This window comes from Rhopilema esculentum, chromosome 7 (assembly GCF_057945365.1).
Source record: "Rhopilema esculentum isolate cy_ngs chromosome 7, ASM5794536v1, whole genome shotgun sequence".
Lineage (NCBI taxonomy): Eukaryota > Metazoa > Cnidaria > Scyphozoa > Rhizostomeae > Rhizostomatidae > Rhopilema > Rhopilema esculentum.
In genome coordinates, this window is record NC_142821.1 from 3,913,841 (window position 1) to 4,019,742 (window position 105,902).

Sequence of the window (105,902 nt, forward strand, 5' to 3'; positions counted from 1 at the left end):
CCTTTCTTTTTTATAAAATAAAAGCTTTTTATTTTTTGCTCATTTTTTGAAGGTTATAGCCTTACTTTTTTATGAAATAAAAGCTTTTCATTTTCTGCTCATTTTTTGAAGGTTATAGCCTTACTTTTTTATGAAATAAAAGCTTTTTATTTTCTGCTAATTTTTTGAAGGTTATAGCCTTACTTTTTTATGAAATAAAAGCTTTTTATTTTCTGCTCATTTTTTGAAGGTTATAGCCTTACTGTTTTATGAAATAAAAGCTTTTTATTTTCTGCTCATTTTTTTAAGGTTATAGCCATACTTTTTTATGAAATAAAAGCTTTTCATTTTCTGCTCATTTTTTGAAGGTTATAGCCTTACTTTTTTATAAAATAAAAGCTTTTTATTTTTTGCTCATTTTTTGAAGGTTATAGCCATACTTTTTTATGAAATAAAAGCTTTTTAATTTCTGCTCATTTTTTGAAGGTTATAGCCTTTCTTTTTTATAAAATAAAAGCTTTTTAATTTTTGCTCATTTTTTGAAGGTTATAGCCATACTTTTTTATGAAATAAAAGCTTTTTATTTTTTGCTCATTTTTTGAAGGTTATAGCCTTTCTTTTTTATAAAATAAAAGCTTTTAATTTTTTGCTCATTTTTTGAAGGTTATAGCCATACTTTTTTATGAAATAAAAGCTTTTTAATTTCTGCTCATTTTTTGAAGGTTATAGCCTTTCTTTTTTATAAAATAAAAGCTTTTTATTTTTTGCTCATTTTTTGAAGGTTATAGCCATACTTTTTTATGAAATAAAAGCTTTTTAATTTCTGCTCATTTTTTGAAGGTTATAGCCTTTCTTTTTTATAAAAAAAAGCTTTTTATTTTTTGTTCATTTTTTGAAGGTTATAGCCTTTCTTTTTTATAAAAAAAAAGCTTTTTATTTTCTGCTAATTTTTTGAAGGTTATAGCCATACTTTTTTATGAAATGAAAGCTTTTAATTTTTTGCTCATTTTTTGAAGGTTATAGCCTTTCTTTTTTATAAAAAAAAAGCTTTTAATTTTTTGCTCATTTTTTGAAGGTTATAGCCTTTCTTTTTTATAAAATAAAAGCTTTTTATTTTTTGCTCATTTTTTGAAGGTTATAGCCTTACTTTTTTATGAAATAAAAGCTTTTCATTTTCTGCTCATTTTTTGAAGGTTATAGCCTTACTTTTTTATGAAATAAAAGCTTTTTATTTTCTGCTAATTTTTTGAAGGTTATAGCCTTACTTTTTTATGAAATAAAAGCTTTTTATTTTCTGCTCATTTTTTGAAGGTTATAGCCTTACTGTTTTATGAAATAAAAGCTTTTTATTTTCTGCTCATTTTTTTTAAGGTTATAGCCATACTTTTTTATGAAATAAAAGCTTTTCATTTTCTGCTCATTTTTTGAAGGTTATAGCCTTTCTTTTTTATAAAATAAAAGCTTTTTATTTTTTGCTCATTTTTTGAAGGTTATAGCCTTTCTTTTTTATAAAAAAAAAGCTTTTTATTTTCTGCTAATTTTTTGAAGGTTATAGCCTTACTTTTTTATGAAATGAAAGCTTTTAATTTTTTGCTCATTTTTTGAAGGTTATAGCCTTTCTTTTTTATAAAATAAAAGCTTTTTATTTTTTGCTCATTTTTTGAAGGTTATAGCCTTACTTTTTTATGAAATAAAAGCTTTTCATTTTCTGCTCATTTTTTGAAGGTTATAGCCTTACTTTTTTATGAAATAAAAGCTTTTTTTTTCTGCTAATTTTTTGAAGGTTATAGCCTTACTTTTTGATGAAAAAAAGCGTTTAATTTTCTGCTAATTTTTTGAAGGTTATAGCCTTACTTTTTTATGAAAAAAAGCTTTTCATTTTCTGCTCATTTTTTGAAGGTTATAGCCTTACTTTTTTATGAAATAAAAGCTTTTTATTTTCTGCTAATTTTTTGAAGGTTATAGCCTTACTTTTTTATGAAATAAAAGCTTTTTATTTTCTGCTCATTTTTTGAAGGTTATAGCCTTACTGTTTTATGAAATAAAAGCTTTTTATTTTCTGCTCATTTCTTGAAGGTTATGGCCTTACTTTTTTATCAAATAAAAGCTCTTTATTTTCTGCTCATTTTTTGAAGGTTATGGCCTTACTTTTTTATCAAATAAAAGCTCTTTATTTTCTGCTCATTTTTTGAAGGTTATGGCCTTACTTTTTTATCAAATAAAAGCTCTTTTTTTTCCGCCTATTTTTTGAAGGTTATAGCCTGATTTTTTTACCATATTAAAACTTTTATTTTCTGCTCATTTTTTAAGGCTATAGGCTTACTTTTTTATCAAATTGAAGCTTTGTTTTTTCTATTCATTATTTCTGTTCATTGTTTCAAGGTCATATCCTTACTTTTCTTTTAATTTTTTTTGTATCGTCTTGCAATGTTGTAGCCTTACTTCTCAACTAAATTAAAATTCCTTTTTTCCGCAAGACTTTGCATTATTTATTCCTATTTTTCATTGAGCTAAAAATTTTTTTTTTGCTCTTTTTCCAAGGTTATAGTCTTACTTTTTCACAAAATGAACCTCAGTATTTTCTACAACCCTTTGCATTGTTACAGCTTTATGTTTTAACCGAATTAGAACATCGCATCTTCTGCAACTTTTTGCAAGGTTGTAGATCTATTTTTCAACCAAACTAAAACTTCGGATTTTCTTCAATTTTGTCAATGTTGCTGCCTTTCCTTTTCATTTTTTTACCGCAGGTAAATTCTCCCAAACTTGTCCATGGTCATAGCCTTACAGTTTGATGATTTTTAAAAAATAAGTTACCAAGTTAAAGCTAAGTAATTTTAACCATTTTTCCAAGCTTATATTTTTGTTTATTCACCACTTTTTGCAGTATTATAGGGTTTATTTTTAACAAAATCAGCCCAGCGCGATTTCTTCTGCTCTTTTCAAAGCTCTCGTATTAGTTTTCAGAAAACGAATCCTTGATATTTTCTACAGTATTTAACAAGAAATACCTTTTTTGTGATTTGGCCTAACCAATACTTGGTAATTTTAATTACTTTTTGCAATATCATGACCTTACTTTCTGGTGGAATCATTCCTGGTAATTCTTACCATTATTTGTCAGGTAAAAGCTTTTCTTTTTGACAATAAAACGTAGGTATTTTCAATGGTGGCTTGCAAGGTTTTTTCCTGACTTTCTGAACAAACTAAGCTTTGGCAATATCAAGCTACGCTAATATGGAAATCTACATCAACATGGCTGTCGACTTTTACCAAAGTAAAGGTTTCAGAACAGGAAAGGATCTGATAAAATAGCTGAAATTTCACTGGAAAACATATTTCTCATCAACCCAAAAAATAAATATATCTATAATTTAATACTACGCTCGACGAAATTTACTGAAATGAAAAGTTTAAGTGTACCTCCTAGGATTTCTGCGAGATGCCATTACCAATAAAAGCAAAAAAATAAAACTTTCATCCACTTTTAATTACTAAAGCAGCACGGGAAGAGACTGATAAGAAATTATGAGTAGAAAACACAAAGGCTTGTTTAAGCAGGAGTTATGAAAATGATGCTCAGCACACAAAAAAAGAATTTAAGATATAGAGGTGATTGTGTCTTGTTTAGCTCTCTCTAAAAATGCAGTTATAAAAAATAAGGTGACGGTCTTTAAGATTTGGTGAGCAAAAATAGGACTGAGATATTCACTAAAATACTACGGGTCACTGAAAAACAGAATAAGATTAAAATTTAAATAAAAAAAAAAGATCGATAGGGGATTGCAAACAGCTAGACAGAGAAGTGATCTTTTAAGTACAGGCCTATTTTAAAATGTTTTTATGCATAAACATTTTAAAAGTTGCCAAAACTAGAGAATTTACTTTATCAAAAATAGCTTTATCATCTTACAAAAACATAAAAAGGAATACAGGTAAATGTGACAAATAAGAGCGTTGAGACAAACTTTAGAAAAAATTATACTGAATTTTAATTCATTCATCCCCTAAGAAAGCAGTACCATGGCAAATATCAGATCCTTTATAACTTCTTTTGAACATTATAAAAACCGTTCGCAAAGCTGCCCATATACCCAGCCCATCCTTGTTGTTTCATAGGTAGCATTTTGGCACATTTCTGACCAGCTCGCAGGTTTTTACAAACACATTTTATATTGAATCGATATACAGTAAGTGTTCCGAATAGGAGTCGACGTGCATCGTAAGTCGTTTGGCTTTGGTAAAATCGATCTTTACCAACAGCTCTGTCTTTCAAACAAAAGTTGACTGCTTCATCGCCAGCATCATAAAATCCATCGTGCAAAGTGTTATGATCGCTGGAACCTGCGACAGAAAATGAAGAACGAAATGTGATCAAACAGCAAAAGTGGAATAGCCATGTAACTGTGGAATAACGCACAGGTGCATTATTTAAAGCCATGTACTCTATTGCGTACTAGGTTCGAAAAGTACTTGACAGAACACGAAATATTTCTATTGCTTGTTCAGCAAAGTGGATTGTGCTTGAAAGCAGTGCTGGAGTAATGCATTGCTAAATCTGCTTTTGGCATTCACATTTGATAACTGAACAGATTGTGAAGTGAAGAGAACAGAACAAGACCAAACCAGACAAGTGAAATGCTTGTGTTGGTGAACCTTCGCAACAATACCGAGAAGCACGGGCGATTTAGTCAAAATGTTTAAATCGTCATAAACTCTGAGAAAAAATAAAATAAAAAGAGCAGTTGAAAATAATTTTTTAGGAAATTGGAAAGCAAAAATTGAATTTTGAATAAATGCAGAGATTTGTAATCAAACTGTCATTTTTCGTCAACCGATGCTGTCGAAAAAGATCCTTTAGAACTTCAACTAGGCCTAATGAAGCAGCCTTTTTGGATTTCTTACCTTTGCTCCCAGGGTGATTCTTTCTGTATTCGCTGATACATTTCTCATCTTTCGGAGTTAATATTCTTGTTTTTGCAGGGTATATCCAATAAACTGGAAACACAACATCAATGGAGTCTGTGCGTGCAAATCGGTCTAGCTTTGAGCGAAGGGCATCTGTGAGCCCCGGCGTTGAGATCAGTCGCTGAATACCCCCGTGATCAGGAACCCCGATATGGCGCGAGGATCGATGACGAACAACCTCAGCGTTCGATTTCTCAATGAATTGTGACATTTCTAAGTCATGATACTTCGCTGCAAAAGAGATAAGCAATGTTTAAGATTACGGCCAGAAGCGGTTACAGGGGGTCAAGGGGGGCACAGTCCCAGGACCCACAATTTTGGTAGCCAGAAGGCGCCTCGCATCTAGGAAAAAGATAAAAGTGTATAGAATAAGGGCCCCGCTGATGTTTTCGGCCTCGGGCCCTACATTCCAGAAAAACACCACTGATTACAGCCAATTTTAAAGAAAATACTTCTGGTACGCTGCAAGCATCATTCTTAAATTTCGAATGTTTGATCAGAGAACTATGGCTGGATAAAATAAAGTTTCTCGAGCTTACCTTGAAATAAAACATATACAATACAATACATACTTGAATCGTAGATTGTTGTTCCAGGAAACTGTGTTTTCTTGTTCATCACGTGCAGTCGACTAAAACCCTTCTTATTGTAGCGAAGCATGCATGTATCTGCTCGACTTTGCTCATGTACATTTGTTCCCTTCACAAAATCAAACTCGCCACCTTCTCCTTCGTGGCCCATACAGTCAACAGACCAGTAAAGAAACAAATCGTTGCCAATGCCTTCCATGCTTATCGTTAGTGGTGAGGAATTTGCAGCTGCCGAAGTCTTGTAAGGCTTTTTGAGTTTAGGTTTACCCGACTTTCCGTCTAATACCATCAACTGAAAGAAAAACATTTCTTAGACTCACCTTACCTTAAGCAGAGCTTTGATACATAGAGGCATCAGTTTACTTGGTGACGTAACATAAAATAGTCCGAATTCACAAGGTTTTGAAAGGCTCTTAAAATTTACCAGTGAAATCAATTATTTTCGACGCTAAAGGTAATTGCTCTACAACAAAGAGCCCTTCTCTTAAAAAGAAATAGGTATTTCGATGCAAAATTCGATTTAAAAATGTGTTGAGGTGGTTTAAAAAAGCTGCTTTCTTAATAACTTCGTCACCATCAGAGTATAGATACATTCTCAAGACCTGAAATATCTGCCTATGTGTTCGCAATAAGAGGGATTGCTCAACCGATGGGAAATTAGATCAAGGCCAATACAGGAAAAAGTTAAACTCACGAGTGAATGGTAATAAACTGGGAATCCTTTTCCAACGTTGAATCTCGCCAAGAAATCGATGGTATCGTCTTCATTGAAAAACCCAGCAGCTGGAATCCTGAATAAAAGATTGATTCAGATAACCATTATGCATTAAATAGCATGAAATTTTTCATGAATACCATTTATACTGCTTTGGAGCGATGGTATTACCATGAACATCAAAATGCTTTACAGGCTATTACCATTAACTTGCTGCTTGCTGCTAATCTGCCGTACAACATAGTTGTTTATGGATGATTCACTCGAACGTAAAACGTTCCTGTCACAACGAAACTTTATTTTGAATCAGCAATTTCGCAAAGCTGTGAACTAGACGTAAAATAAATTCAGAAGAATGGTTAGCTATGCTGGTACTCACGAATACGATTCAGAATTTTCCACGCTGTAAGACCAGATTGATTTAAACGTTTCACCATCGAAAGCAGCAACTGTTGAGTTGAAAAATGCTGACACGATGTCAACAGTACCGTCTTTTGTCAGATCGATCAACATAGGCGGATTCATAACACCTTCAAAAAATGCAGAGCATAACTAGGCAACTGATTCGAATAGTTGATCATATCAAAAGATCTGCCTGATAGAATCAAGAAGATTGACAAAAATAGGTTTTAATCTATTTCCTGGAGTAAATAAACAAAATCAAAACTGATCTGTTGCTCGAAAACTTGCTGCTTCTTCAGCATTTAGAATACCTAAGTTGTATGGGTTGCTGCATGTTTAAAAAGGTTTGGAACAATATAGATGATAATTCTAATTATGACGATAATGTAGTTCGCAAAAAAATTGAGTACAAGAATGAAAATATAATAGTTTGATTGTTAAAAAATATAAATTTTCAACAATCAAACTATTATACTTTCACTCTGGTACTCAATTTATTTGCTAACTGTATTATCGTTATTTTTGGATGAAGTACCACACGCAACGTACATATTAGATTGGATAATTCTAGATATCTGTGTATGTGTTTAGCCTTCGATGGGAATTCGATATCATTTCTATTTTCTTTACCAAGCCACATCAGAAGATACATTCCTTGAGATAATATCGGGTTCCTTCTTGATGAGGCTAGTTTATATCAAATATTGGTATGTAGTCATACATATACAAAATGAATTCATTTCTAAACGTCATCAAAATGAAATATTGCAAACAGCAGGCAACTAACCTAATGAATTACCTGAAAGCATAGTCTATTCGAGAAAGGCTATGGCTGTTGGATGACGACATAGCTATAAAAATCTGGAACCAACCTTTTTGCTTGTCAGTGTAAATTGCCAAGGCGTTGTGTATTTTCCCATAATACAAATCAGTCAATTTTATAACATACAGACTTCCACCATGAGTCTCGCCACCGGTTCCGAAAATTACAATGTCTGTTCCATTTTTTAGAGTATAAATCAGAGGCGAAAAGTAGCTCTCCTTTTTATCTGGTGTTTCAACCCATCTTAGGATTCTTCCTGATCGCCCCGAAAATATCAAGATACGACCAATAAGCCTCGTTTCGCTGTACGCATCCCTGCAAAGGTAAACATACGGTAAGAACAGATCTTTTAAAAAGACTTGCAATGCAGTAAGACATGGCTGATGTGGCCTAAACAGACATTAAACGTACTTGTGTCAGACAAGCAACACACTTATCGATTCGATTTGAGAAATTCGCCTACCTTTTACAGGCAAGTGTGTCCTATTATAACTAACTGCTGGAAAAATATTATTCTAAATCCTTAAATCACACATGTGTCTGAAGAGGACTAAAATCTTTAAATTGACAGAATTTTCTACAGAAAGATTTAAAAAGATAAGAGATAGCCATAATGGTTTGACAAATGAATACACATGCGCAATTAAAGGATCACATTAGAAAGGAGGCATCTAAAATTCGTTTCCTAGCAATTTCTGTATGTTTAAACAGTATACATACGCCAGGGGGTCACCACCGTGAATTTGAAGCACATCAGCCACACCGTCATTATTGAGATCTTTAATGAACTGTGCCGTATATAGGTTCATGACGTCACTTCGTACATGCTGGTCCCAAAACGCCCAAAGCAACTTGCCATCTTTGCCACTAACAGCATCAAACATCCCACCCCTGCCACCAATAAGGCAATCGGGAACTCCATCCTCATTTATATCCCCATTGCAATTAACAGCGTATAACTCATGACCAGAGTAGTGCCTCCATAACTCATGACCAGTGACTCCGTCAAGCGCTAAAGCACCTCCAAAGCATGGATAGGTTCTATTGAAATAAAGGTCGCACACTTCACGTTTTACATGGTACCCATCCACACCAGTACCAAACGCAATAATTGGATCATTGATCCCATCCGAATTCACGTCGATGAATCTGACCGCTGTTTCAGTTTGAAGCTTTTCAAATGTTTTATGCCAAACTTTAGTGATTTCAAAATCATCGCAAGGGGCAACAGTCTCTTTTAGAGTCGTGTTTTCGAATTCATTGTATTTAATATAGCGATGATGGTGTTCACCTTTTTCTTTTCCTGTGTAGATAGCTTGAAGAACGAAGATAGTCAATCCTAGTACACCACAGACAAACAAAACAATCCATACAGTTAGGAGAACGCATGAGCGAGTTGAACAGCACTTCCGGGGTTTTATTTGCTTCACATGAGTCTCTTCAGCGTCTAAGTCATCTTCAACATGTGGCAACTTTCTGTAGCCTTGAATACCGTTTTTGGGTTTCATATTAATGCTATTATCCCCTTGGTCAAATGTGTTTGTATTATTACAGGAACTATACTTAAACACTGGCGCTTGGTAAAAGCGTCTCAACGAGGCATCAAGCTGATCTTGCATATTTCATAAACCAGGTCATTTGAAAGCATTTTTCTGTTCACGTTTTTATCTAGCGTAATGAAGAAAAATTGCATTAGTTGTGAATAGTTTATACACAATATGGGGTCCTAATTACAGGTGACGTGGCAGTAACAAGAGAAGAAGTTAGGGAAACCGAAAGAAACGATCTGGAGGCTAAAGGGGAGAAGGACAAAGATAACTGGTACAACTTAAGGAGAAAAAATAAAGGGACATATTTGGTTGGCCAAAAGTACGAAAAAGTACCCAAATAGAAAAACTTTCAAAAAAAAAAATTAAAAAGATACTAAAAAGTAGGAAATTTTGAAAACAATAATGAGAAAAAAATATGCAGCTTGTGACACAAAGAGCACATTATATTTATAGCTTCATATCATTTCAGACTTAGTATATTATTTTCATTTATCTTTTTCAAACAATAAAATCCATCCCTGGGTTTGAAAATAAATTAGAACATTTGAACCTGACATACTTTAAGCATGGTAAAATAAAGAACTAAAATAGCATAACTAAAACCCTTCGATTTTCCAATATTTTCAAGTGATTTTCAACACAAAAGTTGGCAAAGGAAAAGTGGCAGGAAACGGTACTAAAACATGATAGAAATGTAAGAGCAACAGCTCATTTGCCTCAGCAAGGCTTGCTCTTGCCAAAGGTGGACTTGTTTTGGACAACAGAGCTCATTCCACTGAAAATTGGGATGCAAAAAGGGAGGAAATCAAGGGATTTTAGTTAGACTATCTTAGTTCTTTATTTTATCTTGCTTCAAGTGAATTCTTCTTTTAAAGACTGAACAAAGTATTTCATTCTGGGAACATGTTTGTAGGAAAGGATGAGCATAGTAAACATTTTTGTGACATTTGCAAAATAGTGAAAATGTTATAAGTAACTGTGGAGCAAACACATGCACAGAAAACATGAATGTTCCAATTTTAACTTGAAAATTCCTAAAAAACCCAACAAAAGGCTAGTACTAAAAATCATTGTCCCCCCCCCCCCATCCCCATCAGGGACAGACACTTGGTCAAAGACTGGGGGCAAGCTAATTGTCTTAATAAGATGACATCACATTCCCCATTGTTTTAGAACAAAAGACATTTGTCCTCCAAAGTATTTGGGGGTGACCACCTCCTTGTCCCCAGGTTTCCACCACTGCCCCCCATTTTTAAAGAATATTATGAAATGTATTTCCAATATTTTGCGACAATTTGTCAAAAATCAGTCCTTATTGCAAAATAATTGGGATGATTAATAGTTTTATCAAGGTTAACAAGTTTTTAAAATGTTAAAAATATGTCCTGTTTATAACAAGCAGGATTTATTTTAATTTAAAACACCTTTAGTTAATTTAATGTAACAATTAATGTAACAATGGTAGCATAGATTAGCACAGTTTGTTCAATCCAAAACAAAACCATCAAATTATCAAAAGGTAAGGAATCAAGCTCAGAAACATGATATGTAGCATAATTCAACATTAATATCTGTCTCTATGGTGTTTTCATAAATGTAAAATTACAGGTTTAGCAGAATTAGCATAAACAGTAAAATTTGAAGCCCTATTTCCAGTACTGAAAAACAATCCAACTAAACCCTGGTTGCATTTACACTTCACAAGCCATAGGAACAGTTGTTGGAATATAGTTTGGTATAAATGTGCAATCATTAATTTAAAAAAAGGAATAATTCAGAATTTCCATGCATGTTCTACAAAAACTAACCTCTAACCGATTATTCTTTGCATAGCTTTTCATTTGGAAAAATTTTCCTGGGATTGTCTATCTGGTATTATTTATCTAAAGGTGTGTACATTGAGTACAAACATTTTTGGGGTTACAAACTTGCATAAAGTGACAACTAAATCTGCAAAAGTGGGGCTATGGGTCAGTGTTAGCATTCATCTTGTGAACTAGGCTAAAGCCGGCAGCCAAATCAAAATTGTCATTAAAATTTTTGAGGAAACTAAAGCATATGATGGTGACATGGAAGTCTGTGATACGGGTGACTTTGATATGCTAATAGATAGAATTGCTGCCTTTGAAAAGGGGTGCAAATTTCAGAAGAAAACATTTTAATGTCATTGAAAGGGTAACTACCACTGGTCCCAAAAATAGTAGCTGTAACAGGGGCTGGGTTTTCATGTCTGGAGGGACATCCTTTACCTCTGAGTTTTTACTTATCTTGAAGACAACCCCTCTATGGGGACTTTCAGAAATATTTTGATCAGTAAAATATAAAAAGTTTGTATGAAGTCCACTGCAAGAACAAAATAAGTTTAAAATATAGTCCATGAAAAATCTCAGACCTTGAAAGGGTCTTAGGAGATAGAATGGCTCAACAATGACCAGCTAAGTTGACTAAGGTAGACAAAAAGGGTTTAAAACTAGGGTTCGATGACAAATATTAACATTAGGTCTATATGAATAACTATCTGATGGGATAATTGGATAGATAAGATGATATGAACAGCAAAATTATAAAAAGTCTAGGAAAAACCTTCACGTAATGCAGAAATGATGTCCAAAATACCATGAAAAGATATCAAAGATAGCAAGCAAATTGTTTTTGGCTTCTTGCTTATAAGGGAAAATAAACACCATAACAACTTCATATGGGCTTTATATGGTTAGAAATTGTTTAGTTTGTAATAACTGTCATGAAAAATTACAGGTATGCAGTATTATTATTACCTTCTATTTGACATGAAAAAATATGTACCAGTTAATTCAATGTACCTGTAAGTAACTTCAAGATTTCATGTAGAAAAAAGATTATTCTTTAACGCGGCCAGCTAAAGTTGCGGCGTGTTTTCATTGTAGTTGCGCTTTGGAATGCCTATTGACTGTGCTCTCAATCCACAAGGACAAAGTAATGCCTAGGCCAACTGAATCGACTGACGTTTGACTTACAGTTGAGCGAGTCAGACTGTAAGTGAGCAATTTTAAATGAAGAAAGTCGGAACGGGGTACGACTTTTAACGAAAAAGGTCGTTTACTTACCACAAATAATTCATTTCTACCTTTACAAGGAAGTGCCTACTAAAGGAATCGTTGCAACCCTTTTGTTGTTGTCACTTGTAGCATAGAATTTGTGACGTCAAAGAGTCAGAAACAACAGAGTGAATTAATTTGGCAGTCCTTCTGCCTGAATTGCCTTTACCTATTGAAAACGTTCTATTTATTTGCCTTTTGAACTGCCGGCATTGGGCTTTAGTTGGAAATGTGGTATTAACTTCTTATCACCACTGTAAAACAATTTCAGTATTTGGAAAACTACCCGCTTTACACAAGGGGCGAAGTTGAGAATCGAATTCGATACCCTGATTGCAGACTGAGAATATTGCTTAGCGGGTGGAGATTTACTTGTGATGCCAAGGTGGTGAAAAAACTGAAAAGATTTTAAAGTTTGATATAATTCCGGAAATTTATAACTAAAAATGACTGAAGAAACAACAAACTCAATGAAGATTCAACTGCAATATTTCAATTTAAACAACTACCTAAAACGATCACATATGGCTAGAAGATATTTTATCTTTCTGTTATCTGATAACAGAAAGATAACATATCATCGTAATACTTTCTTTATTTCATCATACCACAAATTTTAACATATCGTTAAAATCATACTAACAAATAACAAGATGCATAGAAAAGATCGGCCGAACCTGGCTGCATTTTGTAAACGAATTCCAGGTCCTTTAACTCACGGATTTCCACATTCAAATCTGACTCAGTGTAATTCTGTGCGTTTATTAAAAAATCTATAACCCAGGGTATTTAACCAGCCTACATCTGAACAAGCATTGGAAAATGGATTCGAATGTTTTTCGTTGCACTTGATTAAACAAACGGAGGTGTACGGTGGGTGACACGTGAGATTTAAAGGAAAACAATGCATGAACAGAACGGCGAAATTTTTTTAAAAAATGATAGTTATTTCTTATCCCTATCGACTTTCGTAACTAGAGTCTAGTAACCCAGCTAGCTTACGATCCCGGGCAAGCGGTGGTGAGATTTTATGCCCCCTACCCGGCTCAATGTTGATATCTCTGCTACTATAATACATATACTTTTGATGAGGGGAGGGGAGGGGGAGTTTAGTGGTTTAGAGGTTGAGCTTTACATGCTACCGGATACTTGTTAAGAGTTTGTCTCAACAGTTCTTTCCAAGATTGTAGGTTTATATGTTCGATAAAACAATGTTACTTCCTGAAATTTCGCTAAATTTGAGAATCAATCTGAATACCATGTCATATTGTTCTTTATTGATAGTTATATTGTAAAATCTCATTTTAAACTACAATAAAGGAAAGAAATAGGTTTTCAATACCGGTGCTACAAAAATCAGTAAAGAAATATGCTGAGATAAAAGGGGACGCATTCTTCTTATAACAGCGGCAGGAAGAAAAATAACTAAGGCACGTTGCAATCATAGATTCAATATAACTTCAATTTCAGGGATCTCTTATCATGATCAACCCTAAATACAATAATTCTAAAAATGATACCAATGGACCTAAGTGCTTCTAATAAGCTATCAAGTCAGGTCACCGTGTGTCGCCAAAATACTCTTATATTTTGTCAAAATGTCTCTAAAATCATTTTTTAAAAACTCAAGTTCCATTTCTCTTTCATTTGAAAGCGAAAATTCGTCAGGTCCCATTCCACATCCACCAGAATCTGAAACACTAGAAAAGCCAGGATGCACCATAAACTCGATTGTTAGCAGCTCTTTTCTTTGATCATTAGGCAGAGAACGGTCTATTATGCAATCGAATGCTCTGTAAATATTCGATTTTGTCATGTTCCTCCCCATTGTGCTTAAGCCAATGAAAAAGTCGGAATAGCTTTGAAACAAGTAGGAGTATAAGCAATATCATTCCGATGAAAACAGTAAAAAGTCAATTATTCATGAAAGAAATAATCCCTAAAAATACATTCTAAATTAGCAAAAATTCTTTTATACCACAATTTATTATAGAGAAACAGTAGAAAAAGTATTCAGAAGAAGCTCAAATTGAATATATTCTAGTATCTGATCAGAACAGGAGATCGTATAGACTCTAACGTAGCGGAGGGCTTCGAATCTCGATGATCAAATAACGGGGTCTGAGAAATGCGCAAATCTGCAGTCAGTTTTTGCAAAACCTCTGACATGGCTAATTTCAAGCTGGTTTTCAAAAGGGGAAGTTTTGCAGCATCCCACAAGGGCGTTCCTAGGAAAAGCTCCGAAACATCGTTCAGCTATTGCCCCCCCCCCCCCAATCTTGTCACTCTGGGTAGACTACGCCACCGTCAATAAACAAACTTTCAATTGAAACTGAAAAGATAAAACAATCCAACATTTTTGCAAAAAGCATCAAAAAGTAGATAATTTGGATGGTATATGCAGTCGTACCTGATTCCTCTTGCTTTGAATATTTTTGCAGCAGAAACTGAATTTTTACAAACTTCCTCATAAAAATTCTTTTGAGGATGAGCAATCCAGTTACAATGATGTATGAATAGTTCATTCGGAATTCTTGTCTCAACTATATCATACGACGTCAGGACTTCTGCAAAGATTTCAGACACTGTTGGAAGGATGTGAACATGCTGATGCCCATCTACATAGGACGGTAATCTTCCAGTTAAGTTTTTAAATCTATCAACTTGTGCCCGCATTTCCACTTCAATCTAAGGTAGAAAATTTCTCTGTATAAGTGATTGAAATTACGTATGGTTGTCTAAGGAGGCAATATTTAGGAGGTTTAAAAAAAATCAGATAGGAAGTCTTGTGAAGTTGAAAAGGAAGAAAATTTAACCTGTTGTTACTGGAGCCAAAGAAAATTATTCGTTGAATAACAATTCCATTCACAGTATTATTTTCATGTTGATTTTCAAGGCACTCCTGCTATAATAAAAAGTCTGTTCTATGCAGCAATTGTGTTAAAATTTTTTAAAACTGGAGCCTTCATTAAAAAATACTCAACCCAAGGAACACTGATTTTCTGAGAACAAAATGTAATTAAATGTGCAAACAACGTGCATGAATTTCATAAGCTGATCATGGGAGTGACAGATGCAGCATGTTTGAGGCAGCTTAGTATGGATGTTGCCCATATTGCAAAAGAACAGCCCCAATGGAGCCTGAAATTGGATAAATGTTGCCTGATAAGGAGGCTGCAGCCCTCCCAGCCCCTATGACTCCCATGCCTATGAAGCTGATGACCAAAGTTCTTAGTTATTACTGCAAGTTAAAAATTGCAAAATATTGTGATTTTCTTTTGTAACGAGGAAGAAAAACAAAAATATCCCAAAAGCAAGAAACAGCTTTTGTATACCTGTCTTGTAGAATTGGCAAACAGGTGAATGTATTGAAGGGCAGGGTGGGGGAAAACACGGAATAGTTTGAGGGCCATGGATTGCTAGCAGGAGAAGAGTGACCTTTTCTAGTTTTATCAGCAAAATCATGTGTTCCTTGCTATTTCCTCTCTCATTCAATCGCTTTATCGGATTTTTCAAAGAAACTGTGAAAGAAGCATTAGTTTTAATTTGAATTTGCTTGGTCATTGAAGTATTTTCTTAAATATTCTGAGTATGGCATTTTGCAAATTCTTGAAAAGTTAGCAGAAAATCACTCATAATCCCCCTTGCTTTTGGTTTTTGATTTTACATAGTTGCTAGTAGTTGCTAGTTACATATTTGCTAGAGCCCTTCAATCATTTAATTTGGTTTTAAGCTTATTCTAGTAATTCATTGAAATTTTGTACTGCAGGAAACCAATTTCAAATTATTTTTGTGGTCTATTTCCAGAGCTGGTTTCAGGTTCACAACCAATTATGTTGTGGTCTGGGGGCTATAGGGACCAGGATATCAATTGGTAGTACTAATACTAATAATGGCATGGAAAATAGGCCACTGGCCTGTGCGAAGGTCTCTTGATTAGGTTCAGGCTCTTGTTTGCTTATCTCAAAGACAGTTTTGAATAAAGTAGGAAGACATGTAAGAAGTAAAGACAATTAAAGTTTGCTTCCTCTCATCATAATTTCCCCAGGGCTGATTTTTCTTAAAAAACAAATCAGTTAGAATTTTGAAAATGGAGAACTGAGATAAACCTGAACACCAGGGTGGAATCCATGTAAAGCTTGCGCCAGACATACGCCAATAAACAATAGAAAGACATGGGAAATCGTTAGTCTATGCTGGATATCTCTGGCATAAGCTACATGGATTCCACACTGGCCTGAACATAGTCTACATATCAAATTCAAATTGAGAATACAACTTCAGGGAGCTTCCACAAGTGTCACAGGCATGTGAACTTGCCCGCGCAAAAAAAAATAGTTTCAGTCTTGGTCACAGGTTGATGGTTTCAAAGGACTAACTGGGAAAAGATAAGATAAGATACTGTTATGCCAAAGTATCTAATCCCACTACAGCAAAAAATACATTTTCAATAGCTCAAAAGAGAGATAACAATGTGATTAAGTAAGATTTTAATCAAATAAAAGTATTTACGGCAGTGGCGTACCCAGGGCTGTAGAAGTGGGGGGGGTCTGGGGCATAGCCCCTAGAATTCTTTTGGACCACGCCCTTCAAACACTCGCAAATACGGGGAAACGCCCTTTTTGCAAAATTTCCCCCCATTATTTGATTCATGTTAGCTATGGCAAATAGCAAAGCCTTTTACAATTGCTATTGACACAAGCACACAGTATACTACCCCCCCCCCCCCAATGAGTTTTACATCGTTTTTGGACAAATCTCGAGGACCATATTTTAGAAAAGTGGAGGGGTCCGGACCCCCCAATTCCCCCCCTTGGGTACGCCACTGATTTACCGGACCAAGCATTCATTAGAGATATTGAAAGTATTGACCAATTTTACATAAAAATCTTAAGCATACATGCCTCCGATTTCTTTATAGATCCGTCCTTCAATTTGTCTGCAATTTCATGCTTTGTTTGGAAAAAGCCTTGTTTGTTGAGCAGAGAAGGCACAACTGCTTCATCTGAGATGGGTTTCCCTTCAGTGAGATTTAAGTGAAGACCAATGACTGGCATCGATTTGCAACAGCTACGGTCGAGACCCACATCTCTCTGCTTATCGAGCAATGATTTCAAACCGTCCACTGCATCGTGCACGTCGACAGCATTCACGAGAAGAGATAATTTGTCAACTAGTCCTTCACTGCACAACTCCAAAATCCCAGCATTTCTTCTTTTACAATATCCAAAGTCGTCTGCAGTAATTTTCACCTGCAACATTTCAAAAATTCAAACAATAACCAGTAGGAAAAATTCAAGAAACACATTCTACCACACTTATGGTGTGGTGTAAATAAAAAGTAACATTATTTACACATTTTCCCGGTGTCCATTTTGAATTTTGTTAACAAAACGAGATAGAGACTGTTGGTCATCGACAAAACGAGGCTATTACAATTTATTTTCGGGAAAAAGTTACAGTTGGCCAAACCAGTGGCGGGAATTGCAGGGGTGTGGGAAGGTTTTGCTTATTTGTCGGCAAAATTATGTCATTTGTCGGCAAATTTGCTTGCTTTATTAGGCATTACCCCCCCCCCCCCCCACTTGAAAAATGAACTTCCGCCACTGGGCCAAACAATCAAACGTCCATAAAACATTACCCAAAAACTGTTTTAGTATAATCAATTATTGACGATGTCTTATTGACCTAGCAAAACAAAACAAGAAAATGTCAAAACATCTGACGTGGTCAAGCGCTGCCGCACAGTTTCCTACAGTTACTGCGATCTATTCAGCGTATATGCACTTGCTTAATGGGGAAGTTAAAGGAACTCAGCACTTCTTATCAAACATAAAAGCAAAAATATGTTTTTGGAAATGTTTTATGGGAATCAAATTTCCTTGGACATCGTCAAACATCGTAAGATATGGTTGCTGAACGAATAAAACGTGTTTTATTCAACATTCTTGGATTATTCTTTATGTCGCTATTTGATTCGTAGCCAGTGCTTAAAACATGTAAAATTGAGGCTTGTGTTGTGTCCGCGAAAAAAGAGTGGTTAATCATCTACATTTCGTTACCAGTAGCATATTTCGTTAGAGGGCAAATATGACTTTTCAGTTAAGATCACACGTGATTCTTTCCCGAACGAGGATCAGCATAGGCACAGTTTTTCTTAGGCATACCCTGCCCAACTCTGCGTACCAGAGCCCCCAATTTAAAAAAAAATGAAAATTATGTCCCTTCCCTCTTTTTGTGGTCTCTCTCTCTTGTATATTGCACTAGGTTCTTGTCAGAGGGTAATTGGCAATAGGTTTTAAACAAGCAAAAATTGGTAACCGTCAGGAACGTAAATTCCGGGGAGGGGGGTGTGGGGGTGTCACTTTGAATAAGTCTGAATTTTAGAGTTATTGGATAATTGAAGTCATAAATCCAATGCTGTCAATTCAGAAAGAAACGACCAAGCCATGAAATGTTAAGGTTTTTTAATCAAATGTTTATCAAATTTTTAGTTCAAAATTAATATTGATTTATTGGAAGTCGGAAATTTTATACCCTTCACACCCACAAATATATCCTTCAATTTGCATCCTTGGCAACCAAGCCATTGTCATGTCAATCCGATTTTGAAGAGCATTGTTTGCTACAAAGCTACAACTACCATTCTATTTGTCTAGTCTTCATTCTGTTATTTTGTTGTACAAATATGGATAGTTCACCAGCTTATATGGTTAAAAAAACAAATATTGATACATTGTTGAGTTTATGCATAAAACTGATCCGAAATTAATGTTGTTTTTGGCTTCTGTAGATATTTGGACCGACCTTTTTTCTCGCTAAATGAAACTTTTGATGGCTCATTATCAGATGCGGTTTAAAGGGGGTCCAGGGGGGCCATAGCCTCAGTCCCCGCGCTTATGATAGCCAAAAGGGGCCCCACAACAAAGAAAAAAGATAGAAATTGTAAAGAACAAGGGCCCCGCAGATGTTTTTAGCCGGGGGCCCTGCAGTCCCTAAAACTGCTGCTGCTCATTCTTTACAGGACCTGCCTTGTGGTGAAATTACCAAAAGAGCAATGCATTAGTCATAGTCAGAGAAAGCATTTATCAATGCGAAGTTTCTAAAAATAGCTTATGACTCATAATTTGCAAGTATTCCTTATTTTGTATAGTCTCTAAAATGTCGTTCGTATAAAGTTTGGGACACTTATAAGGTAGACAATAAATACTATTTTTTTATGAGAGTTGTTTTCTTCTAAGAGCTTTAAAAGCTTCTCGTTACCAAAAGAGAATTACTTTGATGGGCTTCTATTTTGGTGTTTCTTATTCCACTATTTCTCATTACCCAAAGCCTTGTTATAACACAAACCAACGAATTTTACAAAACCAATTAACTAATATGCAATTCTCGTACGTTTTTGCACTCATATAAAAGTATTTTTAATTGAAGAACAACGATAAAAAGATTCTGCTTTTCCAATTTCATAACGAATTGCTCGATGCAGGTATAGAAATAGTGAATGTAGCAGGTGGTGTACTTTTAAAGCCCTCACAGTCTAATGCAGTGGCTAGACGTAACCACACTAGCTACCATCAATCATATTAAAATTATGTATAATTAATAACTGCAATAATCGTGCATCTGTTGATTCCACAACTGTACAGCATTTTTGCCAAGCTTTGCCTGCTGAACTAGCTGAATGCTTCACAGCAGAAGAAGAGAGTTGTTAGATGTATCACACAACATATAGTTCCACTGCTTTTATCCAAGAATTTTGTTGTGTAAATTGAGATGTCTTGATCACAACACAAGCGGACCTTGGTCTAGAGTTAGTTTAAGTAAGTACAAATAAGGCTATCAATATAGATTATCAATATAAAAGAAGAAAAAGAGTCAACAGTCAATATATTATACTCAAGGACAGGTTTAATCTTGCGTCTAGTTTTCAAGGACAGCCACTCAGGTATAATCCAATAGCTACATACATCTAGAAGATTGGAGCCAAAAATCTATGATTATCTTTAATATAATGTGTCCTTTCGTTGTCAATTTGGTATACGAATTTTGAAACGTTTATCATTGGCTTCTTGCTAAAGAGCACACGTTACAAGGACGTTATGAGTGACAATCTACATGTTTATTTATCATGTCAAATCAATTCTAGTTCAGGTGAACGTAATCTACTTCTAAAGACAACCTAAAATATCTTTTAGAAGGAAGTCGGGTTTGAGACATCAGTAGTCAATGAAAAAAAAGTTTTAAACATGTAACACTAGAAATTTTCAAACGAGTAAGCTCAAAGTTAATGGAGCTTACTTAGCTTTTCACTGAGAAGACCATAACAGTTCTCTTGGAGATATCATCATTTTGGGAAATAAATTCTGAAGGACATTGTTTGTTCGGCAATTATTAAAGGTGACTAATGAGCCCTTGATTGTATTCTAATGAATTTTAAGGGAAAGCAAAAGAGAAGAATCGTGAAATTGCTCGACAAGATGGCTGAAGGTGTTGAAAAGAGCTTAATGAAGTTTTACAAATCGCAAAGCAGTGACTATTCTCAGTTGAGAAACGAAACAGAAGAAGGAAATGAATCAGAGGATGAGGAAATTTTTAGCATGTACGTCACAAATGAGGGAAGAGGAGAGACCAATGCAAACTATATGAAGCTGGAAAGGAAAGAAGACTGGGGTAGGACAAAGAATAGGCAAGGCAGCTGCAGAGTCAAAACAAAGAAATCTGGTAGCTGCTGCTCCTTTTCATCTCTGTGTATTTTGATACTTTGCACCATCTTTATCATAGTCACGATAAGCACATTATCTGGTATTCTTGTTAAAAAGGACGTCAAAAGAAATTTTTCAATTCAGAAGAAAATTCTTCCTCCAAAGCAATTCATCACGCAAGGAATATGGAGTTCTAATTACAAGAATTTCGTGACTGAAGCGCCGATTCGTTTTGTTGATGTAAATGAAGATGGCATTGACGATATCATCACTGGATTTGGAACCATTTTGGACGGACGCGGGGGTAACAAATCAATCTTACCGGATGGAACTCGTCCTTTTTTTGGTGGGGCATTTGCTCTTGATGGAAAGACTGGATCAGAGCTTTGGATGCATTATACAGATCACGAAGTGTTTGCAATCAATTGCAATGGAGATTTGACACAAGATGGAATTGCAGATTGCTTACTTGGAGGACGCGGTGGAGTTTTCCTCGCAATTAATGGCAAAAATGGATCGTTGATATGGACATTTTCAAACAAAGAACTCCACAATAAGGGTATGAATTTTTATACTGCCCAGTTTATTCGTGATTTGGATGGAGATGGGATAATGGACGTGCTGCAGATCCATGGTGGCGATATTAATGCGTATGTATCTTCATATACGCGAAAATGCGATCGGATAAAATCTGTTTTTAACATTTTTTACTTTGAAATGACTTGATATATATTTGCACTTGTTTACATTTATATACCTGATGTCTATAGAAAAGAAAAAAGTATCATTTATCACAATATCTTGCATTCCTATTCTAAATTGGGATACTTTCAATTTTTGTAACACTCACATCACTGGATATCACTAAATATTGATGTTGATGACAATGCAAATTATGCTTTCTCTCGATTCCATTCCTTGCCTAGGTAGAGTATATTTCTGGCAAAATAAAGCCGAACTATGGAGATTATTAACTAGAAATAAAAATAATGATGACATGAGGTGTAAAATAATGCGATGAAAGGATATAGTGTGTGGTTTAAATAAAACATTGTACAGAAACAAGTTTAGGAAGGAAGTCCCCCCTCTCGTATAAGCCCCCTCGAATAGGCCCACATCCAAGAATATCGAAAATAGATAAGCCCCCAGGGGGCTAATTCGAGGATTTACGGTATTCACTTTAAAATGTGTGAGAAGGAAGAACCGCAGGATAGGCTGTCCGCCGGATTCAGTGAATCTTGCAATGAGTATTATATAAATACGAGGATAAAATTCAGAAACAAAGCAAAACAGCGACGAGAATCCAATGTTGTGATGTGAGATGAATTTTCCAAAATAAAAAACGAATACTAATATTTCGCCCCGGCATACAGGGCTTCATCATTCACTTTAAATCCTTGATTCGCTCAGCGTTATTGGGTACACAGTCTTATCACATCATTATTCAACGATTTCAATTTCTCAGTGAGCCGTATAGCAAATCAAGATTATCTGGGAAAATTATGATTGTGAGCGGAAAAAACGGCAACGTGCTGACATGGTCGGAGACTCCTGACAAGAAAGAGAGCTACTTTTCTCCATTGGTGTATACAGTGAGAAATGGCACAGAAATGGTCATATTTGGTACTGGTGGGGAAACGCATGGCGGATCCTTATATGTCATACCACTGAAAGATCTGTATAAAGGGCGAATTGAAAAAGCTGTTTCTATATACAAGGACGCTGATAAAGGTACTCGGATGTATTTATTTATATAATCATTAGACATTTTCTTTCATTTTGAATATATGAATTGCAATTCATAGATAAAGGTAATCTTTTAAAATTCTGAACATGAGTTTCGTATTGGACGTTGCAAAGTTTATCCAAATTAGCAAATAAAAGATAGTGAGTAAATGCTTTGCCTTCAGACCAAAATTTCATTTTGCTGGCTGCAAGACTTGATTAGTACTTAATACAATTCAATTTAACCCTGTTTTTATATTCTCTCGGATGAGGACCTCTATAGATTTTGCATTTTGGCTTTGTACTCTTATTGTACGAAATTGAGCGATGGAACTGTATGAAAAAACACTTGCCAAGATGCACGGCAAAATGAAAGGTAGAAGGACAGATTTGATGCTAGTTCTGTACAATTGTACGTGTTTATAGTTACCTAGTTTTTTTTTGTTTAACAGGCATTATGAATCCCCCAGTACTGGTTGACTTGACTGGGGATGGCACCAGTGACATTCTGATTGCTTTCTTCAACTCGACATATGCTGCAATAAATGGGGAAAGTTTCATTATCATTTGGACGTATCATATACCAAACTCAGAAACATATTCGTGAGTGTTTTTTCTTTACAAGTCAATTAAATTGATCTAAAATTGATAAAAACAAATTTAAGGGTGTTCAACTCCTATGCGAGCTTAAGATTCTTGAGAAAGGGCTGTTATACCATTGTTCGGATCCAAAGTCTCTTCAATATATATATTGTCTATCAATTTCCAGTGCGTTCTACGGATTTAGGGTACCAGTGGGGGCTTATTCGAGGGGGGGGGGGCAATTTCCAGTGCGTTTAACTAGGATTGTTATTACCCCATTTTTTTCTCAGCGTTTCAGGCAAATATGAACACAAACTGTAGCTAAAGAAAAAATTACAACACAGTTTTTGAAGTAAAATTGTGGCTAAAAACTAAGAAAAACTCTTCCGTCTTCTCCACGAAAGCATACTTCTTGTACAAAATGTAAAATTAAATGAAATAAGCTAAAGTGACAATTATCTTTTCAGGGTTCCAACTCCTGGTTATTATAACAATGACAGCGTGGTAGATGTAATGATCAGAGGCAACGTTGGGAAAGGATTTCCAGTTTACTACCATTCTCTGGTGAGTAAATAAGCCAGCCTAGTCCAAGGATGCAGGGCAGTTCAAGCGAATAATAAAATTTGCATGTGGTGGAAACATTGCATCTGCCTTGACTTTTATGGTCTCATTATAACCCTTCAAGTTCGTTGTCTGCATTAGAGGTGTGAATTTTTTGTAGAGGGGAGGGGTGAGGAATTAGAGGGAAACATTATTACACCTGCTTTGCGAGAATGTGACTTTGCCTCACCTATCTACCCATAAGTTGCCCATCCAGTTTAAATCAGTGGTGGGTCAGAAATCATCCTGTTAAATATAACGTAGATCAATATCGAAGTTAACAAGGACAGAGCAAGGCGTACAAATCCTGTTCTTGTACTCTTCTGTAGAACACGATCATAGTGCAAAACCAATGCGAGTTGTCTCTGTTTGCTTGGCAAGGAAGGAGCAAGAAATGGGCTGGACATTTATGAACAAAGCGAAATGATAATTGATATGTTTCAGCTTTTGAAATTAAGGTTTGCTGGGCTACAGAGAAGGTTCCAGATGATAGGAAGACGCTTGTAGATGCTTTGATTGCGCAACTTCATTTGGCTCGACACAACATATGTAATGTTTTGAGCAACATTCCCATAAAATAGGTTGCACAAGCATGGACAAGAACCTACTTTAGGATTCAATTTTTTATTTCAAATGTAAAGATTCGTCTCAATTTTGCATTGCTTGAGCATTCAAATGTTTTTTGCTAGGTTACAATTCTGGATGGTCAGAAAGGGGTCCCGATTACAAAGCCGTTTAAAACGTCAGTTGGGATGCATTCGTCACCACTGTCAATAGGTTTCCAAGGATACGGTAATGACGCGTTCCTGTATTGGACAGTAGACTGCAAAGGGCACGAAGGAGAAGGCGGGGAATATGGCATGCTCGTGTCTAATGGCATCCGAACGGATACTTGCTCGTTGAGATATAAGACGAAAGAAATAGATAAACTACACATTGCTACAAATTTAGTGGGCTTTCCTGGAATTGACCTGCCTGATTTGAGTAAGTATTTATAATTTTGTTGAGATATTAAAATAGAGAAGAAACCTTTAAAAAATGTTAAATGACATTCGCGAAAAAAGATACAGCCTTGTTAATTTTTTCGACGACCCCGTTATCATTTTTATGTACGAAGATTATACAAGTATATGTACGAGCAAATTAACGGGATGGGGGTGTAGTAGGATAGTATATCACGTGACATTATGCTAACCTCACTTTCACTGATATACAACCTTTAGTCAATAAAGAATGATTAGTCAGTTTATATTCTCGCTACGAGTCGCACTATATTTCTGTCTTGAAGACTACTCAAAGTAATATGTACAACTAGACCTATTATAGGGAAATGGGGTAGGGGGGGGGGAGATGTGGGGGATTGCAACAAGGCTTTTTACTTGCTACTTTGTTTGCTTGGATTATGATGAATCAATGATAAGCTTTTCGTATCTTCAAGAACATGCTTGTATTATATAGGCCCTTAAATGCATTCTTGTACTGAAAATATCTCTTCACTATCTATTACTATTTTTCATCCGTGTTTTTCATCCGTGTTTACATTGAGCCCCGCTTAACAAGAGTTCATAGCATTCCAAACCAATCATTACTGTGTATTACTGTACTTTTAAATTTATTTTTCGATGCTTCATCCAACAGAGATTGTGGCTGAACAAACTTTTCGACATAAATGTACAGGAAAATGTCCACGTCACATGAACAATGCTTACTCTTCCAAACGGGGACAAAAGATATCGTATTTACAGAGAGTTATAGGAACTGGTGGGCTGACCAGTCCAATGGAGAATTCAGTAGACGGAAATGGTAATATGGAATCGATTGATGCTGTATTCGCAACGTTTTCGCTGGAATCATCGATAGATGCAGGCATTACCGAGGAAGAACTCCACTGCATACGTGAGTAGAATTCATTGACGGTAAAAGTGAAGCAAGCTTTGTAACCTGAAACATTTTTTCAGTTTTAGGTGGAAAACCTAGGAAGGATGCAGTTTTAAAGATTTTTCGATTCTCTTCATTGATGTGCTTGAAGGCGCGTTTAATATCAAGCTCTTGTACAGGTTTACTTCAAAGACAGTCGACAGAAACTATAGTGGCTTAAATCACATGTCAATCAAAAATTAGCCAATCATTAAGCGCAATATCGCTCACACCATTAATGATTGGCCAACAGTACTTGGCAGTGGCGGAAATAGCTGAACTCTTCATTCCCCATAATTTCCGCCACTGAGTGTTTGCTCGAGGTTTGATTAACAAAATTCTTAGTGGCAGCAAGTTTACACTCACTTGTTACTCAATTCTTAACACGCCAGAGGACCGCTAATTTGAACAGTTTACCGACAGTACCTAGGTATTGTAGAAGTCTAAGAAGTAGAGAAATTGTTTCTTTCACAAAGCCATGTTTCTTTGACCAAAAATCTTGATATCTTTCAGGTCGACAATATGAAATCAGGAAAAAGCAACTGCCAAAGCACCAAGTATTTCAACGGAATGAAAAAGCCGTAAGGAAATGTTTACAAAAGAAAGAACAGATACCGGAAGATTCTGAAAAAAATCAACATTCTGAAATGACGATCTACCGTGTTAAAATCAAACCGATTTGCCAAGTGCGATCACAGAATCAGACGTGTGCGAAGATATTGCCGATGGTCAGTCAAGAATGGGGTGGATACATGGGGAGCTTAACGAATGGATACTTCTCCGGAAAGAGGCAAGCGAAAAGGAGGCCCTAGCTGGTTTGGGGATGTAGAGCACCAAAAAGTAAATGGTTTGGGGATGTAGAGCACAAGGCACCAAATAGTAAATTGTGATTGGCCACTACGGATACCTTAGCATCGCGGAGGAAAGCATACTGACAGTGTAAAAGACAGAAAATCAAGCAGAGACCTGGGCTATTTGTTCATTAAAAGACAGCTTAAGATTGAAATGTCAATAATATATTTCTAGAAAGCATAAATTTGAGCATATGACCCAAAATTTAAGTTTGGAGATAAAGGACTGTGTCAATTCAAGATATTTGAAGACAATGATAAACAAACTTGGCTAGCAGTTTCTGTTCACCTAATATTTCTAACGTGAATCTTTGAGATCAACTTAAATTGGGATTCTAAATCTCAAGGCTTTGAGCTAAATGGAATAATCTCCAAACCGATGAGTATTTTTATGTTACGACCTTGACCTTGACAAAGAAAAGTTAAAAGAATATTAAGAATGATTACACCCCTAGAACGACAATTACATCCCTAGAAAGTATTTCCAACTTTTACTACAGTCGATTTGATCTATTTTAGCATAGAATAAAGGAATGAATGATTATTTGTTTGTGGGAAGCTTGATCGCATGGTTTTTTATCACAAGGCTATTTCGCTATTTCAAAGCAGTTGACCAGCTCGTGAAAGGCATAATTCAATAAGATAACACATTTTAACAGACAAAATATCAGGTGCACTAGACAAAGCTATTACCCTGATTTAAAAATTCCGCGTAATGTCAAAACATATGATAATGAAAAATCAAATGTGTTTTCTAAGGCATAACAGGACTTTGCAATGTTATCAATAAATTTAGCAGAACAACGCAAAGAGGATAAAATAAAATGGACTATGAACGGTGAAAGGGCTAAGTTACATTTGTAATACCCCATGAATAGATATTTAATGTGCAAGAAAGGTAAAATAGCATTGAAAACAAATGTTATTAAAGTTGAAAATCTTTTTCAAAACGGCCTACGTCGCCGGTATTTGCGATCAAATAGTTGTGTGCTTCATGTTCACAAACGCCTCCAGATTCTGTCGAATTGAGAGTTTTAAAACAAGAAAACTTTTTTCTTCATTACTCTCTCTTTGCTTTACCTGGTGGAGAAAATATAAAAATTTGATCACATTTGATGCAAAAAAAGACGAAGGTTGGATTTTATTTGAATATTACATATTACAAACACGCATTCACAGGCAGCCACTACTACGAGCCTGTGGTATTGTTGTTTAAATTAGTTCCTCACGCCACTGTGGGTAGACATGTATTTGCTCTTTGCTCGTAGGCTTGGAGCCTCGAGAGTTTTCAAGGAACAGAAGGAATAACTAAGGAGCAAGGCTAGAAGCCAAGAAGGCCTAGGTATCTTTGAAAAAATTTAACATGATCGTTAGGCCACAACATTTAATGTGATTGTATAGAGCGCCCAGTTAGGAAGCTCCAGGGCGTGATATGTCTTCACAAGCAAACGAAAATATTTTAGGCTTTTTGCTTGCATTGGACTAATTACTTAATGTCTCTGCGGTGTATGACAGCAGAGAAGTATTTGGTGGCAAGTCAGGGGAACACTTAAATGTCAAAATGCTCAAAAATGATGTAACATTGTTAGGTAATTCAGTGGTAATCAATATTTTGTGGGGAATAGACCGGAATTTAAAGCACGTCATTCAGAGCACCAAGGGATCGATATGAGGAACCTAACAAATTATTAGACGTGAAACCATTTCATTGTTACCAGCATTCGGAGCTAAATCCTACGGAACCCTTCTTTAATAGTTTCAATCAATGTTTGGAATATAAAATTCAACATCTGGAACCTTTGATGTTGCAAGTGACAAACAATGGTTGAACCTTTTCTCTGAAACGTACCTGATGATTTGAGCAGGCTCCGTGAAACAGTCTTCAATATCTCATCCAAAAAGATAACAGGGAATGAAAATTTCAACACTGCCATCCATTGAGTCCAGTTGAGCGGGGTTACGCGGAAAATTGGCTGTAAAAAGTTCAAATAATTTTTTAACAGCAAAATTAAAAATTGAAGCAGTTGTCAATCAAACTTCGGTCGACTCAAGTTAAAGCAAAAAGGGATTGTCTCGGTTAGTTTTTTTTCGAAATAAAGCATAAGCGTGATGCAGAAACTGGTTAGTTTTTTATTTTACAATTGAGGTTGCATTTATACTGAGTTTCTATAAATTCTCATTGATGTAAATCTACGATAGAACTAATAAAATAAACGACTGGAAATCTAAGCTTCTTCATCTTCACGTGTTGTCTTAACTAAAATCGCTTCGAATAGGAACCCACTAGCAAAGCATAGAGAACAAGTCAACCTAGCATAACCTCATCCTAAGCATACTCACGCACCTTCATGAATGGAACATAAAGAATAACAAAATGCATCATCATTGAGCCTGTTATTGCTGTGATCAATGACCAGTTTCTCCATGGTGGCATTACGAGCAAGCTCTGGTTTTCACTGATGCTGCAAAATACCAATACATAGATCCGGATTGATTACTTTTGTCAACAATACATTTTCAACAAGCAAAGAAACAATAATAATAGGATTGCCATTAGGTAATTTTACATTATACAACATTTCTTCCATCAAGCTGTAGTTAAACCTCCCTTTTTCAAAAAAAGCGTATATTAAAAAAATCCATATGAGATTCATAGATTGTAAACACAAAAGCTATCAAATAATTTCAGCCTTATTTCATGACACAGAATTTAAAAATATCAGTAGAAGACAGAGCACCTGATCTAATCTGACAAAAATTATATTTACAATGCTTAGTTAACTACATGAAAACACATAAATTACGGCTACACTGCTTCCAAGGCTTGACGTGTTACAAATTGGGCGCCATATAGGTAATATGGACACCGATATGCACGGTTGAACTTGACAATTTTCGCACAACAGTGTGTTTGATATAACCCAGTATGAAAGTATAAAATGAAATATGTCGACAAAACGTACGGGCGAACAAGGATGACACATGCATCTTTACATAACTGAGCTAGCATGAACACTTTATAAGGGACTAAAATGAAATATTGTATTTTTTTACTGAACTAAAATGAAATATTGTATCAGAGTTTCGAACTTTCCAACTGTTCACACTGAGATAAGATTGGGGTTAGATAGCGCTCATGATATGAAGTATCTTGGTGCCAGAATCGATGAAAAACTTACTTGGGATTCGCTAGGACTAACCCCACCTTTTTTACATATATTTTATAATCATTATTTTAGCCAATTTGTGAACCAATTCGAATCGAAATGAATGCAACTGACGACAGACTCTGGACAAAGAGGCCTAACCATCACCTGTTAAGAGCGTTGAGCATTTCTATGGTAACCAAAACAGACAGAGCCATGGTCATTGGTTCTAAGCTTTTGAAGATATTGCAGCTGACGCCAGCAAATGCAGCAGGGTCCAAGGTGCACTGGTGGTGATGTGAGAGTTGGTAGAAGCTCAACTGGGGGCCAGCCTCGTAGTACATAAACCACCAAGCAGACGAGCCCACTGTAGCCACCCCAACGTAAACTGCAATGCAAAGTGTAGTCATGAAGTATATAGTCATGGTTAACATGTATGAGGAACATGGTATAGACAAATTCTAATTAAACATGACTTTATCTGGTTATCTTTTGATGTTGAATACGAGACTGGCTTTGACTCCATAAAAACAAAACCTTGACCACATGACTGCTATCCTATGAGTAAACTGAGAAAGTCAGAAACTGGAAAAGCCTAGATTCCTCAAAAAGAGCATAAAAAAAGAGAAGATATAGTTGGAAAGATCAATTTCATTCCGAAGGCCGTTAAAAGAGTCGGTATTGCTGAAAGTGGAGTCTTTCCTCCTTCTGAAGGACTACCCACTATATGCGAAAATATTTGTTACAGTTCTGGTAATACCAGATAAAACGAACCAGTTTGAAAAAATTGCTGTAAAGATCAAGAGATAATGCAAGCGATCAGAGATAATGGCTCTAGAAATCAGAAAATGCAAGCACTGTTCTTAATTAGTTACCTCCAATTGCCATATATCTGAAGAAGAGCCATCCACTGATAAGCGCTTCCTTTGGGTCGCGAGGAGGCATTTTCATGATGTCAACTTCCGGGGGGTTGAAGCTAAGAGCAGTAGCAGGTGGACCGTCTGTCATGAGGTTAACCCAAAGAAGCTGGACAGGGATGAGAGCTTCTGGCATTCCAAGTGCCGCAGTGAGGAAGATGCTGAAGAAAAAAGACACGACTTTAGTGATTATAATGATACCTCATAGTACTTAAAGGATAATGAAAATGAACGCTCTGAGAATAGAATTTCTTTGTCTGATATACACCACCGTGTTAAGACTGAAGCAAACAAAGTTCCTACAAACGATTTTGCATTTTGTCCTAAAAAGGTATCAGGAGCCTAAAGCCACTACTGAAAAACAACTCTTCCTCTACCAAAAGATCTTCGCATAAAGATTGCATAAATTTCCAAATGTATTTTTGCAATAGCAGCTGCGAATCTTTGGTGGTTACTTCATTACAACTGTCTATGCTATATACATTAAGGATATTTCATATTTGCTTTTAAAAAATGCAAAAGGTAATTGGAGATTAGAGCCATTCATGGTCTGCAAAATTGCAAGGTTCATGTTTTGTTTGTTAGTTAAGCATTCCCACAAAAACGAATGTATGAAATTGTAAAAACACTGACAACATCTTACGTATTTACATTAAAATTTAATCAATCATCTCAAGGACACACACATTTTACACATCATTTTAAAATGATTTGTTGTTTGGTCAAAGTCTAGATTGTGAACCTGTTCAAGACATTCTCACCACAATACTAGTTAAAGAAATTGCTACTTTACCTTACAACCTCTCCTATATTTGATGATATAAGATAGCGAATGAACTGTTTTGTGTTGTTGTATATGGCTCTCCCTTCTTCGACGGCAGCCACGATGGTAGAAAAGTTGTCATCAGCAAGCACCATTTCTGAAAAACAATCAAACTTTGTTAACTAAATACCCCCAAAATGAGCTGTCAAAGCTAAGAACCCACGAGAATGTTTGAAAGATCCCCGTTGTTCTTGAAAGAAATAATTTCAACAAAATTGAAGTATAACAAGTTCAAGGTCATGAAAATCATATTATTTGTCATGAAAATCATAAGTTTGTGCACCAGAATTGAGTTTTAAGTATTACAAGGACAGATTATTCAAAAGCACCTAACCAAAATAACCATCTGCAATACCAGCATTTGAACGCCTTGTTCCCTAAGACTGTTGTTTTGAAAAAAATAGCAGTTTCGAAAAAATCCTACAGCGCATTCCAATATCTCCCAAAAATGTTGGTTGTAGAGCTAAATATCATAACCATCTTTCCGGAAGCAGCTGGAAACTCTAAATGTTGCATTAAAAAAATTGTTCGGAGAGGAAGAAGGAAATGCAGAAAAAAATATTGAAAAAATTTCTGCAATGTACCAAGACTTTGCCAGGGGTTGTAGAAACCTTTTATCAAGCTTCTGCATCACTCACATTTTCTGTCAGCACTTTTTATGCTTATACAATTGTGAAATGGGGCTACGAGCCGAAGAAATAACGGAAATTGAGTTTTACCTGAAGCTGATTTGGCGACGGCGGTTCCTGAGCCCATTGCAACTCCAATTTCGGCTTTCTTCAAAGCTGGAGCATCGTTGACTCCATCCCCAGTCATGGCTGTGATTTCTCCAACTCCTTGTAGATACTCAACAATTTTGCTTTTATGGTTAGGTTCTACCCTTGAAAACAGCCTGCAAGGACAATGATTAAGATGTATCAAACTGCGCCTAGGACAGGTTCTAGCTTTAAGATACGGTTTTGATAGAACAGAAGCTTAAACTTTAGCGATGCATGTTGCAGAAATGAGTGGTCTGTAATCTGTAACAGATTTCTATGAGCTCGATAACCATTGAAACCTCTATGAACAACTCTATAAAGCCTTTTTTGCAAAAAAATTTAAGTAGTTGTGAATGAAAAAACTTACACAGAATCTTACAACGTTTTATTCATTCATTCATAATTAAACCAAATTCAAAGCCACGTATATATAGAGGAATAAACAATATTAGAACAATAGTATTAGGACACGATACCTAGCTTTACAGCAAGCCTCTTTCTGCTGAGCGTGAGACAGGTCATCAAATTCCCGACCAGAGTAGGACAAACCTGGAAAAAGAAAATCATTATTAGGAATATATAAAGATGGATATAATCTGAACAATCAATCCTAAAAAAATACAAAAAATCTTTGCTTTACAAACACGGTTATATAGCAAGATGGCAATTAAGGATATGCAATAAAATAAAATATATATGGAAACACATTGGCAAGATGCCTGATTGGCGTAAGCTACCTTTCGTGCTTTCGTTTTCGTCAAATATGCCAATTCGCCTGCAGATTGCTTCAGCTGTGCCCTGGGAACGATTTGCAAAAAACGTCAACATGTGAATAGGAAACAGCTAGGTGAAGTGAGCGAGCAACAAGAGAAGGGCATTATCCTTTACTTGCTTTAATAAAATAAATGAGCTGGCAAATATTGGCAATAAAGAGGTCGGATGGAACACGATGGAACAGCTTCACAATGGAAGTAGCAAAGACGATAGTTCAACTAAGGATTAAAGAGAGTATAGTTCAGAAGAAACTAAGTCTTTCGATTATAAACACGGGAGGTATTGCACATCTACCTTGTTGTCTCCTGTAATAACAATGACGCGGATGCCAGCTTCTTCACATTCACGAACAGAATCCTTGACTTCACTTCGTGGGGGATCGAGCATTCCTAGGGCACCGACGAACGTCATTCCACTCTAAAGTAAACAGAGAAAGTTAGAGTATTCTACCTCAAACAAATTCACTTCTTTTTTCAACGAGTCCTTCCGCATTAGATCATAATTCATATGGCTTTCCAACTGATGTTGTAAGACATCATATATCATTGCACACTGTAGTGAAATTGAGTTTACAAGCTAAATACTAACCTCGTATCGAGCGAATTGTGTGCAGTCGGCCAGATCCATTGCTTTAACATTCGGAGGAATGTCTACAGTGGCGAGGGCAAGACATCGCAAAGTATCTTTGCCTATAGAGAAGAAAAGGCAGCACAGCAAGCGTCAATGTGAGTTGCCAACACAAAGTTTTGCATTTGCAGTGATCACCAGTTTTTAGAGCAACCGAGTTATGGTCTACTTTGCTTATGTATTCAACAAAATTACTTCAAAAGGTGTGATTGTCAGCGAATTGTTATTTCAACGAATCTTTGATTGATATTGAGTGTTTGAGTTGAAAATCACGTGACGATAACAGGCCTTAAGTGTGAATTTAAACGTGAAGGGGGTATAACTGGAGTCGACTGCGATTGTATTAAAGCTACGACAATCTTGAGCAGAATCAAAACCTATCAAACAAAGAATAGATAATTGAAATGAGGAAATAATATGTCTTTCTTATGATACACCCCTAACAGAACGGCATTAATACACTGACTAAATTTGCAGATAACTAAAGATTCTGGACGCATACCTGTGCCGTATAAGCCAATTTGTTCGATTATTTTGGATCTCAACTCATCAGTCATTTCTTTGCGGTCCTTTCCTATTCTGACATACGAACAACGATCCAAAATGCCTTCAGGAGCGCCCTGCAAATTATTTAGAAAATCTCAAACATCCAGCAATACGTTGTGAGATCACTATGTCAAAATATTTAAATGTAATGACAGGTTGAAACAAGCCACTTGTAAGAGTGCATTACCTTTACGAACATTTTTGGTCCATCTTTCTGATGTGATCTGGTAGCAGGTCCATTGCTTTTTGGTGAGCAGTAAACACTCATCGATTTCCGGTCACGTGAAAATTCTAAGGTGAATTCCTAGAAAAAAGAACAACTCTTAATAGGTGGCGCTAGAAACCTGAAAGCGATTCTAACGAAATAGAAGTAATTTACATCCCGGTTACGCAGAAAAGTCAATAGAGCTTGAAAGAAGAGGCGAACAAATTGTCTGTTGAAATGGTCTCACAATTGTCTGTTACATATCTTTTCAAAATGTTCTGAGCCAAACATGTAATGAAGACAGCAGGAAGGCCTTCAGGAATAGCAGATATTTCCACATGGTTGAATGACAAGAAAAGCACCTATTTCCTGATAAAGGTAAGGGTTTTTTCTAGATACACGCTGAGCCTTGAGATCACGACAGTTGAAAGTAACAAGTATTCAGGCTATCATGGAAGCAAAACTAGAGGTTTAAGCTGCCAACCTTGTTGTACAATGAACGCAAAGCGTCGTTACAAGCGTGGGCTTTTTCGGCCTTTGTTTTCTTCGAAAGATCCACGCCAGTGATGTTTATCTTTTCCACAAATACAATCAACGCTGTTTCTGTAGCTTCACCAACTTTCTCGTAGCATTTCTTTGACTGTGGAGACAACATATGAAGATAATAGGGCACGCTTGCGTGGTAGATGTAATGTAATTTACTATACTTTTCAACTGTAACCTATACAACCCAAGTTTACTGTACAAAAACAGCAGTTAGTAATCTAAAATTACATTCTTGCTTACTTTTACTGCCAAAGTTGAATAAAAAAGTTCGAGAAATCAAGCGGCAAAAAGATACACAGAAACTAGAAACAGATCTGCACATTTCATCTTTCACCTTTCACATGTCAGACATTATCCTCGTCCTTAACACTGATAATACTGATTAAGAAAACTTTCACAAATATAACAAGAGTGTCTCATCAAAAAAATTTCATTTATTGTTAAAAGAAACAAAGTTTTTATCTCTCTTTTTCTTCTACCACTACGATGTAGACTGGATTGTATCTGTGCTAAAGGTTGGAACAAAACAACATACCTCATTGTAATCCACCCCAGAATCATTGCATAAAGAGCAGATGGTGGCCAACTCTTCTAACGCCGGATACTGTTGTATTCCAACTGGTGCGTCGTTGATTGTGCTAAAAAGAGAAAGAGCGCCATTAACAATAAGTAACCACTGCTGAACTCCAACGTGAAAGATGTGTTACAAAAACCTTCAAGGACTAATCAAAAATTTTTAATTCAATACTCTCGATGTAAACATGCTTGACTGCCATAAACATAAAAAAGAAAAATTATTGTGTAACAGATTTTGGAAAGTTCAAGAAATAATAGCTGGTAATTTCACCCTATTATAAAAAACCATAATTCGTTAACTCATTAGGGAAGCTAGACCTTCAACAAGATCAAAAATCTTAATTGATTAAAGATCAAACTCAACTCACACAGATCCTATCGGCTCATAAGTTGTTCCACTAACATCAAAATTAGCAAATTTGGCAGCACCATTTTCTAGGTCATCAACAACAAACAACTGCAAGAAAAATTCAAATCATCATTGGGAAATTTGACGAAAACCTTTTAAAACGTTTGAGACAACCTCAATGAATCAACTCCTTCATTAATTTTACTATCACCCTATAATCTTATCACCAGTGTCAGCGCTGGGGGACGCTTTCCTTTGCTTAAACCTGCTAGAAATCACTGCTGGGCACATCCACAGGAGATGATAAACAATCAATTATTTCGAGCTAAAGGTATGTATCTTGAGTTATAGTGTCTTGCAACTGTCAAATGATTGGTAAAACTGGTCTGTATCCAACACTGTAATGTTTCTGTTAGTTGAGAGAGCTTTGCTCAAAGTAAATAGTAAAAACAAATTATGTTTTAAAAATACTTCTACTTCATAGTCTTTTACTCTAGATTCTGATACATTAACATGACTCTGCAATAAACATTCCTGCCGATAAAGTTTACAAAATATCAAAAGTTATATTGAGCACAAAGATAGTTGAATTACCTTGCTGATAGACATCTGGTTAGTTGTAAGGGTCCCTGTTTTGTCAGAACAGATGACAGAAGTACAGCCAAGGGTTTCAACTGATGGTAATGATCTTACAATTGCATTTTTTTTCGCCATTCGTCTTGTTCCTATAAAAAACAGACGGAAAGTTAAACCTCATCCTCATACTGTGCAAAAAATGTCAGAGTTCTTCTATAGAAAAAAAGTTCAAGAGAACCAACCATCCTGGATGCAAATCGATGTATTTAAGAGCCATCAAAGATGACAGCTATGAATTTCTAAGATCAATCTTGCAATCATGGACCGTATGATACTTATTTTCGTATTCGCTAGGGACAATTTTAACCGAAAGCATTAGGCAATATTGTGCCTAATTTATGGTTTACAAAATTAAAAGAGATGGTTTATAAAAGGGTCTTGCCATATTTCATTCAATGGCTTTATGATCTTAGTTGATCAGATATTGAGAGGAAAGGTTTAGAAAGAAGCAAGCATTTACATGGAACAGTATCTCTGAATCAAGGGAAAATTCTCACTGTATTGCTGTTTTATATAAAAAAGGTCGAGGTGTAGGCTTAAAGATAAATATTGCTCTGCGCTCCACATAGTGGTGACTTGGGTTTTTGGAGACTAAATCCAGACAAAATTTGACGAAAAGTAAGAAACAGAGAGATAATGAAACTAGGTACAAATTCACTTAATGCCCAATGAAGCAATAACAAAATGAAGCTTACCAAGAGCTAAACATGTAGTGATGACAGCAGGAAGGCCTTCTGGAATAGCAGCTACAGCCAAGGCAACAGCTATCTTGAAGTAGTACACAGCACCCTGAAATTACATCAAAACATTGTAAACCGAAGTTAATTACAATCCACAAAATTATGCAGTCTACTTCAAGGATTCATACGATATCATCACTGAAGCCAAAATCTCTCGAATTTATCTTGATCAAAGAACATAACAAGGCAGGGTTTCATGCTGTATTTGAATTTTGACTTCCAAAAATTTTCTTCGAACATTACTGTCTACACCCCTAACCTCTCTTCAAACACAAGACCCCCTAACCTCTCTTCAAACACAGCGCTGTTTATCACCCCCGAGCATATGACATCAATGAATCGATTAATGATATAAGTTTTCTCTATCTAACGTTAAGCTCATACCTTGATCCACGAGCCACCATGAACTGGGTCACTGAAATGTCCAATATTAATGGCCCATACAGCAATGCATATCAATGTGATGACCTTAAAGCGAATAGAGCAGTGACGTAATAAGACCACAGAAAAATTATTCATGATATATGAAAAGAATACAATCTAGCGACAAGAATAACTAAGACGATTTAAATGCGAGCATCCGAGGAAGGCAAACAATAGATGGGTGTTACCTTTGATAACTGTTCTCCGAATTCATCAAGCTTCATTTGCAAGGGCGTTTTCTCATTTTCAGTTTCAACTATTTTGTTTCTAATTTTTCCTGAAATGTAACACGAACTGAGGCATCAAGATAATGGCAGGTTAGGATAAAGCAATAAATGAAGAGTATATTACAATTTTACAAGAACTTCCTAAAGAAAAGATATAAAATTTCAAGGTGTCTAGAGGTGTGGTGTGGAGAGGTGTGATGTGGAGAGTTGTAGTGTCGAGAGGTGTGGTGTCGAGAGGTGTGGTGTCGAGAGGTGTGGTGTCGAGAGGTGTGGGGCGAGAGGTGTAGTGTCGAGAGGTAGTATTGACTGCACTGGTAACTGCTAATTGTTAGTGCCAATGTGCTCTATAACAAAAACTATTATATGAATATAGTTAACGTACCTATCTCTGTATTAAGTCCAGTACCAATGACAACCCCGATACACTTTCCCACTGAAACATTGGTGCCCTAGGACAAACAAAGAGCATAAGAGTCTGAAACAACAAACTGCTTAAAATGCAATTGGATTGCAGTGACGTTTTGCGGGCACCGGGAGCGTTGAACTCAAAACAACAAATTTTCGACCACAGGCAAATTTTTAACATGGTTAAAGTTAAACGGCACATCACCAACAAAATATGCTATAAAAGGAAACTCCTTAGCCTTGACAACATTTTCTTTAAATCTACTGTAATTCACAGAATGTGAACACGATTATTCTTACAGTATAGAACTTTCGAAAAAAAGCAAACTATACTCAAATAACAATGAGTTGAATTTTAAAAACATTTTAGACTGATTTAATCAAACTGGGAAATTTGCTACGCACAGCAAACAACTTCTTGAGGCAAAACCTTATTCCAAGGCGCAGTGGTTGAAAACCTCTGATTTGTAACATAAAAACCACAGATTATCCACGGACACAAAGTGAGCAATGACAAGCAGTGCACCACTTACCGAGAAAAGCATGTTCCTCTTGTCTTGGTTAACTGCTCTTTCATCGTGAATTGGATCACAATGCTTAATTACACTGACACTTTCACCTAGCAATAAATAAACAAAGTTAGAACTTGGTAAATAATGAAAACATGGAAATTATTGCTACTTTAGCAAACAGATGAAGTAAACCCTACGAGAATCCTAAAGCACTAACACGAATAGTCTTTGCACTAACACGCTTCTGTAATCTTTTTGACACTAGCGCAATTCAGATACTTCAAGTATACAATGTTCTACAATCTACAATGTTTGTCTCTAAAAAGGCTTAGCCAATGACGAAGTCAAAAAGGCAAGTCCACCAATCTATTATCTAAATTCTTCTGAGGGGCAATCAGTTCCGTTATTTTGGGTTGACTACCAAGTCAAGAAATTGATAAAAATCGTCATAGAACTACAGCTTATTCTACAGCGTGAAAAGCGGCGCATCGCTGATTTAAAACATAATACATGAAAAAATACTACAATGCCGTATAAGCAGACCTTTTCAAGCCCGATGCGATTGCCTGATAATCGCATTAAGAGTGAAACATGAAGTGGAAACTTAGAGCCATCCTGTTCTATACACTTAAGCGTAAAACTGAATATAACCACTTTTACTTCCAACTCAACTCCACCTCAATTTCAGTCAAATGACTTACATATATTTCTACTACCTTTTGTAAAGTATTATTCTCATCCGAGATAGCACGTGACTAACGTTTCTGCTTTATTCTTTCCTACAGAGGTTCATTTCCAGTTCAACTTTAAAGGGTTGGGTTTTCTTTATTCCTTTAATTTTAAATGCCAGGCACAGTAAAACTGTAATCAAATCTTTGGCATGCTTTTGATAGCCCGTAAGGTGAATGAAAAATGAAAAATCTAATAATAAGGTTCAAAAGGAAGGAGACCTCATCAATTAAAAATATTTCAATGAAGGATTGCTACCATATGAATAACGTAAAATTTTGAAAATTTAAAACAAGATTTTCTACTAAACAATCATCATTACATAGAAAAGAACCTTGAGGTGGATGAACGTGCGATAATTCTAATTTTATTAATCGTTTGTACACTTTATAAATCAAGTTTAACGAAATAAAAAACAAAACCTTGGTAATCGACAAATATTACAAAAAGTGCAATTAAAAGCGACCTCACTTAAGTGCCGACAGCAATCAAAACGAGAAAAACATCATTAATTCTCTATCAAAGGCATAATCTACTTTTTATCCAACGTAAGAACCACAGTTTGATGACTTCTCAACTAAGATTTTCTAAAAATTCCTCAAATATTATTTGCAGAAAGGGCCGAGCTGTTTGCAACAAGGGCTAACAGCATTCCCGCTCTTCTTATGGCCAACAGGCGACGTAAATGGTTCTATCAAAGCCCCCACATGGCGGTCCGGTTTTCTATGCGATTATGATTCTGTTGACACACTGGACAGCGCTTTAACGAGGACACCTATCAATGCGAATATGGTTTTCAATATGAATAGGCAGATTTGAAGAACTACATCTTCGCGTCTTCTTTGGAACAGCCAAAGCACAGACTTCTGTAAACGCCTACGTCATAGTAAGATTGGGCAATCCGTGCAGAGTCAATTAAATCGAAGCTAATTGGCAGCAATATTGGCCTTTGGAACATGCACCATATGTCGCCCTTCACAACTATTAGGCAGAAATAAAAATACTGCGCTGGAATCAAAGTTAGGATCAAGATCAACCTTGTGCGACAAATTATTTTGGTATTAGACAGAATCTTCTCAAAAGGCCAAAAAAACTTTGCATGACTTAAAAAAATTGCTAAGATCGGAAGCTAGAAAGCCATTTAACACAAAAAATCGTGAATTTCGTGATATTTACATACCTGTGAGAATTGACTGATCCACCCTCAGAGTTGTTGAAGTTATGTCTATTATCCGAGTATCAGCGGGAATTTTGTCACCAACTTGGAAAAAATACCATATTTAAATTACCATATTTAAATTACAAAATCTTTAAAAAAAATACAAAAAAACATCTTGAGACCCATTTAAGCGTTCTTAACCTTTTTACTCGACCAGGCTCGAGTTTTTTATTCACAGTATCAAAAGGTGCTGGTACGAAGCAGAATGTTCTCAAGAAAAATGCTCTAAGAAATCGAGCTACTCATCTCTCATTATCTTCTTTTTGACTTTCCATATATATTTTGCAAAAAGAAGTTCAGTAAATTAGTAGTAAAATCCCAATTTTTCCTTGCTTTGTTTGCGCAAAAAGGGGGTGTATTTGAAGACTCACAAAAAACGCAAGGGTGCCTTCTATATTTTTCATACACTGTAATTAAACAATCAGAGCAAATCTGGATATTGCTTGCTATCTAGCACAACAAAGCCGAGCGATGTCGGATCATGAATCTAAGAAAGTTGAAATCCGATAAAACCACACTCGCAATATGCTGCTGCTTGCAATATCAATAGACATCACTCAGGAGTCAGGGTGTCGCACAGGTCGCACAGAAGACCGTCAGATTTTCAGAATTTAGTTTTAGTCTTCGGTCGTTGAAATAAGGCAATCATGTTTACCACAATCTTTTATTTTTCTCCCTACAGATAATACATTTACCTCTCTTTACACAATAAACACAGGACCGAACTTGGTCGATCTCACACACAATGCTACGATTTAATTCAATATAGAAAAAATTCCAAGACCGTAAACAGTATGATTTTCAAGCATGTCGCCCGTGCCGCATAAATATGCAGGGCTCTTTGTTATGCAAATATTTTACCAAATCTCACCAATCAAGATTAAAGTTTTCACATATTTGTGCGGCACGAAAAGTCTGTAAACACTATGTTAGATTACTGTGCCGCACAACTGCTGGCAAGGGAAGAAAGTGGATGCGGTTGTAAGTTTTGAAAGGGAAGAGTCTCGATTTTCTTTATCTATACGGAAGAGGTGCACAGGAAGTGTTCACTTTTGAATCTCAAGATATTTTTTCAACTGCGTGTTGGATTTGCTGGAAAATTTGGAAAACCTTTTAAACGGAAAAATGTTTGACTGAACAATTTGAACGTTTCAGGGCCCCAGTCCTAATTGCTCTGTAGGGGCTGGGCCCCCATCATGGCTCCGCCCTTGACCATGAGAGAGGTCCCCTAGACCACCTGCTGGGCAGTGTTAATGTGCGACCGCCAACTTTTATTCTGTATCCGCCCTTGACGGCAATCGAAAGATGCTCAAGTAGTTAAAGCCATCTGTCAATCAATATTAGCCAATCAATAAGCAGGTGAATGGTATCATGCTCACTGATTGGCCAATTGTTGATTGACAGATGTCTGAAGCCTCTTTGGTATCTTTCAATTGCCTTTAACTAAGCGTTCTAGCGCTCTCACCTTGACATCACAGTCCAGCGTTTGAGCTGGCCTTGATTTCATGACCAAGTTGATAATAAACAATTTTGACTTATTAACATCAATAATTTATATAATCATCACCAATGAATTGACTCAAGTGATTTAAAATGAAGCACCAAATTATTGCTGCGTCACGCAAAACGAAACTTTATTAAAAATCATGCTATAAACATGAAATAACATGGTTTTGAAGGCAGAAAAGCAATCACAAGTGCCAATCTCTCTTTCTTCTAAAAATAAACCTGCTTAAAATTGATTCTCAAATGAATGCGGCAATCTGAGAAATATTTGTTCATAATTAGTGTTGTTGTGTTCAATAATTCAACTGGGAAAGAAAATGGGATGTTTATGAAACACCAATATGTATAATGATTTCTTAAGAGAATTATCACTCACCTGAAACCTCTACTATGTCCCCGGGTACTAGATATTTAGCCTTAATTTTTTGAACAGAAGCTTTCCCCACTCTAAGAACCTTTGCTATTTCTGGTTCATATTCTTTTAGAGCCTCAATAGCACTTTCAGCATTACGCTCCTGAAAATAGGGTGACAAAGTTAAAAGACAAATTTATTTAAAGTATAGGTTGATAAAGTTATTTAAAGTCTAGTAGAATGCAGCCAATGTTTGTAATATTTTATATGGATATATAAAAAAACAAAGTTGAAAACTGCAAGTTGCAAGCAAAATGGTAAATTGATAAAACTACTAAAGTTTTAGGTTTACTGAAATGAATACCAAAATAGATGTGGTTATCATTTTCAGGGATATTTGCTGCAGTAAAATGATTGCATTGTTTCAACTTCCCTATTCCTGATTTTTCTCTAAACATTGTTGATATGGTATTTTGATGATGGATAAAACATATATAAAGTAAGTAGCAATTTACATTCAAGGATATTAAAAAAAGAATACTCTTATGATTAAAAAAATAACCTAAAATCCAAACAGACATGTTAAACTCTTGCATCCCCACCCCCTGTTCAAACAATGCTGATACCACTGTCAGCAAACCATATATACACCAACTTTGAATTGGGAAGGGGGGGGGGGATGCAGGGTTGTAGATGGAAGATTTAGACCATAAGGCATGCTACCAGTATGTGTATAGCTGATAACAACAAGATCCATGGCAAAATTTGTAGATCTTCCAATATTTTGCTGTTTCTATAGATACTAAAAATATAACTTTCAAAAAACATATTGAGCAAAAATGAATTTGAGAGCAGTTCAGAATAGTTACCTGCCAAACCCCTATGACAGCGTTGAGAAACAGAATTAACAGAATGACAAATGGTTCTACAAATGCTGTTGTTCGGTCCTCTGCATCTTCGAAAAATGCAAGAACCTGTAAAATTGAAAATAACATCAATTAGGCTGAAATCAAACTTTGCAAAAGGTAAACTGAACAGACAAGAAAGCTTCTCCTTGTTAAGGTCACGATGACAAAAAGACAATGTTTATTAAATTTGACATCGTTAAAAATTCAAGGTTTATAAATTCGGGCGAATAGCTTTACAGAGGATAGACAAAGTTTCATTTTTTTAATTATGCCAAGATCAATGCTTGCATATAAAATTGTAAATTTAGCTCAATTTCAATTATCATTGAGATGTTCTTAGGTAAGCTTGTTGCGTGTATTTTGGCTATGATGAAACTTAAAATTTTTAAGAAAATTAATTGTACTGAATACAGAACCAACTTTTACAGGCTTGGCCATTTGAGGAGAGCCATAGCTATTGCTCCCCTCTAGGCTCTCCTCAAATGCTTGAGGGGAACTACAGAATGCTCTTCTTGAAATAAATTTTCTTCTGTTTCTATTCTTATTTATCTAGAAATAGCTCACCTAGAGATTACTAGGAGACCAGCTTACTGCCCCTTGCTAAAAGTCTTATGGCCAGGCCTGCTTTTAGGACATTATACCTACTGTATATTGACAAAATTGACATTAACATTGCAGGCCATTGTTTCACTGCTTTAAAGCATGGTTGAACCAAAGGTAATTAATTTTATCTATATTTTATAAGTAATCTAGCCATGCAAAGATTCATGAGATGATCTCTCGCTAGGGATTCTTTGTACTGAGCAACTGTTTTAGTAATATCATGCTGATAAATCATGTAAAAAATGTATTGATTCATTGGAAAGACTTACAAATGAAATAACAGCTGCTACAAGTAAAATTTTAACGAGTAAGTCATCAAATTGTTCTAAAACCAATTTCCACAGTGGTTTGCCTACAATGAAAAAATTGATTATTACCATCACAAAGAGCTTCACTTCTGAATACATTAACAGTTCAAAGCACATCTACTTAATCATCTATTATTAGTTTATTTAATCTTTTGTTTGAAAATTCTCGAACTCATAAGCACTCAAAAGTTTGAGCCTGTAAAGCAGAACTTCAAAAATGGTAAGAAAATTCGAGCAACCAATCAAAATCCATCTTTTGACTCATCTTGTAAGTAATTATTTGATTTGGGGAGCAGATGCATTTTAAAGAGGAATCCCTGGCAAATATCTATATATTTAAATAATATTTGCTGAGATTAATTTAAGAGTTGGAGATAAACATTAAAAAAGCTTACCTTCCTCTGGTGGCAGTTCTAGAAAAAAAGAACAAAAACAATGTGATTTCTCATTGACAAGTTATTGAAGAGAAAACAGACTGGCGGATATTTTAAAAAACAAACATAACATTTAGATAGAGCAACTTAAAAAGCATAATCAGTAAACTGCAATATCAATGTGTGAAAACCTTTCTTTAAAAATAACTAGTAAAAAAATATTCGAAACTAGTATCAATTATGCATAATGGCTCTTTGCAGATAAGAGCTTTATCAAGGATGAATCTTGCAGCAACATCATCAATAATACATATGATGCTACAAAAAACTGGAAAACTGAGAAAAAATTATGATAAAAAACCTGCAAATCTGAGCATCAATGAGCTAGATGTTTATGGCAAAATAGAAAAAACTGCCATCACTATATAATATTATTTCAATATCTTATTCTATAATATTCCAAACACTTTTCAAAATCATTGTAACACTGGTTTGAAGCGCTTCTTTACTATGAACTGGACACTACGCAAACATCTCACCACAATTTACAAATGAAGACTATTACAATGCACTTATAAAAAAGAAAAACATGATACTTTCATTACCACACTGAAGCTGTACGGACAAACTAAGTGCTTATTATTTAAATAAACACTGGTGTTTACAAATAATATTTTTGTAACATTGCATTAATACTAATGCCTCAAAACAATCTATCTGAAAAACTTTACATCTTACAATTACAACACTGCTGGTGTTTTATAGGGAAAAAGGAATTCTTGTAAACTGAGGCAGGACTTCATGTTTGCAGCTACTTTTAATTCAGATTGCTGAAGGAGTCCAAAATTATAAGCAATTATTAGAAGGAAAACAAAATTACAGCTTCTCATTTGACATGAATATGTTCAATCGATCTAATCATTGATCAGTGGCATCTTCTAGCACGTTTTATCCATTAAACTTTTATTTCATTATTTCTTGCACTCTGAGCATTATACTGATACTCGGTCCTGCTCAGTATCGATGTAGATGTATAAAATATTCATCTTCACTAGATGACCCTTGATAAGGTGACAAAATAATAATAATTAACCTTTGAACAAACACCATTGGTGTGGGCAATATCTTCTGAGCACAAACATTTTATGTCTAAGCACATTTATTGTTACACAATCAGATCAGAAAATGAAACTGATTCAAAACAAAGTAATCTTCTATTTGATTTTCTAGAGTGAATTTATCAACAATCAAAACCAGTGTTACAATCAAAACCAGTGTTACAATGAATTCTCTAGTTGTCTTTTACTTAGATTGTAATGATGATTTTAGTAGAAAAATATTATAAATCTTAGAGCTTAAGTAAACTTCTAAAAGATATTTTTACATTAAAGATAAATTAGATGATCACAAAATGAACCTTATACAAATTGTTATTTATAAATGTATATGTATGTCACGTTAAAGAAACAAAAAAGAGAATTTTGAGCCTATTAGCACTACTGAAACTGCAGGACTACAGGAGGTAAAAAGGAGAACAGTGTTATTTGATCCAAGCATACATTTTAAATCAAACACACACAGAGAGTAAGCAATTGCAGGCTTTGAGAAAATAAAACACAATAATCACTTTAAGACAAGTTACAACATGCAGGAATTTGCTGGAACCCTTTGCTATCCAAGCAGCTTGGCTTTACCTTGCTTACCACAAGTTGTTTGGCCAAATGTTTTGGTTAAGTATGTGCAATTGTAGTGGGCAGTGGATCAAAATTCATAAAAATCATTGTGTGAGGACAGAATGCTCAAGAATGAATTAAAAAAATGAATTAAAAAAACTAAATCAGAAAATTTGCATTATATACATTATACAAAATATTTATCGTCGTTCACATGGAGGACCCAAAGTACTCAACTGACGATGAGTTCATAAATTATGCTCTTGTTTGGTTTAACAGTTTCTAGCTGGCTTACACAGCTTGAAAGCATTAACACTGCACTTTAAAATTTATTTTCAAATATAAAATATCATGATTAGCTTGACTAAAGTAAAGGGGTGAGCTACTAAAAATCGAAACGTATGGCATTGAATTTTTTTCAACAATGCGAGAATATTTTAAAAAACCAACCGGATTTCGTATCTTTTCAAGACTCAATCAAGGGTAATCCAGAACAGACTTTTAATTTCATGATAATAAACGCTTATTCGCATAAAACCTCTCGCATTAACTGTAACAAGGTTTGAAACTTCCATTGATATCCTATTTAATTTGTCGACTTTGCGAAGAAAGCACTTAACAGTGGCAATACATAGTTCAAAAGCTAACCTGTGAATAAAAAACTTCGTGAATTATTTCGATACTTGATAAATTACACTGAAAACGAATACATTACTTGAATCTCAGCTTTTACTAAACACGTTAGTTAAACAATCTTGGCAGCCGTGTACGTGACAAAGCTTTGTCTTACCGTTGAGACCGTATTTTTCCCTGAGTCTCTCTACTTGTTCAGAATTTAGTCCATCTTTAACCGACACATTCAGACGTTGAAGGATTTCTTCACAAGTGAAAGTATGTGCCGAATCCATTTTAATCTCAGAACTTAAGTACTTAGCCGTCTGACTTTTGCTATAGATCCATTTGCTCTGTTCGTTTTACGGTAGGCCTGTTGTAGAGATGCAGCAGTTTTCCACTCTTCAGTAAGTCGCCGTATACAACGCATGCGTAGAAACATAATTCAGTTCAACTGGTTCAAGTAAAATAATTTTTAACCCATGTGGGTGTCGCGGAAATTTCTGATTCGCCGTAATCCCAATTTCGTCAGACCACGGCAAAATAATCCAATAGTCCAATGGCATTGGAATCTTATCATGCATTCTTGTTAAACTTGCCCGCAGCTCTTTCATACAGGTTTTCTCGATACCCAAAGCCAAAGCTACCAGGCAACTACCTAGCGCGTATAATTGACATATAAATGTGATTACATCCACGATGACTGATGGAAAAACACTAAAACTGTCTTAATTAATAATCTATCACACAGAAGACTTTGTTTGTTTTGTGGCTGGTCTTCAAAACAGTTCTACGCCCTTGTTTGTTTAACTTCTGGGCAAGTCTTACCTTTAAATCACGCATGCACAGTACAGAAAGAAAGAAATACTAGCCCATCTTTAAAGAATTCTTCCGCAAATTTACTTCAAAATAGATAAAAAATATCTCAAGCTGCTACTAATTGAAACCGTTTTGTATACGAGAAATGAAAAAATCGGAAAGAATTAGAAATTCGAATTTGAAATTATGAATGTTATCGTAAGATATCTTTCATCCATGCAAACCAGAGGGAAAATGCAGAAATCTACACGAAATATAGTGAGGTCCTCGTGAAACTTTCAAATATGCAATTTGCCTGGCTAACATGTTATTTATATTTATTAGAATAGATTTATAAAATACTGGTCTAATGGAACAAATTCCAAAATTTGCAATTTTAATGAATTCTAGTTCTAGACCTAAAATTCGCTTGAAACTAAAAATCAAAGCGTGATATCGTATTGCTAGTAGCAAAATATCCAGTTAAGAAGGGGGTTCTTAGTATAAACTTAATTTTTGAAGCCAGCATTTGATTCCCAATAATTATTCATTGGTGTAAAGCACCAGGGAATATTCTTAAAAATTGATGAATTTAATGGCTAACCTGCCATAAGGCCCGATTTAGTATAATATTTACTGTGTCTGCAATCGAGATATTCAAATACAAAGCAAACAGTTAGAAGCTGTTTCAATATGCGCAATTCAAAATAAAAATTATTTGCCAAGTCACAATAAGTCATTTAAAATAGATATACACATGATGTAACGATCGAGAGCACCACTCGACGAATCAAGGACTTGATATGGGAAACCAGTTCCAGTTGTCTAGAAGGAGGGGGGAGGGTATAAAATGATAAACTCAAAATTATATGTTGTATATATACTTCTTATAATCCCCAGATTATAGTCTCTGCGGTATTTTGGGCATACAGTAGTCAAGAAAACCCAATCATTTAAGCAGAAAGAATATAAAGTAGCTTTAGTATATAGGGCGCAAACACGGAACTCACTATCCAAAACCATTTTTCAAAAAGTGAAACAGGGAAGACAGTTTTCCCGTTTCGATTCTGATACTTCAGTTTCAAAAACTTGAAATAATAGCATATGAATGTCGATGACTGACAAAATTCCTTCCGTGAACAATTTTATTTACAGGACAATGAAACTTTGTTATTTATGTTTGGTAATGTCTATTTATATAACCAAATTGTTAAGGCACACTCAACCTGACCTTACCCTGGGTTTCAGGATGATCCATAGGGGGTGCGGAGGAGGAGCGTGAAGAGATGCGGGGGAGAAGAAAAACGATTGAAAGATGGTAAAACAAACAATGGTTATATTTTCATTTTATTGCTGCTGTCAACTCGGACCCGAAAGCAAATTGCGGATCGGGGGAGGGCGGCTACAACTATTGCAAATGTTTAGTGGACAGAGGAGTAAAAATAACTCATTTGGAGATTATTCCTATTCTGTGAATATAGTGATCATTGTGGTATTATTGATGAACTGTCTGACCGCACGAACAGCTACCCCACTCCTCCGCAACTTACACCGTCCCACCCTGTCCTCCTTTAACTGGAGTGCTGGTACTGTTTCTACATCAGCAACTGAAGCCCCAAATATCTCTTATAAAACCACTGTCAGAAAATCTATCCGTATTAGATAAAAAAGCTAAAGTAGCTCAATAGAACAAATTCAGTTACCCCGTAATGAAAAATTTTGTAGCAAATTATCCTAGTCAAGCATTTGGTAGCTAACCCACCCCTTTCCTCTAATTCAAAGCTAGATTGTTATTGAACACTTAGAGCTGAAGTTTCTTTAGCAATAAACACGCTGTTCTCTGCATCATCAAGTCGTGATCTGCAATTTCCAAGGCCTTTAAAAAGGCTAGTAAGGCATTTGTTTCGTTCCCAAGGTGCTCTTGTCGTTTTGCCTCTTTCACGTGATTCGTGTATTCAACACGTTCTTGTGAACTGAGAACACAGAAACATCGTCGAATTTTCACGTCACTTGGCACATGTCTGCGACAGGGGCAAGGTTCAGTTGATTCTGAAAGACAAACAATTATGGTAATGCCACGTTGGGAAAAATTAAAGTGTTTGAACATTGTTCAAGAGCCATTTACAAACACTCTCAGTGAATGGCGTTTCGAAAGGCCATTTTAAAACAAACAGCGAAAAGCAATCTATTCTAAAAAGCTGATCCTGTTGCTGGCTATGCCTTCTGTTATATCCAGGTACAGAAAAAACCAAACCTTAATGATCGAAGTGTTGTTTATAATCTGATAAAACGTTGCATCGGTGATGCCTGCTGCTAGATGCCTTTTAAAGCCTTTAAACTTAATGCGCTCTACATTCATAAAATTCTCTTTGTGAAATTCAAAATAATCATTTTATGCATAATCCCCTTAGATGATAAAAAAGATCCTTGAAGGGTAACTAAAACATCTATGTGAGGGTTCAAGCTTGTCGATTCACCGTATGTTCTTTCGATCACGAGTAAGTCAGTAGAAGGAATACAGAGACAGTAATATTCTGTTAACTTAAAAAACTCCAGAAAACTGAAAAATCACATTTATTGATATGAAAAAGGTGATAAAATACCTGTTATGCTCAAGCAAAACGATCTCTTGAAATACTATTAATTTTTAGCGTTAATTCTCCAAAGATAGACACACTTCATACCTTGAGCGCTGACTTCGTCTGTTATGGACTGCCGCGAGACTTCCAGCACACTTCCAGCCGACTGAGAACCTTCATCTAAGAGGCAATTCTTTGATGTATTACCAGGACATCTCCGGTAGAATGGTTTGTCCCAGACGTACAATGGAGGGGTGGCCGCGTCCTGATTGCAAGGCTGGGTTGCTACCTCTTGCTCAGATAGGTAGCTGCCTTGACTTTGGTCCGCCCGAACGGGTTCTTCGTTGATGCTCGCCCTTTCCTCTGACTGTGAGTCAATTGATCCATCTGAGTGGTGCAATATTGGGCTTTCTTTCACTGCCATTGGAGAATTGTCGCTAGCAATCAGTGACGTACCTTTGCCTAAAATGCTCTTTCTCAGACTGCGTCTTGAGTGCAACAAAACCTCGTCGTCAGAATCACTAGAATCGCTTTCTGAATCAAAATCATCTGGATATTCATGGTCGCTGATTGCTTGTTCGCGATTGATTGATCGATTGCCTGATAAAAGGCTAATCATCTGCAACTCATTTGAAGAAACTGAGTCATCATCATTACAATCATCATAATCACCAGTCTCCTCATTGCTGGACAAATCATCACCGTTCGTTTGATTTGCAAGACTTGTCGAGGTCTCACCCTTAACCGTGAATTCACAACTTTCATTACTTTCATCAATGTGTCGATATGAGCCATTCAAAGACTTGGCATCTTTACCACTGTGCGAGCTACCGTTTGGGAAATTACCAGGTCCAATGGTGTTCCTGTCACTTGTATATTCTCCCATACTTAAATCCAGCATACTATTATCATTGTCTCTTGGGGTGATCAATATCGTTTCAGCTTCTTGAATGTCGTCATCATCTAGATTTTCTGGCAAGTTTGCCATTTCACCCTGCATTGATTTTGATCTGCGCTGAGAATTCTGCGCAGATTTGTCTTTTGATCCATCAGCGGTCAGTTCTGAAAACAGTGATTGTGACGTAGCATATTGAGATGAAGTGCACATCCCAGTTGCCGAATTCCCCAAATCAGTCGATGCCGGTTGGGATTGGTTCCCTAGCTTGTTAGCAGAATTCGAAAACAGTGACTCGGACCCTGCATCGTTTGAGAAGCCATCTGACTCTAATGACTTCTCTGTGATCTGCAAGTTGGCCATTGCACTCCAGTTAAAGGTCCGTCGCCTATCCACGTTTACATCTATCGGAGGTACAGGCTTTTCCTGGTGCGGTGTCGAACACTGCTGGGCGTTGATATCATAATGCCTGACTACTTCGTGGAGACCAAAGCTCACTCTCTGGTCATTCCCATAGGCAGATGAATTTGCAGATAATGTTTGCAGGTTCACACTTGAACCATTAGCCGGCTCCTTGAGAAAATTATTTTCATTTTCCTCGACACGCAATGGACTACAAGCCATGTCTACAACTTCTACAGAGACCTCAGTTGGAGAATTCGCAGTGTTGTCGTAGGTTTTGGTGAGACCGTAAATAAGTGCTGCAGCCGACCGTCGAAGATCTTTACGCGGAGAATCCTTAACGGCAGAAAGGGAGTCTCTTGCTATGGCCGATTTTGGGGTAGAGGCCACAGTACTTGAGGCTGCGACTGCATTAGTGATTGGCATTACAGAATCCGGAGTGAAAACCGACTTATCAACAGCAGCGTTCAACGATGTGCTGATTGGTTCTTGATGTAAAGAAATATTGCTGATTGGACTACACATGTCATCAACCATATCAACATAAGATGCGCTGCTGGCGTCAACGTTTACGGAATTCTTGGAACAGAGACTTTCCTTTTCGTCGTGCGATAGAGAATCTTCTCCTGTGCTAGCTTGCAAGTCCCCATTAGGCAAATATTCGTTGGTAGAAATTGACCTCATTTGACTCACTGCAGGGCATGTTTTGTCATCAAACGAATCTTGCACAAAATTCGCAGATAAACAGCAATTCGAGTCGGTACCGCGTTCTGGAGAATGCTGTTTGGAGACAAGAACATTTGCAGGCCTTTCTTCATCAGAATCTTCAATGAAAATTTCTTTTTTAACTGGTGATATCCCAATATAGTCATGGCTACTGCCATTCAAAGGCAACAATCCTACAGGGCTAATGACACCAGTCTTCTCGTCTTCGCCAGACCCTTCTGATGTTCCAGTTGGAGAATCTTCGACCAGATGGTCGCTACTGTTATTGTCGGATTTTTGAGGGCTTTCCGATCCTTCTGTGAAGGAATCTTTAATTTCGATAACATTTCCAACATGATTTCTTGGCTGTTCTCCATCGGGTGAACCAAAGTTGTGTGATGCAGTTGGTGAATCGGGTACTACCACGCTAAAATGGAAAACCAGGAAGGCCTGTTGAAACCGGTTGATGAGACATATAGGTTCACGTGCAAAGCTTTCTTGATAGGAGAAAGAACTTCTTACTGAAGTGACATAAGACTATTGGTGCCAGGTAATTAATAACAAGTACATAAATATTGGTAATAGCATTGAAACTTTTCGCTTCCCTTTCAATTTTACTTTGCATTCACATAAATAAATATTTCCAAATGTAAATATGTCTAACATGGAACATGCCTAATATGGAACATGCTTGATATGAAATATGTATGCCTTATATGGAATATGCCTTATATGGAATATGCCTTATATGGAATATGCCTTATATGGAAAAAGACTAATGATAATGAAACTGAATAGAGAAAATATCAACGAAAAATACCTCACTACTTCTGTTCCGGAGCTTCGCTTTTTTTGCTTCTTCTTTTCATCCTAAATTGAAAGTCAAGACCAATGATTGGCTGGATAGTGTTTATAACGTATCTTATTGAGAATACTCTATATAGCAGCTAAAGGAGGCAAATTTGAAAATAACTTCAAATGGGCATTACATGGACATAAATAGGATATGAATAACAGCAATTCGACAACTGAAGTCCAATCTGAAGCGAGTGTGAGAAAATGATTGACTATATTTAGTGGTCTTGGACTTGAAAATAAAAGGGTTGTTATTTTTAAAAACTGAAAAATCACAAGATAAGTAAAAATCGCACGTGGCAAATAAATATTGATTATCCGTAAATATAGTACACGAGGAATGTTGCATCGGGTTGAAGGAGGTTCTTCTAGATGAAGAAGATGAATTTTACTTGACAAGGAAGGTAAGGAAGCCGCTCTGTTTTTAGACCTAACGGCAAGCTTTTAAAAAGCAAGAAAGCCATTATCAATCGTAGACATGAAGCTATACAGCAGCTTTGAATTATATCATATATTATGTCTAGGGTAGCTTTAAAAAGTTAAAAGTAATACTGGTATTATGCCTCAAATACAAAAAAAAACAACATACTTTTGATAAAGTTGGCAGGTATCTTCTAATATCAGTTGGCTTGAATGATTCGTTGATTGAAAGATGAGATATTCTATCGCATAGATTCACTTCAGACATGACTAGGTCTTGGGCTCTTTTTGCCTGTTGTATCAGTAACAGAATAATATAAAGTGTTAACTGATAGGGCAAATAGGACTGCATTGATAATTTGAAAAACACTTGTGGGGAATTCGTTTGAGTGAGAAACATTCAGGTAAATGTTAAGCATATAGCATAAAAAGTGAAACTGAGAACATTAAATGCAAAGTTTCAAGTTCATTGTCTGCTCGCAACAGTCAGTGCAAGATCTAAAATATAGCATCTAAGGTCAGATGCATAGATGTAAAAACTATTATTTGGCCATCTTTGAAAAAATAATATATTTTTATAAGATTTTCATTTATAAACAAACTTGCTCATAAGAATAAATTGAATTGGAAGGGGGACGCTACTGTCAGAAGACTGTTAGCAGGGCTTATACGTAAAAGGTTCAAACTTCAAGATCGATGAAAAAACATCATACAAAATTAACAAACATACCCTTTCTACCACCTGCATATCGAATTCCACCCCCCTTACATTTACTTCTTCCTCGACATTCCTTTCCTCCTTTGCGTAAACCGAACTGTGGTTGCTCACCCCAAAGATATCTTCAAGGAACAGAAAATATATTCCAATGTATATTTGATCAATGCAGGAACGACTAATATTTTCAGTTAATCGATAAACACTTACTCAATGGGCAATGGCCAAACACCAAAAAACCTAGAGATATTATACTAGAGCTTACAAAGTTCAGATCAATACATCTGCAAGCTTATAACTATGAAAATAACAATTTATACCCTGAGGTATTTTACACTGATTGATTGCTCTACCATGATAAATATTAAATACTAGAACATATAATAAAAACGAAATATTAGCATCTAACACCAATTTGATCGATTAAATAAGCATCAAATAAATTCATTCCACATGTTTTCAGAAATTCGTTATTTTGGTGCTTGAACAAGCACCATCAAACTGCGTTACTACTCCAAAAGCTTGCCCAATCGAGTTGAGATATAACTCTTTATTGCTTTCTAGGGTGTTATGCCGTGGCTTGATTCTCGAAAGATTCGTAAACATAAGTGTCATTTGCTGGATGAAAAAATGCGAAACGAAACTTGACAAATCCTTCTAAGGAAACACTGTACTTAGGGAAAATTTTCTTTGCCTCTGCTGGTTTCTGCTGAGAATCTCCAAATTCCAAAGTCATATTCTCAGCACCAATATTTTCAACTAACGTGTTTACAGCACGCATGTTTAAAAACGCATATTTTAAACACTTTCAGAAAATGTGGAAACATTCCTCATCGCATTCCTTAGTCTATAAAACATCAGATAAATGCCAAACGATTAAAAGATAAGTTATACCCATGTACAAATTTTGACTTAACTTTCTAAGCTTTAAATATAATCCCCTGCAGACTCATCAAAAGTTAAACGTTCCTTTTTAAATAAACTAACTTCTTCAGTTCAGGATAAAGCATACACCCTATCAGCACAAAAATTAATATTCGCAAAAACTATTCTGCATTTCTTACTTAGTGATTTCAAAAAGCCCAAATGACTTTCCACCGATGGATCCCATTTCATTTCACCACTCAGTTCTCTCAAAATACCGTGCGTCTCAGAAAAAGTCGTATCCCCTAGAATAAATAGCTCACGAAGTTGGTGTCTTGCGAAGTACCTGCAAAAAGCAATGCATATACACACCTAAATTGAAAAAATGACTTTATGTAAAGGCATTAACGAAATTTTTAACTATAATCATTAGGGTAAAAATGAACAATAATGAAATTTTCAAACAGTTATTGAAAACCAAGAATCATATAACAACGTAATATTTTCTTAAGGCTAATAGATCTTTGATGGAGGATGGAGAGGTTGGCTAGTATGAAGACGCGGAATGCTTCTCCCTCAAGCATAAGTTTTTTGGTATCCGATGCATGCTTAAAATCAAGGAGCCGCAGAATTGGACAAACGTCGGCTGGAGTCGCAAATCATTTTGAAAACAAAAACTGTTTGCTAATAACTATATAACTGTGAGTATTGAGACAAACTATCAATTCAATACGCTCATTAATGTGATTGGTATATCCATTAATTCAATGATAGAAAGCATGGATAAACCAATCGTGATTATTGGTCAGGTAGCATGTAACTGGATAAGCCAATCACGTTAAAGCGGATAGAAATGTGATAAAAAAATTATCACGAATAGGAAAATGGTTTATGTTGGACAGGTAACATGTAGCTGGATTATCCAGAGCAGGTAGAAATGTGGTAGGAAGGCTTCTTTGAAAAAGCCCATCGTGTTTATTGGACAGGTAGCATATAGCTAAATCAGCCAATGACACTGGAGCAGGTAGAAATATGATAGCGAAGTAGGATTTAGTTTTATCCTATAAACACAAGTCAATCATGCCATCTTTGCCCACTACATTTTGGTTTACCCATAATATCTGCGAAAAAATATCAAGTACCTAGTATTTAGCTAATAAACAACCGAAATTTCAAATATTCACGACAGTTATATCTCTTTCCGTGTTTTGACACACACCAAAGTTGAGAATCTCTTTTGACACTGCTGATCCTTATGTCAGCGGTCAATTACTGAATATATGCACTGCGAGTGGGTCAAGATTCCGGGATTCGGAAAATGTATGCTTTGCTCCTTCGTCGCTTTGCAATAAAAAGCTACACGTAAAAAGACCGACGCAAAACTCGCTCTCTCAAAACGATTTTGGTTGTATAGATAATTACCGGGTATGGTAGATTCCAAAGGCACTGAAAAGGGTACATAAAAACACTGTTTTGCGAAAGAGAGGAAAATTTAGCTGGTATGACTACCATAGTCCGAAGAAGAAGAAAGACAAAATGTTCTCATTAAGAAAATGGCCTGTGATGCAAGCTAAGGGGGACGCTTTTGCAAATCTCTAGTTTAGTGCAACAAAATATTAGGCAGGTAACAAATTTTTCACCAGAGCCTTGGAAACATGGCGGTCAAGCGGTCAATGACTGTGAAGAGGGCCGATGACGATGAAAACAAAAGATATGACACTGCCACGCCCAAACCCTGCCTTGTTTTCCTTGCCTTAAAAAGCGGCGTTTTAGAGCCTTTGCATTTTCTGACTTATAAGCTTTGCCACCTAGGCCATGTTCAAATTACCTCAGTGGGTTCTTGCATGTTCCTGTCGTCTGCTTTGACAAGGCATCCTTGAAGATCTGTTTTCTATAAATTTTCTCCTCAATCGTCCCGCACGTTATTAACCGGTAAATGATCACATCTTTGTTCTGTCCAATTCGATAAGCTCTATAACAAAGAACTTCTGTAAGAAATTCATTGGAAACTCAAAAAAGGTAGACCCTTTTTTGTAAAGATAGATATGTCTTGAAAACACCTCTGGGCAATAAAAAACGCTTATTCTGACCAAATCAAGAATCCTAAGAGTGAGATGATTTAGAAATTCTCTCTTCTTTTCGCTTTTCTGGCCGCTACTTTAAAGGGCTTATAGACTGATGGTACACATGTAGATTTTCAGCTTTAATGACCTTAGGGAATTGACTGTATCAGATTGAAATAAATATGATTATCACAGAATCCAAAGGAGAGTTTCTATACGAGCTGTACATTATCGATGGTCAATGCTAAACTACTGTAATAATTCTATTAACCTGCCTTTCTATTAACTTGCTTTTCTATTCAGAATCGAGTTTTGGAAAAGCCTTTGACCCAATTAGATTTTGAAAAATCAGCCAATCAATTATAACTAGAGTTATACTCACTTTTCATTGACTTTTGCAATAGAGAACCTTTAAATCTTTCGGGCACAAAACTTGTTCTTTTTTAATTATACTGCGTGTCACCCACAATCTTTTGCATCGATTGGGTTTTCAGAGGGGCTTATACGTATTATTGCTATACTTGGTTGCTTTTTGACAAAAACATTTAAGTGTAATAAGAACATCAAAAAAAATTTAGTAGGATAACGAAAAGCATTGAAGTCTCTAGCACTCGGTGAAACGCTTATGGTGAAACGATTTTCATCGTTGTCATTCATTGCTGAGTCATTCATATCTGAACTGCGGAGGAGACGATAGAAGGCGAGGGAAGATATCCCCTCGCAGTAGTACGAATGCCTTCATAATAATGCTAAAACTGCTAAAGTACCTACCTTTCTATTCTCTGTTGATATTCTGTTCACATAGGATTTTTTCTTCAAGGATACAAAGCAATAACTATGAATGTACACAACAACCAATGCAAATTACCTGTCAACTGCCTGGGCATCATTCCCTGGGTTCCAACTTGGATCAACTAAAAAAGGAATTAAAAAGTTGTTTGAAACTTAGTCCCCTATTTATGTTTGATTTTTATAGTTTGTTTTAAATAAAAAATTATTAAATAACCAATATAGTATTGGCTTTCACTAGAGTTATAAAGTAATTGTGCTAAAACTACCTGAACGCCAAAACAAAGTTTCATTTAGCCATACTGTTACTCTGAAATTAAATCGCCTACCGTATAAAACAATACGTTAAATTTCGGTTTTTTTCAAATTTTCATGATATGGGTATATTGTTTTATGTTGTGGCGCTCTTTTACAAAGCATAAAGAATAAAGGCATGTATAGAATTATCAACAACATGCTGACGTGTTCAGGCAACAGCTTTAGAGAAAAATGACCATTACAACATTAAGCTTTGAGCAAAAAAGGAAGCCATCAGAAACTAGCTGACTGAAAAATATTCTATAAAAAGATTTTCGTTGCCAGATCTGCTAAGAAATTAATGATATAATAAACTCACAGATTATCACTCTGTCCGCCGCTGTAAGGTTCAGCCCTACTGCACCAACCTAAATTTAACAAAGTCGAGTGAAATGGTTAATAATGATTGTAATTGATGATGGTAGTTGATAATGATTGGTGATTGATAATGATTGATTATGATTTGTAATTATTATTGATGGTATTTATGGTGATTAAGGATTGGTGGTTGATAATAATTGATTATGATTGACGGATGATTAAATTTGATTATAGTTTTTGATGATGGTGGCTTATGATGCTTGATGGCTATGATGAAAGTAATTAAAAATGATGATCATTGATTATGATAGTGATTATAGTGATGATAATGATAGTTTTGTAAGCCTGGTTATTATGATGATGTTGCATAACCGAAATCAGATATCAAATTATAGCAATATATTAGAAACTCCAAATGCATTTTCTAAGCAATAGTAAGGGTGCCTAATCGAATACCTGAGTCGTGAGCAGGAAGCAAGTGTAGCTGGTATCGTTTTGGTACTTTTCAATCAATGATTGCCGTTCAGCTGGGTCCAGTATCCTACCGTCGAATCTGAGCAACTTGACACCCTTTGAAGGTAACAGCACTTCAAATCAAAACACTGTACAGATCTTGAAATCACGAGACATAACTATATAACCATCCAAAGATTGTTTTCTTAGACACAGCAGTACTTACTACTGATGAATTACAATGAAATTCTTTGTTTACATATTTTAATGAAATGTTAGTCTAAAAATGTCAATCTTGAAGTTAACAAAAAGAATTGTTTGGACCGTTCAATACCATTTTCGGACCGTTACCGTTTTTGAGACCCTTTTTCAAGATCATTTTTCGGAACAGTTTTTGGAAATCGTTTTTGAGACTGTTTATCGATCATTACTCGAGACCAAAAGTCACATTGAAGATAACCCGTCTCTTGCAGAATACTTAAGGAAGTTAACAAGCTATATATGTAACAATGATCTGATGATGCTGTCAAGCACCACAGCAAAGCCAGTCGAAAACTCTCCAGAATTAAAGAAAACAAAAAAATTCAAAAACAACACGAAAGGTAGACAAATGAAGATAAGAGACCCACCTGTTTCGAGAGAACCTTGTCCACAATATCCAACATCTTACGAGATTGACTGAATATCAGAGCACGATGACCTTCTTTGACAAAGCTGTTCACAAGCTCTAACACGAACTGAAGTTTTGAAGATTCTTCGACAAGAATGTCTTCACACTCACCTCTGTTTGGTTAGAATATAGTAATTAATCATAGGAGGACTTCATACATAAAATAAGTATCTAGCAAAATAGGGTACTTTATCTTATCCATACAGAGGTTTTCTTAAAGCGTTGGACAGGTGTCATGCAGGGACAGGAAACACAAAATTAGTATCTACCAACATAAGGTATTTTAATCCATACAGAGCTCTTCTAAGTGAAAGTTTTTAACAGAGGTACCGTGCAAGGAGAACTTGGGGGAACTCACAGGAAAGCTTCTAAGATTTTTACATTAAAATCATAGCAAACACAATAGATCTAAGGGAGGGGGCGTTGACTTGGGAATATAAGATCTTGATAATTTCTAAAAGGGAGATACGATTAATAGCGCCTGTGTGATAACCTAATGCCTTATTCAATGCTCAATCTCTCAGAACAATAATATCGTTTGACACAAGCCACTGATATTTCGTTCTTAAAAATTTTAATATCCACTCAGCGAAATTCGTACAACAAACAAACTGTTGGATAACTTACAATACATTATAGTTGCATATCCGTAAATATGCATGTCGTTTTTTCTACCTTCGATAATTCACTAGCAGAGGAACTGCAAAATTTTTATAAAGAATTTGTTCGGTAAATGAATGATAAAAAGCTTTTTAATAAGAGAGGCAGCTCCCCTCATGGAGTCAAAGAGCAGATCAAGTTCTATGCGCACATTTTCTGTCTTAAAAACGGGGAGCTGCCTCACTCATTAAAAACACTCGCTTTTGTTCGTCTCCCAAACAGAAAAGGCATTTGTATCCAAGAGCTTACGTGTCTTCACTGAAACCAAGAGCCTCGCAAACAGCATTTGAGAGCAATCTTGGGTGGTCAGATATCTTCTTTAACATCGTTAGCTGTGCCAGTGGAGATCTCGTGCTGTGCATCGCCTAGAAGAAAATCATAAAAATATTTTTATAGTAATTGTTATTAGTAATAAAACAATACTGAGTTTACCGCTGGTTTTTACAGAGAGCCAAGATACAGTATATTCAGTTCGACTAAGATCATGGTGAAATAACTATAAAGCCAGAAATCGCACATTTATCTATTCCATGATTATAGAGACAATTTTAGAAACAATTTCCCAATCATTGCCAGTTAGTAGTTAAATGCCATTCTTTATTTGTGGAATAAGAGGGGAAATCTTACTGAAGGGAGGCTAAACCCAATCAAAGCACAAAGAGAATAATAATCAAAACACTTTGGTAATCTAAAAATTGTATGACGTAACGATACCTCGACAATATAGTCCAGCTGCAGGAACTGCTTGTAAATTTTCAACTGAATATCAGAGAGGTATAACCATACAATTAAGTCGTTTTTCTTCGAAAGCTTGACATCCATTTTGCTAACTGACCTGCAATTGAATTTGATTCAAGACAAAAACGACTTTTTGGATCTCCTAAGACAATTGTATTTAGCATAGACGTAAAAAACAGAATCGAATTCAGCATTGAAGCAAAAGGAAGGGGACAGGTTTAAAAATCCAACGCTATAAATATCACCAACTAAAAATGGCTCTTAGTATTGCGAATAGGATCCGTATGGTAATTAAGCCACAAATTATCTTTAGAGTATTAAAAATAATATTTGAAATCATTATAAATGATTCTAAACACTTCAGCAACAGGAACGGAAACAAAAAATTCTTTGTTATCCGTAGTAGAGTGGCCAATACCTGCCAGTGAGTGATGTCCCTTCAAAACATGATTATATCTTTAAAAGATTAAATCACAATATTAAGAGAGAGATAACATGGTAACATACTCCTTGGATGAATCATTCGAGGTGGAATCTTCAACCCCATCGACCTCAGTACTTTCATCCTGAGCTTTGAATACATCAGCTTTTCGTCTTCTCAATATATGCTTTGCAATCATTTGTCGCAACGTTTCTGAGATTTCGTCGCCAACTCGCTTTTCGTAAGTAGATGCATCACGCTCCCTAGCCTTAGAAAAAGCGTCCAATTACTCCTCAACCAAGAGTTTGAAATTATAAATAAATAAAATCATTTCTGAGAAAAATGCTTCTACATCAAGTATTTTCTATCAATTGATCATTTCTTTCCTGCAGTTATATTTAACACCTTGCAATAGACTAAACGTTCCAAACACCGGATAAAAACGGCATAACTATTCGTCAACAAGCATTGATGCTCCCTCATACAGAACATTATCTATGCTTCCACACAATAGAAATTACCGTCTACTGATTTGCCTTACGTTGAACGATGTCATATAAACAGAGCTGTACACGCTTTGATGTAAAGAACAGGAACGTTCTACGTGAAACCTCAGAGTTTCATGAACATCAAAAGGCAGCTGTGCAACAAAAAGCTTCCACATAAATGATACGACTGGTTCAAAGACACGAAAAGCTTAAGAGTTACCCTGACAATGGGATTTTCAAATTCTGTCTTGAATGTCTTGAGTGTCCCAAGCAACCTTCCATCTGTTACAAAGTCCATTAGCGACCAGAGTTCCTGTAAAAAAGGGAGTCTTCAATTAATATGATATTGCAAAATTAGTATTCTTAACTTGCCTTATCGTATAGTTTATGTCAAAATACCAGAATTCGTTATTGAAAATCTCTAAAATTCGATCCTAGTAGCTAATTCAAACTTTGTATGTAATTTTTGTTTTATTTGTAATGGTTTCTACCACACATGTATTTGTTTCTTCCCTTTTAGGCCAATAAGAAGTTAAGCTTATCGAGCAGTGTCCTAGTCCTTCTTCTCGATGTGACCACACCTAGCAATTCCTACGCCTGGAATTGCAGAGAGCTGTCGACTCCCTCACTTTGGCTAAATGTTTGGTCACGTCAGTGACTGGAACCCCAAACCCTTGGACCTGTGGCCCGCGAACCTAGACACTGAGCCATCCTTGCACCAAAGCAAATATTGGGTGTTTGTTAAAATAATGGAAGCAAATAAGGCAAAGAGCTAGCTGGATCAAGAAAATATTACGAAAGAAATAAAGTTACCGATAAATTATTCTGAATTGGTGTTCCTGTCAAAATAATACGATTCTTTACTGGAATAGAACGAACACATTTTGATGTCTTGTTGGGGTTCTTGATTTTGTGGCCTTCGTCAAGAATTATATAATCCTAAAAGAAATACGGTTCAATTAGGATGGGGTAATAGATGTGAAAAGTCTTGCAAAATTTACTAAATTAAAACGAAAAACTTGGGATTGCATCGGATATCATTTCACATATATGTTGTGTTTTTAATTATCACATATCTTGTTAGTACTATTAAGGTTAATTAACTATTTTAGATTGATATAAAATATGACATATTTAAAAAGGCTTCTGTACAATTTCTCTTATAATTTCATAAAAAATATTTCATTGTTCTATCAATTAGAAAATTCTTTTTAGTAAATAATGAAAAATTATTTTCAATTTATATGATTTGCAAATGAGTAATGAAAGTTTGTTACTTAATGAACTTATCTGCTTCTGGGTTAATTGTATATGACTGAAAGAGCTCTTGAAAGCTGCCAAAAAATTTTGGCATTGGACTTGGATATAAAATTAGTTCATTTGATCCAAGATATTTGCTGGTGAAACATTGCATAGTTCTCCCTGTTCACTATAATAAGAAAACAATTTTTTGGTGGTACAGACTATGTTCTGACGTTTTATGAACTAAAGAGTTAGTATGTATCAAAATGCTAGCTTTTTTCAAAGCCATTTTATCTTTAATTTAAGTCTCACCCAAATAAACCTTTGGTTATGGAACTCTGCAAGCTGCTCATGACTTGTGCTCAGGGTCCCTTGAAATAAAATCGAAGATAATTATTTTCATGGAGAATAATCTTTGTTGAACTCACAGCTGACATCCCAGCACTTCCTAGTTTGAAACCTTGAGCTGTTCACCACTTATTTAGAGTGGCATATATATATATGTGTTGGAGTTTTCTACTGTAAGCTAAATGGCAAAACTTGCTTTGATAGCAAGTGAACTGCAAGATGTAAATTAGTGTTTTCCAAATAATTTAGTCTCAAACAAGGACCCATTAACATTTTGATAAAAAAATTTCGGATAGGTTTTGCAGAAAAATGCAAAGGGATAAGTTTTGTTTTCAGATATCACTTCAAAGGTTACATAGACAATGTAACCAAACTTATATATATAAACTTGCCAGAGACAGCTGTACATTATTTCTGAAAGTGAAGGCCCTGCTAGACACCTCAAAGGCCAGGCTTACATTATCAAATTTCTTTATCTTTGAAAACTTCAATCCTTTAATATTTCTTTTTCATTTCACCAAAAATATCTATTAAGCAATTCATATGGAAAATAAAACAGTATATGTTTGATTAAATCTATGCTTCTTATCATTTAATAAGTTAAATTTCAGTACAGAATTAAACAAATCAATACCATATGTAGTCAAAATGACACCACTTTTCCTTTGTATTTTGTCTAGTTCTTTTTCACGCTTTGCCTTTGTTCCATGAAATTCTGCTAGCCGAATACCTGGTGACCTGAAATAAGGGACAAGATTTAAATCAGTCCAGGTTAAATTCCACATTTAATCTTTCTTTAAGTTGAAATATGAACACAAACTTATCATTTAAAATGTCAGCCATGCACTAGGTTATATCAAGAAGTCAAATAAAAAATTTTCAAGCATTATACACACCATTTTCCAAACTCATTGATCCAATTTGTCAGCAGAGACTTTGGGACAACTATCAATGCATACTTAACAAGACCTTGATCAAACATACCACTCATAAATGCAATCACTTGGATTGTTTTACCAAGCCTAAAACAAGATAAACCCAAACATATACCTATTATAGAATTACTACATTCTATAAAGATATGTCGAATAGGCAAATAGGGAAGCTATAAGCTATTCCAAATAACTGATATTATTCATAAAGAGAATTTTTAGTAAGTGCTGGAAAGTTGGGCAAATTTTACAAAGAAAAAAGCTTACATCTTCCATTTTCCAATAACCATAATTTAGATATATTGGAAAAATGTGAAATGTTTGAGCCAAAAGGTGGATGTGCAAAACCTTGTATAGTTTCAAATATGCATCACGATGCCTTACGCAAGGCCTTTTTTGAAAGAAAACAGATTTCTGCAGGGTTATTAATTCATTGAACTTTGTTTGCAAAACAATTCTCACCACAGACATAGGAGGCATTTAAAAATTGTGGACACATGTAGAGAAAAAGAGGTGCTGTACCCTCAGTTCTTATGTCTATGAGTTTCAACATATATTTGTTGTTTATGGATAACATTTCTATCATCAGTGTCATCAAGTGGAAAAACTTCGCTACAGCAACCCCTGTCTGGGCAAATCTTGCTAGAGTTACAGTGAAAGATTATAAGCTGGCTTGGAAGCAACCTGATAAATGTTTCTTTCGTGCAAGTGCTAAAAGACTTTTATAAACAATAACCAATTTATAAACAAAATGAAAACACAAACCCCATATCATCTCCTAAAATTCCTCCTTTCTTTTCAGTATAGAGGTTCCAAAACCATCTGACTCCATCTTTCTGATAAGGATAAAGCTTATCCCAGCATTCCTTATATATCTTGAAGCCATCTACATTTTCATAGTGATTGCCAACATCTTCAGAGTCACTGTCATCAAGTTCCAATTCCTCTAAAAATTTCTGTAATTTAATAAAAATTCCCTTTTAGAACTAACAAGATTCAAACAAATTTGGCTAGAGAAAAGTTTATTATTTGTACAATTAAAAACTTGGATGACTTGTATATTGTTTTAAATAAAAAATCATCTTCTTACAACTCAAATGAATATACATTTGCAACTTCAAAATTAAAACATTTGCATGGGCCTATGTTGCATCTGCAGATGGACCTGCCTCATTTCTAATGACTCCTTTGAATTGGATTATATTTTTGGCAGATTTTAATTTCTCTAGCAAAAAGTCTTTCACAAATGAATTATATATATCTGCAATCACCCTAATTTACAGATTTTTAAAGTTTATGATTGTTTATATGCCTAATCTTTTTCCAATAAACTAGAATAATTAAGCAATATATAAAGAACCACCACCAAAATCACCACTTACAGTTAGTTTTGTGATTTTTTGCTGTAATTTTTCAGAAGAATGAATAGATTCTGCTTTTTTATAAGAGGCAAGTGCTTCATTGTAGAGACCTTCTTTTATTTTCAGCTTTGCATCTTGAATGTGCTCATAAAATTTCTCTAACAAAGAAATAAAAGGACAAATTAAAGGCAATCTGTCCCCTCAATGACTGGCTAAATATGAACAATAAGTCTTCCTGTCTTAACGGATAAGGGATTACGAGCTTGCTTTTGCTAGCCTAGCTGCAGTAGTGGACAACATTTGAAACTGTGAGCAAAAAGCTTTTGGGAATTGCAAGAAGATTTAATTATTGGGATATGATAATGGAAGCATTTCCTTTTGCTGTTGACATATCTGTTGCAGAAACAGCACAGCTTCACTACAATGCGAACACAGCCATTTTAAAACAAACTTGCCTTTGATTGGTTTAATTCGTTTAATTATCGATCAAGCTCAATGGTGCACGAATTTCACTCCCATGAAAATAAAGTTGAGCACAATAGGGGACAGACTGCCTTTAACAACATAAGATTTGGTAAAGAAGCCATAGATCATTATGAACACTAAAAAATGACAATACTTTTAAAAATATTCAGTAAAATGAATGACAGGAAAATAAAGTTTGCAATAAACAAAATGTATTAATACTGCCCAGCAATACTTTAAATCGTGAATTGGCAGTATTTTCCATATAACCGTTCAAATGTATCGATATAATTAAATTTTATAGCCTAGCTGATCCTAATCGCCCAGTCAAAACATTGAATAAAAAAGGTAGCATTAGTGTTAACATAAATCTCTTTCTCATAAACAGCATATGGACAAGGCTTAGATTCAAAGGAGAAACAATTTCCTGTATGCGGCCTAGGTAAGCATGGAAAAGCAGGAAACCATCTAACTTTAACGATAACAATAGATCAGCTCCTTGAGATCAAAAAATATAAAAACTGAAATATTACTGTTTACCTAAAAAAGCAATCAACCTTAATAAAAAATAAAAAACATGCATTACTTTTTTTCGCTTCGAGGTCGTCTGAACTCTCCTCCATCTTTTTTCCCGCCAATGCCGAAGATTTGTGTCTATTAAGGTGGCTCGTCGATCGTCTATCCGAAGACATGCCTTGCGAGCAGTAGAAAATTTCGAATAAAATTATTAAAATAAAACAAAAGTCTAACAGACGCTGCCTTTTGCAAGCACAATTAAGAGACCAGTCATTATTAATGGTGGGGGTTGGGCGGAAGAATTTGAGGGTTCCATCAAGAATTTTTCTACCTTCAAGGGGGGGGGGACTAGGTGAAATAATGATACGCAAGAGGGGGCCATAAATAATGTCCGTCAAAATTGAAAACTGTTATTTCATTAAGAATTATAAAAACTGTAAAAATAGTTATAATGAACGTTCATCATTAAAAATCAAAACGAATCAAAACAAACGTTTAACGTTCCGAAATGACTGCATCAAATCGTTTTGAAATGTTTCTTAAGCAAATCTAAAAAACATGTTTCCTAATTTTTTTGCTCGCTTCGTTCGCAGGTTGTCCGCGTTTCCCCTTTTGCCCCAGGGGCCTTTATAACCTCTCTGTGCCCTTCAAAATACCTGATACAATATTAGCCAATACTAAATGATCAAACAAACTACATATGTCAAAAATCAAAACTGCTTGCGAATTGTATATCTAATTACAATTACAAGGCTCCATGATCCAAGATGTTATCTTGTCGAAAAATCGTAGGCCTGAAGCCCCCCAAAATGAAAGGCTGAATTTCCGCCACTGAAACAAATAGTTTGATATTTTAATTTGTGTCTCAAGTTAATTTCTGTAAACTTTATATCATTTAGACAGTAAATGTGCTGTCTTTCCATGTTGGCTTTGAAAAAATTATTTTTGGATTTTAGGGGGGGGGGGGGAGAACAACATTGTGGCTGAATGAATTTGAGAGGCCAAGAAAATAACTTAACCCTTCCAAAAATATCTTCCGCTTCACCCCACCCATTAACAATGACTGGTCTCTTGATTCTCTTTCCAGTAAGAATTTTTGCAAATTTGTTTGTGCCTCGTTGAAAGAAAGTAACAGTCCATGTCAAAAGTTGTTGGAGCACCATACACTTCACATTTAAAAGTTGAACACCACTTGATTTAACTACCTATCTATCAGGGCTGTCATCCTAAAGAGGTGAGGGCTACGCTGAAGGCAACTTCTAGCTTCTAGAAGCTACACTCATTGCCATACCTGATATACTTGTGTTAAAGAGTCCTTGTCGTATATTAAAATCAACCAAAAAGACTGATTGGACCTTGCTGATTCAGAGACAAACTATAATATGTATAATAGAAGGGGTTAACAAACCCGAATTTTTGAATGAGAAAGGAGAGAACTATAAAGACAATTTATTTTGCTGAAGTGAATATACTCTCTATGAACATCTGAAATTCAAATGATAATGAAAAAATATACTTGGAAAAATGATACAAGTTACAAAATTTCGCCCATCATCCATTGAATTATGTTAAAATCCATACTCTTGCCTAAATATTTTTTAGGCTTTTCAGCAAACTGAAGTTAAATATCCAATCTAAGGAATTGCAATCACAAATCTAACATAAACTACTAGCGACATTTAGCAGATGAACGCTTTGAGGCGAATGGAGCCGCAAAAGCAAGGCAAGACAATAATGACAACACAACATGATTTATCTTTTCTCAAACATTCACTCTACTAAATTTATAAGTCATTAAAAGCTTTAAATAAACCAACCAGCAACTGTGTTCGCACTTACACAATTCTGTGGCACTAACAAGACTATTTAATGTAGTGTATCTCTGTTAATATTATTGATTATAAGAGCATAGACGTGTTTCCGGTTTCTAAGTCTATGAACGAGAAACTAAGAGCTTTACTAATATAATATTGAGGAAGACAATGTTAATGGAATAGGGTCAGCAAAACATTCAGGACTGTGCCTTCTGATCATTGAAAGAAAGCGGAACTTCGAGACAAGGGTTTAGATGTTCCTAGCCAATGGAGAAAAGTGACCTGTTCTTGCTATTCTAATTCAAATTCTTGCTATTTTATCGATAGCACTACCCCCTTGCATTAAGGGCCTAGCAATCGCCTTATAAAGCTTGTTACGATGCTTGAGCTAGTTGGGGGAGGGGGAGGTCAAATCTTTTATGTTGCAAAAAGGGGACAGTATTCTATTGAGATACCAGAACAATGTCACCCAGAATGGAAGGACAATTTTACCCCCCCCCCCCACCACCCCCAGTGAGTACACAAAAAGGTACTGAGGTACTGTAGGAGAGAGATGTACTTGCAACTGATTGAATGGAACCTTGCCAATATATATTTTTCAAATATAATGTTACACACAAGATCTATAAACTTTGTTTCTAGAAATAAATAGAGTTGGATAAATAACAAGCTGATTCCATCAATTTGAGTATAATACAAGACAGTTAAGATTCTTGGGAGTTGAAAACTATACAGTTCCCTTCAATATATGGACAGCAAAAGGGTTTGATCGTAAGAGTCTTGATTCTTAATTTAAATGCTACAAAGAAAAAATGCTACTTAGGTACTATCCCTAGCAGAGTTATTTTCGCAAAATACAATATTTATAAAATATGGCATTTAAACAAATACAATCGCAAAACCACATCGAAAGGTAATTATCGATATCAAATCAATACCAACTTTTACAAATTGTAAAATTTCGTAATTTTAAGCCCTGGCTTTGCCGCTGATTTCGCCGCATAAAAAATAGCTCTGATTTTTTCAATAGAACTTTAAAACTATTTACCAGTCATGCCCGTAGCCAGAGAAGAAGCAAAGGGTGTGCAAGATAACCCCCCCCCCCCCACCCCCCATTATCATTTAGACTCTAAGACCAAGTATTTAAGGGCTCTAAGGTTTCTAAGACCCTCAGTCAGTGTTAACAGGCATTGACACTCTCCACGAAAGTAAGAGGACCACTTCTCCCTAAAAACCCCAGCTACGGGCCTGATTCTATTTACTTCGCTTCATTTTCAGCTAAAGACTGTACTAACTCACAGTAAACAGCACGCTCTTTTTCAAAAGAGTGCTGATCACAAATGTATTTCTTAGCATTGTCAATCAGCTCGCTTCTGAGGCTTTCATCAGATAACGCTTCTTCAGCGAGACTCCTAAACTCCTGTTGGAAAGCAAAATATCGTGTTAAAAGCGTCCAAAGCTGAAAATTTATCAAAATAAGAAGGATGTCACGAGTTAATTACAAAGCAAACAGTTTTTTTATTTTAGTTTCTATAGATATAAATTAAATGCACTAGGTTTTTGGCGATGCTTGGAGATAAATCGAATGTAGAAGGTTTTTGGCGATATACAAACTTCGAGGGTCATGGCGTGTCCAAACCATCGATACCTTTTTGCCTATTAATAACCGTTAGTCTCGCAAGAACGGAAACTCTGAAATAGGTTTCGACATGAAATAGGTTTCGATATGTTCAGGTAGATTTCCACGACCATTTTGAAGGTATAAAAGGTAATGTGTTTACCATACAGCAGTACCTTACTTGAACCATAAATAAATCTTAAAAGTACAGTTTAAATTCATTTCAAGTTTAGAATCCGTGTACATGAAAATGAAAAGCTGTTGTTCTGTAGACAGAATGAGTTCCTTTTTATCCATTAGTAATGTTTTCAATAGGCAAGCGGCACTCATTGGGAATGTTCTTGCATTTCTGACTAGCCGATTTCGATCCAAAACTGTGTATATATATTCTAGCAGCTAGCTTAAAGTTTTAATCAATATTCTGAGGTTATATTCCTTGAAGAGTGTTAGACGAAGAGCGTATCCTTGAATCCTTGATTCCCAGTAAATGCTGGTATAGGTTACGGAACATTTTTGCCACTCTGCCATGCTTATGATACAGATGGACGTGATAATCTCGATAATGTGACGGCGACATTGCAACATTAAAAAGAATTCAGACCTCTGAAAGCTTCCAGTAAGTAGTTTAGAAATTTTCTCTCCTATGTAATTTGTCTTTTTTTTGTGAATGAAACATTTTTTGCAAATTATCCATGACTAATTGATAGGTAACACTGTGACAAACACTTTGAGCAAAGTAACATTGAAGAGCAAGCTTTTTCATGAAATACCTCAGGTGTTGTGAATAACAGTCCTGTCTTTCTGTGCATTATGACTGAAGCATTTCCATCATTCCATCTTGCAAGCACAAGTACCCTCAAGCTCATTGCCTGTGTGACAGAAAATCAGCAAAAAGATGACAGATTTATTCCTCAATTTCATACAATACTATTGCAGATTTATCTGGTTTTCAAAAAAATGCATCCTGTGTGTGATAAGTGCATAGCAAGGATTATTTTAGAGGGGATCGTTTCGAGTGTTGCTAAACAAATATTATATTTAGAAGAGCTGTAATTGGAGTTTCATTTGCTTAGAGCCTTAGTAACAAGGCAATGGGTTTGTTTGCGATCTTATCTTAAATCAGATATGATTTTAAGCTACAGCACAGTAACTTGTCTAATTCGATTATTTACAAAATATACAAATTAACAATTTTTGATAATTTTTAAATACAAATTTACAATAAAATCATTCAATATTTTATACGTTGCATGTACAGGTAGCCCCGTCCCAGTTTTTAATTAATCTTTTGAATTGGATCAGGTCCTGTGGTAAGCCATTCCAAATTTGTTGTCCGAGAGACCTGAGGCTGTTTGAACCGAAAGTTGTTTGGTTGAGCCTGTAGTGCTGCAGGTCTTGTGGACGACGTGAGGGTCGATCCGAGGTTCTTAGCTCAAAAAAAATTTTGCATGAATTCAGGATTTAAAATGTTTACAGTTTTGGAAATTTAGTGTGCCTGGGCTGTATTATGGGTGTGCCTGCACTGCATCGAATGAGCCACAGAAATGATAAGAGAAGGGTGTGAAGACATGTACCTCAAGGATGGCACCAGCCATGCCTTCACTTTTGGATGTGTTCACTAGCGCAAATGCTCTCGTTATCAAACTTTGAAGATTTGCAGGTGACTGTCTATCAATACAAATAATGCCAGGAGTGCTGAAACATATGTAATACACTAATTTACATCTTTTGTGAAGTTAACAGGAAGCGTTAATAGCAAACGCGAGAATTGACAAAAATACCTCGAGTAGGGATCAACAAGAAATAGTGGAGAAGAGTTGGGAAAAGTAGAAAAGAGTTAAAGAGTAGACAAGAGTAGAGAAGAATGGAGAAAAGTAGAGAAGAGTAGAGAAGAGTAGAGAAGAGTGGAGAAAAGTAGAGAAGAGTAGAAAAGAGTAGAGAAGAGTAGAGAAGGGTAGAGAAGAGTAGAGAAGAGTAGGGAGGAGTGGAAAAGAGTAGAAAAGAGTATAGAAGAGTAGAGAAGAGTAGAGAAGAGTAGAGAAGAGTAGAAAAGAGTAGAGAGGAGTAGAAAAGAGTAGAGAAGAGTAGGGAGGAGTGGAAAAGAGTAGAGAAGAGTAGGAAAGAGTATAAAAAAGTAGAGAAGAGTACAAAAGAGTAGAAAAGAGTATAGAAGAGTAGAGAAGAGTAGAGAAGAGTAGAGAAGAGTAGAGAAGAGTAGAGAAGAGTAGAGAAGAGTGGAGAAAAGTAGAGAAGAGTAGAAAAGAGTAGAGAAGAGTAGAGAAGGGTAGAGAAGAGTAGAGAAGAGTAGAGAAGAGTAGAGAAGAGTAGAGAAGAGTAGGGAGGAGTGGAAAAGAGTAGAAAAGAGTATAGAAGAGTAGAGAAGAGTAGAGAAGAGTAGAGAAGAGTAGAAAAGAGTAGAGAGGAGTAGAAAAGAGTAGAGAAGAGTAGGGAGGAGTGGAAAAGAGTAGAGAAGAGTAGGAAAGAGTAGAAAAAAGAAGAGAAGAGTACAAAAGAGTAGAAAAGAGTAGAGAGGAGTAGAAAAGAATAGAAAAGAGTAGAGAAGAGTAGAAAAGAGTAGAGAAGAGTAGAGAAGAGTAGAGAAGAGTAGAGAAGAGTAGAGAAGAGTAGAGAAGAGTAGAGAAGAGTAGAGAAGAGAAGAGAAGAGTAGAGAAGAGTAGAGAAGAGTAGAGAAGGGTAGGAAAGAGTGAAAAAGAGTAGAGAAGAGTAGAGAAGAGTAGGAAAGAGTGAAAAAGAGTAGAGAAGAGTAGAGAAGAGTAGGGAAGAATGGAAAAGGGTAGGGAAGAGTGGAAAAGGGTAGGGAAGAGTGGAAAAAAGTAGAGAAGAGTGGAGAAGGGTAGGGAAGAGTAATAGATAAGAATAAAAGAGTGTATAGAAGAGTATATAGAAGAGTAGAGACAAGCAGAGATGAGCAGAGATGAGTAGAGAAGAGCAAAGAGGACTAATGAATAGTATAGAAGAGTAGAAAAGAGTAGAGAAGAGTAGGGAAGAATAGAAAAGAGTAATAGAGTATAGAGAAGAGTAGAGACGGGAAGGGAAGAGTAGAGACGAGAAGAGAAGAGTAGAGACGAGAAGAGAAGAGTAGAGACGAGAAGAGTAGAGACGAGAAGAGAAGAGTAGAAAAGAAAAGAAGAGTATAAAAAAGGAAGAGTATAAAAGAATAAAAAAGTATAGAGAAGAGTAGAGGAGAGTAGAGATGAGTAGAGAAGAGCTGAGAAGAATAAATGAGTAGAGAAGAGCTGAATAGAAGGGAAGAGTGGATAAGAGTAGAAAAGAAGAGCAAAATACGGATGAGAAAGTTCAGAAAGAAATGCAGACAAGAGTATCAAAGAAGAAAAAAAAAGAAAGGCAAGACACAGGAAAGAAGAGGAAAGACCATAAGAGAAGAAAAGAAGAAACGAAAAGACGAAAAGAAAAGAAGGGTGATAACAAAGTAAAAACTTTCTTATATAGTAGAAACCGTCTTTTTACAGAAATAAATTAAAACATACAATAATTTTTCTTGTGGGTATGATTTCATTGAGACGTAAAGTCTTACTTTGTTACTGAGTCCTTGAACTCTTTTGAGTATCTGATGTCAATCTGAAAGAAATGTTAATACTTAAGTAGAAATGATGTACATTAATTGCAAAACTTCATTGAAAAATGTTAATAAAATGGTTTTTATAAGGATTCGATTAACAATACAAAAAAGAAAACTACAACAATGAGTTTTATTCAAGCATCACTTTTCACAAGTGAGAATCAGCCAAATATTTTGGACTGAAATTCAGCCAAATATTTAATTTTGTTTGGAAGCAGAGCAGGACTGCTATGATCCTCAATAAAAAAAATTTCATGACAATGATATATCATAGACCAATGGAAAAGATTAAAATATGACAAAAATAAAGCATTACATCTTTAAGGCCGATTGACAAGTTCTTTACATTTTTACATAACATTCCAATCTCATGACAGAGTAGAGAAGAGAAGAAAAGAATATGGAACAAGAAAGAAGGGAAGGGAAAGAAGACAAGAGAATGAAAGAAGGAAAAGAAGAGAAAAATAACGCACAAGAAAGGAGAAAAGAAAACCAAAGAGAAGAAAAGGACAAAAAAGGGTGAAAACACGGAAAAAGAGTAAATAAGAAAAGCGTAGGTAATTGTTTTTATCTAATCAAATATTTTGGCGTACCTCTGGTCCAACAACAACTAAATGTATCCTATTATCAGCTTTATGCCATGCTAAAATGGATGAAATTGAACAACATGAGAGAGCCTCATGAACAATAATATGCCCCCTCACTTTTTTGCAAGACTTTAGAGCTTTTTATAAATCCTTTTGTTATGATTGTTATATTTTCTTTTGGCCCTTCCACTTTCAAACCTGCATCGGAGCCCATGGACTCTCTGTGCAACTCTCTATGCAGAATCTTACCAGAGATGTTCTTTAGAAAGGGCAACAACATCATAGATCCAAACCTATCTCTTCATAAACCATTTCCAAATTCATCACTGATATCCAGGGTCATATTAGGTGTGGCCATGGGCGTGGTTATAATGAGAGCAAATATTGTGACATGCAAGTATGATAGCATTAAAAAGTAGGTTGCAAAAATACTGACAATTTGTTAGCCTTACTATCAATTATTTCTATAGTGTTCATACCAAGCTGAAGTATAAACAACTGTACTTAGTGAATCATTCCCCTTAAATATGTCCTTTAAACAACAAGAGCAGGGATAGTAGTTTGAAATGTCATAAGGAAAAATGGGTAGATGTTCCCGCAAAATTTTCAAATGAAACTCCCTCTGCAGCCTGAAATTTGGAAGAAAATTGTCAGTATTTCAAAAATATCTTAGCTTACAGACTTAATAAATATAAGCAAAAAATTATAACTCTTTGTTGGAATAACACATATGTATCTTTTGTCTGCATTTCCATTTCTGGCAGATTTTTTTAATGAATGCTTTAATCACCCCTGGAATTTAGAGGAAAAATATGCTCAGAAAATTACCAGCAATTGTTTCCACCAAGTAAAAAGGATCTTTTACGGGTCTCAGACTTGCAACCAATAAAAAAATTATCTGCAAAAATTATCATAAAATCAAAATATAATATGAAAGAAATAGCCCAGAAAAAGTGAGAGAAAGATTAAATTTAAACAAACAAAACAAAAGCATCACCATGTCTTCATTGTTTTTAAGGAAAATTTCTAAAAGTATTGTCTGGAAAAAGAATGACCAATTTTCTCTAGTTTATGTGAAAAATTCTATCTTCCATTCCATATCTGTTGTTGGCATAAATGTAGTCATTTAGTCAAGAAAATGCTACTCCACTAATGGCTATTTTCCTTTTTTTTACAGTGATTTTTATTAATATATCCACCAAGACCCTGTTAGCATCAGTTTATTATGACCTCACATGTAATATTCAAATTAACAGGATAATATTATTATATTAAATATATTAATATTATGCAAAATTTGAACTTCCTTTTCAAAATGACTCACTGCATTGTTGTTAAGAATCACTTCCTTTTCCCCTAAGAAAGATAATGACGAAACTTACAAACTGTAAAGAATCAAAGTTGCACTATCCCTTTAACACAAAAAATATGGAAACCCTCGCAAATCCAAAAACAAAATACTAGATAGTAATTTGCTACAATGTTTGGATGCTAAAATGTACTTGTTTTTTATTAAGAATAGAAACATGTGACATAGAGGTAGCATCTGGAAGGCAAAGGGATTATGTACCCCTTTCTTTTCAGGAACAGAAATAACAATCATTGATAATTACATGATTTTGTCACTGATGGTTCTTTTAAAATTCATTACAATTTGCAAGTGCCATGAAAAAAAATAAAAAAAAAGATGAACAAAATATTTTCCTTGACTTACAGTCTGAAAGATTTGCACCAATGTGGTAAGACTGGTCTGAAACATAAACTTCCACAGCTGCAAGAAGGTATATGGGCACAAAAAATTAGCAAATATTTTGATGATTTTTGATGACTTTATTAGTAAGTATAGGTAAGTCTTAATACAACAGAATAAGTCACTGTTCATAAGTAAGTCTTAATATTACAAAAAAGAAGTTTTGTCATTTGTGAGAGAAACTGGCATTGCATCAATAATGCAATGCCAAAGACTTTTCACCTTTGATGAAAATTTCAAAAAAATGCTACCACAAAATACAAGTAAAAGTAGTATTTTGCACCTTGTGGTTGAACAATTACTTTGTCTTTGGCTTCCTCCTAGAGACATTTATAACATATGACTAATTTTTATTAAAAAAATAAAGAAATATGTCTGTTGTTTTAGATTTTTGATTCTTTAGAGAGCTTGTGGATAATATTTATTGAATTTTTTTCTGCCTTTTGCCAATAACAAATTTGGTGGCATTTGACAACAGACATGAAAAAAATGATAGTAAATCCATCTTTATCATTTTATTGTTCTAAGGTTAATGTACATTGACAAGAAGTATAACAAATAACAAAAAATAATCACCACTGCTAGCTAAAAGAAAATCTAAATTTGATAACTGAGAGGAAAGGCAGTTTCAATACATACCCAAAAAGAAATTGCCTTCTGCTTCATAGCATTATTAAATGCAACACATTTCCTGCAGGTAATTTTAACAAAAATTTAGATGCTGCTTTGACATCAAGATCATGAAAACTTAGACCATATGACTCTTATACAAGAACCTATAGACCTAAAAATGTATGGGACGATTTCTTGAAACTTTGGATTACAGTAACTTAAATTGCTAAGGCAGCAAAAACAGCATACATAAGAAAACAAGAACGACCCTTATCATCATCTTGCTACTAATCTGAAAATGGAATTATCGTTCTTAAATCAATGGAGAGTGTGCAAGAAAATATTTATGAATTGCTGTGACAGTGACTACTTTTTATCAAAATTTGCTTATCTTACCAACCTTGCTTTTGATACAGCTTTGCTCATGAAAAGCAATTTTTCTTTATCTTTATGATGCTCATTCAAGTCTGTCCCTCCAAATATGATGGCATAAGGTACTTTGCAATCTAAAATAAATAAAATGATCTATCAGCCTCGAATAAGAGCATTATTGAATAAAATAAACCTCAAATAAAAGCAAGTAGCATGATTCCAGCTGCATTCCCTTTGCAAAAAGCTGTGAATTCAGTTTGTAATTAGATTTCACAAAGAATAATAAATAGGAAGCAGCATAGAAAACTACAAGATCTGATATGATAGGAAGTTATAATCAGTTAATAAAATGTTGTAAATTAATTGAGGTATGGGTAACACTTCATTATAGTCAACTAGATTTTGTTGCTAGGTAGCAACATATACAGTACCTATACAAATAAATCAACATTTTCTGACTAGCAATTGATTGTAAACTGAAAGGATTACCGCAAAGAAGTTTCCCTGCTCTAAATGCATGGATTCCAATAATGAAATCTATGGCATTAGAAGAAACATAAGCAGCCAATTCATGGTATTTTTGAAAATAAGAAACACACACAGCTGATACTTCAAATCCTCCAGACAACAAATGTTCTCTGTAAAAAGATAGAAAAAATTGTTAATATTATAGTTAACGTTAAATTGATGAATGAAACGACTATCCATGGCTGTCAAGACGGCATTCATATTGTTGAAGGATGCAATGAGTGGGAGGTTCTGATATTTCCCATGCTCCAGCTTAGAAAAATGCTTTCTTCTGAGCATAGCTGCAAACATTGAGGCATGAGGTACGAGCTGCCAGGGATCACAATAAACAACAAGCGGGACATCCAAATGTTTGCCAATAAATTGCAAAACTTCGATGAGATGCAAGTAAGGATCCTTTAACCTGTTTGTAATTGTGAGCTAGTAGTGTGCAATGCACTATATCATGACAGTGATGGCACAATACATTTGGAAACAATTAAAGGCTGAGCATTCTTCAATTGTTCCTATTTTCCTGTTTTCGATGACTGCACATTAATTTAAAAATTACTTTAAAAATACTAAAGAAATGTACCTTATCCTACAAGCAGTTGAATTGTTGCCACTTGCAGCTGTCAATCGCGCCAGAATAAGAACTTTCATCTCATCTAATCTCGCTGCGGAGGTTACGTGTAAATGACTAAACCAGACCAAAAAAATCCGCCGTAGTTTTTTCTCATTACAACATTCACAACCTGCGAGATTGTGCAATTACGAAGCATTTAAGCCCATTTTTGCGTAGCTAGCTCAACTGGTATCAAACGAAGCGACATTTTTCATTTTTGTGTTTACGTGGGAATGTTACCATGCTTAACTGACCTCCTTTTCGAGTTATCCGCAATCTTTTAATCCGACATTCCAGCCCACTTCCTGTTAGAGCTGTGGAGATGGTAGGAGAAGGTGGCAAATTGTCTACAAATCGAACGAAGAGAAGCATGGTTAAATTACTGCTGTAGATGTAAAAAAGTTAAAAAGAGTGTAAGTTACGGCAACCTTCCACTGAGCCAGAGGTTTTCTGCATGCAACCTTGATTCAGAAGTAAACAAGGCGAAAAATACCCATATATATAGGTTGTAAACAAATAGTTGTAAATACATTGATTGCAACCGTCGGAATGCCGAAACAATTCAGCACCTGTCCAGAAACGTAAACAAGGTCGATCAAAATTCAGCTAGTAGACCAGAGGGTTAAGAACTTAGAAAGAAATAAATTTCTGTTTGCTGTAGAATCCAACATGCCTCACACAGACTGGAAAGCAAGACTTGGATTCACAAATGTTGACATCTTGAAGGAATATACGCCACCAGAGGTATAAATTCATCTTGATTATTTAGTAAATCATATCTTTTACTCTGCTGATTTTTTATACATGGTATAATTACAATTACTCTATGAAAAATCAGAATGCTATCTGAAAAAGTGTTATACCTGAGTTCATTAGTTGAATGCTATAGCTAAATAGTTCTCGGTAGTTTGATAATTTTCTCAATTAATAACTTTCTCGTTTTCTTTGATATAAAACTTAGTTTTAAGACATGAAGCATAAAAACTAAACAGTACTAGCTTGAAAATAAATTGTGAATGAGAATAAGAAAAAAGGGGAATGGAATAATCACTACCACCTGGTTAAACATTCCAAGATAATGCAGAGTCATGGTATGAGATTCTTCTTGAGAGAACATTGTCTTGCATATGCACAGCAGGCGAGCAACTGGTCATATGGCATGAATGATTTTCTCAGTATTGTTACAACTGCTAATTTAGCATGAAATTTCAAATTTGACTTATTCCACTGGTGCATCTGCCATATCCTGCAGATTTGAATATGAGATTTGAACAACAAAATTCCAAAGCTCTGTCCAGAAATCATAAAAGCACTTTGTTCCATCATTCCAAAGTTCAAGGCTAACAATAGGCTTTGCAGCACATTTGTGATCAAGAAAACATTGCAAATTAGGGTTATGTTCTAATTGGATGCGTAACATTTGGTCTATTGTGTTGGCCAACCAATGAGAAATTTAAATGGCAAGCAAAATGCGTTGGGACATAATGCCTTTAATTCAGTGGCAGAGCCAGGGGGGTGATGGGAGGGACTAGTCTTTTTTCACTTTTTTCAGAAAATTGGTCCTTCAGATTCTTACAAACCTGATGAGAAAACTTGGAGGGGGGGGGTGGGGGCAGGAAAATGTATGTTATCTAGATAATCACATTTAAAGGACATTTCTTGGGAGACAAGAGTTGTATCCTGCAGAAGAAAATGTTTCAATCAGGGGAAATAGGGTGTGGTCCAAAAGGGCATGATCTCTGACACACCTTTTGTCCCCCCATTTATCCCAGGCTAGAGCCGCCACTGCTTTAATTCAGATTTTTAAGGAAGAGAATCACTGCCACTTTTTTGGTAAGTTTAAAAATTTTGGCCTTTAATGCAGTGCAAGCCTTTTCATGATAATAATGTTGAAACAAATGTTGGAAGTGATACATTGCAAACTTACTTGAAATCCATTTTCTGTTAGAATAAGTGGGGCTTGCCTTGCATTAAAAAGACATAGCACTCGCTACTATATGTATATATTGATGTAGCTTTCATCTCTAAAAACTCTTCTTTTCACCTGCTGTCGAGTTAAGTGCTATGGTGTTGGTCAAGAAATAAAATGTTATTTTTATTCTCAACATAATAGGTGTTAATTTTGAAGCTTAACTAATGTTATGGCAGACAAAGAGCATGCCAATTTAAATAATGCATTGATTTAAATCTGAAAAAACAATTCCACTATTGATATCATGCATAATTTATTATGAAGGTGGTTTCATTTCAAAATGTAAGATGCTCTACATTACACTTGCGCTAATCTTAGTATTTGCCAAAGCTATGGCATCTTAAAGAAGAATCTGAAAGGGATTTACCAGTTGATTAATCCTATCAAGATCTTTGCACAAAGCAATTTTCTATCATTACATTTTTTTCAACATTGATACTTCTTCAACGAGGTCTTGTTGTTAGTTTTTATTTCTGGAGGAGATATAATTTGATATTGCCATATATTTTCTGATAATACATTAAACATAATCTTACTACAAAAAATGAATACACACCCATCCTGGGGTTATCTTGTGCAAGAGAGAAATGACAAAACAAAGTTTTTTTCTTCCAAGTTTTAGTTTATTTTATAGAGCTCTGAGCAATTGAATTATAGCCTTACCCACTTATTGAATAAGTTTCTATTTCTCATGCTAAATCTATTTATAAAAAAGACTCTAAAATTGTGGAATGTTTACTTGTGGTGCATTTGTACCTAGTCACCTTCCCAGTTATGCCATATTATATATCTTAATATATTATAATAGATATAGGCCAAAATGGCCCTAAATTTACTGCAACAAAACAAAACATCGTAATTTTAAATGGTTAATTAAAATTGCTACATCTAAAATATTACTTCAAATGGCTACAAAAAATTATAACAGCTTAAATATACAACAACAAATTTCACTTCTCTATGGGTTTATGTTTCAGTCTGTAGAACAGGACAGTTCTAAGTTGCCATTTCAAATTTCATGCTTTATGAGGCCATCAAGCAACTTGAGGGTTTTTTGTATATATTTTATTTGATATCAAAATCCATTCTCTTTTATATATTATAGGTTATAAAGAAGTATTATCCTGGAGGGTATATTGGGTTTGATAAACATGGCAGTCCAGTTTTCATTGATCCAGTTGGAATGATTGATTTCAAAGGTAAAGAAGGTCTCCAAGATATCTATTTTGCTTTTGCTAACATTTATTAGATGAATCAGGATTTTTTAAGCAGTAATCCACAAGCCTCTGTTTACTTAGTTTTGTAATAAAACTTGATTTAAATGTTTCCTTTTTTACAATGGCGGCGCCAGCCACTAAGCTCTGGGAGGGGGGACAAACCAAAAAAAATTAAGCCATGCCCTTTTAACCACCAGAAAACACCCTATTACCAACAAGAAACGCCAATTTTATTCAAAGTGAACGCCTATGACTTTTGTTTGAAAATTGGCAGTTTGAAAATCAAAGGATTACATCACAAAAAGTATGGTGTCAAAATATTACCCCTCCCCCAATATTTTCTCACCAAAATTAGACGAAATACAAAATCGATTCTGCTGAGAACTGGGGGGGGACACATCCCCCCAGTTCCCCTGTGGCACCGCTACTGCTTTTTTATGATGTATCACCTTATTTTTATTGTATTAAATGATTTTGTATGAATTTTTATTTTACAGGCCTTCTTCATTCTGTGAAGGGAGATGACATTCTGAGAACGAGAATGTTTATAGCAGAACAAGGAATACAGTTATGCAAAGAGCAATCTGAAAAGGTGATTTGGTTTTGTTTCATTTCTTCAAAAGTTAATCCAAAGAGCGTTTTTATTACCTTTTTGTATATTACCTTTGAAGTTTTATGTAATAATACAGTTTCAAACCTTTTAGCTTCAGAAGAATATCAATCAGACTACATTGATTTTTGATTTGCATGGCCTTGGTCTAAAACATATGTGGAAGCCAGGTATGGTAGCATTTTAAAACATGATTATCAACAAACTAACTATGACAAAATGGTTTGCCTTTTTCAAAGCTAAGGAAAGAACAGTATTTACTGTTTAATGCCCTCGACAAAAAGTGCATGCTTCCATACACACATAAATCAGATAAAAAAATGGAAAGGAGAAGAATGTTGTTGCAAATTATGTAGATGCTATGTAGCTCAGGTTGGATTCCTTGACTAGAAAATAAAGAAAATAGTTAAAATATTAAAACATCGTCTTGCTGTGAAAATATTAAAACATCTTTTAACTATAAACGCGTTTTAAATTTAAAAAAAAGTTTTTTTCAATCTTAAATTTCATATCTTTCACTAATTAACTAATTGTTTTATATATGTAATTATTAATTATTCATTCTTAATTACTTTTTATTCTAAATTTTTGTAAAGTAGGCCTGAATTAGCTTTTACATAAATTGTACAGCTATGTAGTACCCACCTACTGTAAATAAATTGATTATCATTCTTATTATTATTATTATTATTGTTATTATCATTATAAAAGTCAGATTATTTGACTTTTTGTCTAAACCTCCTTAAAGTAAACCTTGCCTTTTTCAAAGATGAAGAATATGGGGGATAATTATTGATCTCTTTCAATTCCCATTCATTCACTTATTGTTTTCTGCCTTTTATTTATTATTTTCTGCTAAAATTACAGTTGATAATTAACCATACTTTATTCTAAATTACAGAATCAAATCATTGGGTTAGACCATATATCACGCATCATTTATTTGAATTAGATATGCTAATGACAATTGACATGATAGCTTGCGTTGAGATATCTGTCCTTGTTTTGTCTCTAGAAGAATGTTTTTTTCCTCAATAAAAACGTAACATGGGCTATGGTAATAAAAAAGATATCCGGAGACGTTTCAAAGAGACCTTGTTTTATGCTGTACCTTGTATTTAATATTTATTTAACAAGCAGTTGTAATAAAATTTTATGAAACAAGGAATTCACTATTCTAGTAAAGGCATGTGCCTGTGTACAAATTGGCAATCAAAATGATTCAAATCAATTTTGTCAGTGATTTGCCTGCAAAGATGATCTCCATGACTAGCTGTTACTTGTGCCTAATTAAATATCTTTGTCTGGTTAGTGTTATCAATGCAATTGCAGGATTAGTTTGGTGTTTGAACTTGATAGAGTTCATGTCAAGATTTTCATTATAAGATTAACCAAAATCAGTCTGTTGAAGGCTTGCACTGTAGCAATCTGCTCGTCAGCTGACTGTAGCCATCTGCTCGTCAGCTGAAAATACTTTTTCTGAGAATTTTGTGAATAAGCCTTTTGTACCACAAAGTCTTCAGAGTAATAAACAACTTATAATGATTACTAGGTAGGCGGAAATTCATAGTCAGACAGGGGTCAAAATTAACGTAAAGGGAAGAATGACGCGTTTGATTGGTTCGTTGTTTTTAACCAATCAGAGACCGCTAACACTTCATATAATTCGAGAGAAGAAATAAACTCTTTTTGATATAAATTCCAACACAATCAGGCTAATTGTTTTTATGGTTACAGAGTCTATCACACCGATCTGAGAAAAGTCGGACCCTCCTTGCCCAATTATATAAAATTTTCGCCATTTTTCGTTCTGTGAAGCACCTTTGCTTGTATTTTTTGCTTAGACACACTAATTTGAATCACTCTACTGGTTTAGTACGAGTTGTGTGTTATTTTTTGCACTTTTTTATGTAAAATTGATGGTAATGTCTGTAAAAGTTCGGCATAGATTTGTTTTTTTCAATTTTTAATGGCTTTATTCAATCATAGTTTGCTTATTCTTTCAGGTGTCAGACTTTTCAACGCGGTACGTTTTTCTGTTTCTTTGTGTTGTTCATTATGTATGCATTGAAGCAGTAGCTTTTTAAGTGTAATCTGAAAACGCTATTTTCATTATGTTTAAAATATATCTTTAAATATTTGTATTTGTACCTTATAATTCCAAAGATAAGTTGGACGCAGATAAATAAGAAAGAAAGTGTAAAAGAGAAAGAGAGGAAGAAAAAAAGAAAGAAAGAAAGAAAGAGAAAGAAAGAAAGAAAGAAAGAAAGAAAGAAAGACAGAAAGAAAGAAAGAAAGAAAGAAAGAAAGAAAGAAAGAAAGAAAGAAAGAAAGAAAGAAAGAAAGAAAGAAAGAAAGAAAGAAAGAAAGAAAGAAAGAAAGAAAGAAAGAAAGAAAGAAAGAAAGAAAGAAAGAAGAAAGAAAGAAAGAAAGAAAGAGAAGACGAAAGTAGAGTAGCATATATTGATGAATATATAGTTGCATCTATTGTCAGTTGTTGTCAGTTAGATTTGTGTCCCCAAGGGGCGGGGAGTAATTTCATGATCAACAAGAGGTAGATATTTTCATTTCATGCACTCTACCTGCCTACCTGCTGTGTATGATATTATTTAGGAATATATAGGAAGTAGTTTATTTTTTTTCGTAAAGATATTTTCAATGTAAAACCAGTCGCTGAATTGAAATACAAATTTGCTAATAAGATGCTATTTCTTTTTCCAGATTGCGACTATGTTTGAAGACGATTACCCGCATCTTATGAAGCAAACATTCGTTGTAAATTGTAGGTTGCTTGCCTTTCATTATTTCGAGAGTAGCCAGGCAAAGTGTGTTATGTCTTTCCACTATATCTTTATCTTTGGGTTGGATAATGTGAATGTTGAAAAAGTTTCTGATAGATAGATTACTATATATCTCCGATAATATGAATACTATTTTTGTATACTTTCAACACTTATATATCCAGTGGCAGCCTGTTGGCCCTCGTTTTTGCCGTCTACTTCACTCCTACCCTACTGTACATAGCATTCTCTTGATTAACTAATTCATGTTTTCTTTTACTACCAACATTTAAATCCTGCAATCTTATAAGCGCTCGATATTTTCAATAAAGGACTTTACTGTCGCCAGGTATTGTCAATAAGTCTGTGATATGCAAGCAAAAATATGATAAAGTTTTATGCTAGATGATATTTTGTTTGCACCAAGTCAACTCTCATGTGAATAAGACAGCTTCATCAATAGGCAGTCCTTTTATTTAACGATTCAATTTAATGATGTGATAGTAACTATAAGGGTGGCACGAAGCTATCCCTAAGTTAATGTAAAAATAAAAGAGGGTAGTGTCAGGCACCGCGCAGCCATTGGGCTAGCAGGAGCGATAACCCCCCCCCCCCCCCCCACTTTTTGCAATAACAGGCTAGAAAACCTAAAAATTTCACTATAACGCAACTTTGGATACTTTAATCCTATGCATTAGCAGTTCTTCTTGACTGGAAACCTTTTTTGTTCATTTTTAGGTGTTTTATCTTTTTTAATGATATGATGTATTTTCTAACTTGGTTAACTTGGTTTTTATAACCCTTTTTATAGTTATTGATATCCTCTCTAAACCAGACTGTTTTTAAAAATTCAGTGGAAGTAAGAAAGTATTTTCTAAAAGGGGGGTTTCCCGGCGTTCTTGAGGGCGTGGCCTCACAAAATGTTCGGTCACACCCATTTCAGTCCCTCAACTCTTAGATTGGTGCGCGGTCCCTGGGTAATGTATCAATTGAACCCTATTCAAATGCCTCGTAGCACTGAAAACGGGAACAGCAAGTTCCATGACTGCCGATTCAAATTTGGAAGATTAAATTAGGAGCCACTATCGCCAAACCTTGTGTTGTCTTTTATATCTGTTGAATCTCAGATAAATTTCTAATGAACGACAAATTTTTTCTCTAGCACCAAGAGTTTTCCCGGTCCTGTTTGCATTAGTAAAACCATTCCTGAGCGATGAAACAAAAAGAAAAATCAAAATTTTAGGAGGTTAGTGATAATCTTTCTTAAAAGGGCAAGGAGTTGTTTTGAAACAATCTTATCGTCTTGAATATGACATGTAGCTTATTTATACTGAAACTTGAAAAACATATATTCGACTGCTTTTTCCGAGTTTTTGATGTATAAATAGTATTACTTTCTGGTTTCTATGCTATCCATTACTTGTTTCTGGCTTTCCGATATGGTGTTATCAATTTGAAAAGTTGCGAAAGACAATCGAATATGCTCAATAAAAGCTTTGAAACATTGTTAGAGATTCTTTGTTTTGATTTCGCTTTCCATTGCGCTCTACTTTTCCAACATAAAAACTTGTTTTTTTTACTAACAGTAGCCTAATCTCCTTAGGAAACTGGAAGAGTGAGCTTCTGAAGTACATCGATGCCAATCAACTCCCTGTTCATTATGGCGGCACATTGTTTGGAAAGGATGGTGACACAATGTGCAAGGAAGACGTATGTAAAAATGATGCGTTTTCGTCAGTCTATGTCCATTGATATTTCGTGATATGCAATCGGCGTCGAATGGAATGAAAAATTTGTTTATTCATCGAAGTCTAAACAGAGGCTGACTGAAAATTACGTACAGATTGGTCGAGTGGGATTTCCAGTCGATACCTCTAATCATAAATTCCAATTTCTTCGTCTTCAATTTTTAACCATTCTTTAGATGATCAAGGAACGGATTCACATCTAAAGGGCTGGACACTCTTTAGCTGGTTATTAAATCTTGACTGTTTGCGTTCGAGTTCTCATTCCAGGGAGGGAGCTCTAATTTGCGGATATATGGTATTTTTGAATAGGGGTTTTTCTTGGCGTGTTTGTCCCAAAAAACCATGCATGCCAAATTCAAGTCTGGCGTCATTTGTCCCATATATTTAAATCCTTTCCCCATTTAAATCAGAAAGGATTTTAGAGAAATGAAATTAATTTTTTAGGTATGTTATGGAGGTGAGGTTCCAAAGTCCTACTATTCTCATGACGAAAAGATGGAAAATGATGGCTACGAGTATACTTTGGTCAAGCATGGGTGTGAGTTCAACCTTGAATACAAAGTTACTGAGCCAGGGAGCATCCTTCATTGGTACTTTAGGACTGAGGGGTATGACATTGGGTTTGGAGTTTATCGAAAAGAGGAAGGGCAAAGCAACGGGCGAATGGACGAAATAATTGCATTAGACAAAAGAGAAAGTCATCTAATTGCAGAAGATGGCTGTTACACATGCAGTAAACAAGGCATTTACGTTGTAAAATTTGATAACTCTTACAGCTGGACGAAAAGCAAAAGGCTTCATTATCAGATAGGCCTTACACCTTGCGCCGGAGGATTGTAGGCTGTTCACAACCTTATCGATCGTATTTGCTATTCGCTGAAAAAAAATTACGCTTGCTCATCGTTTAAATCTATTCGAAAGATTATTTGTTGATATTGCATCGCAGTTAAAAACTCGTTCCGCTAAAAATTACTGGAAATGCAGTTGCTTTCACTCTCATGTTACTTTTCATGCAGGTTTTTACTCTAGGTTCCAGGTACTTTATGTCCACTGTTAAACAATACCGCTGCTATTAATGATGGGGTAGCTGATGCTTTAGGGGGCCTAGCATAAATCTTGCCCTGGGGGGCTTAGCATAGATCTGCCCTAGAGGGCCCAGCATAGATCTTGCCCTGGGGGGCCTAGCATAGATCTGCCCTAGAGGGCCCAGCATAGATCTTGCCCTGGGGGGCCTAGCATAGATCTTTCCCTGGGGGGCCTAGCATAGATCTTGCTCTGGGGGGCCTAGCATAGATCTTGCCCTGGGGGGCCTAGCATAAATCTTGCTCTGGGGGGCCTAGCATAGATCTTGCTCTGGGGGGCCTAGCATAGATCTTGCTCTGGGGGGCCTAGCATAGATCTTGCCCTGGGGGGCCTAGCATAGATCTTGCTCTGGGGGGCCTAGCATAGATCTTTCCCTGGGGGGCCTAGCATAGATCTTGCTCTGGGGGGCCTAGCATAGATCTTGCCCTGAGGGGCCTAGCATAGATCTTGCCCTGGGGGCCAAGCATAGATCTTGCCCTAGGGGGCTTAGCATAGCTCTTACTCTAGGGGGGCCTAGCATAGCTCTTGCATAGAAATGTTATTGCTTTATTTAGATTGAAATGCCCGAACGAGGCTTGAAATGCCATAAATTTTGCCGAATTAGGGGATTTTAGCCTTCCACCCCCAGGTCCTCTACGCCTATGATCAAGGCAACTTTGTCATTGTATTCTTAGTCCGTCCAAACAGTGGTTTCTTGAGTATTAACACGAACAAGCAGAGGAGAAAAGAAACGTGCCAATTTTCTTTTGCCATATTTAGCTATGGAAGGCCAAGAATGTAACAGAAATATCTTGTTATACACCCTAATGTGCCCGAATCTTCAAAATGTTTCTCAGAGTTACTGAAAGAACAGGTGTTTCAGTGTTAATTCTATCAAATAATTTTTTTTCAGTTACACAGTGCAAACTTGCCGAGAATTAGGAGAAGTTACTTATTTCAAATTAGTATTAAACTGTTTAGAGGTTTACCCATAATTTCAGCTTCCTGGTTTTCGAAGATCTTTGATTAATCTCACCATAAGAAAAGATGTAGAAATAGTGACACAAGTTGCTGTGTTTTCGTTAATTATGTCGTAATGTATCATATGAAAAATCTGAATTATTTTTACATATTCTTTCACAATTCCTCATTAGGTATTTAATCACATTTTTCATAAAGTTTTTGTTTACTTCTTTAATTACCCATGATGGATGTGTCGATCTTCATTTGCTGGAAAAGAAAAAAAATGAAAAGAATTAGAATAATTGTTTAGATTTCAAGGTAGATGTCGATATAAAATGAATGCCAACAGTAGCAATGATGTACTTAAGTAAAAACATACGGCTACAAAACTGATTATTCAAATGCCAACCTCGCACAACATCGTGTGTTGTTAATTCAGACAAATGTGACTGTTGTAGTTGTGTTTACAAACATATGCAGCATCTAAGAGTCTCATCCATTCAATCCATACAATTAGGCAGCTTCGCTATCTTTTCGAGATTGATAGATTAGCTTGGATGTTATCCTTTGATCGAAATGGCTTAACGAATCGAATACCTTATTTTCTTGATTTAACGTCCTCCCTCAAATAGGCGCCCCCTGAAGAAGCCACAGTTCAAAATGAGTGCCCCTCTCGAAAATAAGCACCAAATTTATAATTTTTTAATGGTTTACCTCAGTTAGCGTATTTATCTTAGTTCTGCAAAGGCGGCCGAGATTACCATTTTTATTAAATTTGCTCCCTTGAAAGTATGAAAAGCCATTACAATTGTCCCCTCTTCCCCCTATATTCGACACCAAAACTTTGAATTAATTCAGAGAAAGTAAACATGATTTGTGCATTCAAATTCCTTAACAGTAACGTCCATGTTTTGGCACACCTCGTTTTGGGCTTACAGTACCTTATGCAAAATTTCTAAGTGATTTTTTTAGTTGATTTCTTGAAGGTTGTAATTAACCGCTCCCTCAAAAAGGCGCCCCATGCCAATAGGCGCCCCACTCCAAAGTGGGTCCCTAAAAAGTTCTGAAATTAATAATAGCCCCTTGGCATTTAGTCGAGGAAATACAGTAAACGAAACTGCGGTTGTAAATATTGCTTAAAGAGTCTTCGTCATCAGCGATATCTTCTTGCTGTCCAGTCTTTTAACTTTTATCAATACATCTAAATACATACCCTTTCATCACAAATCTGTACACGGCATTCGTCAAGTGTTTTCCTACACCATTCCAGCAATTTGTTGATGGACCATATTTGTTGTAAGTCACCTCTGCGTCAGCTCCAGTCCAGCATTCTCCGTAGAATTGAATACCAAACCACATGTAGGCTGCATAAAATCAGTGCTGTCGTTTAATACAACTGTGATTTGGTTAAACACAATTAGTTTCTTCTCAAATGTAGGCAATCGATTCCTGGCTAGTATAGTGGGCAAAAATATGTTCTGTTCTGAACAATCACAGTTCTGTAAAGCAAGCATTTGTTGTGTTGTTAATAGATATAAGCTTGGAAGAGGCCATACCTTACAATGGTCATGTTAATGGGGTTGATTAACGACACGATTCCCATCATATGGTATTTCTAAATGAGCTTATCTGGAATAGGCTTCATCGCACGAATTTTCAAACATAAGAAGCGTCAAACAATATTGAAAATAAAACATACGCGGATCGTGATTGGCTGCTGCATCGGCACACATCCGCACCGTTTCGTTCATGTTGGACCAGATGATCTTGTCCCTCACGTTTTCAAACAGGGTGGGCAAGGCTCTGTCATTTGCATCGTCGGCAAAGCATCCAACAAGCTCGATGCCAACTTCCATCTCTAAAACGATTTCAAGTGACATTAAAACTCCGCTACAAGTAAATTTCATTAAATAAATCACAAAATGCCTTACACAGTGTCAGTAGGGTACAACATTAACGTAAGAGATAAAGCCTCTAAAATGAAACGTTTTGCATTTGGCAAAAAACTAAAATGGAACTTACATATATATATTTCTGTATAACTATATATTTCACTTGACAGTTTTCTTTCGAGATTAAGGATGTGTAAAACGAACTTTGAACATTCTCGAGCATATCATAGTTTGAGGATATTACCTGTTTCAAATCATGGTATTTTAAGCTCAGTTGATACGTTTTAAGCTTAGACAAACGAACATCGCTGTCACCTACCCTCTTCTTCGGATGCAACACAAAATGTTGCTGTAAGCAAGATGAATGCAAGACTGGCTACGATCATTTTTGCTGTTCTGATGCTTCCAATATATGAGGAAAAATGCGCTTCTACCTCTCAATGGAACTGACTACACTGCAAGTGCCAACTTCATTTTATAGACAGTGTCCACAGGGGGTTCTGCCATTTTGTTGTCCCTTACTTTGGGTGTGCCAGGGGTATCTTGTTTACGAATTGCATATTTGAGGATTTGTAAATATGTGTGTCAGCTGAACAACTTTTATTAAAATTTTCGTCGTGCAACTTGCTAATTACTGTGTTGTATTGAGCCCTTATGTTTCAGATTGTAAATACTTCGTAGTGTCATTTTCTTTACTCTGGTTTTTCTAGTTAATCATTGGAGGTCTGAATTTTGTTGATATTTGCACTAATGTTTGAACTTTAAACCAAAAGGCTCTCCACGGTGCTTCTTTTGGTTATCTACATGTGATTTCGTTCACGTGATTCAAAAAGAATTCTCATTGGTGGAAACCATTGGCCTCGCTCATGAGACCAAAATAGTACTGTTTGATAATCTCAAGAAAAAAAGTTCGAGTAGCATTCCCTATTCTGCCTTTTTCTTTAAATTTTGAAGTTATGCAAACGCTTCTCAAACTCTGCTGCTTAACAGCTGTTTAAATTTGTCTACACTTCTGCATCGCTCTTTCAAAATTCGAAGTTTAGCTTGTTAACAATAAATAATTACAAACAAATCAGAGTCAACGGACAGCCAGAATATGTCACAGAGTTGATATTTACAAGAAACTCATCAATTGTATTAACAGCCGTGTGTGATCCAATTCCTCTCAACAATATTTATCGTTGGATTGCACATACGAGCGTATATCTCTCGTACTGTTTGCACAGGCAATTGCACTCTTTTCGCCTTGATTTAGTATGCAAACACCTCCTTTTTCAATTCGCCATATACAACGTTTTCTTGAAGTTTAACAACTAGTCTTAGCCTGTTTATATTGCGACACTTTAAAATCAATGTTATTAGGGTTGGTATGTATTTTGATTTGGTTTGTCATGTATTTGCTTATGAAGTTTTTTAAAAAACTGTTCCCTCACCTTCTTGTCAGAACGTCTTTAAAACGTTTGGATGTTCTACTGAAAAGAATAAAGATGTCTAATCGCAAAGGTTTATGTGCATCATACTACACATTGATGCTAACTGACATACGTCAAATGTGATACTAGTTCAACATATCAACTCATCATTATATATTCAATTGTTGCTGTCAGTTTCACTGATGCCCTTGATCTTCCTGCTGTAAGTGAGAGTCTGGCAACAATGATATCAGTGACCCAATTAGAATTTCCTTGACAAATACAAGTTTTTGACAAATGCAAATTTCCCAGCTAAACTTATCATGAATATGATGCAACTTGAATGTGGTGTTGAATTCAAAAGGGTATCTTTGCACAAAGTGAGAGTGCAAAAACAAAAGGCTCGGCCTGATAAGATCCTACCCTGTGGGCGTTACTAGACTTATCGAAGAGCACTTTGAAATGTTTAACTTGGAGCGTCGAATTCTAGTCATTAACAGTTTTTATGATAGCTTGCTTCTTGACAATCTGAAAATGAGTGAAATATTGTCCAAGTTAACTAGAGATGCTTTCTGCATAATGCAAATTCATAGAACTACAAAATTGCTACCTGTAATTTCAATGTGTGTGAAAGAATTAAGACCTAATGCATATCTTAATGCTTTTTGCAAAGGATATTGCACATAGCCTGCACACATGATGCTTAATGAAAATACATGGAGTTCTTTGAAGAAAAAGTTATATAGGGGCACTTCTGATGGATCTTTTGTAAGGATTTCGATTGACTTGACCATTAAGTATTTTATGCATATAGTTTTAGTAGAAGTTTACTTCAGATTAATTATGGCTACCTTTGTCAATAGAAAACAGAGTGCCAAGGTGAACTGATACTCAGTACACAGAGACAATCGATGAAAGGTGTACCACAAGGTGCAGTTCTAGGACCTATTTATGAAACCGGAGAAGCCCAGCACAACTTTTCTTTGCTCCATTATGTATACGAAAAGAGAAAGGATTTTCTTCTATGGGACTTATTAATTTAAGTCTAACTCAGCATTAAATTTCATTTAAATTTCATTTCTTTGTGTAATCATCTGTAAAATGAATTTCATTTTATATTATAATTTTGCCAAAATTCACTCAACAATGTTTTGGATACTGGGGGAATCAGCCTCCTAAGATTCTCATACTTCTCTTTGCTCGTACTTACAGCATTAGGGTCACCGGAAAACATTTTGAAGTGGCTCTAAATGAGACTGCAAACTCCTATGATGGTTAGTCATTATTATCTTTGGCATCATAACTTTGATCATACGTCAGCAAGAAAGTGGGAGGGGGCTACAGCCCCACAGCCCCACAGTCCCACAGCCCCCTAGCCCTCCGCCACCGGCTGGCCTGAGCAAAGTCTGCAAACACAGGAAAGCGGAGACATGTGGATATAAAGCTAGTTAATTTCGAGCTTTTTTTCTAGTTGTTGGCTTGAAGAAGTACATTAAATTTATATTATATAAACATCTTGGATTAGTCATGTAAAGTCCTTATTCAGAATACAAAATTATAGAAACTACATAACAATGCAAAAATTGTAAGAATTCTGATTCCTTTACAAAAGAGCTTGACTTTCAAACTTTCGCAAACTCCTTTTTGAATGGTATCGGTAGAAAATTCGACTTCATCTTGAAAACCTTATCACTGCTAGATAACTAAATGCCTATGGATATTATGTATTTTTTAAACAAAGGATAAGAGCCCTTTAAATGCAATAGTAACCCTAATGTAAATTTCTCATTACGCTTCCTTTCCTGCCAGTAATTCAATGCATCTACAGTTATGACGTCATTCATTTTTGGTTATTTGTTTGCAGCCGACATAACTGTTTTGCCTGATCTTGGGAAATGAATGAGCATGAATGCATTTATAAGCCAAGTGACCCGTCTTCCATCCACTATTTATCTCTTGTGATACCTTGTCTGATTATAAACATATAATACGCAAGCCACTGGATCGGAAGCCGCATTTCCTGCAAACTTTATACTAGAACAATAACCCTGACGTAAATATAAATCGAAAATTTCCTTCCTCTATAAAACTTTATGCAATCTCAACAGAAAACTACACTTATTCTTAAATTAACTTCAACCAAGGCAGCATGTCACCAGTGCCCAAAATGTCATGGTTTTACGTTTTATGACAATGGCTCTTTTGGTGACATATGGAAGTATTCCTTGTGATAATGCTGGCACTGTGTAAAAGAGCCTTCCAAAGCATTTTACAAAACTTATAAATTACTCTTAAAGAGTACGGTACGCTATAGATGAAGGAACCTTTTGCACAGAATGAGTTGTCAGAAATGTGAGCTCATGGAGTAGAGTACATATTCTCATCTCACAAAGGAACCTTTCCTGCCTCCCCCAAAATTTAGTTCTATTATAAGGCTGCAATTTATGGAAAAAATTTAATTTAATCGAATTGAATTTGAAATATTTGCAACATCTATGGCATAAGCAAAGCTCAAGACACAATTCGACCGAATACTGTAGCACGCTCCCTTACGCAAAAACTATGTACCCTATCTCCATTCACAACAAACAATCATAATGCATAGATTTTTGGTGTGACTATGTAATGAAAACTCCTATCTTGGGATCCGGAGCTCAGGTTACCGTATGAATAACAAATAGAGCTTGTTTTTGATTCTTCATGATAAATATTGAAGAAATTAGGGAGTAACGTTTTAATAGAAGTAGGCGGCGCAAACAAGGATGAAAAATGTTTTGAGCCAATCAGACTGTTTGTTTACAATTTGAACCAGCCAATGGTATAGCGTCAAAGACAATAGAAATCTGAAGAGAAAATAGCATCGAATCAGCCGCAACTGTAACGCTCGCACCTCCTATACAAAGCTGTGGGGAAAAACCGGCGCCACAAAAAGTTAACGCTGAACGCGAAAATTGTCATTATTGAAGTGCTTCATACAATTATGCATAGCAAAGGAGTATATCTAAAACTTTGCCGTCCCCATTTTTGAAATTCGGTCGTTAACCAGAGATAAGCGATGAAACGTTTAGCCCATTATTGCCCTGATTGAATCTGCTTACATTGGTTATGGTTGGTTGTACTCCAAGAAAACGGCATCATGTCATTTTATTGAAAAACAGGTCATTTTTTACTTACAAAATATGTACGTCGTATATTCTAAAGTAAGACGGAGAGATAATTATCAAACTCGGGTTTTTTTTTCTTCATTCTGCCTTTTTCTTGCATGTTCTTAACCCTAAGACAGTCCATCAACTTTCTTTCATTGAGTGCGTTCTAGAGTGTTGCGTATAGAAGAAATGCATATCTTGAGAAAATAGCGGCATTGTTGCAAATATTTATTCCAAAATCATATGCCTATTCCTGATTTTGGTATTTTTGTAGGTGCAAGCGATGGTTCTTCTCATGGCAAAGTTTTTTAGGACGATTTGTCAACGAATTTTCTGGACACGAATTGCTATAAAGGCTTCAAAACGTTAGCACGCAACGGCCCACGCTCACTGAAATAAATCCCCTGGTTTTTCTAGTGACTTAAGTACGGATTCATTTAAGGGAGTCATTTCCACTAAAATATGTTTTTTCTGTCAAATTTGGTTTTTTCTTGATTCTCATGTAAGCTTCTATGAAGAATCACATGGTAACATTTTTTTTGCAGTCTGGTCTGCCAAAATGTGTTAAATTTGCTTTTTATTATATCTACTATTCATGCTCTTCCTTAGCAACCAAAATTTGTACGGTTGCTAGGGAGGTTTTTTGATAAAACTTGCAGAATTTACGACACATCTGAAGAAAATCCGTGTTCTGTTCTTAAGTCCATATTCTATAGTCCATGTTTTACTCGATGTCCATAAGGTATCCCATGATTCCTTTTCCCAATGATTGGAGTGTGAGTTTCAGTGTGAGTGGAGGTGTAGATCGACTTGGCGAATAAGTAAAAAAAACTTCGATATTTAACAAATTAAAACATATAGCAGAAAGGATGCCAAGGAAGAAATCTCTTTTCAAAGGTAAACCGTATTGGGCCCTCAAAAGAGACACGGAGAGCCGAGAAACGGATACGGAAACAGCTGGGCCATCAACTGATTTAGGCCAGTGTCCAGATGAGCCAGTTTTCGTTCAAACACAGCTTCCAGTTAATGAACCAGAAGAATTTATCCCAATGATTGATACAGATACTGTTCAATTTGTATCCGAAGAAGGATTGTTAATTATAAAGAATTACAAAGATTTGCAAGAGGAAGAGGATGTCCAAGTAGACATTGATTTGTGTGAATCGGCAAATGCTTTGTTTACAGAACCATCTTTCGAACTCGTTGGAACCACATCTACCCCATTAGCGTACAGAAGAAAAGCAAACAGTTTGATACCTCTGCTAACTGATGATGAAATGAGCACAGATCAGAGTATACAATCTGCATCCCAAAAAAAGTTGTTGCATGTATCTCTGGAAGATTCAGATGACGAAATCGTAAGCACGGTGTCTTCAACTGATTTGAGAGGGTACAGAATTTTAGGCATGGAATCATTGGCTACTGCAGTAGGAACCATGCAATCAACATGCCACAATGCAAATTTATATTTGGGGCAGGCAATTGAACAGCAATACGGAATGGCTACAGTGCTTTACTTTGGATGCTCTGTCTGCCACAAGAAAACATTTTTTCCAACCAGCAATGTTAAAAGTGAGCAACTCAGAAAAATAATTATGAATGGAAAATTACGACCGCAAGACTGTTTGGATTTGAATAATCGTGTTGTCCTTGCTGGCCTTGAGACAGGTATAGGAAAGAGTGGAGTTGATAGACTTGCTGATGTGCTTCAGCTACATTACAAAGGCCACTCAAAAATGTGGGCACAAAAAACTAGAAAGATGCTCTTGCTTGCTAAAAGTCATGCAAGATCTGTTTTGTCTAATGCAAGAGAAAGAGTTCGACGAATAATATTGGAAGAGAATGGCATAGAATATTGTCAAGAAACCCCAGTTGAAGTTGCTGTCAGCTATGATGGCACTTGGAGTAAACGAGGCTTCACTGCCAACTTTGGACTTGGTTTTGTTATAAGTGTCGACAGTGGGCAAGTTTTAGATTTCGAGTTTCTCAGCAAAGTTTGTCCAGAGTGTAACAAAAATTGTGATGCAGATGATGAATGGAAAGAAAGACACAAATTTGATTGCCAAAAAAACCATCAAGGTACCAGCAAGTCTATGGAAGTGGTAGCTGCTCAAAGGATCTGGAGAAGGTCAATGGCATCTAACATCAAATACAAATGGATGGTTTGTGATGGTGACTCTTCTTCGTACAATTCCATTTGGAATACATATGGTTCGTGTGAACATTGTGAGAGGTTCATGAGCCATGGCAAGAAAGATGGAAGTCTAAATGCCATCAATGATCTTACGGATATACACAGTGATGAAAATGTTGTTTGCAACAGAGTCCTGAAGCTTGACTGCATTGGGCATATCCAAAAACGAATGGGGAGGAGCTTGCTAACATGGAAGCAGCAGCATGGTGCTACACCTTGGAAAAAAACTGATAAAAGTTTGCAGAAGGCAACAAAAAAGCCCAGTCAAAAAAGGCAACAAGAATTTATTTGTAAAGAATGTAAAAGGAACCACACATTAACAAATGAAGTCATAAAGAAGCTGCAACAGTACTATGGAAAAGCTTTACGAAGAAACTGCATTCCATATGGGTCATCAGTTGCTGAAAAGGAGAAGGCTTTGGCAAAGATGCAGCAATCTGTCCTTGCTGTTCTCTACCACAGTCTTCTTTTAGAAGATGATGTTCAGAGACATCAGTACTGCCCAGAGCAAACAGAGGTGTACAACTGGTGTGGTTATAAGAATGAAACCAGACTTACAGAACATCAACCACACCATTTGTGCCCTCAATACTTGCCATATTTGCTTCCCATTTTTGAGAAGCTCAGCAGCAAAGCCTTGCTCAAGAGATGTCTTTTTGGCTTCTCACAAAATGCCAATGAAAGTTTGAATGCTGTTGTTTGGAAAAGAGCTCCAAAAGAAAAAAACAACAGCCCAAGTGCAACACACCTTGCTGCAATATCAGCAGTAGTGCAGTTTAATGATGGAAATGTTGGAACACAAAGGTTTTATGAAGCTCTTGCCTTGCCTTTGACATCATTTCAGCATGAAAAGGCAAAAGAAATAGACAAAGAGAGAGTGAAGAGGGCAGAATACAAAAGGAAAATCAAAACAAGACATAGACGCCAGAAGATTATGCAGAAGAAAACACGTACTGAGGCAATGCTGGAGATTTCAGAAGGCCCATCCTATGAGAGTGGATCATTTAATGACTGAAATTGATGACTTCATTTCTAATCATGGGTTTTTAGTTGTTTATTGCATTTTGATATGGTTTCATTGTACTATTTCAAAGTAGAGCTCTCATTCATCAACACAAAACTTCAATTGCGAATTGCCGCAAACCTCAATTTTTGGGGTAAAATGGGTAAAACTTTTTCATTTCTCATTAAATTTTTACCAAAATTGGTACAAACATACTTTAGAAGATTGTCTTTAAGCCTATGATTCAATTTTCCAATATTAATTAAGATCATGCAGTTATCAATGACAAAGTTGGGCAAAATTTCTGCCATTTTTAGACAGCCGCCATTTTTGATTAGCTTTAAAAAATTCAAAAACCCATCATACAATTGCTACCCATGTTGTGACATATATATATGCCAGTTTTCATCTTAATATAACCACAGCAAATTGAGTTTTAAGTTTTTAAAGTTGAACTTTCATAATCGGCAGCTCGTTGAAAGGTCTATTGTTCATTTACACAATTGGGGTATTGTTACAGATATTGAATTTTTTTTACCAAAATATTAACATTTATTCTTTGAGCTCTCAGATGATACCATACAAGCCATAAAAAGAGTGTTTTAGTGAAGTTTCAGCAACTTTTTCCTGTAGCACCTTTACATCAAATATTAGGGGAAATGACCCCCTTAAGAAAAAACTCAGAAGTACTTACGAAGTGCTTGAGGGTTCAAGAATTGTATTCTTCTTTACTGTAAAATGTAGAGCGTCTTTGTTGAGTGAAAGGTTCAAGGTTTCCCAACTTTGCATGTCAATATATTCAAATATTTTTGCAAAGTTTCATTAAAAAGAGTTGGAGAATGTACCACTTTACAAAATATAAGCTCAATAATGACCCTGATCGTTGTATTCCAATAAGATAATGAGAACTCAAAAAATGTAGCTTGTTATATCTCAATAGCTTTTTCAGTTGAAGGTTTGATTCAAACTTTTGCAGGTCATGCAGAGGTTTCAAATTTTACTTTACAAATTTTTAAACAAGCAATTTTTGAAATAACAAGTAAAATGTGCACAATTTTTCAAGGTTTATTTTTTGCTTAAATTTTATCAACGACCTGTAAAAAGATTTCAAAATGACCTGTTTTTCAATAAAATGACATGATGCCGTTTTCTTGGAGTACAACCAACCATAACCAACGTAAGCAGATTCAATCAGGGCAATAATGGGCTAAACGTTTCATCGCTTATCTCTGGTTAACGACCGAATTTCAAAAATGGGGACGGCAAAGTTTTAGATATACTCCTTTGCTATGCATAATTGTATGAAGCACTTCAATAATGACAATTTTCGCGTTCAGCGTTAACTTTTTGTGGCGCCGGTTTTTCCCCACAGCTTTGTATAGGAGGTGCGAGCGTTACTGATGCGGCTGATTCGATGCTATTTTCTCTCCAGATTTCTATTGTCTTTGACGCTATACCATTGGCTGGTTCAAATTGTAAACAAACAGTCTGATTGGCTCAAAACATTTTTCATCCTTGTTGGCGGCGCAGCAAACATGGGAAACAGCGACCTTCTCGAAAAGTGAACAATTTGACCACGCCCATTTGAAACGATAATATTTGAATGGTCAATATTTATCAATCATCATCGTTGTGAAAAATCGTATAATTTAACAGTTTCAATTGAACAGCTCAGCATAAAAAGGCCACTAGAAAAGTAAATTAGCATTTTCAAAAATTTTGAAAGCAAGTATGACCCTTGGTTCCGTCTTCGCTTAGAAAAGCTCTAGCTATTCAGATAGCGTCAAAGTCATATGATCGCGTTAAGACAATCCGTTCCAAAATTACTTGAAATGAGTTGTGCTATTCTATGTTATTCTAACCCTGCAAATTGTGTTATTCTATTTTCAATAAATTTTTTCTAAATACTTCTTTTTCTATCCATATACTATTTGTTGCTAACAACTTTAAGAGATGTATTGAAACACAATGTCTTGGATGATAAACGTTGTAGAAACTTATGACGAGGCTCAAAACCATTAATTTCTCAAGTGAATTTTAAGGATTCTGAGCAAAAAAACAGCGCTTATTTACTCAAGATATTATCAATGTTTCAAAATAACGAGAGACAACGGGATATTTGCGTTGGCGAAATTTTGTGCCAGTGTGGTAAATGAGACAGTTAAGAGAATTAACTCCAATAAACGTCCATCTCTAAGTTACATCAGCTTTACCTGCAAGATGAAACAAGTATTCAGTCAGACACCCATGCTGTTGTATTAATGAAAACATACAGTGCACTAGTGCACATAGAAGTAGTTTTTTTATACAAACGATGTAGGTAGGACACATTTGCTTATACATGCTTTATCAAAAAATATCTTTACCCAGCCCTGTAAAATTTCATTTGAATGGACCACACTGGTGGGGGTTTGCTCAAAGCATTTCTTACTGAAATAATCGATTTAGCTCCCCTGAATTAAATTTAGTATAATAGCTCCTTCCCTTAATCAGGGTTTCTGATCCTCTGAGGACTATTGTAGTGGATGTTTAGAGTTTTGATCTTGCTGCAACGCCCAAATAACTTAGTTAGTGCAGATTGTTCAAATAATGACAACATTGACCTCTCAAAATAAGCCTTCTCGATTATGTCCTCCTTGAATAAGCCCCTAGCAACATATCCATTTTTACAAATTACCCCCCCCCCCCAGGAGCTTTTAATGATTAACGTTACTCACTTGGCGACAGTGTTGGTAGTGATTCTATAAACCATGTTAGTCCAGTCTTTACCGACTCCGTTCCAACAATTAGTCGATGGGCCATGTTTGTTGTATGTGACTGGAGCATTTGGTCCTGACCAACATTCCCCATAAAACTGGATAGAAAACCACGTGTAGCCTAGTGCAAAAGTATGATTGAGAATTATCTTTTTGATATCAACGCTTCAAAGAAATTTTAGGTGCCAATCCTGAGTAAGGCAAGATTGCAATTGCTACACACTCAGTAATCGATGCAGCAATTGCTTGTCAAAAAAGCGTTACATTGAATGAATTAAGCCAGGAACAACGCAAAACAAGGAAGACAAGTATTTAATGTTATGATACGACTTCACAGGTATAAATCCCCGCTAATGGCTCTAGGCAACGGGTCTGTTTGATTTAAATATTTTTTTCTTGTCTAATTCTGCTTAACGAAAATCCAAAGCCACAGAATCTGGCGGTTGTGCGAGGTTAGGTGTTAACCCGAAGTTTACAGACATTGAATGACCATTTGAGTCACCACAAAGCCCCTTTAGTTATTTTGGTTTAAAGATAACTCTTTTCCACCACTTGAAACTACACACATGAAAGTTTAAGGGCTGATATTATTGTTAATATGATACCATGATTTTTGGCTGCGTTGGCGCACTTTTGGATAGTTGTTCTCATATCAAACCAGTCGAAGAAAGAGTCATGTCTGTAATTGGCGATAAGCGTTGGCAAGGCCCTGTCTCCATTTCTGTCCTGAAAGCAACCAACTTCTGTAATTGGCACTTCTAAAACAAGATTTTGCGGAAAGATTATTGACTAGTTTAAAACAGTGGAAGTATATCCTTCGTCTTAAGAAAGCACCATGCTTACACGGAAAATTAAATATTGAATTTGGATAGCTTTTGCATGCTCATTCGCTTTATTCTAGAAAAATCTGCAGAAGCGATGTCAAAACGCTTCTTTCCTGAGGCCCACAAATACTATTGGTGACTTGCCTCTTATTCGATAAAACTTTAATATTTCTTTGCTTAAAAAACATGCAATAACCCCAACCGACTTTCTCCAAAATAATTGATAGCTCTTTTTTTCTCAGATCTTGGTACTATTATTTGAGAATTTCTGACAGTCTTTGATATATTTTTACATAGCTTTCCTAAGGTTTAGCGAAAAAGACGCTGTTTGAACATGTGCGGCTAGATTGGTTCTTCTAATTGTAAATATTCGAAGGAAGTAGTCGAGGAGGGTGTATCCAACGTGAATTTCAATATCTGCTTCAATTTTCTTCTCATTTCTTAGAAGCTCGTCAATGAGCACATGATCTTGTGTCGATAAATCACATTTCATAATTATGGCTTTTAAATATTCAATTTGCCGAGCATAGCTAGTGGAATTAATGTATACAAGCTGCATTTCTATATACCTGGCGGTGGTGTTACTACTCCAGGTGGCAAAGTTTCCACGTACGATTGTCTTTTCTCTGTAACGGAACATATATAAACACAGTAAATCACTGGGGCTAAACTTAAAAGTTAATTGAATCTAAAGTCTTGAAATTGCCCTTATGTCCGGGCATTTACGAGACCATATAGCTAGCTTATTATAGTTATGGTATAAGTGGGAAGTGATTACACTTCTGAGGTCTGAAAGTCTAACAAAGTCTATATAAAAGTTTTGAACATGCTTTAGGCAACCATAGTAAAGTAAAGGGAAGGACTTCAAATAACCCGGAGATTTAACTTGCAGGATTTGGTCATACTTCCCATGGTTTCTGTTCCCGGCCAGCTTTCTGGACTGCTGCCATTCCAGATCAAATCCACCCGTCCTGCTGGCAAGCCTTTTCCCTTCTCTTATTCATCGTGCTTTGCACACTCCACATTCTTCGAAACATATCCGTTTCATCATTCAAGTGACCCAATCACAATCCAGTCATTCCTCTTTCTCTTTCCTTGCGTCTTTTGCCTTCCTTTCCCTCCTAGTTAACAAAATCCTTAACGGATATTTTGGCTTTGGCTTTGAACTCTTTTTTAAGATTCATTAAGAGCCCAAGGGAGAGATCTGGAACGCCATTCCCCTGATCAATTCTTCTTTAGATTTCTCTAGATTCAGTTAGATGTTCAAGATTGAAAAGAACACTCAGGGGGAGCCTTCTGAAAGAAATCGATTCTTTTGAACAAAAACGCCTCTGACTTCTCTGATTACATCTTAAAAATATTATAAACAAATTCGATTTTATGACACTTAAACTTACCTTTCAATGTTTTTGCCGTGCAAGAAGCAGCTAAGACGAGGATGGATACGAGGCAAAATAATGGCTTCATCTTGAGCTATCGGTCAATGTTGGACTCCCTGCCTTGCTAACCCTTTACCTGGATAGACTAAAAGATAATTGAAACTAAAAGCAGTTTATATATGACTGTTCTGTTACCCATTGTACATTGATATCACCGACATCAAATAACATTGGAGTGTAATACAAACAGTCCTTTGCGAATTTATTGCTGAAGTGAGAAATCAATTGCAAACAACACCAAACATTTGACGAAGCCAAATTGAAAAATTTTACCTTCAAATGAAATTTGGCGTCAACATTATCTATTCTGAATTGGATTTTCAAATTAATTCTAAATAACATTACACTTGTATACAACTTTTTCCTGAATGTGATGGCGTTTCAGTAAATATTTGCACATTTCAGCAGAAGATGCAAAAAAATCCATGGTATCTCATGAAACTAAATAACCAATCTTAATTGCACCCTCAATGAACTTGCACGTGTGCAACGATTATGACACGTTAATATTTACCATAATCTCGATGTTTATAAAGGTGATTGGGAATGAAAACTTTGAAATCCTTTATCTTTTGTGTCGTAATTAAAATTCAATCCTTAGCAAGCCCTAAGGTACCTAATAATCATCGAAAGTATTCAAGTACGAGGGCACAGATTTTCAAAACAAAATCTCGTAAGTCTTTGACATAAATCCGTTTAATTTCGAGAAGAAATTATTAAACAAGTGATACACCGCTTAAATAAATATTAAGAAATGAGAAATTCAAACTCTAAATTCAGTCAGTCTACAACTTTAAATGCTCTAATATCAACAGTATATCTCTAAAAAAGTTTCTCGTACTAGAAAGATTAGATTTTATGATGCTAGAGCCACTTTAAAACATTCTATGTATCAAGTTTACCACTACGTTGCCTAAACAAAACTCCCGGCAGTAGAACCAGCATGAATCTGACGTTTTTAATACGAAGTCTTTGAGGCGTCAAGTGCTCAAGTTAACACATGTGCAAGGTTTATTATGTTTTCTGCAAACATGATCTTTTTTCAACATAACTAGAAATACTAGAGAATAGGATTCTGCGTTCTACGCTGAAAACTTTCCTAAAACAAGCAGTCAGATTGACTCTGGGCGTTTAAAAAGGAGATTAAAATCACCTTCACATTCGAAACTGAGGTCTAATCTTCCGTCCTGCTTTTACTTTCGAAAACTTTCTTTATTGTCTTGATGTACTGATGTCCCGCAGCATCAATTCTTGCTTGCGTCACGTTGGATCATACGCATGTTTGTTTGTTTATCTGACAAAGTTTGGTCTTTGAGTTAAGAGTTTAGACACGCCCCTCTTTTTCATTTATTAGAACTGTACATGCGCTCCGATGCAAGTTGGAAAGTGAGGGGGGGGGGGGCAAGGGAGATTTTAACAATCAAAACATAAGAATTTTTAAAAAGCTCTATTGTTTTGCAAAAAGGTGGAGGGGCCAGGGCCCCCGACCCCCCCCCCCCCCCCCCCCCCTTCGTCGGAGGCCCTGCTTCAGTTAACTAATGCCTCATCGCGTCTGTTGTATCGTCATTGTTAAAAGGACCTCCAGCGAGCTACACTATCTTGGATTTATGAAAAACTGCTAACAGAAATCAATAGCAGATAAGAATAAACTATGAGATGAATAAAGACAAACAACAGAACAAGAACCAACTTCAGATACATGATTTTTGCATAGCTTTCTCTTTTCAGGCATCACTATCTTACGGGTCTTACGGATAACCAAGCCTGTTTCAAAGGTGAAATCGATCCAATGCGGCTTCTATGTATATACGAAATTCTTTGTCTTGAGCAAAAAAATCAGAGGTTCAGCTGTTGTAATGGTCCCCCGGGCAAGCCCCGTTCCCCCTCTCAATAACCTGTCCTTCCCCGATCAGGGGTCCTTCCGGAAACCAGGGCATGTCGTCAACTTCCAAACGAACTTTCATTGATGAAAATATTGATAAGAAGCATATACCATTTCATTTACTAAAGGAATGGGATAGTTTTTAAAGAAAGATTCTGATTTTATATATTGTACCTTTAATAGAAACAATGGAAATAGGTTAAATGTCTTTACTTGAGTATTAAATATTATCTGTATTTCTTTAAACAGGAGGTCCACATCAGCTTACATAGCTGCCAGTACTTCAACCTCCTTATAAAATAAATCTGTATGTATGTATGTATGTATGTATGCATGTATTTGTCCTTCTTTGGTGGGATTTTCGTTACTACCCACATTATTATATCAATAACCTCACCTCACCCTTTGAAATTTTAAGATTCAATGAGACCGCGCTTTGAGTAGGTTGGTTTCTAGAGTAGTAGTAAATACAACAAACCCAGTCCTTGCTTTTGAATGAAAATTTCCATAAATGGAATGATCGAATCAAGCACTGGAGGGAAAT

At 35.7% G+C, this 105,902-nt stretch overlaps 8 protein-coding genes across 10 annotated transcripts; 2 read left to right on the top strand and 6 right to left on the bottom strand.

Annotated features, from left to right (window-relative positions):
* Positions 1-3,300: 3,300 nt before the first annotated feature.
* On the bottom strand, positions 3,301-12,913 carry LOC135683029 (uncharacterized). Of its 2 annotated transcripts, none has more exons than XM_089109254.1 (8): positions 12,782-12,913; positions 8,198-9,145; positions 7,527-7,792; positions 6,632-6,782; positions 6,232-6,328; positions 5,520-5,829; positions 4,885-5,178; positions 3,301-4,323 (listed from the first exon to the last, which is right to left on the bottom strand). In XM_089109254.1, exons 2-8 carry the CDS (start codon positions 9,094-9,096, stop codon positions 4,022-4,024), a joined length of 2,319 nt encoding a protein of 772 aa, XP_088965380.1. In that variant the 5' UTR covers positions 9,097-9,145; positions 12,782-12,913; the 3' UTR covers positions 3,301-4,021. The 2 variants fall into 2 exon arrangements, with proteins under 2 accessions (XP_088965380.1, XP_065054227.2); XM_065198155.2 differs by lacking the exon at positions 12,782-12,913 and adding an exon at positions 12,114-12,421.
* On the bottom strand, positions 12,576-17,493 carry LOC135683031 (carbohydrate deacetylase). Of its 2 annotated transcripts, none has more exons than XM_065198159.2 (3): positions 17,009-17,493; positions 14,515-14,792; positions 12,576-13,897 (listed from the first exon to the last, which is right to left on the bottom strand). In XM_065198159.2, the coding sequence occupies exons 1-3, from the start codon at positions 17,363-17,365 to the stop codon at positions 13,654-13,656; spliced, it is 879 nt and encodes a 292-aa protein (XP_065054231.2). In that variant the 5' UTR covers positions 17,366-17,493; the 3' UTR covers positions 12,576-13,653. The 2 variants fall into 2 exon arrangements, with proteins under 2 accessions (XP_065054231.2, XP_065054230.2); XM_065198158.2 differs by having other exon boundaries at positions 12,576-13,963.
* Positions 17,494-19,586: 2,093 nt separating this feature from the next.
* On the top strand, positions 19,587-27,189 carry LOC135683030 (uncharacterized). Its single transcript, XM_065198157.2, has 8 exons — positions 19,587-19,924; positions 20,543-21,456; positions 22,272-22,537; positions 22,984-23,134; positions 23,581-23,677; positions 24,403-24,697; positions 25,352-25,609; positions 26,144-27,189. The coding sequence occupies exons 2-8, from the start codon at positions 20,582-20,584 to the stop codon at positions 26,440-26,442; spliced, it is 2,241 nt and encodes a 746-aa protein (XP_065054229.2). The 5' UTR covers positions 19,587-19,924; positions 20,543-20,581; the 3' UTR covers positions 26,443-27,189.
* On the bottom strand, positions 26,585-47,411 carry LOC135683028 (sarcoplasmic/endoplasmic reticulum calcium ATPase 1). Its single transcript, XM_065198154.2, has 28 exons — positions 47,154-47,411; positions 44,712-44,729; positions 44,278-44,360; positions 43,367-43,471; positions 42,522-42,660; positions 40,601-40,681; positions 38,713-38,798; positions 38,157-38,223; positions 37,736-37,824; positions 37,509-37,592; positions 37,080-37,173; positions 36,343-36,473; positions 35,768-35,856; positions 35,359-35,461; positions 34,762-34,917; positions 34,260-34,376; positions 34,029-34,146; positions 33,488-33,588; positions 33,194-33,316; positions 32,863-32,923; positions 32,602-32,674; positions 32,087-32,259; positions 31,338-31,464; positions 30,503-30,705; positions 29,796-30,015; positions 28,826-28,943; positions 28,331-28,454; positions 26,585-27,561 (listed from the first exon to the last, which is right to left on the bottom strand). The coding sequence occupies exons 1-28, from the start codon at positions 47,269-47,271 to the stop codon at positions 27,542-27,544; spliced, it is 3,021 nt and encodes a 1,006-aa protein (XP_065054226.2). The 5' UTR covers positions 47,272-47,411; the 3' UTR covers positions 26,585-27,541.
* Positions 47,412-48,455: 1,044 nt separating this feature from the next.
* LOC135683027 (uncharacterized) lies at positions 48,456-67,189 on the bottom strand. Its single transcript, XM_065198153.2, has 22 exons — positions 67,043-67,189; positions 66,013-66,149; positions 65,396-65,586; positions 64,595-64,720; positions 64,333-64,436; positions 63,663-63,721; positions 62,922-63,047; positions 62,329-62,421; positions 61,707-61,888; positions 61,176-61,296; positions 60,711-60,826; positions 59,761-59,914; positions 59,135-59,248; positions 58,677-58,725; positions 58,140-58,185; positions 57,037-57,180; positions 55,409-55,554; positions 54,360-54,469; positions 53,799-53,921; positions 53,175-53,224; positions 50,458-52,781; positions 48,456-49,822 (listed from the first exon to the last, which is right to left on the bottom strand). The coding sequence occupies exons 1-22, from the start codon at positions 67,146-67,148 to the stop codon at positions 49,575-49,577; spliced, it is 4,869 nt and encodes a 1,622-aa protein (XP_065054225.2). The 5' UTR covers positions 67,149-67,189; the 3' UTR covers positions 48,456-49,574.
* A 1,529-nt stretch (positions 67,190-68,718) lies between these two features.
* Positions 68,719-78,680, bottom strand: LOC135683338 (glycosyltransferase 1 domain-containing protein 1). Its single transcript, XM_065198570.2, has 13 exons — positions 78,429-78,680; positions 77,816-77,964; positions 77,355-77,460; positions 76,982-77,033; positions 76,626-76,662; positions 76,307-76,363; positions 75,917-75,948; positions 75,421-75,490; positions 74,599-74,648; positions 73,961-74,004; positions 71,979-72,099; positions 71,175-71,273; positions 68,719-70,206 (listed from the first exon to the last, which is right to left on the bottom strand). The coding sequence occupies exons 1-13, from the start codon at positions 78,494-78,496 to the stop codon at positions 70,045-70,047; spliced, it is 1,047 nt and encodes a 348-aa protein (XP_065054642.2). The 5' UTR covers positions 78,497-78,680; the 3' UTR covers positions 68,719-70,044.
* A 79-nt stretch (positions 78,681-78,759) lies between these two features.
* On the top strand, positions 78,760-88,969 carry LOC135683339 (SEC14-like protein 2). Its single transcript, XM_065198571.2, has 10 exons — positions 78,760-78,871; positions 79,120-79,202; positions 81,536-81,629; positions 82,145-82,239; positions 82,352-82,427; positions 84,264-84,283; positions 84,979-85,039; positions 86,200-86,283; positions 86,641-86,747; positions 87,230-88,969. Exons 2-10 carry the CDS (start codon positions 79,128-79,130, stop codon positions 87,623-87,625), a joined length of 1,008 nt encoding a protein of 335 aa, XP_065054643.1. The 5' UTR covers positions 78,760-78,871; positions 79,120-79,127; the 3' UTR covers positions 87,626-88,969.
* LOC135683340 (uncharacterized) lies at positions 88,938-103,567 on the bottom strand. The gene is made up of 7 exons (XM_089109264.1): positions 103,435-103,567; positions 102,607-102,663; positions 101,819-101,971; positions 101,175-101,334; positions 90,510-90,700; positions 90,024-90,174; positions 88,938-89,077 (listed from the first exon to the last, which is right to left on the bottom strand). Exons 1-7 carry the CDS (start codon positions 103,502-103,504, stop codon positions 89,071-89,073), a joined length of 789 nt encoding a protein of 262 aa, XP_088965390.1. The 5' UTR covers positions 103,505-103,567; the 3' UTR covers positions 88,938-89,070.
* Between the last annotated feature and the right edge of the window lie 2,335 nt (positions 103,568-105,902).

Excerpts from the sequence above, each read along its gene's own strand:
- LOC135683340 (XM_089109264.1), bottom strand. The coding sequence starts at position 103,504 with ATGAAGCCATTATTTTGCCTCGTATCCATCCTCGTCTTAGCTGCTTCT. Across the intron at positions 101,972-102,606 it reads AGTAGTAACACCACCGCCAG|AAGTGCCAATTACAGAAGTT; the intron begins GTATATAGAAAT and ends ATCTTGTTTTAG. Across the intron at positions 101,335-101,818 it reads CAACGCAGCCAAAAATCATG|GCTACACGTGGTTTTCTATC; the intron begins GTATCATATTAA and ends CTTTTGCACTAG.
- LOC135683030 (XM_065198157.2), top strand. The coding sequence starts at position 20,582 with ATGGCTGAAGGTGTTGAAAAGAGCTTAATGAAGTTTTACAAATCGCAA. Across the intron at positions 23,678-24,402 it reads CAGTTTACTACCATTCTCTG|GTTACAATTCTGGATGGTCA; the intron begins GTGAGTAAATAA and ends GTTTTTTGCTAG. Across the intron at positions 25,610-26,143 it reads GGAAGAACTCCACTGCATAC|GTCGACAATATGAAATCAGG; the intron begins GTGAGTAGAATT and ends GATATCTTTCAG.
- LOC135683029 (XM_089109254.1), bottom strand. The coding sequence starts at position 9,096 with ATGCAAGATCAGCTTGATGCCTCGTTGAGACGCTTTTACCAAGCGCCA. Across the intron at positions 7,793-8,197 it reads CACGGTGGTGACCCCCTGGC|GGATGCGTACAGCGAAACGA; the intron begins GTATGTATACTG and ends TTACCTTTGCAG. Across the intron at positions 4,324-4,884 it reads GAATCACCCTGGGAGCAAAG|GTTCCAGCGATCATAACACT; the intron begins GTAAGAAATCCA and ends TTTCTGTCGCAG.
- LOC135683339 (XM_065198571.2), top strand. The coding sequence starts at position 79,128 with ATGCCTCACACAGACTGGAAAGCAAGACTTGGATTCACAAATGTTGAC. Across the intron at positions 81,630-82,144 it reads TGGAATGATTGATTTCAAAG|GCCTTCTTCATTCTGTGAAG; the intron begins GTAAAGAAGGTC and ends TTTATTTTACAG. Across the intron at positions 85,040-86,199 it reads GCAAACATTCGTTGTAAATT|CACCAAGAGTTTTCCCGGTC; the intron begins GTAGGTTGCTTG and ends TTTTTTCTCTAG.
- LOC135683028 (XM_065198154.2), bottom strand. The coding sequence starts at position 47,271 with ATGGATTCGGCACATACTTTCACTTGTGAAGAAATCCTTCAACGTCTG. Across the intron at positions 37,825-38,156 it reads TGGACTTAATACAGAGATAG|GAAAAATTAGAAACAAAATA; the intron begins GTACGTTAACTA and ends GTTACATTTCAG. Across the intron at positions 30,706-31,337 it reads AATATAGGAGAGGTTGTAAG|CATCTTCCTCACTGCGGCAC; the intron begins GTAAAGTAGCAA and ends TTTTTTCTTCAG.
- LOC135683031 (XM_065198158.2), bottom strand. The coding sequence starts at position 17,365 with ATGTTGCAGGTGAAAATTACTGCAGACGACTTTGGATATTGTAAAAGA. Across the intron at positions 14,793-17,008 it reads GATCTATAAAGAAATCGGAG|ATTGAAGTGGAAATGCGGGC; the intron begins GCATGTATGCTT and ends TTTCTACCTTAG. Across the intron at positions 13,964-14,514 it reads TTCAAAGCAAGAGGAATCAG|CTATTCCGACTTTTTCATTG; the intron begins GTACGACTGCAT and ends CTTGTTTCAAAG.
- LOC135683027 (XM_065198153.2), bottom strand. The coding sequence starts at position 67,148 with ATGTCTTCGGATAGACGATCGACGAGCCACCTTAATAGACACAAATCT. Across the intron at positions 58,186-58,676 it reads GGCGGACAGAGTGATAATCT|TTGATCCAAGTTGGAACCCA; the intron begins GTGAGTTTATTA and ends TTCCTTTTTTAG. Across the intron at positions 57,181-58,139 it reads GATGCCCAGGCAGTTGACAG|AGCTTATCGAATTGGACAGA; the intron begins GTAATTTGCATT and ends TCTTTGTTATAG.
- LOC135683338 (XM_065198570.2), bottom strand. The coding sequence starts at position 78,496 with ATGAAAGTTCTTATTCTGGCGCGATTGACAGCTGCAAGTGGCAACAAT. Across the intron at positions 77,461-77,815 it reads AGCAGGGAAACTTCTTTGCG|ATTGCAAAGTACCTTATGCC; the intron begins GTAATCCTTTCA and ends TATTTATTTTAG. Across the intron at positions 77,034-77,354 it reads AAAGCTGTATCAAAAGCAAG|GAAATGTGTTGCATTTAATA; the intron begins GTTGGTAAGATA and ends AATTACCTGCAG.